The sequence below is a fragment of the Pelophylax lessonae genome (genome assembly GCF_965119305.1).
Source record: "Pelophylax lessonae genome assembly, chromosome: 7".
Taxonomy (NCBI): Eukaryota; Metazoa; Chordata; class Amphibia; order Anura; family Ranidae; genus Pelophylax; species Pelophylax lessonae.
In genome coordinates this window covers 72,592,709-72,736,887 of record NC_138774.1, presented here as the reverse complement: position 1 = coordinate 72,736,887, position 144,179 = coordinate 72,592,709, and the positions used below count along the sequence as shown (strand labels likewise).

Sequence of the window (144,179 nt, the reverse complement as noted above, 5' to 3'; positions counted from 1 at the left end):
AAACGCTATTAGCAGCATTTAGTAGCATTTAGGAGCGTTTCTGCTGAAAAAAAATGCTCCAGGAAACTCTACAAAAACAATTTTTTTCCTGCTCCTACAGTAGATGCTGAAGCTCAAAAAACACTAATAGCCTAAAGTAGTGTGTATGGGCACATAGGATAACACTATTTAGCTGCTAGGAGCATAAAAAAATGCTAATAGCTTCTAGGAGCTTAAAAAAAAACGCTACTGCGCATTTTGTCACCTGTGCAAACACCTGCAAAAATAGTCTGAAAAACACCCAAAAAAACGCCTGAAAACACCCAAAAACAATACGCTCACGTGCGAATGGTGCCTTAGTGTTGCTAAAAGAAGAGGGGATGCTGCACCATGGTAAACATGGCCTAGGGTTGCCACCTCATCCCTTTAAAACAGAACACATATTGATTACACAGGTTCTGTGGCTGATTAAGGTGGTAATTAAACTCACTTGGAGCCTTCTCTGCATTAAATTAGCCTCAAAACCTGTGTAATTAATTTGTGTTCTGTTTTAAAGGGATGAGGTGGCAACTCTACATGGCACTGTCCCACAATTATGCTGAAATTGTTTTTTTGGATGCAGCTTTTCACTGATTGGTGAACCTCCACCCACCTTTACTTACTCTGACTCTCTAGAATGTTCTTTTTATACCCTGTTGCCAATTAACTTAATTAGCAGTGACGGCTGGTGCTCCATGGCCCGGGGGTGGGGGGGGGGGGCACACGGACCACACCAGCTCCAGCCCGCACATCATACCCCCCCAGACCACATCAGCTCCAGCCCACACCATACCCCCCCCCCGGACCATCCCAGCTCCAGCCCGCACACCATACCCCCCCCCCCGGACCACACCAGCTCCAGCCCGCATACCATACCCTCCCCCCGTCGCCGGCTCACTCACCCTGGACTGACAAGTGGAGGGGAGGCAGCGGCGGTGGCTTCCCCTTCAGTCTCCTCCGTTAGTCGGGTTTCCCCTGCGTCTCCTCCCTCCTCCTCCACCTTCACCAATAGGATGGCTTCTCCTTTTGGCCAATCGGGAACGGGTCTCAGAGGACCCGCTTCCTGTTGGCCAGGAGGAGAATCCGTGTGACAATAGCGACTATTCATTCACTATTGCCACACAACTGGGTGGGCTCAGGGTGCAGTGCTCTGCGCCATGAGCCCTCCCTGTTTGAAGCCTATTAGAGCCTCTGGCTCTAATCACCTGCTTAAGAAAAAAAAAAAAAAACAATTGGAATCCATGCGTCGTTTTGCGGCATCCGGCCATCTGATTGGCTGGAGCCGGGGTGACGTCACTCCCGCTTATGCGCGCGGGAACCGATGTTCACGGCACAGGGTTCTGAAGGAACTGCACGAGCGGCTGTTCCTTCAGAGCGTATGCGCCAGTGATGTCACTGGCTGCATGCAAAGTAAATATCTCCTAAACGGTGCAAGTTTAGGAGACATTTACAGTACCTATAGGTAAGCCTCATCATAGGCTTACCTACCGTGTTTCCCCGAAAGTAAGCCCTACCCCGAAAATAAGCCCTATCTCGATTATCGGGGCGGGCTGCAATATAAGCCCTACCCCGTAATTAAGCCCTAGCTTAGTGTATGAAAAATCCTAGGATGCACTTTATTAGCGTTTTAAATAATGTCCAGTGTGTTTTTGTAATACAATACTGTGGAATGCCTTCATGACATGGCCGCTCTGCTCTCAGCTGATTCCCTGCTGTCTTTCTCCTCTCATACCGTAGCTGTCAGAGGGGGATCTCAGCCCCTCCCCTCTGCAGTTTACACAGAAGCGCCGGTTGTTCGATTAGAATTGTGGGAAATACCTTCAGTACATCGGTGCTTCCGTAACCCCCAGCTGTCGGCCAGGGAAAAGAGGACAGCAGAGCGGCAGATCAGCTAAGCCTAATCTAATCTACCACGGAACACCGGCTCTTCTGTGTACACTGCAGAGGGGAGGGGCTGAGATCCCCCTCTGACAGCTACCGTATTAGAGGAGAGAGCAGGAGATTAGCTTAACACAGAGCAGCGATGTACGGTAATGAAGGTATTTCACACAATTGTATTACAAAAACACTCACTGCACAGTATATAAAACACTAATAAAGTGCATCCTAGGATTTTATATTCACTAAACTAGGTTTACACAGGATTTCTGGCAGGCAGCAGGGAGGGCAGAGAGGGACAGAACATTATAAGACCTACCCCGAAAATAAGCCCTACTGTGTCTTTTGGTGCCAAAATTAAAATAAGACCCGGGCTTATTTTCGGGGAAACACGGTATAGGTACAAGTTGCAGAGGAGGGTTTACTTCCTCTTTAAGCACTCCTTGCTGAGGTAGCTACTTGTACTACTGCTGCGCTGCTGAACATTTCAGGGCCCGCACCGGCGCCCCCTTTCACTCACTTATCTTCAGGGCTTAGACTCTGGCACCCCCTTTCTAAGCCTTCTTCTACTGGTTAGCTGGCTCCCAGATCCCTCTGACCTTCCGGAGTGGCCCCCTCTCCTAGGCAGACCCCTGGGCAGTTTCGAGTACTCACAATACTGTTTTTCCTGGAAACTTCTGCCCAGCGGCTCCACTAGGTCCACAGCACATTGGATCCCTCTCTGCAGCCCAGCTCAACCTTCATCCTCTAGGCCAGGGATCTTCAAACTACGGCCCTCCAGCTGTTGTGGAACTACATATCCCATGAGGCATTGTAAAACTCTGACATTCACAGACATGACTAGGCATGATGGGAATTGTAGTTCCTGAACAACTGGAGGGCCACAGTTTGAAGACCCCTGCTCTAGGCTGACTGCCCAGGACCCCTCACTCGCTGATAGGAAGAGAGAAAGCTTCACCCTCCTCCTGGGACTCTGCTTTCCGCCAAAGACGCTCTGTCATGTGCTCCCCTCGGACTTATATCCCATCCCAGGGTGCATTGCGGCAGGTTCTGCCCACTGAGACTAATATAAGCCCTGGTGCGCTATTGGTCAGGTTTCCTCCACTGTCCAACAAGAGCCCTCATTGGATACAGTGGGGAGACTCCCCAAGCTCAACAGACACACCTGAAAACACATGACAGCCTAGCTCAGTGATGGGGAACCTTGGCACCCCAGATGTTTTGGAACTACATTTCCCATGATGCTCTTGCACTCTGCAGTGTAGTGGAGCATCATGGGAAATGTAGTCCCAAAACATCTGGGGTGCCAAGGTTTGCCACCACTGGCCTAGGTGAATGATCAGGCCCCCCTGATAAGCAGACAGGGCCACAATATGCTCTTTCTTAGCACCTACCTAGGAGGGTGCTACATAAATAAAATATGGGTTAGGAGATTTGCAAATCATTGCATTCTGTTTTTATGTAGGTTTTACACAGCGTCCCAACTTTTTTTAAATTGATGTTGTACATATTTAAAATATACTGTATATATTTTTTTAAAACTCTTTTTATTGACGAAGATGCATTACATTAACATGTACAATAAAGTGCTCAACGTGGGCACGATAAAGTACAAAATACAGTTTTACAGGCATGAAACACGTACATAACTTTGCTTTAAACAGAGTTTAGTATCACTTTAGATCTGCCTGGGGTTCAGCTTTAAACTGGTACAGTTACCTATAGAAGGGGCCACCAAGTATAGACGGAGGTAATATTTCCCATATCGGGAGCTAGTGGTGGTACTTCTGCATTGATACATCCCAATGTCCAAGTGTGCACATAAGATGTATTTTACAGAGCATTCATCCAAGCCTGGAAATGACTGTGTAGGCGACTATTTGACTTTGAACAGCAGGAAAGAGCCTAGTAAATAAATGTAAATCCCTTTGAACATTATTTATTCTAAAATGGATGTATTTCCAGGTCCTCTATTAGTCTCAAAGAGGAATCCAGAGAGAAAAGAAAAATGAAGTATTAAATCGGCCACACATGAAGCACTAACTGTAACACAGCTATTTTTAGGCCTTTATTGGGAAATTTCACCTTCCTATTCCAGACAATAAAGTCATAGATTTCTCACACCGTCCATGCATTCCTCATTTTAGAATCACCTCGGCTTCTTATCATTCCTTATATGATTCTGTACCTACTGCTGTCTCTGATTAGAGTAGAGGATGGAGTTATATACTTGACCCTCCCTCTTAGATTGTAAGCTCTAATGAGCAGAGCCCTCTGATTCCTCCTGTATTGAATTGTATTGTAACTGTACTGTCTGCCCTCATGTTTTAAAACTGTTGGCACTAATTTCTCCTCATGCACTGCTTTCTCACATGAGGTTGGTGTAAGGTGACCAGATTTTTAGTGGCCTTTATTGTGGCCAGACTAAAGGCCCGTACACACGTGCAGATTGTCGGCCGAAAAGATTCAGCCGACGACCGATCGGCCGATTTTCGGCTTGTTAGTATGATGCTTCCGACAGCCGACAGCGCACTTTTGGCCGAAAAGAATCTGTCGTGCAAGCATTAAAATTTTTGTATGCCGACACCAGAGCGGCCGATTGTTCGCCAGTCAATACAGAATTCGGCCGAAAGACAGCAGATTTGCAAGACTGGGCATGCTCAGAAAAGAAAAAAGACAAGGAAAGTTAACCATCACATGACATCACTTCTGCAGTCGGCTGTAGTCGGCGGACAAAATTCTTGTGCAGTCTTTTGCACTTTTCAACAGACACCGACAGCCCGGGGACAAAAGACAGCCGATTGTTCGGCCGACGATCTGCACGTGTGTACCCGGCATTAGGCACACCTGTGCAATATTCATGCTGTCTAATCAGCATCTTGATATGCCACACCTGTGAGGTGGATGGATTATCTCGGCAAAGGAGAAGTGCTCACTAACACAGATTTGTGAGCAATATATGAGAGAAATAGGCCTTTTGTGTACATAGAAAAAGTCTTAGATCTTTAAATTCAGCTCATGAAAAATGGGGGCAAAAACAAAAGTGTTGCGTTTATAATTTTAAGTGTATATACATGATCCTGCGCAGCATGACCGCCCTGTAGCAGTAAATCTGTTATGGGCTGGTCGGCACCTGGTTAAGATCATCAGCATTATAACTCACAGGCAGGGGGCACTCTATCATGGCTCTTGCTGGCTCTGTCACAGTGTGATGCATGACATGGACGCTGGCTGCTGATATTGTTAACTTATGACCAATAAGTTATGTGACACACTGTTACAGTGCACTGCTAGCCAGAGACATGATAGAGCGTCCCCTGCCTGTGAGTTATGATACCATCTATTATGCTAGAGAGACAGGCACAGTGAAATGTAGTCAATTCACAGACACCCCCAAAGCCCCTCTGTGTTGAAGCCTTGAAAGCACTGACAGCCCCACGATGGGAACTGCTTCCCTTCTGTTCCTGCTGCTGGACACTGCCTCACAGTTTCTCAAGTCTCACTCCCCAGGTCAACGGCTACTACTGGGGGTGGAGCGGAGGCAGTGGCGTAGCGTGGGTTGTCAGCACCCGGGGCAAGGAAAGTAATTTGCGCCCCCTAACCCGCGGGATTTTAGCACTCGAGTCTCTTCCACTAGATTAGTTAAAGAAACCCTTACCCCCTAAGCACATGTATTGTTTGTTATGAAAATACTGATGTAATTAAAGTAAAATGCATCTAAATACAAGTTTGAATGTCCATCGTGCCCCCTTTCAATGCAGTGAGACCAGCGTGCCCCTTTCCAATGCAGTGAGACCAGCGTGCCCCTTTCCAATGCAGTGAGACCAGCGTGCCCCCTTTCAATGCAGTGAGACCAGCGTGCCCCCTTTCAATGCAGTGAGACCAGCGTGCCCCCTTTCAATGCAGTGAGACCAGCGTGCCCCCTTTCAATGCAGTGAGACCAGCGTGCCCCCTTTCAATGCAGAATGACCAGCGTGCCCCCTTTCAATGCAGAATGACCAGCGTGCCCCCATTCAATGCAGAATGACCAGCGTGCCCCCATTCAATGCAGAGAGACCAGCGTGCCCCCATTCAATGCAGAGAGACCAGCGTGCCCCCATCAATGCAGAATGACCAGCGTGCCCCCTTTCAATGCAGAGAGACCAGCGTGCCCCCTTTCTATGCATTGAAAGGGGCACGCTGGTCACACAATGGCCGGGTCCACCCTTTTTTGAAGCCTATTAGAGCCTCTGGTTCTAATCAGGTGATGCAAAAAAAAAAAACCCAGTGAGCAGTGAGGAGAGTCGGCATAGGCGGGGCTTGGCTTGCAACGCCACCGCACCCTACACCAATGGACAGGTGAGGCACAGTCCAGCCCCGCCCCGACCCACCATTTTCAGCCATAGGGTGGCCGCGCTGGACATCTCCCAGCCTAAAGATGGGAGGCAGCCGCAGACAATGTGTGAACTGTGTATGTCAGAGTCAGACAGACAGAGTGACACTGCGGATGCGCCCCCCCCAGATGTTGCGCCCGGGGCGGCCGCCCCCCCTGCACCCCCCATGCTAGGAAGATCACTCCACCGGGGAAGGCAAAGAGATAGGCACTCACTGTGAATGCAGGAGGCCATTCGCTCGTTCTCTGATTGGACAAGATGGAGAGAGGAGGTGATGTCATGATCTCCACCTTGTCTAATAAGTGAATGCGTTTCATTCATTGAGAAAATGGAAACTGTTTTCTGAATGGCACTCAAGTCGAATGAGCAACCTCCTGTGTTCACAATATAGTAGGGTAGCCGCTCGGCACAGGACCTGGAAGCTAGTGAAGATCACTGAAGTACTGATACCTACTACAGTGATTTGCAGCTTCCACTGGTATGGCACATGCATACTTAAGCCCCGTACACACGTAGCAATTGTCGGCCGTAAATATTCGGCAGCCGAACGATCGGCCGATTGTAGGTTTGTTAGTATGATGCTTCCGACAGCCGACAGCGCATTTTCAGCCGAACAGAATCTGTCGTGCAGGCATTAAAATTTTTGTTGGCCGTCACCAGAATGGCCGATTGTTCGCCAGTCAGTACAGATTTCGGCCGACAGACAGCAGATTAGCAAGACTGGGCATGCTCAGAAAAGAAAAAACACAGGGAAAGTTAACCATCACATGACATCACTTCTGCAGTCGCTGTTGTTGGCCGACAAAATTCGTGTGCAGTCTTTTGCAGTTTTCAACAGACACGACAGCCCTGGACAAAAGACGGCCGATCGTTCGGCCGACGATCGGTACGTGTGTACAGGGCTTTACATTGGTCCAAGGTGGACCAGTGTAACTATGCAATATCTGAAATTCAGTTTTAAAGTGTATGTCAAGGCAAAATTAAAATAATATTTTGTACATCCGCAATATTTGCACATTCTCCCACATTTTATCCCTTTAACCATATGCCGCCAATAGACATATTGGTACATCACTTGACTTCAAGTGGTTGCCCCGGGATGATGCCTAACTAGCTACTCGATTGCTGTTACAAGTAGCAAGAGAGAACGTCCCCCCCCCCGCCACCTTCCGTCCCACCGAGAGACCTGAGCAACCAGCAGTCACTTCCGCCGCCACCCAAACAAAGCCGGGATCAGCTTTGATCGGGTCTCCATAGCGTTAACCCGGAAGTGATGAACTGACATCAGTTCCGGTTTACTCAGATGTCATCGGTGCTATTTTCAAAAAAATAAAAGCATTTAGAAATGCTGCTCTTGCTTTTAAGTGCAGAGGAGGGATTTGGGGTCTTTTTGACCCCAGGTCCCTCCATAAGGAGTATGTACCTGTCATGTGGTGCTTATTGCTGTCACAATAAATAAAAGTAAACAAAAACATTTTTTTAAAGCAACAGTTTAAAACTTAAAAAAAAAAAAAAAGCACACAAAATAAATTGATAATTAACTTTTGTGGGGGGAAAAAATATCAAATAAAGAAAAAACAATATAGCGTATACAATTGTGACACAAATCATACTGCAATTGAATGTTATTAAAAATTACCTTTCCTTTTCAATCCGCAGCTGTTGTAATTTTCTGACAATGCAATGTGGCCGCCTGGAGGTGTTCTGTACACAGAATGTATACTGACCACACCTCCAGAAACATCATTTCCTGCTTGTGTGATTGGCTAACCAATTTTCCCAGAAGTCTGCACTAAGATACAAGTCATGAATATAGGAAAGGATTGGGACTTTAAATGAGGTGGAAAACAGAATGCTGGGAAAGATACAAGTCAGATTTATGGCACCCCCTGCAACAAAAATGTCATTTTTGGTGAGATAATCCCAATAGGAACACGTCTAAAGGGATGCAGGCCCAGCAGATTTCCTCATTAGAGCTCTGCAGCTGCCACTGCGGATAGACAATTATGAAACCACTCCCATTAGACCCACCCAGCACAGAGGAACAAATAATGATTTCTTCACAATAACAAAAGGTAAAAATCTGCAACAAAGTTTGTTAAAATCCCTGCAATGTACAGAGATCACCCAGAGGTGAATGTTTTTACGCTTTAAATAAAAAAGTTAAAGTGCCCCCGCGCAAAGGCGAACGCACATGTTGGTCCCGCACATGCGCTAACAGCAATCGCCCTACACATGTGAGTTATAATCGTGAACGTCAGATCATGGGCAGTAATTTTAGCACCAGACCTCCTCTGTATATTTAAAGAGGTAACCTGTAAAGACTTGATGCTTCAATAATTTTTATTGCAATTTCAGCTGTAAATACTTTAAAACTGTGCACACCTGTGCAACGGCGACAAACAACGTAAATTTTACTATCCATAGGCGACGATTTAAAAGTGTGACATGTCTGGTATCTATTTACCCTGCGTAACATAATGTTTAATATTTTACAAAAAAAATCGGGATATGTATGCAGCTGGAGCTGAACATGCTGCAATAACAGCAAAATAACTGTTGATGTGCCAGAAATATAATGTGCTCTACCTTCCTCTTTGACACGACCACACAGCTTTGAATTCCTAAAGGTCCATACACACGTACCGATCGTCGGCCGAAAAGCGTCGGCCGACGACCGATCGGCCGATTGTAGGCTTGTTAGTATGATGCCTCCGACAGCCGTCAGCGCACATTCGGCCGAAAAGAATCTGTCTTGCAAGCATTAAAATTTTTGTATGCCGACACCAGAGCGGCCGATTGTTCGCCAGTCAGTACAGAATTCGGCCGACAGACAGCAGATTTGCAAGACTGGGCATGCTCAGAAAAGAAAAAACACAGGGAAAGTTAACCATCACATGACATCACTTCTGCAGTCGGCTGTAGTCGGCGGACAAAATTCTTGTGCAGTCTTTGCACTTTTCAACAGACACCGACAGCCCGGGGACAAAAGACGGCCGATCGTTCGCCGACGATCGGTACGTGTGTACGGGGCTTAAGTATGTGGTGTCAGCCCTGCTTATTTTATTTTGAATGGATTACGAAGAACACAAACAAATCTCCATAACCCTTCCTCATCTAAAGCCCCTTACACACGCACAGATTGTTGGGCGTAAATTGTTGGCCAACGTCCGATCTGCCGGTTGTAGGCTTGTTAGTATGATGCTTCCAACAACCAACTGCGAATTTTCGGCTGAAAAAAATCTGGTGTGCATGCTATAAAATTTTTGTTTGCCAACAAAGAACGGCCGATTGTTCCTCAGTCAGTACAGATTTGATTTCGACAGACAAAAATCAGATGAGCAAGACTGGGCATGCTCAGAGAAGAAAAAACACACTGAAAGTAAACCATCACATGACATCACTTCTGAAGTTGGTTTTTGTTGGCCAACAAAAGTCCAGTAGAGATGTATAGAACTGTTCGCCGGCGAACTTAGCATGTTCGCGTTCGCCGATGCCGGCGAACATATGCGATGTTCGGTCCGCCCCCCATAAGACATCATTGAGGCAAACTTTGACCCTGAACTTTACAGTCAGCAGACACATTTCCAGCCAATCAGCATACCTCCCTCCCACACCCTCCCACCTCCTATAAATAAGCAAGGGCAGCATCCATCTTAGATCATTCTGAAGCAGTGTGTGTAGTGAGAGTAGGGAGAGAGCTGCTGCTGCTGCTGCTGCTGCTGTTAAGCTAGGGACAGTTAGTCAGTGTTCCTGGTCCACTACTGCTGTAATATCAGCACCCCAAAAAGCCCTTCTAAGGGCTGGTATTTGTGGTTTTTTTTTATATATATATATATATATATATATATATATATACCTAGCGTCCCCAAAAGCCCTTTTAAGGGCTGGTAATTGAGTTGTTTCTTCTTATATATATATATATATATATATATATATATATCTATATCTATCTAGTGTCCCCAAAAGCCCTTTTAAGGGCTGGTAATTGAGGATTTTTTTTATTTATATATATACATATATATATATATATATATATATATATATATATAGTGTCCCCAAAAGCCCTTTTAAGGGCTGGTAAGGTAATACAGTTTTTTCTTTATATATATATCTATATATATCTATTGTACACTGCAGTTGCCTGCCCGCTGTGTGTGAGAGGCCACAGACCCACCACAGACTGTACTGTGTGCACACCACACTCATTTCGGGTGGCACAGGCACAGTACCTTGCATTTTAAAAAATATTTTTTTTCTCCTCTGTCATAATTGCAGTGAGTGCTGTGTCAGGTCCACAGAGTGCACTGTACCCACTGCAGTGCACTGCCCACCACTGATATATATACGGTGGCACAGCATCTTGTTGCAATAAATTGAAAAAAAAAAATATTTTTTATTATTGCAGTTGCCTGGGCTGCCAGTTACTGTCAGGTCCACAGAGTGTACTGTGCCCACTGCAGTGCCACTGTGTGCCCACCCACCACTGATATATAAGGTGGCACAGCAGCTTGCAAAGTAAAAAAAATATATATTTTTTTTAATTGCAGTTGCCTGGGTGCCAGTGACTGCTGTCAGGTCCACAGAGAGTGTACTGTGCCACTGCCCACCCACCACTGATATATAAGGTGGCACAGCAGCTTGCAAAGTAAAATAAAATATATTTTTTTAAAATTGCAGTTGCCTGGGTGCCAGTGACTGCTGTCAGGTCCACAGAGAGTGTACTGTGCCACTGCCCACCCACCACTGATATATAAGGTGGCACAGCAGCTTGCAAAGTAAAATAAAATATATATTTTTTAAAATTGCAGTTGCCTGGGTGCCAGTGACTGCTGTCAGGTCCACAGAGAGTGTACTGTGCCACTGCCCACCCACCACTGATATATAAGGTGGCACAGCAGCTTGCAAAGTAAAAAAAATATATATTTTTTTAAATTGCAGTTGCCTGGGTGCCAGTGACTGCTGTCAGGTCCACAGAGAGTGTACTGTGCCACTGCCCACCCACCACTGATATATAAAGTGGCACAGCAGCTTGCAAAGTAAAAAAATATATATATTTTTTTTAAATTGCAGTTGCCTGGGTGCCAGTGACTGCTGTCAGGTCCACAGAGAGTGTACTGTGCCACTGCCCACCCACCACTGATATATATGCCTGCAAGAGAAAAAGCCAGCCGCAGAGAAGCCGTATTCCTGAAAATATAAGAAAAATGCTGTTTTTTAGGGGTTCTGGACATGCTACAGAGCTGAAACTTGACAGGTACACTTTTTAGACCCCCCAGACACTAAATACAAAAAATGACATGCCTGCCTAAAAAAATGCCCGCTAAATGCCTGCAAGAGAAAAAGCCAGCCGCAGAGAAGCCGTATTCCTGAAAATATAAGAAAAATGCTGTTTTTTAGGGGTTCTGGACATGCTACAGAGCTGAAACTTGACAGGTACACTTTTTAGACCCCCCAGACACTAAATACAAAAAATTACATGCCTGCCTAAAAAAATGCCCGCTAAATGCCTGCAAGAGAAAAAGCCAGCCGCAGAGAAGCCGTATTCCTGAAAATATAAGAAAAATGCTGTTTTTTAGGGGTTCTGGACATGCTACAGAGCTGAAACTTGACAGGTACACTTTTTAGACCCCCCAGACACTAAATACAAAAAATTACATGCCTGCCTAAAAAAATGCCCGCTAAATGCCTGCAAGAAAAAAAGCCAGCCGCAGAGAAGCCGTATTCCTGAAAATATAAGAAAAATGCGGTTTTTTAGGGGTTCTGGACATGCTACAGAGCTGAAACTTGACAGGTACACTTTTTAGACCCCCCAGACACTAAATACAAAAAATGACATGCCTGCCTAAAAAAATGCCCGCTAAATGCCTGCAAGAAAAAAAGCCAGCCGCAGAGAAGCCGTATTCCTGAAAATATAAGAAAAATGCTGTTTTTTAGGGGTTCTGGACATGCTACAGAGCTGAAACTTGACAGGTACACTTTTTAGACCCCCCAGACACTAAATACAAAAAATGACATGCCTGCCTAAAAAAATGCCCGCTAAATGCCTGCAAGAAAAAAAGCCAGCCGCAGAGAAGCCGTATTCCTGAAAATATAAGAAAAATGCTGTTTTTTAGGGGTTCTGGACATGCTACAGAGCTGAAACTTGACAGGTACACTTTTTAGACCCCCCAGACACTAAATACAAAAAATGACATGCCTGCCTAAAAAAATGCCCGCTAAATGCCTGCAAGAGAAAAAGCCAGCCGCAGAGAAGCCGTATTCCTGAAAATATAAGAAAAATGCTGTTTTTTAGGGGTTCTGGACATGCTACAGAGCTGAAACTTGACAGGTACACTTTTTAGACCCCCCAGACACTAAATACAAAAAATGACATGCCTGCCTAAAAAAATGCCCGCTAAATGCCTGCAAGAGAAAAAGCCAGCCGCAGAGAAGCCGTATTCCTGAAAATATAAGAAAAATGCTGTTTTTTAGGGGTTCTGGACATGCTACAGAGCTGAAACTTGACAGGTACACTTTTTAGACCCCCCAGACACTAAATACAAAAAATGACATGCCTGCCTAAAAAAATGCCCGATAAATGCCTGCAAGAGAAAAAGCCAGCCGCAGAGAAGCCGTATTACTGAAAATATAATAAAAATGCTGTTTTTTAGGGGTTCTGGACATGCTACAGAGCTGAAACTTGACAGGTACACTTTTTAGACCCCCCAGACACTAAATACAAAAAATTACATGCCTGCCTAAAAAAATGCCCGCTAAATGCCTGCAAGAGAAAAAGCCAGCCGCAGAGAAGCCATATTCCTGAAAATATAAGAAAAATGCTGCTTTTTAGGGGTTCTGGACATGCTACAGAGCTGAAACTTGACAGGTACACTTTTTAGACCCCCCAGACACTAAATACAAAAAATGACATGCCTGCCTAAAAAAATGCCCAATAAATGCCTGCAAGAGAAAAAGCCAGCCGCAGAGAAGCCATATTCCTGAAAATATAAGACAAATGCTGTTTTTTAGGGGTTCTGGACATGCTACAGAGCTGAAACTTCACAGGTACACTTTTTAGACCCCCCAGATGCTAAATCCAAAGAAATTTTGGATTTAGCATCTTTTTTATTTTTATTTTTTTTTAATTTTTCCAATAATTGGCTCTCTATCAAAAAATTATAATTTTTAAGAACTTTTTTTTGCGTGATCCCTCTCCGGCATGCCACAGTCCAGGTGTTAGTCCCCTTGAAACAACTTTTCCATCACTATTGTGGCCAGAAAGAGTCCCTGTGTGTTTTAAAATTCGCCTGCCTATTGAAGTCTATGGCGGTTCGCCCGGTTCGCCGGTTCGCGAACATTTGCCGATGTTCGCGTTCGCCGTTCGCGAACGGCGAATTTTAGGTTCGCGACATCACTAAAGTCCAGTGCAAGTCTAGAGCACATTTCAACCAACAAACAACACTGGACAAAAGTTGGCCGATCAGTTGGCCAACAATCTGTGCGTGTGTACGGGGCTAAAAGCCCCTCCTTGTCTTCATAACCCTTCCTTGTGCACTGGCAGAGAGCACAGGAAGTTATCAGCTCACAAGATTTCTGCCAAAATCACCAGGTATTTTTTGCACTTAGAAAACAGATATAACAAAACACTTACAGTGGTATATTTAGCAAACCTAAAGGAAGAAAATAACAGAAGTTCACTGTTGTGGTTTCCATACACTTTAACCGTTTGCTGGACCTTCTCACATACATGTAAAATATTATTATTTATTTATTTATTTTTTTTACTAGATAAATTACTTAGAATCCACAAACATTATATATTTTCTGAAAGCAAAGGCCCTGGAGAATAAAGTGGTAGTTTCTGCATTTGTTCATGTCCCACAATATTTGTGCAGCAGTTTTTTCAGTGCAATTTTTTTTCTTTTTTTTTTTTTTTTTTATAAAAAAACACAATACCCAATTGTTTGGTAAAATATAAAAGATGATGTGGCACTGAACAGATACCTGACATGTCACGCTTGCAAATTGCGCATGCTCATGGAACAGACAAACTGCAGTACCTAAAAATCTCAATAAACCCATAGCCAATGCTTTCAAAGCCTTTAGGTTACCAGTTTAAATTTAAATAGGAGGTCTGGTGCTAGAATTACTGCTCTCACTCTGATGTTCGAGGCAATACCTCACATGTGCAATAACCATTTATCTACACTATATTGTCAAAAGTATTGGGACGCCTGCCTTTACACACACATGAACTTTAATGGCACCCCAGTCTTAGTCCGTAGGGTTCAATATTGAGTTGGCCCACCCTTTGCAGCTATAACTATATTATGGACCTTGCTTTGTGCACTGGTCTAAATCATTTGGTGGAGGGGGGGATTATGGTGTGGGGTTGTTTTTCAGGGGTTGGGCTTGGCCCCTTAGTTCCAGTGAAGGGAACTCTTAAGGTGTCAGCATACCAAGACATTTTGGACAATTTTTTGCTCCCAACTTTGTGGGAACAGTTTGGGGATGGCCTCTTCCTGTTCCAACATGACTGTGCACCAGTGCACAAAGCAAGGTCCATAAAGACATGGATGAGCGAGTTTGGGGTGGGGGAATTTGACTGACCTGCACAGAGTCCTGACCTCAACCCGATAGAACACCTTTGGGATGAATTAGAGTGGAGACTGCAAGCCAGGCCTTCTCATCCAACATCAGTGCCTGACCTCACAAATGCGCTTCTGGAAGAATGGTCAAACATTCCCATAGACACACTCCTAAACCTTGTGGACAACCTTCCCAGAAGAGTTGAAGCTGTTATAGCTGCAAAGGATGGGCTAACTCAATATTAAACCCTACGGACTAAGACTGGGATGCCATTAAAGTTTATGTGCGTGTAAAGGCAGGCGTCTTAATACTTTTGACATTATAGTGTATGTGTGCGGAAACCTATGTATGCATTTGCATATGCGCATGATTATGAGGGAACGGAAATGTTTTACATGTTTTATGTTATTCATTATTTTATTAACAAAATATTTTGACACTGTCTCAATTTTTATTTACTTTTTTGATATTACAAGGGATGAACTGCATCCTTTGTAATAGCATGGGCCTTGACAAGTCCTCTTTATGGAGAGATCTGGGTCTATTAGACCCCATATCCCTTCTCTGCCCTCAAAAACATCTGATAAAAATGAGATTGGTTTGATCAGATGCTTTACAAGCCAGTAACGGCTTGTAAACAACAAACCGAAACAGGAAGCGACAAAATCCTTGCCGCGTCCGGATTCATATACCATAGAGGTATAGAAGTTCCTCTTTCATCTCTATGATGTGCTGCCCCGATTGCCCATTTCAGTCCTGGGCTCCCCAGTTGAAAATGGAGAACCATAGAAGGCAATGGGAGGGCAGATGAACTATGTTCCGCCCATGTAAAAGTGATCTGGTTAGAACATCACCAGCTCTAACCTCTGAAATCCAGGGAAGTACAGTTACATCCATTTGTGGGGAAGTTTTAAAGAGTATATTAAGCAAAAACTTTTTTTTCCATTTTAGATATCGTAGTTAAGCTCAAACCACAGTGTTTACTGTCTGTGACCCATGGTGGGAAATTGCTTTCATTTCCTGTTCTATATACACAACGGTAAGTGAGAGGAAATTTCCTTAGACAGTTGTCCCCAGGACAAGTGTTCCCATTGGAAGACTTCCTCTTTCAGCACCGGTAATTATCAGAACAAATCAGGGAAATATTGTGGGAAGAGTGCCCCATCATTGGTGTCAGTGAAAAAAAATCATGTCCCAACATTGGTGTCAGTGGGAGGAATAGTGTCCCAACATTGGTGTCAGTGGGAGGAATAATGCCTCATCATTGGTGTCAGTAGGAGGAATAGTGCAACATTGTTAGTGTCAGTGGAAGGAATAGTACCCCATCATTGCTGTCAGTGGAAGGAATAGTACCCCATCATTGCTGTCAGTGGAAGGAATAGTACCCCATCATTGCTGTCAGTGGAAGGAATAGTACCCCATCATTGCTGTCAGTGGAAGGAATAGTACCCCATCATTGCTGTCAGTGGAAGGAATATTGCCCCATCATTGCTGTCAGTGGAAGGAATAGTATCCCAATGCTTAGAAGAAATAGTGTTCCAACACTTGTGTCAGTGGGAGGAATAGTGCCCCATCATTGGTGTCAGTGGGAGGAATAGTGCCCCATCGTTAGTGCCAGTCAAAGAAATAGCGTCCCAACATTGGTATCAGTGGGAGAATTAGTGCCCCATCATTGGCGTCAGTGAAAGAAATAGCATCCCAACATTGGTATCAGTTGGAGGAATAGCACCCCATCATTGGTGTCAGTGGAAGGAACAGCACCCCATCATTGGCGTCAGTGAAAGAAATAGCGTCCCAACATTGGTATCAGTGGGAGGAATAGTGCCCCATCATTGGCGTCAGTGGAAGGAACAGGACCCCATCATTGCTGTCAGTGAAAGAAATAGCGTCCCAACATTGGTATCAGTGGGAGAATTAGTGCCCCACCATTGACGTCATTGAAAGAAATAGCATCCCAACATTGGTATCAGTGGGAGAATTAGTGCCCCATCATTGGCGTCAGTGAAAGAAATAGCATCCCAACATTGGAGTCAGTTGGAAGAATAGCGCCCCATCATTGGTGTCAGTGGAAGGAACAGCACCCCATCATTGGCGTCAGTGAAAGAAATAGCGTCCCATCATTGGTATCAGTGGTAGGAATAGTGCCCCATCATTGGCGTCAGTGGAAGGAACAGGACCCCATCATTGGTGTCAGTGGGAGGAATTGTGTCACGCACTGGTGTAAGTGAAAGAAAAAGAGTTCCATTGTTGGGGTCAGTGGGAGGAATAGTGCCCCTTTGCTGGTATCTGTTAAATAAATAGTGTCCCAAGAAGGGTGTCAATGGTAGAAATTAAGCCCCATCATTGGTGTCAGTGGAAGGAATAAAGCTCCATCATTGGTGTCAGTGGGAGGAATAGTGTCCCAATGCTGATGTGAGTAAAAGAAATAGTGCCTCATCGTTGGTGTCATTGGGAGGAATAGGGATCACAGTTGGCCATCATTCAGCTCAGAAGAGAAGCATTGGCTAGTGGTGAAGAGAGGACTTTCAGGGCACAGTGCAGGATTGAAGGTGAGTATTGCAGTGAAAGTTATTTTTATTTTGAAAAATGATGGGCTATATAAATTTACATTTTTTAACTTGGAGCATTTCTTTAGGACTATAAATTTCAATTGTAGAGGTTATCGGTCTGTCTGGAGTGGTTTTCATTATACAGAGGCACCAATCTTACACTGATGAGCTCTGAAGGGACTCTTCGGACTGACATGACTTTACACATTACTGCTCATGTAATGTCAGTAAGCTAAGCTATGCTGGACACATTCAGCAACGTCTACGCCCGAGAGACACCACTAAAGCCTGGGCGCCACATCAAAATGCTTCCACCTGTCATAAATGTCTAAACAGCAACTCAAGTCAAGTGGCAATCCACTGCAGACATTATGACCCTTGTGTATCAAAATATGACACCTCCTAATGGGCACAAGCCAGAATTGTGTATTACAGCTCCATCTAGTGGTTTTTTCAAGACATACACTGTCACAAAAAAAAAGATAAAAGTAGATGTAAATCCGAACGAAATGACACTTATGCCCCATACACACGTGCAGATTATCTGAAGACTTTTGTCTGCAGACTTACCAAAACCATATAATATGAGGTCAAACCTAAACACTTTCAATTTGTATGCAATCCGGCAGGCCCTTGCACTACATAGAAAAGGTAAGTCTGCAGACAAAAGTCTGCAGATAATCTGCACGTGTGTATGGGGCATTAGTTTGCACTTCAATTGCCTTTTTAAAATAAAATTACTTGTTTTCACCTTTTTTCTATCCTTGCCTGCATTCGGATCCTGCTGATCTGCTGCCTCTTTGCAGCCACTTCATGTCTACATACACTCAAAGGAAGGCTGCATTGCATTTCTCATGGTGGGTTTCTATTTATTTTTTTTTCTATAAAGTTTTTATATGATGCTTCATATTAATGGTACAATACAGCAAAACACATAAAAAACCAGACCTCAATAAAGGCTGGAACTAAATGTTAAATTAATTTGGCTAATAATAATAAAATATAAAAATCCTACCAGATTACCAAAAAATAATCAAAACACCGACCCCACAGGGTTAGATTTACTGATATATTAAATAATCTCTTAATGTATTAAATACTGATTTAAATTCGTATATATTTATATACTAATATATAAAGTATATTGCACAAAATATAATAAAGGCATATATATATATATTTATACACAGTATCTCACAAAAGTGAGTACACCCCTCACCTTTTTGTAAATATTTTATTCTATCTTTTCATGTGATGACACTGAGGAAATGACACTTTGCTACAATGTATAGTAATGAGTGTACAGCTTGTATAACAGTGTAAATTTGCTGTCCCCTCAAAATAACTCAACACAGCCATTAATGCCTAAACTGCTGGCAACAAAAGTGAGTACACCCCTAAGTGAAAATGTCTAATATGGGCCCAAAGTGTCAATATTTTGTGTGACCACCATTATTTTCCGGCACTGCCTTAACCCTCTTGGCCATGGAGTTCACCAGAGCTTCACAGGTTGCCACTGGAGTCCTCTTCCACTCCTCCATGATGACATCATGGAGCTGGTGGATGTTAGCGACCTTGCGCTCCTCCACCTTCTGTTTGAGGATTCCCCACAGATGTTCAATAGGGTTTAGGTCTGGAGACATGCTTGGCCAGTCCATCACCTTTACCCTCAGCTTCTTTAGCAGGGCAGTGGTAATCTTGGAGGTGTGTTTGGGGTCGTTATGTTGGAATCCTGCCCTGCGGCTCAGCCTCTGAAGGCAGGGAATCATGCTCTGCTTCAGTATGTCACAGTACATGTTGGCATTCATGGTTCCCTCAATGAACTGTAGCTCCCCAGTGCCGGCAGCACTCATGCAGCCCCAGACAATTACACTCCCACCACCATGCTTGACTGTAGGCAAGACACACTTCTTTGTACCCCTGTGGCACACTTTGGGCCCCTTAGTACCAACTGAACATTAAATGCCCACAGGTACCAGAGTATTGTTGCTTATTATGTCCATCCCTTTATGACTGCAGTGCAACCATCTTCTGGTGGCTCCTTCCAGCAGGATAATGCACCATGTCACAAAGCTTAAATCATCTCACCACTGGTTTCTTGACCATGACAATGAGATCACCATACTCCAATGGCCTCCACAGTCACCACATCCCAATCCAATAGACCACCTTTGGGATGTGGTGGAATGGGAGATTCACATCATGGGTGTGCAGCCGATGAATCTGCAGCAACAACTTGATGTTATCATGTCAACATTGACCACAATCTCTGAGGAATGTTTCCAACAACATCTTGTTGAATCTATGCTACGAAGAAGGCAGTTTTAAAGGCAGAAGGTGATCCAACCCAGTACTACCCAAGGTGTACCTAATAAAGTTGCCGGTGAATGTGTGTGTGTGTGTGTGTGTGTATGTATATATATATATATATATATATATATATATATATATATATATATATATATATATACACAAAATGTGTTATAACATGCATGTAATAAAAATCCGTCAAATTCAGCCCACATGCCAATAGATGTGTCGATTGGGGTTAAGGCTACATTCACACCTGCGTTTCTGCCCGACTGCATGTAGATACGAGAAAATGCGGGCATGTTAGCGAATACATGCAAGTGGCTGCAATTAGCTGCAGGAGCCAGCAGCCTCCAATTGCTTTCAATGGGGATGCTTCCCGCAGCTAATCGCCTGGACCTACCGCTGATTTTCTCACATCTACATGACATGTTCCATACTAGGGCAAGTCTATGCGGAAGTCTATGTTGAGAAAAGTCGGAAGAAAACTTGGGGCACCTTAAAGAGACTCACCCAAAAACTAAGAAAACCCACAAGCCCCAAGCAGATGGTGTCCTTGGTGAAGGTGGAGGAAAAAGTAATCTAACTAGCACCTTAGGCTTAGGGTTTTTCATGTTCATAGCTACCAACTGTCCCCGTTTTGGAACAAAGTCCCTTCTTCCTCCTCATGTGTCCCTCATTTTGGTCTGATTTATATAAAATGCACTTTTTAGCTTTCAAAAAGTGTTTCCCAGTGCTAAACCTTTCATCCAATTTCTAAATTGTGGCATTTATAAATTTCAAAAGCCAGTCTGAGGCCGGGTTCACACTATTGGGAATTGGATGCCGGTTTCCCCGCATCCAAGTCGCATGTCAGGAGATTGTGGCCGGTTCACATATCTCCGGAGTGAATTGCACAGGAGTTCTGTGCGTCTTCTAGTCTGTTTTAGGTCTGAACTCAGCCAAAAATTCAGACTAAAATCAGACCTGAAATGGTGAACAGGGACGCACCGGACCCCCGCTGTGAGCCACTCTGTGTGGCAGTGTGAACCCAGCCTTAAGATAGTGTTAGTAGTAGTAGTGGTAAAAAAGAAAAAAGCACTTGTGGGTTTAACTAATCTTTTTTTTTTTTTTTTGTAGCAGGCATGCCAGGTGTGTGTGTGTGGGGGGGGGGGGGGTGTCCTATGCCTACATACCTTTGCTATTAGGTGCCCCTCATTCCCATCATAAAAAGTTGGGAGGTATGCCTGTTGATAATAAAGAATGTTTTTCTGCAAGCTCCTAAATTCATCTTGTACTACTGTTTTGTCCCATTTTAAGGTTGCCCCAGACAAGAAGATCCATAGCCCTAAAACTGGGTATTAAAGGAGATCTATGGTCAGAGCATTCATTGTGGGCACAATTATTAGGCAAGTGAGAACTTTGACTAAATCATCATTTTTTTTTAATATTGTCCAACTCCAAGCGGTATAATTTATATGCCAATTGTATTTAAGCATATCACATGATGTGTATTTGTGTAATGAGGGAAGCTGTGGCCTAAGGAGATCATTCTATATCAAGGTGTGCATAATTATTAGGCAGCTTCTTTTCCTCAGGCAAAATTAGACAAAAACGAGATTTAACTGACTCTGAAAAGCCAAATTGTAAAAGGTATTTCAGAGGGATGAAGCACTCTTGAAACTGCTAAGATACTGGGGCATCAAACATTGTGTTGCAGTCAACAGGGTCCCAAGAAACGTGTTGAGAAAGAAAGACACAAATGAACTGCTAAAGATTTGAGAAGAATCAAACATAAAGCAACCAGGAACCCATTATCCTCCAGTGATGTCATATTCCAGAACTGCAACCTACCTTGAGTGCCCAGAAGTACAGGGTGTTCAGTGCTCAGAGACATGGCCAAGGTAAGGGAGGCTGAAACCCGACCACTACTGAACAAGACACAGAAGTTGAAACGTCAAGACCGGGCCAAGAAATATCTGAAGACAGATTTTTTTTAAATGTTTCATGGACTGATGAGATCAAAGTGACTCCTGACCGATCAGATGGATGGGCCTGTGGCTGGATCAGTAACAGGCACACAGCTCCACTTCAAATCAGACGCCAGCAAGGTGGAGGTGGGGTACTGGTATAGGCTGTTTTTTTAAAGATGAGCTAATTGGACCTTTTCGGGTTGAAGTTGGTCTCAAAGTCAACTCCAAAACTTACTGCAAGATTTTAGAAGACACTTACTTCAAGCAGGAAAAAGTCTGCGTCTTTCAAGAAGACCATAATATTTATGCAGGACAATGCTCCATCACATGCATCGAAGTACTCCACTGCGTGGCTAGCCCGTAAAGGCGTTAAAGATGAAAGAATAATGGCATGGCCCCCTTCCTAATCCGACCAAAACCCTATTTAGAACTTGTGGGCTCTTCTTAAATGGTAGATTTACGATGAAGGAAAAAATATACACCTCTCTAATCAGAGCCTGGAAGGCTGTGGTTGCTGCTGCACAAAAAAAAATTGCTCCTCAACAGATCAAGAAACTGACAAGACTCCATGAATGGAAGGCTTAGGACTGGTGCTGAAAAGGGTGGCTACATTGATCACTGATTGTTCTTTTTGAAATGTCAGATAAGTTTATTTAAAAATTTTGAGTTGCTTGTTTATTCTCACTTTAACAGATGAAAAGAAACCAGTGAGATGGGAACATTTTAATTTTTCATTTAGCTGCATAATAATTCTGCACACTAATAGTTGCCCAATAATTGTGCACACGTAGATATTCACCTAAGAAAGCCAAAACCTCACTTTTACTTTCCTAAATATTCAGGTTTGAGCTTTAACAACATTTTGGATTGACCGAGAGCACTGTAGTAGTTCAATAATGAAATGAATCCTCAAAAATACAACTTGCCTAATAATTGTGCACACAGTGTACAGTTTAATTTAGAACGACATTGTAATAACACAAACAATTAATTTTTTTGAAAATCTAATATAAATTTACATGAAAAATCTCTTTTTACATTGTCAGCTTTGCCTGTGCTCTCCATCTTTTTCCAGAATTCCCTTCATGCTTTACAGCTTCTCCTCTGCTGTTTACTTTTAATTTCTAAGGGACTACATATCCCATGGTACCTTTCTATATGCAAGCAGTGATTCCTGTACTGAGTCCCCCTCCTGAAACTTCTCCTCTCAGCTCCTCTGTAACTCAGAAGGCAGGCTCTGTGAAATGTGTGACAGCAGTGCCCACTCACTGGGCATAGTGACTACTTGTTACAGAGTGGAGATTTTAAAAAAGTTTGCAAACTTCAAAGTCATTCAAATTATTAGCAGTTGGCCCGAAATAATTAAAGTACAATGTGGAAGTATAATGATTAGTATTTATTAGTGGAATTTTCTGAGTGTGATAATGTGCACATGTAACACTTGGAAGCGGTAAGAATTGCTCCATTCGTCCTGTAAGGGAACCCTTGGTATTACACATGAGCCCTACCCAGTGGTGTATTTAGGTTTTGTGCTGCCCTAGGCCTGACTAAACTTGTGCACCCCCTAATTTAAATATGATGCACCCCTTCCTGTAAAGGCCACACCTCTTCCTGTTTATGACCCACCCTGTCATCTGTAAACCACAACCACATCAGTGCCCATCAGTGTAGCCTCATCAGTTCCCATAAGGTCAGCCTCAGCAGTGCCCATCATCATACCATCATATCATACCATATCATATCATATCATACCAGGAGGTTGCAGTGTGACCGCTTTAGGGGGGTGCCAGACTGATTTGCTTCCTGGACCCTGCCCTCCAGCCCAATTCGCCCTATAAGACTGGCATTATACTAAAAGTGTGTAGCTCAAGCCGTCAGGGACTCTTTAGTGGGGGAGATGGGAGGAGGCTGTTTTTTTTCTCATGCGTGGTGCAGCTTTTTTGCTGCCCCCCTTGCAAAGTGCTGCCCTAGGCCTGGGCCTTGTTGGCCTAGGCCAAGATACAGCACTGGCCCTACCGTACATCACTAGGGCATAAAGGGTCAATCCACCTAAAATATTAGTTATTGTGGAGGCTGACTCAGCCCTTGGTTTATTATGTTTCAGATACTTTACATACAAATCTCCCTGCGATAATTCCTGCTCACATAGGAAATGTTGGTGTTTATGCCCACCCTAATGTGTTGTGGTCTCTATATTATAGAATAGTTGGAATCCCCCTATAATGATCACAGAAGGCATGCAAACCCATTAAGCCTTGGTTCACACTACAAACTGCATATTAATCCCACAGGGCTCAAATTGAACTGTATCAAAGGCGTGCAAGAACCAGTTTTGGAACTGAACCGCAACCAGATAGCGTGGTTGTTTTGTGGTCCAGGCAAACACACTGCGTTTGCAACCTATGTTTGGGCGTTGTTGACATTGCAGTGACACCCAGTGCAGATCGCAAGGTCAGTGCAATTTGAATGCGGTGTGGGAAACGCGCACGGATCGTAGGTTTATCGCACCACATTCTAATGTAAACCTAGGTTAATCGTTCTGCATATATCATATCACCAATAGAGTCCCTGAGAGATACAAGAAACCATCAGTTTAAATATTTCCAGCATTTACTAAAAACTGACATTTTAGCTTTGGGCAGACTGTCCCTTCAGTCAGTCTTACAGAAGAAATGTTATACTGCCAAGTAACAGCCAACTAGATTCAGGTTTATTTCCCAACTGATTTACCCACTGTAGATGTTAATAGTGCTCAGTGAAGTAGACTTTTGAATTTGGTCTTTTAACCAAGAATTTTATTCACTCCACACAGGCCAGTGTGGGTTTTGCTGGTAACTTCACGAACACATAGGAGGAATAATTAAAGCAGATGTAAACCCAATCACTAAAATCTCAAATAAAGTTTACATGTTAATGACATTTCCAAAGCCATTATATACGTGTTGGCAAGTTTTAATAAAGGATAAGTTCACCTTATCCAAAAAGAATAAAAGCACATCTTTATGCAGGTAAAAAAACAAAAATGTGCATTTTTTTTTTTTTTAGGCAACCTTGGAGAAGTGGAGATCTACCTGACCAACAAGGGAGAAGTTAAAGATCACCAGGCACTGTATCGCCCAATGTCGCCTCCTCACCTGCCTAATTTAAACCTAAATTGCCTTATTACCATACCGCAATCGTGTGCAGTACATGGCAATTAAGGTATAAATCCGGTGGTGAGGCGAAATATTGTTTCTTCACTACCTGTCAAACACGCTCGGATTGCTTTTCAGAGAAGCAGCAGTGTCTGCTGCCCTTGTGAATGGGCCCTTAGTTGCATTTGGCAGAACAAACCACAATTTTACCATCCCCAATCCCTACCCCCTTTAGCTGCAGAGGCAGCAGCCAAGGGTGTAAACATGTGGGTTTCAGCGAGTGCTACCTCCCAGCAAGTCACAACCTTTTTCAAAGAATTGGGCCAGTGTGCAAGCATCTTGCAACCGCATGCAATGCACAAAATTGCAGCGTGCTAGTGTTAGGGGTCCAAAAGAGAAAGTAGGTGGTGAGGAGGCGATAAAACGCCTCCTCACTATCTGCTTTAACTCCTTAGTCGCTGTACTGCACAAGGTTGCAGGATGCTTGCTCCATTTGCTTGAATGTATCATGCTTGGTGGGCGATACACCTGCTAAGCATGACAGGGCGAACAATCCCTGCTGGGGCCAAGGCATGTGTACACCCCTGGCCACCGCAGCTAAAGGCAGTGCAAATCAGCTTTTACTTTCCTAAGCCTCCTATGGTAGTTGCTTTTTGTTAAAGCTGGTGTTAGGTCTCTGATATTGGTGCACTGCAGTTCAGATTGTGTGTGCCTGGACAGCGTGCTTCCCTTGCAGCATTGAAATGCACTGACCTGAATTAAACAGAAAATAGACAAGAGGAGTCCATTGTCAGCACACCACAAACTGGAGCTCTTCTCTGTCCCCTACCTCTGGTGCCGCTCCAGTCCGAGTGCGACAGGATACAGAGAGGCAGAGTGCAGTTTATATCACTCCGCCGGGGCCTGCGGCTGGAACTAGCAAAGCCGGTGCTGACTGCTACTATTAAAAAATAGCCCCACTCCAACTGCTTCTCAATGACGTTCGTTGTTCTGCAAACGGCGGGTCAGCAAGCCAAAAATCACGATTTACCAGTCACCTGGCCACAATCAACTGGTAAATCGCAATCAACTAGTGGCCGACCCTCGCTGTAAAGCTTTGCACCCACAATCTGCAATCTCAAGCTCCTGCAGACTGTCTGTTTAGCTGTCTGCCCATACCTTGCTACAACTACAAGCTATCAGCCGCAATGGGTGACAGTAGTTGTAGTTCTCCCATTAACAGAACTATGTAAATTAATGACGCGGCTGGGTCGGCAAAGCCCTACACGGCCATGTTTGTTTAAAATTGTGACAGCGGGTGTGGGGAGAAGATCACTGGTCTGCTGTCACAACAGGGATTTAGGAGGGGGGGCTGCTCAGTTGTAACATGTTACTAAAGGTGAACTTATCCTTTAAATAATACTTGGGGATCATGCAATGAAGGTTCTTGTTCTGACATGTCATGTTATGGGATGACAAAGCTCTCCTCCAGCCTCACAAGTGTGCTCCTCGATTGTCATCCTGTCACACAGGCGTCTGATAGACACTACATGTGGCCATTTCAACATTTATTATATAGGCATGGTCCACTGTTGTCACTATCAGAAACCTTGCCCTAAGAAAAACTATGCAGCCATCACCAGAGTGCATGTAGACAGGAAGTGGCTGCAATAAGGCTGCAGAAGATCAACAGCACTGAAAAGCAACAGAAGATGTAAAAAAAGAAAATGCCACTTGTTTATAAATAGAGGGTTATAAATTTTAATGCCGGTTCACACTATTCCGATGTGGGAACACTGTGAATATACTGCGTGTTCCCGCATCGCATCCGCAGCACAGGCAGTTCACACTGCCATATGCAATACGCTGGGGCTGTCAATCAAATCAAAGTTACCGACACCCCTAGATTAGATCGCATATCGCAGTGCGATCTGACAGTTCGCACAGGAATCAGATCGCACTAGTGTGAACCACCATGCGATCCGATTCTGCTGCAGACCAAAAAAAGGGTCCTGCGCGAGTTCACTACGATTACGGCGCAAATTCAGCCATACAAACTGTATGGCTGAATTTGGACCGCACAGACATCGCATGTGATTTTAGGAGCAGTGTGCTCCGAATCATATGCGAGGTCTGTGATCGCACTGATGTGAACCGGCACTTAATGCCATTCAGCTAAGGATTTACATCAACTTTATATTTTTAAAACAAAACAATTTACTTACCTGGGTGGATATCCATAGAACACATATTGTTGGTGGGACTTCAATTGTTTCAGCTCTCAGTGCATAAAGAAAATACTCATAAAACTAAAGTTTAATCTCTCAAATATTTAAGCAGAAATTTTGTCCCAAAGGGCAGATTAACAAAATAAAAAACAACAAAACATTTCAAAGTTCATCCAGCATATTTTTGTGAACAGCGGAGGGCCAACAACCCTCTCTCCATCTGCTTCTGCAACACTGCAAAAGTTCATGTTTCCATCAGTGACCGTTACAGTCTGCTTCATGTGTAACAGGTCCCAGTTTGCCCATAAATTGCCTAAATATCTTTATGAGGACCTGCTGCCGGTCTACAACTGTCTGAGTGTGGAACACAGGAGAGGTATTAAAGAAAAGACTGGCAATAAAACCAGTGACTCCTATAGATCTCTGCAAAATACAGAAATAAATCAAAGTTTGGAATCTGCTGCCCTCTTGTGGTCATCACAAGGAGAAGGAGACTGTTCTGGATGGCAGTTGGGCGATGTGGTCGGATCCTCACATATATCCACATGCCAGGTTGTCTGCAGCTTATGAAGCTGTATTAGGCAATTGCTCGTCTGTGAAGGATCCCATTTATCCATGGTATACTCCATAGTAGTTAGTCACATTGTTCTGTGATGTTGAGGAGGTTTCATCCAACTAGATTCCTCACTTGTAGTGAATAACAGGAGCATGCCTAAGTATATTCCCGACAATCATTATAGCTGAGAAATCTATTTGGATCAGCAGCAAAACAACTCTTAACATCTCATAAAAAGTCAGGTTTAATGTGACTAACTACTATTAAGAAAAGCAATCACACGCTGCTACCCATACACTGTCCTTCCTCTCTTTGCTCATCCTCTGCATCCATTTCTTCCAGATCATCATCATCATCAAAATATCGTTCTTCTTCATCACGTGTGACAATGTCCAAGTTATCAAAATCTGGATTGTCATCGACTTCACTGTCAAAGAAGCAGACCATAAACAGACTGGGTTATTAAATGGGATTCAGATAGGTTTACAATGTTAGTTTCAAACAGTGCAAATGTGCTACACTACTACTCTGAAATGTATGGTGAGCAGAGCAAGGGGCATATCCTATTACACAACATAAGGTATGTTGTGATCAATTACACAACAGGGAAGCACTGCACTCCAGGGAAACCTCCGGCTGGAGGCTCCATGGCTTTTTTGATAAAAATAAAAAGAAAAGAGAAGGCGCCTGGCCCTTTAAATAAAAGATTGTTGAACCTGCTGCCCTTTTAATTGTAATAAAACAATAAATAGGTATATATCATAGGTAAAAAGGCGCTGGTAATCTTAATATATCACGTGTTATAAAAATTAATAAGTGATTTAAAGTGTAATATATGTGATTAAAAATTGCTACAAATATATATATGATCTACTATTGGTGCAATTAGCAAAGAAAAGTGCATACCAGTGCAATTTCAATTCAGAAGTGTTTGTGCTTCTCAAAGTAAATTAATCCACAAAGGTGTGGATCAGTGAACCAATAAATAGATATATAAAGAATTCCATACAAAAATCACATAAGAATATATAAAAAAAAATAAATATATAAATGTGCTCCAAGTAGTGTTTAAAAGTCCAGGCAATAGCATGCAATCAAAATTGTGCTTGGTGAATTCTTATTAATCCCTTCACAGTGCTCCAGGTGCTGGGATGTGACAACCGTCAATTAGGAAGTGCTTGTGCTTCTCAAAGTAAATGAATCCACAAAGGTGTGGATCAGTGAACCAATAAATAAATATATAAAGAATTCCATACAAAAATCACATAAGGATATATAAAAAAATAAATATATAAATGTGCTCCAAGTAGTGTTTAAAAGTCCAAGCAATAGCATGCAATCAAAATTGGTGAATTCTTATTAATCCATTCACAGTGCTCCAGGTGCTGGGATGTGACAACCGTGGCCTCTTACCAGCTAGCAGCAGGTCACAAGGACCCCCAACGCCTGTGATCCCTTTATTGGGTGGATCAAACCTCTCCTCGATTGCTTGGATCTCTGGCTCCTATATTACTCGAGTTGGACCATGTAGTCCCCCCATACACATAAAGATATAGAAGAACAAATAGCCTCCAATAGTGAAATACTGTTTTATTCTCCAAAAAACATACACTATAAGGTGACAATTAGCCTCTTACTATTTGTTGTGCCCTCCTGGCACTGGGCAATTCGGCAGTACAAAATCGTTTTTTTGGGTCTTAGGAAGATATTCTCCAGGGATCTGCAGCACCCTGTATCTCCTTTCCCCCTTCTTTGTATTACGGCGGTGGATGTGTATCCCAGCCTCTGTTCCGAATGCCTCTGTGTGTTACTTCCGGGTTAGCATTGACCACAATGCATTTCGCTTAACGAGCGTCCTCAGGCAGTCTGAGAGCGTCCTCAGAGACTGCCTGAGGTCCTTGTGACCTGCTGCTAGCTGGTAAGAGGCCACGGTTGTCACATCCCAGCACCTGGAGCACTGTGAATGGATTAATAAGAATTCACCAATTTTGATTGCATGCTATTGCTTGGACTTTTAAACACTACTTGGAGCACATTTATATATTTATTTTTTTATATATCCTTATGTGATTTTTGTATGGAATTCTTTATATATTTATTTATTGGTTCACTGATCCACACCTTTGTGGATTCATTTACTTTGAGAAGCACAAGCACTTCCTAATTGACGGTTGTCACATCCCAGCACCTGGAGCACTGTGAAGGGATTAATAAGAATTCACCAAGCACAATTTTGATTGCATGCTATTGCCTGGACTTTTAAACACTACTTGGAGCACATTTATATATTTATTTTTTTTATATATTCTTATGTGATTTTTGTATGGAATTCTTTATATATCTATTTATTGGTTCACTGATCCACACCTTTGTGGATTAATTTACTTTGAGAAGCACAAACACTTCTGAATTGAAATTGCACTGGTATGCACTTTTCTTTGCTAATTGCACCAATAGTAGATCATATATATATTTGTAGCAATTTTTAATCACATATATTACACTTTAAATCACTTATTAATTTTTATAACACGTGATATATTAAGATTACCAGCGCCTTTTTACCTATGATATATACCATGGCTTTTTTGATGTTGCATTCAGTTCTAATCCACGTGACCTAATAATATTCAGAGAAACAAAATCAATACAAAACATTAGGGGAAAAGTCTCAGCAAGAGACATTTTGCAGACACTAAGGTGCGCAAGAAAAAAAGAATTCGAGAAAAAGAAAAAAAATGAAGCTGGAGGAAGTCCCTTTTAAGCTCAGAAGGATAAGGGATACACGGAGGGAGATTTACTAAAACTGCTGCACACAGAATCTGGTGCAACTGTGCATAGTAACCAATCAGCTTCCAGGTTTTATTATCAAAGTTTAACCCGGTCATACATGGGTCAAATCCTGAATTTATTATGAATTATTATTACCCATTATGAATTTTCAGCCGGAATTCGCACCATTAGTGGGGCCGCAACAACGGCTGATTTTTGTAATGCCCATCCAATTTCAATAATTGGGCATGTTGGAAATATTTTGAAAAACAAACACATTTCGAATCAATGATGGGAGAATTTTGCGTGAAATATAATCTTAATCTTAATAGTCTTTTGACCTCTGCCTTTTTGGGCACAGCATCTACATTTCAGGTTCTCTTTAAGTTCTCCCAGACCTGTTGTGGCCATTATAGGGGACCAACCCAACTCTTCCTGTTTTCTTTTTTTATTTTAATTTTATGTAAAATGCAACAGGAGCTGGAACTCACAAAAGCAGACAGGAACATCTGAAACTCCCTGGTAGACTGAAACACAATCTGGAATTATGGCAGGCAGGTCTCACTCTTGAGGAGTACATAAGACATATAAGAAGTCAGGGCTGGCTTGGGCCACCAGGCTTCGTCTCCAATAAAAATAAATTTTTTTTGCGTGAACAACACATTTTTTTGTTTTTGCACACTACCTGTAGTCAAAATTCTTATCCTTTCCATCCAAAAAGCTCTGGTACATGCGACTGAGGAATTCTTCACGCATCAGAGCCTTCTCCTCACTGTCCACAGTGTGCTCCTCGTCTGACTGCAGCTCAGAGTCTAGGTGGAGAGAAGAGGACACTGCAATGTGAATAACACAAATATAAAAAAAAGAACAAATGAAACTTAGAAAAGCACGCAGGACCTCTGTCAGAGCTGTGGATCTAAACCCTGTGTAAGCTCTGCTACAGTATGTGTTGGAATTTACATAGGGTTAATGACCTTCTCTCATTCTCCTGGCACATTTCAGGCCTAGAATCTGGCCAATCAAAGCACTATGCCCTGGGTAGGAGGGGAGACTGTTACATGTTCTCCCATACAAAGTAGTACTGACATAGAACAGGATAGATCAGTGCAGTGATTGGGGGTTTTCAAGAGAAATCTGAATTGGCAAGGTGACATATTCTCTTTAACCACTTTACCACCGGAGGATTTTGCTGTCTTCCGTCCAGGCCACTTTTTGCGATTCGGCGCTGTGCGACTTCAACTGACAATTGCGCGGTCGTGCGACGCCGTACCCAAACGAAATTTACGTCCTTTTTTCCCCACAAACAGAGCTTTCTTTTGGTGGTATTTGATCACCTGTGCGATTTTTACTTTTTGCGCTATAAACAAAAAAAGAGCGTTTATTTTGAAAAAATAACAATATTTTTAACATTTTTTTATATGAAATTCCCCCCAAAAAAGATGTAAAAACCAATTTTTTTAAAAATTTTTGGCCAATTTGTTTTATGCTACATATGTTTGGTAAAAAAAAAATCGCAATAAGCGTATTTTGATTGGTTTGCGCAAAAGTTATTGCGTTTACTAACAAAGGGAAAGATTTCTGTCATTTTTGGTGTTTTTTTTTTAACGCGTAATGGCGGCGATCTGCGATTTTTTTTGCGGGACTGCGACATTGCGGCGGACAGACCGGACCCCTGACTGACATTTTTGACACTTTTGGGGGTACCAGTGACATTACTGCAGTAATCAGTGCTATAAATATGCACTGTTACTGTAAAAATGACACTGGCAGGGAAGGGGTTAATTTTATTGGAGAGGGAGGGGTTAATGTATGCCTGGTGCTTACTGACGTGTGGGGGGGGAGGTGACTGAGTGATTCATGGACAGATCGGATGTCCAGCTATGCTGAACAGTCCGATCTGTCACTCCCTGTCACTATGGAGATCCGCCCGCTGTGTTTACACACAGCGGGCGGATCTCCAGACTCGATCCCCGACGATCGGGTAAGAGCAGCGGCGATCGCCGCTGCTCCTCCCCTGGCCCGACTCCCGCTGTGAATGAAAACAGCGGGAGCGAGCCTCCGGCGGCGCGCAAGCGCCGCCCAGAAGGGGGAGTGTCCAGTCACGTTAATACTACGTGGCTGGACGATAACGAACCACTCTGCCGCAGTAGTATTACTGTGAGCGGTTGCAGAGTGGTTAAAGTCCCAAGGACCTATACCCAAAAGTTAAAGTGGTTGTAAACCTCAGACATGAAATATGTCTGCTGCTTCATTCCTCTGCTATCAGCATGAATCACTTCTGACAAGTTTTCCTGACACCAAGAGAAAAAAAGTGACAGGGGAGGGCACAGCCTGTGATTGACAGCCTCAGCTCTGTTGCTGTGTGAAGGGGGTGTGTTCTTTCCCTCATATCAGCTGTCAGAGCTCTCCTCCGAGTTTTGCAGAGTGCAGTTTCAGCTCTGTGCCCGCTGTTTTCCGACAGCTTAGACAAGCTTTATAAATTTTGTACTTTGAAAGGATAACGAGAGAACAGCAGATAAACAGGTTCAACTTATGTAGGAGGATTTGTTTCACCTGTGTATCACCTGAGGCCAGTCACTTCACTGGACATATGGAAGGGTTTACAACCACTTTAAAGTTATGTTAAGATTTGTGTTGGGATGGATGAACAAAAACAAAAGAGGTTGCATCACGTTTGGTAAAAATTAGGCTCTAGGCTCCCTTCAGTGCTGGTCACATCTGAAGGCTCAGGCTGTTGATCACAGGATCTTTGTGAAGAGATAAATCAGAATTAAAACTGGATGATCCTCTCCTTCACCATAAATCACATGACCAAATGTCTAAGCTTTCACACATGACCAGACCAGTGAGCCTGGGGCAGCATTTGTTCTAAAAACAAAGAATTTTAGCCCTTCTTTCACTTTACACCCATCTCCGCAAATATGTTTTTTCCGTTTTAAAACACTTCCTTGCTTGCACAGGCTTTTGAAGAATCAAATATGTCATATTTGCTTTCCTGAGTCCTGCCTAGTCATGCTACACATACATTGCTAAATGAGGGGACCAACCTTCCTCCTCTGTACTGTCTTCCTCCTCCTCCTCGCAGTTCTCCTCCAGTTCACGCTGCACCTCCAGCTTCCTCTGTATGATCTGTTCCTGGCAGGATTCGAGAAGGACATCAGTCAGGCTGTTGGCCTGAGACATATCACGACTATTCTGTGACATGATCTCCTCTTCGCTCTGGTATTGGCCCACGTAATGTTCATACATTAGAGGGTCCCGTTGCCGCATCTCCTCGTCACTGAAATACTCGCCAGCTGTAAGGGGAACAAGCACAAGTATCACTGTTGGGAATTCACATTCGTCTCAGAATTAGGTATATGTAAAGTCTATGGACTTAAATCTCATATGAGCTTTACCATGTTACTGTAATTTCCATAGTATTTTTTTTATATTTTATGCATATTAATATTATATGCGGCTTAGATATTACTTGCCGAGTCACCTCCTACACCTTGGACTTTACGCCAGCTCAATACCTGCTTCACCATACGTCCCTGCCCAAACGCCACTACCTCAAATCCTTAGCTATGCACATGGTTAACGCCGCCAGGATGTGTATTCCCATACATTGGAGATCCACGCATGCTCCAGCTCCGGCAGAATGGTTCTCTAGAATTAACAAAACGGAAGAGATGGAAGAAATGATTCTTACATCCCAGGATAGAATACACAAATTTCATGCTACATGGTTGTGCTGGTCTGCTTTTAAATCCTCACTGACGTACGCGGAAGAGATGGGGACTGTCCCACTTGCATAAGTTGGACTTACCTGCAGGGATGGTGGACCCGGGCGTGGGGGGGGCTGGGGCATGCACCTGGCGTGTCTCCCCCCTAGTTTTTTCCTCTCCTCCCCTCCGCTTTCGTCTCCTTTAAATTTCTCTGTTCCTTCTGGACCTTTCCCCTAATCCCTCTCACTGCCCACCACCTCCCTCTCTTTTTTTTTTTTCTCCTTTCTTTTCTTTTTTCCCTCGCCCTGCTGGTTCTGACGTGTTGGAGGGCCCGACTGTGATCGACCCCGTGGGCGGGTCGGGCTGCTACACTCCACTGTATAAGCACTGTTACCTCCACTTTGATTGTTGCTCATATGGCCACTATATATGTGTCCCATGCTTTGGACACTTTTACCTGACTTGTCATTGTACGTGTTAATGATACTGTTCAAAATGTTTGTGTTATATTTTCATGCGCTCATTAGAGCAAAGTTTGTAAACCCCTTTTTCTTAAATTTGAATAAACTATTTTGATGGAAAAAAAAAAAAAAGGACACCTGTCCAGGGATTCAGCACCGTCACCCTTAATCAGGATAGTTGTTCACTAGCCTTTGGGTTGCCAGCGTCAGCATTCTAACTGTAGGCAGCCGGCTGTGCTGCTTTCGGCTTCATAGCCAGATGCCCACTGGTCCCGCTGTCTTTTGGGACCTGTGAGGAGTCCCAGAAGACTGCTGTGGGCGGTGCCCGCTCCCCCCCCCCCCCCTAATAAAATTGACATTCCAAATGTGGCAGGGGAGGAGGTGGAGTTCCGCTTTTAGTAGCACAACAAACAAGGATGCTCAACTTCCAGAGGTCCATAATACTTTTTTTTTTTTTATATATATCATCCAGTAGAAGGAAAATCCACCTGCTCTCTTTACACGTTTCACTCTATAAGGAAGCAAGTCATAGAATCTCTGTATTCTGGACCTGGAAGTAGAGCAGCTCCATCCTGGTTTTTTCTGCTACTATTAATGGTGGACCACAGACCGTTTGGGAGCCTGCAGCCTTTGGTCGATGAAGCTTTGTTGCAGAGTGGGGTAAGATGATTTGCAATATGGATTTCCTGTTATAGGGAAACAGCACTTTGTCTCTGTCCCCAAACTGTACCCCCACAATGTCCCCATGTCATTACACTACCCAGAAAAAACATGCAGCCATTACTGCACTACATGCAGACAGACAGCAAAGGGGCTGCAAAGAAGGGATAGGAGATCGGCAGAACTTACAGCAAAGGATTAAAAATATTAAAAAATAAGTATTTTAATTAGAGAAAATGTTTTTTAACACACAGTGTCACACAAAGTCACTCATTCAGGGTTTAAATTTACTTTAAAGCTGAACTCCAGAAAACTAAAAAGTCCTCCCTTGCAGTGGGGCAGTGTCTGCACTGTAGGGGTTACCTGCTCTTTAAAGGTTAAGCGCACCTTTTGGAAAAATAATAAAAACACATTTTGCAAGGAAAAAAAAAAAGTTAATTTATTATTTTTCTTTTTCCCCCTTAGGAGCCTGCAAAGCAATTGCACTCGCTAGGGATGCACCGAAATTAAAATTTTGGGCCAAAACCGAAAATGCAGGATGTCATTGGCCGAAAACCGAAACCGAAAATGACTTTTTCCTCCAAATAATTTTAAATTAGATAGAACAGGGGCATACGCCAAAAACAGGCAGCAATATATGTATATGTACTGTGACGGGTTGGCAATAGGTTAATTTAATTACCAATGGTATTTGTATTATGCAGCATGAGGGGGTTAATGTATTGTCACTGCTGGTCACTCATCTATTAGTGACCGACCAGTGGCAGTTAATTAACCCCTTTGTGCTGCATTAGTGCAACCAGTATCAGTGTTAATTGATACTGGTTGCACTGATACTGGTTGCACTAATGCAGCACAAAGGGGTTAATTAACTGCCACTGGTCGGTCACTAATGCAGCAGTGACAATACATTAACCCCCTCATGCTGCATAATTAATACAAATACCAATGGTAAGCTGCCTCAGTTATCACCCCCCTCCCCCCTGCATCAGCATCAGCGTCCCTCTCCTACTAACTCAGCTCCTCCGGTCACGGTGTCCATTATTCAAAAGTCCCGCCTCTGGCCGGCCGCCCGCCTCCCGGTGATGTCACTACTACTACGATCTGTACATGAATGAACTGACACACCGGGCAGGAGGGCGGGCGAGCGGCCGCTAATAGCTGTCACTATGTGAGCCCTTCACTTCTCTTAAATTCCCTGACACACCGGGCGGGGCGAGCGGCCGCTATTAGATAGAACTATGTGATCCTTCCCTGTCAGCTCAGCGGGACTGTGTGTGAAATTCTGTGAATGAGAACTGACCTGACACCGGGCAGGGGGAGCGGCCGCTAATAGCTGTAACTATGTGAGCCCTTCACTTCCCTGTCATGCGGGTATCTATTCTGACGGAAGTGAAGCACTCAAATAATTACAGCTTTTAGCGGCCGCTCCCCCCGCCCGGTGTCAGGTCAGTTCTCATTCACAGAATTTCACACACAGTCCCGCTGAGCTGACAGGGAAGGATCGCATAGTTCTATCTATTAGCGGCCGCTCGCCCCGCCCTCCCGCCTGGTATGTCCCTTCCATCATGCACACATCTAGTAGTAGGGACGTCATTGAGAGGCGGGCAGCCGGCCAGAGGCGGGACTTTTAAAACCTGCCCTGCGCCCTCCTCCTTCCTCACGGCGGCCATATTAATTTCGGCACTGTTAACCCATTATCGGCCGAAATGGGATAGGCTCATTTTCAGTGGCCGAAATTTCAGTGCATCCCTAGCACTCGCGATCAGCGATCAGGGATTCAATGTCAGATTCCTGAAGTACGGCCCTGCAGCTTTCAGCCTGTACCTCTGATACAAGCTGACTGTTTACAAACTGCAGGGCTTTTGAATGAACTACAAGAGCGCTCACCAGTGCCCTCCCAGTTCACCGTGAGCTAAAAGCAGTCAACCCCCGATGGTTTGCGGTACTTGCAAGTTCTCTCATTCACAGATCTCTGGGAATGCATGATGTGGCTGTGTGGGCTGAGCCCTGCACAGCCACCCTACTTTCAAAATATGACAGCAGAAAAGATTCCCGCCTGTTCTCATAGGGAGGATGGGGGATTAAGGGTGTGGGGGGACAGGTCTGGAACACGTCATATGACGTCCTGTACTTTTGAGTGTAGAGCTCTGAATGATGCCTGCAGCTAAAGACATCATTTAGATATCATCTTTTGCAGCTGGCGATTCCCTGCACCATAACAACAATCCCAGCACCAGTTCACCCCCCGTGATCGTTCTTGGAGGCGGTGGGAGGGGATTTTTAAATTCATGAAACCGTTTAAATAAAAAAAAAAAAAAACATGTTTGAAAAATTGCTGCGTAAATACAGAGTGACATAAAAAAGGTTTCAAGGACCGCCATTTTATTCTCTAGGGTCTCTGCTAAAAAACATATATAATGTTTGGGGGTTCTGAGTAATTTTCTAGCAAAAAAATGATGATTTTTATATGTAGGATTGGAGTGTCAGAATAGCCCCGGTATGGAAGTGGTTAAAGTTCCATTAATTACTTACTTAATTACTTAGGTTTTTGTGTTATAGCACTTTTGGGGATGTGGCACCCCTAGAAATCAAAATCTGCCTGGCTGACTTAGGTTACTCCTTCATGCTGCTAGATTAGTCCCCACAGCCTCTTCTCCCCTACACTCTGGAGGTCTAAGGTCTTTTGAGGTCACCAAAATTGATTCAGAGTCTATAGCTATGCACTGGATTTGAGGAGGGAGGGATCGTGCACTGCCGGAGCAGAGGAGAGTGCTTTTTCGCCAGGGAGGTGGAGGATCAGATAAGTAAAAGTGCTTTACATCAGGGCTCGACAAAGCCCAGGCGCCAGGTCGCCAAAGTGACCAGAAATAGAGTCCCTGGCGCCCGGACTCCCGCCAGCCCATCCACCAGGCACAAGCAACTCCTCAGGCAGCAGCCCACTGAGCTGCTCACATCACATGCCTACCTTGCGTGGAGGAGCAATGATTGGGAAGCCTGTCATCCTCTCCATTGTCCAGAGCTTCCCGTCCCCTTTTGACCCTCCCCCAATCGAGATGCGAGTTGAGGATGGCGGTTTCTGCGATTGGAGGGCTGGGAAGATGGCAAGGACGGCGCACGAAGGAGCTGACAGTGAGCTGCCCTGCACCTCGGTGAGTGCTCACATTCTTTCTGGAGTTTATAGGGGTTTTGGATTTGTTAGGGTCTTGTGGTTTTGGTCCATCCATATTCCCCTGCTTCCCCGTATTACCCTGGAGTCTAATAATTTTGCATTCTTGTGTCTATATTTCCCTGATACTAATGTGTTTAGCATGTACCCTGCAGCACAGAGAGTGAGTGGCATTAAAATGGACGTCCTGCACTATTACAAGCATCCTTGTATTGTATTTCTACCAATGTTACTGAAGGGCAAGGCATGGGGAGGCTAGGGGGGGAGCTACAGTATATCCTCTATTTAAAGAAAAACACAATTCTCCTGAACCTTCTGATCATACATATTCTAGGAAAGCAACTCTTCCATGGCTAGGGAGTGACAGTAATCTTTACATTTTAAAGGGAGCCTTGGATTTTCTTTAATTTTTTTTTTTTTTTAAGTGCTTTTTGCTATTCAGATATCCACAAACATTGACAGTACATTGTGTGGTAGTAAATGGTCTACAGTGGACAGCCCCCCCCCCCACTGACTACAGCAACCAGGTGAGCATGACATGGTGGCAGAGCCAGACCATGCTGGCTGGGATCCTGTACCTGCACTCCATCACCCTCACTCTGCACCTTGGTGAGTGACAATACCTAATCCCACCATACCTGCTCTACCCCCATGAGAATAGGGACCCCCCATTACCAGACCATGCTGGCCAGGATCCAGTACCAGCACTCCATCAACCTCACCCTGCACCCCTGTGACAACACCCAATACACAGGGGCCTCATCCCACCATACCTGGTTTACCCTTATGGGGATAGAGACCTTCATTACCAGGTCATGGTGGCAAGGATCCAGTACCAGCACTCCTTCAACCTCACCCTGCACTCACCCCATGCCCAACCCATCTGTACACAGTGTCCCTCATTACTAGCCCCCCACCCCCCCAACTGTACACAGGGGCCCCCATCTCCCCCATACCCCCTGTACAACATGGTATCCCACTCTCTGTCCTGCTGCCCCCATCCCGTGACCAAACCCCCCCCCCCCCCCCCCCCCCACCTGGCTCCTAGATTCAAAGCAAATTTGTCAAGCCCTGTTTTAAATGTCCACTAGACTAAATGGGCACTTAACCCTTGCAGTGCAGACACACGTAAAGGGGGGACATTTTAGTTTTCCGAAGTTCAGCTTTAACCTAGGTTGGGAAAAAAAAGAGCAGTCAGGTGATTGCACCAGAATTATTATTAAAATAATAATGAACAACATAATAGAAACAGGGAATTTACACAGTCCGGATTCCTATGTGCCCCTACTCTGTACACCCAAACACTGCTGCCCCCAGTGTCCCTCTCTCTGCCCACATACACTGCTGCCATCCCTGTCTCTATGTCCCCATAATGTGTTGCCCTCCAAATGCAGCCATATAAATCTGCACCCCATGTAACCACATCAACCAACTCTCTGCCACAACTGCCTCCCTGTGCAGCCACATCACACTCACATAGAGCAGTACTAATGGATGTTGGCCCCATAATGAGATGGGTCCAAAGCCGTACATAAGCTTTACCTGAAATAAGCTGTTGCAAAGCAGCGTATCTCTTGTTGCGGACTCTCGTGTGATTGACTTTCTTCTGAGAAGCTTTGCAAATCTCCTTGAAGTAAAAATCAGCAGTATAGTCGCCGGACAGGTAGTCGAAGCACTGCAGATGTTCCTCTTTAAGAACTTTTCGGAATCGCTCCAGAAAAATGAGTGGTTTGGAGTTGTACAAGTCGAGCAGTATGGACATCTTCTGGTCATGGCTGAACTCTGGCTCTCCAATCTGCTGACTTCGGATGGGTACGCGGCTCTCGATGATTGCAATGAACATATCTAGGAGAGCTCCGCTTAATTCTGATGGATCCGGGATTGCTGGGTCTTCGCGACTTCCCAAACGACTTGCCACTTTCAAGGCTTTTTCCAGCACTTTATTACTCTCACCATTGTCCTCCGCTTCCTCCGCACAGCAAGGCTTATGGGTTACACGGTTTTCATCTGAAACCTCCTGCATGCATTCCTGAGTGTTATCTAAACAGAAAAAATGAGGGTGGGGGAAAAAGCCTGTAAACAATGATGCATGTATATTTAAAGTGGTTGTAAACCTCAGAGATGAAATATGAACAAAGCATAGCCCTCTATAGTGTGTATTTGTCTCAGTCCAGAGCACTAAGTGTAATTTCTGTTTACTGCTTTGTTCCTCTGCTATCAGCATGAATCACTTCTGACAAGTTTTCCTGACACCAAGAGAAAAATGGTGACAGGGGAAAGAGCTCCAGCTGATTGACAGTCTCAGCTATATTCATGTGTGAAGGGGTGTGTCCCTTTCCTCCATCAGCTCTCCTCACTGATGTAACTTCCGATACCACCACCCTGCTATTTTTTTTTTTTTTTTTAGAGCTGAGAGATCCTGTGTAAATTCTGCACTCTTAATGGATGTAAAGGAGAGATGCCTGCAGATAAAAAGGTACAACTCATATAGGATGATTTGTTTCATCTCTGTGCATCACCTGTGGCCAGTCACTTCACTGGGTATATGTAAGGGTTTACAAATCACTTTAATAAGATTGTTCATACCGGGTGTTGCTTGCTTCCTTGTGCAGGCAGTCCCATTGTTTTCTATTGGGACGCGTGGCTGCACTGACACAGTCGCTGCTCACAATCTAACATCCATTTAGGTGGGGGTGCATGTCCTTGAATGCACCCTGGGTGAATTTGGGAACATGCACTCGCACAGATGTCATATTGGAAGCAGCAACTGTATTGACTTAGCCGTGGTGTCCCAATAGACAACAAAGAGACAGCCTGCATGGAGATGTACGCAACACCTTACAATCTAAGCAGGCAACTATGACATCTGAGGACACGTTCAGCCACTGATTTTAACCTGTAATTTCCACCATGTATCTAACGTAACATTATTTTGCATTTTTTTTTTTTTTTTTTTTTTTTTTTACTGAGAACAAGATGCTTTGTTTTGCTGTTGATATACACCAAAAGATTGACCTTCCTAAGCCTTTTAAGGATTAGAAATCTGACATCTATAGTGGTCTGTTGTATGTTATGTCGTCTCTACTAGCTGTTGATAATGTTTTGTCCCTGGCAGTGGTGATTGTTCAATTGGTTTATCTTCACTGTACACATGTAAACGTTTGCAGCATAAACTGCAGTCCAAATCACTCCGTCAAAACCAAAATAACGTTTATTAAGATAACTGGTAACATTCACATATCATTGTGTCTACCCGACACTAGGATATTCGGAGAGGCCGCTCCGTGAAGACGTCATTGTGACGAAACTAGTAGGGCGAGGCTTAGGACGCTGAGAGGAAACACCGCAGACAGCACAGGCAAGCTTACATCTGGGTTGGAGACAGCCGGGAGGTTTGCTGCATTGTTTTAAACGCCGGATATCCTAGTGTCGGGTAGACACAATGTAATGTGAATGTAACCAGTTATTTTAAAAAAAAAACTTATTTTTGGTTTGACGGAGTTACGCTATGTTGGTTTTGTCTCTCTAACCCTCTTTAATATAATCTCCCTATCTTTGGGGGCATTATTCCCTGTGGATGGTATAATCGAGTAGAGGAATTAGGAGTGTTGAATATACAATCAAGATTGTGGTCTATTAAAAGTGAGAGTGCTGGTTCTACCAGCTAGAGTTCTGGTGAGTCCATTTAGGGAGAAAGCCCTGTACAGATGGTGGGATTTCCACGTGTGGACACCAAAAGCACTTTATTATTTGTATCGGCACTGTAATTGCACGTTTGCACAACTCATCACTTGGGATTAATTAACAAGCATCACATGGACTGATTGTTAGACTTTATATATTTGTTAATAGTTTATGCAATTTTATCTCAGGTATTGTATATGTGGATTGATGTCTGGCAAAATAATTTATTTTGAATTCAGGAGATATTTTTTATTAAGGTCACATTAGCACTAGCACTTTACACATGGTTATGCACATTAATTATTTTTTATATAATATTTGTCATAGCTTTTGCACCTTAGTAACCATATTATTGGTCTTCCTGATTCCGTTGTCATACTGCCATCTTGAGGACAGTTTTGCAAATTACATTATTCATATTCATTCACTTTTTGCTATTTTGCACATTATTTCAAGTGTGCAGTATATATTTCTCTCATTTTTTTCACTCTTATATCATTATACAGGTCCTTCTCAAAAAATTAGCATATTGTGATAAAGTTCATTATTTTCTGTAATGTACTGATAAACATTAGACTTTCATATATTTTAGATTCATTACACACAACTGAAGTAGTGCAAGCCTTTTATTGTTTTAATATTGATGATTTTGGCATACAGCTCATGAAAAAACAAAATTCCTATCTCAAAAAATTAGCATATCATGAAAAGGTTCTCTAAACGAGCTATTAACCTAATCATCTGAATCAACTAATTAACTCTAAACACCTGCAAAAGATTCCTGAGGCTTTTAAAAACTCCCAGCCTGGTTCATTACTCAAAACCGCAATCATGGGTAAGACTGCCGACCTGACTTCTGTCCAGAAGGCCATCATTGACACCCTCAAGCAAGAGGGTAAGACACAAAGACATTTCTGAACGAATAGGCTGTTCCCAGAGTGCTGTATCAAGGCACCTCAGTGGGAAGTCTGTGGGAAGGAAAAAGTGTGGCAGAAAACGCTGCACAACGAGAAGAGGTGACCGGACCCTGAGGAAGATTGTGGAGAAGGACCGATTCCAGACCTTGGGGGACCCGCGGAAGCAGTGGACTGAGTCTGGAGTAGAAACATCTAGAGCCACCGTGTACAGGTGCCGCATTCCCCAGGTCAAGCCACTTTTGAGCCAGAAACAGCGGCAGAAGCGCTTGACCTGGGCTACAGAGAAGCAGCACTGGACTGTTGCTCAGTGGTCCAAAGTACTTTTTTCGGATGAAAGCAAATTTTGCATGTCATTCGGAAATCAAGGTGCCAGAGTCTGGAGGAAGACTGGGGAGAGGGAAATGCCAAAATGCCTGAAGTTCAGTGTCAAGTACCCACAGTCATTGATGGTCTGGGGTGCCATGTCAGCTGCTGGTGTTGGTCCACTGTGTTTTATCAAGAGCAGGGTCAATGCAGCTAGCTATCAGGAGATTTTGGAGCACTTCATGCTTCCATCTGCTGAAAAGCTATATGGAGATGAAGATTTCATTTTTCAGCACGACCTGGCACCTGCTCACTGTGCCAAAACCACCGACCAAGTATTGAGTGCATAACTGAACATAATTATTTGAAGGTTGACTTTTTTTTGTATTAAAAACACTTTTCTTTTATTGGTCGGATGAAATATGCTAATTTTTTGAGATAAGAATTTTGGGTTTTCATGAGCTGTATGCCAAAATCATCAATATTTAGCCCCGGTTCACACTACTGCGTGTGCGGGGTTCGCATGTCATGTCGGAGCGCACTGCTCCGACATGACATGCGATCAGCTGTGCGGTGCGAGTTTAGCCATACAGTTTGTATGGCTAAATTCGCATCGCACCCGCAGCAAACACGCACAGGAGGCATTTTTGCTGCCGCATCAGGATCGGATCGCACAGCAGTTCACACTTGTGCGATCCGATCCTGTGCGAACTGCACGATCGCACTGCGATATGCGATCAAACTGGGGGTGTCGTTAAGATTACATTGACACCCCCAGCGGATCGCATATGGCAGTGTGAACTGCCGGGGGTGCGTGTGCGATGCGGGAACAGGCTGCGAATTCGCAGCCTTCCCGCATCGCATCAGTGTGAACCGACCCTAAAACAATAAAAGGCTTGCACTACATCAGTTGTGTGTACTGAATCTAAAATATATGAAAGTCTAATGTTTATCAGTACATTACAGAAAATAATGAACTTTATCACAATATGCTAATTTTTTGAGAAGGACCTGTAAATTTAATTTGCAAACTACATGTTAGTAGGAGCCAGCCACATATGATAAAAGCTGATATATATATATTTGCACTTTAGCACACATTTTCCAGCGTGCAGGCTCAATTTCATGTTTGCACTTTACCAAGCTGGGTCAACGAGCAGGTAGAGTTTTATTCAATACATATTATATTCCACATATTAATTATAGAAGAGGTTATCACAATTTTGCACTGGCACTTTAAATTATGACTTTTTCTATTGGTCCATCTAAAAAGTTTAATTAGCCTATCCCAGCTGTATAGGAATTTGCGCTAGTTTTTTTCTTGCTTACATCCTCTCCTGCCTCAGCCAGTCAGTGGAAGCTTAGTATTCATTTATAAAAATACAAAGCTTCCTGTGAATTACTGAGCAGTACTTGGCCCGAATAATTTGTTTTGGGAGTGGGACAGAAAGTTTGTGTCCCACTACTGGAACACAGCGCTGTATACTGTATGGAGCTGAGGCTACATACAGTTCATACAGTGCTGTGAGACGGAGCATGTCTTAAGCCCTGTACACACGGGCCAAATATTGGGCGGCATCGGTCTGTTCAATAGAAACTGGACGAAATTTGGCCTGTGTGTATTGCAGCCGGTCTGACCGAAAAAGGTCTGCCGATCGGCTCCCAATCAGTGCTCTAAGCCAATAGCTGAGAGTGCTGATCTATTGTGTTCTGTCCCAGAACACTCCGAACAGCAGGGGAGATTGCTGTACTAACATCAGTTAGTTAGTACAGTGGCTCCTCCTGTGCTGCCAGGTTTTTATTTTTTTTGCATACAGCCCTCTGGGTTGTGTGTACCAGGCTTTTGTGAAGTCAATAGCTCCTTAGAACCAGCTTGGTCTAAAGAAACTATTGAAACTGCACTAAAGAAGAATATCGGCTTTATAGAAGAACTAAAGTCAAAACTTTTTTTTTAAGTTTTGGATAGAATAATTACTTATAACCTGTCAGTATTTATTTATTTATTTATTTTTTTTTGCTATATACTTCCCATTGGGGAGATTTCCCTTTACTTCCGGTCTCATACCCAAAGGAGGAAGTGAGAGAAATTCTTTCCAAAGCAAATCCCCAAATTGGAAGATTTCTCCTTTATTCTTGTTCTGCTGACAACCCAAAATATGCGATTTTATTTCTTTTTGGGCAATAATCTTCACCAGGACAAATAGAGAAAGTAAATCTCTTTAACCACATAAGCCCCGGAAGATTTTACCCCCTTCCTGACCAGGACCTATTTTGCGATCCGGCACTGCATGACTTTAACGGACAATTGAGCGGTCGTGCGACGCTGTACCTAAACTAATTTGACGTCCTTTTTTTCCCACAAACAGAGCTTTCTTTTGGTGGTATTTGATCACCTGTGCGATGTTTTGATCACACGCTATAAATAAAAAAAGAGCGTCAATTTTGCAAAAATAGCAATATTTTTCACTTTTTTTTTTTATATGAAATTCCCCTAAAATAAAAAGTAAAAATCAAATTTTTTTTAACATTTTCAGCCAATTTGTTTTATGCTACATATGGTTGGGGGGAAAAAAAAAAAAAAAAAAAAAAAAAAAAAAAAAAAAAATCGCAAAAAGCGTATTTTGATTGGTTTGCGCAAAAGTTATTGCGTTTACTAACAAAGGGTAAGAATTTTGTCATTTTTGTTGTTTTTTTTTTTTAACGCGTAATGGCGGCGATCTGCGATTTTTTTTGGCGGTACTGCGACATTGCTGCGGACAGATCAGACCCTTGACTGACATTTTTGACACTTTTGGGGTTACCAGTGACATTACTACAGTAATCAGTGCTATACATATGCACTGTTACTGTAAAATTACACTGGCAGTGAAGGGGTTAACTTTTTTTGAGAGGGAGGGGCTGTGTGTGTCTCTAGGGGCGTGCTTCTAACTGTGATTGGCTGTGGCTTGGGCTGTAGGAACAGTGATCACCGGTCCTACATAGTAGAACCGTATGATCAGTGTTTCTACACAGGGGAGAATGACAGGCAGCTTGTTTACATTAGCCGCCTGCCTTTCTCCCTCTGCAGCGACGATCGCTGAGTGACTGGCGGACATCGGGGAGCGTGCCTCTGGCGGCACGCGCTCGCTCCCCAGAGCCTCACAGGCTAGCGACGTAGATCTACGTCACTCTGCCTGTGAGAGGCTGACCGCCGCAGTAAATATACTGTGCGCAGTTGGCAAGTGGTTAATAGGTGCACAGCAATAAAAACCTGCCAGGGGTTCCAATTCCTCTCTACTGTCCAAAACAGTATTTTTTTTTTTTTTTTTTTACAGTTTTACCTGGAGGTGAGCCTATAATAAAGCTTACCTGTAGGTACAGTGACTATCTCCTAAACTTGCACGGTTTAGGAGATATTCACAAGGCATACAGCCAGTAATGTCACTGGCGCATGCGCTCTGAAGGGATGGCATACCTGTGCTGTCCCTTCAGAGCCCTGTGCTGCGGTCTGTGATGTCATCGCAGTGCAGCCAATCAGATGGCCGGAGGAAGCGAACCCGGAAGGAAGACCAGTGAATATGAAAGTTCCTTCCATCTTCCCCAGCATGCCGCTAGAAGGCTTTGTTCTAAGGTAAGTATTTCATAACCTGTAAGTATACGGTGCATACTCATGCATTATGGAATTGTCTTACTTTCTAAAATAGAAATGCAGTTTACTACTGCTTTTAACTCAACACCAAAAAATGTATACATTGCAGCTTACCAATACTTAGATGTGGGGATTGTATTACTTTTCTTTTCCTTGGCTTTTTCCAGTTTTCACCTGGTGATCTGGCCAGTAACACACCCCCTGTATTAGAGTGCCCCCACTCTGGATGAAGGAGCACAGGGGGCACATTTGGACAGCAGCATTCTCAGTCTGGTGGGGGACGGGATTGTTAGATGTACTAGCTGGCAAATTTAATTACACTAACAAATTAAAGCCAAACCCCAGCTCACACTCTATACTCATTTACAGCAAACTGTTTTTTTTCCCCTTTTAGGATAAAGATTTTATGTAAATACAAGCTGATCATTGCAAGCACCCCTGCTAGTGGTAAATGGTTTGTCTCTCCCCTGTAACTGCAGGAGAGCTTTTTTGCTGTAAAACAGCAAACCTACTGGCCAGATCACCAGGTAAAAATAAAGGAAAGGAATCCTAAAAAGAAAGCCAATGCAGCCGTCACATCTAAGAATAGATAAGCTGCAATATAAAAAATGTTTGTTTTTAGGTTTAATATTGCTTTAAGGCAAGAAAATGTGCCAATGTGTCCCCACACACTTACCTGCTATCCTTGTCACCGCCATCATCTCCTCCACAACCTATGCTGCTCTCCGAAACGCTCTAATTGGAGAAGAGACAGTGAGCGTGGAGAGAGATTGGCTCCTGAAGATGTCTGGGAGGAGGGACCAGGGGCGTGGCTTGCTGGGCGCTGTGCATTTATTGGAGGCATGCATATGATGCCTGGCTAAAGGAGACACCCACAAACAGGAAAGGGGAAGGGGGATTGGCCCAGAGAAAAAGAAAAAAAAGACATTTTAACCACTTGCTGACCAGGCCATAGACAAATGACATCCTGGTCGGCAAGTGGAATAGCGGGGTTCTGGCTGCAGCAATATGCCATAACCTCGTTATTGTTTTATTCAGCCAGTGATTCTCTACAAGTTAAAAGTGGTCTGAGTGGGAATTCGCCACTGGATCACTTTCAGAAGCGATGGGAGGGGTGGCCAAGATAGCCTCCACTCATCTCTATGGCCTTGGCGGACCGAAGCAACGTTATGACATCACTTCCAGTTCCTCCAGCATGTAAACAAGGTATTTATTTTTTTTTTATTAAGAGCAAAAGATCAAAAAAATGTTTTTTTTTTATCTTTTGCTTTTAAAAGGTAGAGGAGAGATTTAAGGCCGGTTCACACTCTTGCGAGTGCGGCGATCGCATGCAATATCGGCGCGCACTGCTCCTTCATTAAATGCGATCGGATGTGCGGTGCGAATTCAGCCATACACTTTGTATGACTGAATTCGCACTGCACCCGCACAAAAGACGCACATGACCCTTTTTTTCAGCCGCATCAGGATCGGATCGCACAGTGGTTCACACTTGTGTGATCCGATCCTGTGCGAACTGTCAGATCGCACTGCGATATGCGATCAAACTGGGGGTGTCGTTAACATTTCATTGACATCCCCTGCGTATCGCATATGGCAGTGTGAACTGCCAGATGTGCGTTTGCGATGCGGGGACAGGCTGCAAATTTGCAGCCTTCCCGCATCGCACAAGTGTGAACCGGGACTTAGGGTCTTATAAACCCCAGGTCTCTCCATAAAGAGGATCTGTCATACTGTATTGCTATCGCAAGGGATGTTTACATTTCTTGTGATAACAATAAAAGTGATAAAAAAATAAAAAGTAACCACTTCAATACTGGGCACTTTCACCACCTTCCTGACCAGGCCAATTTTCATCTTTCAGCGCTGTCGCACATTGAATGACAATTGTGCGGTCATGCAATGCTGTACCCAAATGAAATGTAATTGGTGGTATTTAATCACCACTGGGTTTTTTCATTTTTGGTAAACAAATGAAAAAAAGACCAAAATTTTGAAAAAAAAAAAAAAGAAGGTTTTTTTTAGTTTCTGCTACAAAATGTTGTAAATAAGTAATTTTTCTCTTTCACTGATGTGCGCTAATGAGACTGGCACTGACGGGCACTGATAAGAAGGCACTAATAGGCTGCACTGACAGGCACAGATTGTTGATGGGATTGCACTGATAATCAATACACTGATTATCAGGGCAGACACTTCCTGTCAGGAGAGCCGCTTATTGGCTCTCCTCTACTCATGTGCTGTTAGTGCGAGTAGAGGAATGACAATAACCGGCACTTCCTATTTACACTGTGATCAGCTGTGATTGGACACAGCAGATCACATGGTAAAGAACCTACATCATAGGCTCCTTACCGAGATAGGAGATGTGGTGTGTCGCACAAGCGGCCTGTTCTGAAGGACGTCATATGACATCCAGTGAGAACAATGAAACCCCCTGTCTGGCCATCATTTTGCTATAGGCCGGGCGGGAAGGTGTTAAAGAGACAGTGTAAAAATAAAAAAGGAATATAAAAAAAAAAAAAAATCATTAATAAAAAATGAAAGCGCACAGTGGTGAACGCAGGCGTAGGTCACACCCACATACGTAATCAGTGTTCAAACCACACATGAGGTACAGCTGCGAACGTCAGAGCGAGAGCAAGAATTCTAGAACAAGAAATCCTCTGTAACTCTAAACTGGTAACTTTTAGAAGTTTTTAAAGCGTCGCCTATGGAGATTTATAAGTACTGTAGTTTGGCGCCATTCCAGTGCGTGCAATTTTCAAGCATGACATGTTGGGTATAAATTTACTCAGCATAACATCATCTTTGATATTTCACAAAAAAATAAAAAATTTAATTGGGTTATGTATAGTGTGTTTTTTTTTTTCAATTCATTAAAGTATTTCAAAAATTGCAACGACTATCATTTTTGTCTCCAAGGACACTGCTAAAATATATATACACAGTAGCTCACAAAAGTGAGTACACCCCTCACATTTTTGTAACTATTTTATTATACCTTTTCATGTGACAACACTGAAGAAATTTGCTACAATGTAAAGTAGTGAGTGTACAGCTTGTATAACAATGTAAATTTGCTGTCCCCTCAAAATAACTCAACACAGCCATTAATGTCTAAAATTCTGGCAACAAAAGTGAGTACACCCCTAAGTGAAATGTCTAATATGGGCCCAAAGTGTCAATATTTTGTGTGGCCGCCATTATTTTACAGCATTGCCTTCACCCTCTTGGGCATGAAGTTCACCAGAGCTTCACAGGTTGCCACTGGAATCCTCTTCCACTGCTCAATGATGACATCACAGAGCTGGTGGATGTTAGAGACCTTGAGCTCCTCCACCTTCTGCTTGAGGATTCCTCACAGATGCTCAATAGGGTTTAGGTCTGGAGACATGCTTGGCCAGTCCATCACCTTTACCCTCAGCTTCTTTAGCAAGGTAGTGTTCCTCTTGGAGGTGTGTTTGGGGTAGTTGTGTTGGAATCATGAGGGGATAATGCTCTGCTTCAGTATGTCACAGTTCATGTTGGCATTCATGATTCCCTCAATGAACTGTAGCTCCTCAATGCCGGCAGCACTCATGCAGCCCCAGACCATGACACTCCCACCACCATGCTTGACTGTAGGCAAGACACACTTGTCTTTGTACTCCTCACCTGGTTGCCGCCACACACGCATGACACCATCTGAACCAAATAAGTTTATCTTGGTCTCATCAGACCACAGGACATGGTTCCAGTAATCCATGTCCTTAGTCTGCTTGTCTTGCCTGTTTGCGGGCTTTGTGCATCATCTTTAGAAGAGGCTTCCTTCTGGGATGACAGCCATGCAGACCAGTATGATGCAGTGTGCAGCGTATGGTCTGAGCACTGACAGGCTGACCCCCCACCCCTTCAACCTCTGCAGCAATGCTGGCAGCACTCATACGTCTATTTCCCAAAGACAACCTCTGGATATGACGCTGAGCACGTGCACTCAACTACTTTGGTCAACCATGGAGAGGCCTGTTCTGAGTGGAAACTGTCCTGTTAAACCACTGTATGGTCTTGGCCACTGTGCTGCAGCTCAGTTTCAGGGTCTTGACAATCTTCTTATAGCCTAGGCCAGGGGTGGGGAACCTTTTTTCTGCCAAGGGCCATTTGGGTATTTATAAAATCATTCGGGGGCCGTACAAAATTATCAACTTAAAAATGTGCCTGTTATATTTGGTCAAATATTTAATTAACTCACCCCTAATGTGATGGCTGCAGCTGCTTCTCTTTGGTGAGGTGTGTGATGTTAGCTGGTATTGATGATGTCGCTACTCGCAACTGGTTTTCCAGGTTTGCTTTGGTCAGTCTGGAGGGCAGTGTGGTGGTAAGTTTTGAAAAGAACGTCTGGCGGGTAATGCTGGCTTGTACTGTGCTGTGGGTACTGCTGGCTCTGGCTGTGGTACTGCTTTGTGTTCTGCTGGCGGGAAATGCTGGCTAGCAGCGGCGCTGCGCTGGAGGAAGAGGCGATGTTTCCTGTATTGGTCAAAGGCGGAGTGCATTTGATATCACTCCGCCTGTGACTCACTCAGACTGTCAGAACGGAGCTGGAACTATACAGGAAGCATTGACTTTGTTCTGACAGATCAGCTGAGAGACACAGACTCAGCTGCCCGGGGGGCCGGACCAAATTACTTTGAGGGCCGCATACGGCCCCCGGGCCATAGGTTCCCCACCCCTGGCCTAGGCCATCTTTATGTAGAGCAACAATTCTTTTTTTTTTTTTTCAGATCCTCAGAGAGTTCTTTGCCATGAGGTGCCATGTTGAACTTTCAGTGACCAGTATGAGAGAGTGAGAGTGATAACACCAAATTTACCACACCTGCTCCTCATTCACACCTGAGACCTTGTAACACTAACGAGTCACATGACACCGGGGAGGAAAAATGGCTAATTGGGCCCAATTTGGACATTATAACTTAGGGGTGTACTCACTTTGTTGCCAGCGGTTTAGACATTAATGGCTGTGTGTTGAGTTATTTTGAGGGGACAGCAAATTTACACTGTTATACAAGCTGTACACTCACTACTTTACATTGTAGCAAAGTATAATTTCTTCAGTGTTGTCACATTAAAAGATATAATAAAATATTTACAATAAAGGCAGGGGTGTACTGACTTTTGTGAGATACTGTAGATATGTTTGGGGGTTCTAATTAAATTTTCTAGCAAAAAAACCCCCCCACAGATGTTTACACATGTGAGAGAAGAGTAGGAATTGGCACGGTAAACAAGTGGTTAAAGGAAGCGGACTTTACATATTTTGTACATCTGAACTTCTGAAATGTAAAAAATAATCACTTTCACCTAATACAACCTTCTGATGACAAGCTGACAACGTTAATAATCAGTAATAATAGGTGTTTTCAGCAGTCAGTGTCTATCGGTATGACATATGTAGTGTAGAGCCCTCAGTACAGGACAGCCAGCCATGTAAACATTGCAACAAATTATAAATAAAGCTGCGCCTATCAAAGGGCACATGAGCCTCCATCTTCTCTATTACCACATAGGTGGTGACAGCTCACCTTTGTTGCCCTCCTCCTCCTCCGCATCTCCCTCCGAGCTCTCAGTCATTACCTGGGAATCGCCACAGGCCGCCGCCATCTTACTCCTCCACCACTACTTCCTCCCTGACACCGGAAGTCTGCAGGCCGCCATCTTGCTACACCTCCTGGACACCACTGTAGTGTGCGGCGGGCGGCCGCCATATTGGTACACCCAGAAGTAACAGACGCTGTGGTGGTGTATGAGCTGCTCTTAGCCTGTGTCCGTGGGGATGATATTATGATATTAGTAAAGCTCACAGCTTAGTTGAGTCAGAATGAAATCATACTGTCGGTGTCCTATCAGATTAGCAAACCAATAAAATCAGCAAACAGAAGTGACGTCCTGTCAGCTGCGCGTGTGTTCCACAGGTTCACTATTCTGACAGCCGACATCTTACTACACCCAGCTACAGTTTAAATTTCTGAGTAAATCTAGCAATAAAGTGAGCATAAATTAATAAATATAGTATTTTAACATCTGTGATGCTATTTGGATGTTTAATTTTGAAAGCCTAAAGGTTTAGTGCTGAGCAGTGCCGGGTGTACCAACATGGCCTCCGCCACCTTCCGACTGCTGGCATCCAGCTGTTTAAAAAATGTAACATCAAAACAGCATCATGGGTGTGAATATACTATATTTATTTATATACGCTCACTTTATTGCTAAAATTACTCTGAAATTGGAGCCGTAGCTGGGTGTAGTAAGATGTTCGCTGCCGCTGTTCTGTCAGATTAGCGAACCTGTGGACCGCATGCGCAGCTGACGGAACGTCACTTCCGTTTGCTGATCAGATGGGTTCGCTAATCTGATAGAACACTAAAATAGCGAACCCATCAGATTAGGTAACCAAAGTGATGTTTCATCAGCTGCGCATGCGTTCTACCGCTACCAGGTTTGCTAATCTGACAGAACACCTGCAGTCAGAAGGCGGCAGCGGACATCTTACTACATGCAGCTACATCCTGAATTTCAGAGTCATTTTAGCAATAAAGTGAGCGTATATAAATAAATAAATAAATATAGTATATTGACATCTGTGATGTTTTTTTGATGTTACATTTCGAAAGAAGCTGGACGCCAGCAGTCGGAAGGTGGCGGAGGCCATGTTGGTACACCCGGCACTGCTCAGTGCTAAACCTTTAGGCTACGTTCACATGTGGGCGTAGCGAATCACGGGCAGAATCACCGTGATTCTGCCCGCGATCCGGAATCATTGCAAATCACGGGACGCCTGTGCGATGCCTGTGATTTGCAATGGCACCCCAAACGCTGTGCGATGTTGCCGCGATTTCCGCCTGCCGAATCGCGGTAACATCGCGTAAACAGAATCGTGGGACGAATGACGCCCAAAAAGGTACAGGAGCTTCTTTTGTGCGTCATGCGTCCCGCGATTCTGTTTGCGCGATGTTACCGCGATTCGGCAGGCGGAAATCGCAGCAACATCGCACAGCGTTTGGGGTGCCATTGCAAATCACAGGCGTCCCGTGATTTGCAATGATTCCGGATCGAGGGCAGAATCGCGGTGATTCTGCCCGTGATCCGCTATGCCCACATGTGCACGTAGCCTTAGGCTTTCAAAAATAAACATCCAAACAACATCACAGATGTCAATATACTACATTTATTTATATGCGCTTACTTTATTGCTAAAATTACTCTAAAGCCTCGTACACACGCACCGATTGTTGGTCGTGAATTTTCGGCCGCCGGCCGATCGGCCGATTATCAGCTTGTTAGTATGATGCTTCCGACAGCCGACTGCGACTTTTCGGCCGAACAAAATCTGGTGTGCAGGCTATAAATTTTTTGTTGGTCGTCAACACAGCGGCCGATTGTTCCTCAGTCAGTACAGATTTCGGCAGACAAAAATCAGTTGAGCAAGACTGGGCATGCTCAGAGAAGAAAAAACACACGGAAAGTAAACCAGCACATGACATCACTTCTGAAGTTGGTTTTTGTTGGTCGACAAAATTTGTGTGCAGTCTAGAGCACATTTCAACCAACACAACACCACTGGACAAAAGACGGCCGATCAGTCGGCCAACAATCGGTGCGTGTGTACGAGGCTTTAAATTCAAGATGTAGCTGGGTGTAGCAAGATGTCCGCTGCCGCCTTCTGACTGCAGGTGTTCTGTCAGATTAGCAAACCCGGTAGCGGTAGAACGCATGCGCAGCTAATGGAACGTCACTCCCCTTACCAAATTTGACGGGTTCACTATTCTGACAGAACACCGGTTCTATGTGGAAGTTTGGTTTGTGTTTCCAATGTTGTGATCTTACACCAGTGTGCTTATTAACCACTTCAGCTCCGGAAGGTTTTACCCCCCTTCATGACCAGGCCATGTTTTGCCATTTAGCACTGCTCTACTTTAAAAATTTGCTGACCAAGCCTTTTCTGAAACTTTTTGTTTAAATGTTAAAATTTGTATTTTTTGCTAGAAAATTATTTAGAACCTCCAAACATTATATACACTGCTCAAAAAAAAATTAAAGGAACGCTTTGAAAACACATCAGATTTCAATGGGGAAAAATATCATGCTGGATATTTATACTGGGTAATGTGGACTGGTGGATATGGACTGGGTAATGTGTTAGGAATGAAAGGAGGCCACATTGTTTGATGGAAATGAAATTATCAACCTACAGAGGGCTGAATTCAAAGACACCCCGAAAATCAAAGTAAAAAAATGATGCAGCAGGCTAGTCCATTTTGCTGAAATTTCATTACAGTAACTCAGAATGGTACTCAGTAGTTGGTATGACCCCCATATGCTTGTATGTATGCCTGACAACATTGGGGCATGATCCTAATGAGATGACGGATATTTCCTCCCAGATCTGGACCAGGGCATCACTGAGCTCCTAAACAGACTGAGGTGCAACCTGGCGGCGTCGGATGGACTGAAACATAATGTCCCAGAGGTGTTCTATTGGATTTAGGTCAGGCGAGCGTTAGGGCCATTCAATGGTACCAATTCCTTCATCCTCCAGGAACTGGCCACATATTCTCGCCAGATGAGGCCAGGCATTGTCGTGCACCAGGAGGAACTCAGGACCCAATGCACCATCGTAGGATCTGACAATGGGTCCAAGGATTTCATCCCGATACCAAATGGCAGTCAGGGTGTCATTGTCTAGCCTGTAGATGTCTGTGCTTACCTCCATGGATATGCCTCCCCAGACAATCACTGACCCACCATCAAACCGGTCATGCTGAATGATGTTACAGGCAGCATATCAATCTCCTTGGCTTCTACAGACCCTTTCATTTCTGTCACATGTGCTCAGGGTGAACCTGCTCTCATCTGTGAAAAGCACAGGGCGCTAGTGGCAGATCTACCAATTCTAGCGTTCAATGGTAAATGCCAAATGAGCTCAATGGTGCTGGGCAGTGAGCACAGGGCCCATTAGAGAACATCAGCCCTCAGGCCATCCTCATGAAGTCTGTTTCTGATTTATCAGAGACATTCACACCAGTGGCCTGTTGGAGGTCATTTTGTAGGGCTCTGGCAGTGCTCATCTTGTTCCTCCTTGTACAAAGGAGCAGATACCAGTCCTGCTGACGGGTTAAGGACCTTCTACAGCCCTATCCAGCTTTCCTAGGGTAACTGCCTGTCTCCTGGAATCTACTCTATGCTCTTGAGACTGTGCTGGGGGACACAGCAAACCTTCGGGCAATGGAACGTATTGATGTGCCATCCTGGAGTAGTTGGACTGCCTGTGCAACCTCTATAGGGTTCAGGTATGCTTCCAGTAGTGACACTGACACTAGCCAGATGCAAAATTAGTAAAAAACAGTCAGAGAAGATAAGCAGGGAAAAAAATTTAATTTGCCTCCAACTGTATAGCAATTTGTTTTGGAGGTGTCTCATTGTTGCCCATCTAGTGCAGATGTTTTTAATTTAATTAACACCAAAGCAGCTGAAACTGATTAACAACCCCCTCTGCTACTTAACCACTTAAGCCCCGGAAGATTTTACCCCCTTCCTGACCAGGGTTTTTTTTGCGATTTTTTACTGCGTGAATTTAACGGACAATTGCGTGGTCGTGCGACGCTGTACCTAAACGAATTTCACGTCCTTTTTTTCGCACAAACAGAGCTTTCTTTTGGTGGTATTTGATCACCTGTTCGATTTTTTGAGCATGCGCTATAAACAAAAAAAGAGCGTAAATTTTGCAAAAATAACAATATTTTTCACTTTTTTTTATATGAAATTCCCCCCCAAAAAAATGTAAAAATCAAAAATTTTTTAAATTTTCGGCCAATTTGTTTTATGCTACATATGTTTGGTAAAAAAAAAATCGCAAAAAGCGTATTTTGATTGGTTTGCGCAAAAGTTATCGCGTTTACTAACAAAGGGAAAGATTTTTGTCATTTTTGGTGTTTTTTTTTTTAATGAGTAATGGCGGCGATCTGCGATTTTTTTTTGCGGTACTGCGACATTGCGGCGGACAGATCGGACCCTTGACTGACATTTTTGACACTTTTGGGGGTACCAGTGACATTACTGCAGTAATCAGTGCTATACATATGCACTGTTACTGTAAAAATGACACTGGCAGGGAAGGGGTTAACTGTATTGGAGAGGGAGGGGTTAAGTGTGTCCTAGGGGCGTGCTTCTAACTGTGATGGGACATGTCTCCTATTGTAAAAACAGAGATCAAGGGTTCTACATAGTAGAACCGTCTGATCTCCATTTTTACACAGGGGAGAATGACAGGCGGCTTGTTTGCATAAGCCGCCCGCCTTTCTCCCGCTCTACCGACGATCGTAGTGTGACCGGCGGACATCGGGTCCGCCAGTCACACTCCCGGACTCCTCTGTGAACGAGCCGAGGTGGGCGGGCGTGCGCCTCAGCGGGCGCGCGCTTGCCCGCTATTGGCTAAAAGCCCGGTGACAGGCTAGCGACGTAGATCTACGTCACTCTGCCTGGCCGGGGCTGACTGCCGCAGTAAATATACTGTGCGCAGTCGGCAACCGGTTAACTGACCAGATCAATATCCCTGGAGTTTAATTGACTTGATGCTATACTCTGATGAAAAAGTGTTCCTAGTCCAGTGTTTATATTTTTTATCAGACACCCTAGAGAATAAAATGGCAATCGATAATATTTTATGTCACACGGTATTTGCCCAGCGGTCTTTCACATGCAGTTTTTTTTTTTTAAAATACACTTAATTACAAAAAAATTTTTTATTGTATAATGTGAAAGATGATGTTTCATTCAGTAAATAGATACCTAACATGTCATGTTTTAATATCGCGCACGCTCATGAAATGGTGACAAATTACGATGCTTAAAAATCTCCATAGCCGACGTTTCAAAAAATGTTTACAGGTTACCTGTTTAGAGTTACATAGGAGGTCTAGAACTATAATTATTGCTCTTGCTCTAAAGTTTGAGGGAATACCGCAAACGTGTGGTTTAAACACAGTGTATATATAAAAAAAAACGTAACTAACTTTAAAAAACAAAATATTTACTATGACCTGTGAACGGGAAGTGAAATCAGACGTCGCTCCGGTCTTCCAAGGGCATAGAGATGAGTGGCGAGCATCTTGGCCTCACTTTTCTCCATGCCAAGATAACAGCTACATTGGATTGCTCCCAGGCTCACCTAATGGATCTGGGAAGGCTGTCCACAAAGTCTAGGAGTGTGTTTATAGTAGGGTGACCAGACATCCCCGGTTGCCAGGGACAGTCCCTGGACTGAGGACACTGTCCCCTGGACCAAGTTTGTCCCCCGATTCAGGGCCAGATTAATGTAGACAGGGCATCCCATGCTGGCTGAGAAACAGTCTGGTGGCTCGGATGCCGATGCCCCCTGCTGGACGATCTCACTGCCGCACCTGCTGCTGTTCAGTGGAGGAGAGGCAGAGCCAAAAATTGACCGACTGGAGGGCTGAGACCGGAAAGGTAAGCAGATGGGAGGGGGGGGGGCTGTTTGTACACAGGTGAGGACAGTGGGTAAGCAGGGGTCAGATCTGATGCAACTGCATGGAGAGATGAAGAGTTTAGCTGTTGTGGGAAAAGGGCTAAGAGGTGTCTGCAGACAAAATCTGTGAGAGAAGGGTACAGAGGTGAGCTATGGATGGGGCAGAAGTGTCCTCTGTGCATAGCAAACCTCTGAACCCTGCACTCTATGCCTAACACTCTCCTGAGCATTATGCCGTCCTGTGCCCAGCACTCTAGTGTATTATGCAGTCCTGTGCCCAGCGCTTTGTGTATTATGCAGTGCTGTGCCCAGTGCTCTGTGTATTATGCAGTGCTGTGCCCAGCGCTCTATGTATTATGCAGTCCTGTGCCCAGCGCTCTGTGTATTATGCAGTCCTGTGCCCAGCGCTCTGTGTATTATGCAGTCCTGTTCCCAGCGCTCTGTGCATTATGCAGTCCTGTGCCTGGCTCGCAGTCTTTTCTAATTCATCCCAAAGGTGTTCTATTGGGTTGAGGTGCAGGCCAATCAAGTTCCTCCACCCCAAACTCACTTATACATTTTGTTTAGCCCGGTGAGTGTGTGTACCCAGCTTTACACAATTTGGCCCCTTTTACACTGGGGGGACACCAGCAGTGGATCTGCCCGCTCAGCAGAGGGATCTCTCTGCTGATTCCCAGTGAGCAGGTGGGTGACAGGTCTATGTCTGGTCCGCTGATGGACACGGACACGGACACGGACACAGCCAGCTCTCCTCTATGGGGCGGGTGGATGGAAAGGTCCTTTTCCCATCTGACTGTCATCTGATCCATGGTACTGATGGGGAATGGATCCCCCATCCATCTATTTTTAGCAGACTGGTTCGGATCGAAAGCTGGCAGGTGTCAGCGATATTCACGGCTCTATAGAGAAGAATGGATATTTCAATCAAAAACTGACAGGCGGACTTGATCAGAATGTCTGTGTGCAAGGGGCCTTAGACATGCAAACACATGTTCGCATCTTTCAAAATTCACAAGTTGAACATCGATATGTAGGGGACCTACTTTATATATCGTATACTTAAAAATTAATCAGTCCTGATGTACTGACAGCTGATCTCATTTAACCACTTGCCGACCGCCGCACGACTATCTACGTCGTCGGTCAGCCCCTCACAGGCAAACTAACGTAGGGCTACGTTGCTTGCTTGTGAGGGTCTAGGGAGCGAGCAAGCGCGCTCCCCCGGAGGCGCGCTCCCGCTCCTTCGTGGTCACGGACCCCCCGGCGCGTGTGACCAGCGGACCCGATGTCCGCCGGCCACTCGGCGATCGGCGGGGGAGAGAGAGAATGTCAGGCAGCTTGTGTAAACAAGCTGCCTGTCATTCTCCTCGCTGCAAAGACACTGATCACATGGATCTACTATGTAGATCCGTTGATCAGTGTCCTTACAGCTGAAGCCACAGCCAATCACAGTAGAAAGCACGCCCCTAGGGACACACACAGCCCCTCCCTCCCAAATAAAGTTAACCCCTTCACTACCAGTGTATTTTTACAGTAACAGTGCATATATATAGCACTGATTACTGTAGAAATGTCACTGGTAACCCCAAAAGTGTCAAAAATGTCAGTCAAGGGTCCGATCTGTCCGCCGCAATGTCGCAGTACCGCAAAAAAAAATCGCAGATCGCCGCCATTACGCGTTAAAAAAAAAACAACAAAAATGACAAAAATCTTTCCCTTTGTTAGTAAACGCGATAACTTTTGCGCAAACCAATCAAAATACGCTTTTTGCGATTTTTTTTACCAAACATAGGTAGCATAAAACAAATTGGCCGAAAATGTTAAAAAATTTTGATTTTTACATTTTTTGGGGGGGGAATTTCATATAAAAAAATGTGAAAAATATTGTTATTTTTGCAAAATTGACGCTCTTTTTTTGTTTATAGCGCGTGATCAAAAAATCGCACAGGTGATCAAATACCACCAAAAGAAAGCTCTGTTTGTGGGAAAAAAAGGACGCCAAATTCGTTTAGGTACAGCGTCGCACGACCGCGCAATTGTCCGTTAAAGTCACGCAGTGCCGAATCGCAAAATACCCCCTGGTCGGAATGGGGGTAAAATCTTCCGGGGCTTAAGTGGTTAATGATGCCCTTAAAATGTCAGGATAGTACAAAATACCCCCAAATAACCCCTTTTTGGAAAGTAGACAGTCCAGGGTATTTAATAAGAGGCAGGTGAGTTTTTTTTTTTTTTTAAGTTATTTTTTTGACACAATTTTTTGGATAATGAAGAAATTTAATAAAACATGTTTTTTGTTTATGTACATACTGTCACCAGTGCAGAGCAGCCTCATCATATGACTGGTGTGGCAGTGATCAGAGACACCAACTGGTGACAGTATGTTAACCAATTTAAGACCGGAGGATTTGGCTGCTCAATGACCAGGCCCTATTTTGCGATTCGGCACTGCGTGATTTTAACGGACAATTGCGCGGTCGTGCGATGCTGTACCCAAACAAAATTGATGTCCTTTTTTCCCCACAAACAGAGCTTTCTTTTGGTGGTATTTAATCACCTGTGCAATTTTTTTTTGCGCTATAAACAAAAAAAGAGCGACAATTTTGAACGAATAATATTTTTAACATTCTTTTATATATATTCTCAACAAAAATGTAAAAATCTAAATTTTTTAACATTTTAGGCCAATTTGTTTTCTGCTACATATTTTTGGTAAAAAAAAAAAAAATTCAATAAGCATATTTTGATTGGTTTGCGCAAAAGTAATTGCGTTTACTAACTACAGGAAAGATTTATGTCATTTTTATTTTCACTAGTAATGGCGACGATCTGTGATTTTTTTCGGGACTGCGACATTGTTGAGGACAGATCAAACCCCGAACTGACATTTTTGACACTTTTTGGGGTACCAGTGACATTACTACAGTAATCAGTGCTAAAAAATATGCATTGTTACTGTAAAAATGACACTGGCAGGGAAGGGGTTAACAGTAGGGGTTAAATGTCACCCTAGGGGCGTGATTCCAACTGTGGGGGGCGTGGCTTGTGAAGTCATCACAGAGATAAGTGATCCTATATAGCAGGATCACATGACATCTGTGATCACTTCAGGGAGCAGTAAGGACGGCTGAGTTTACATCAGCTGTCCGTCCTTCTCTCTCAGCTGCGGAAATCGCAAGTGGCCGGCTGCCATCGGAGACGCCTGCCACACGCACTAGCTTCCCAGCTGACGAGCGGGGGCACGCACCTCAAGCGGCGCACGATCGCCCCCTAGCTCCTCCCAGGCGAGGGCCGTACTTGTACTAGACTTTGCCTGGGAGAGCCAGACTGCCACCGTACAACTGCGGCGTGCGGTCGGCAAGTGGTTAAAAAATAATAATAAATCATTTTTTAATACATTTTAAAAAAAAAAATGTTTTTTACTATTTTTTTTTTTACATACTTCATCAGTGTAGCTCAGTGTCACAATAGTAACATTGTACTATTCTAGGAGGGTGATCAGGGAATTTTTTTTTTTTTACACTTTGATTGCTGTTACAGTGATGATCATTGTAACAGCAGTGCTTTGAACTGTCATGAATGGGTTACATTCATAACAGCTAAGATTACTAGTGATCTGTGATTAGCTACAGTTAATCACATGGTACAGGGTGCTGTGATTGCCCCATGTGATAGCTGTGGGGCAATCACAGCAACACTGTATAGCAGGGATCCTCAAACTACGGCCCTCCAGCTGTTGCGGAACTACACGTCCCATGAGGCATTGTAAAACTCTGAAATTCACAGACATGATTAGGCATGATGGGAATTGTAGTTCCTGAACTGGAGGGCCATAGTTTGAAGATCGCTGCTGTATAGGAAGCACAGCTGTTATGAATGACATTTATTCATAATAGCTTTGTTGACATTGTGATCATGTGATCGCATAGGGAGCACATGATCCCCAGGCCTCTCAAAGTGGCTGGGTAACGGGAGCTGCAACCCGCTGTGTCCGGTGGACATAGTGGTCCACGGGAGCAGCACACTGTGTCCCCAAGGCTGGATGTCGTACACGAATAAAAAGAGGAAGAAAAAACACTGCTATATTTAACAAATAAATAAACAAATAGTGCAAACAGCAACTTTTAAAGTTGCACTAAATAACTGAGCATAAAAAGTCCACAAGTGTGACATACAAAAACGCATCTTTCACGACAGGTGCTGACGTCACCATTACCCTTGAGTCCCGGAAGGACAGGCTTTTGTATGTGTGCCGGCCTAAGCATGCAGATATAGGCGCTATACTTGCATCTTTATTGTAAGTGCAATTTTATTTATATGTTCAATAAAACTTTGCGATTTTACACTATGCGGAGCCTTTTATCTTTTGGGGAACTCCTATGACAATCATGTTAGGAAGAGTGGTGTGTCAAATTGGAAGACCCTCTGAAGCTTTAAATGCCCTGGCTGGGCATGGAGCCACAACGCTTGTGATCTTTTGTAATGAGAGGTCCATGTAAATCGGTAGGTGAGTTTTTCAGCCTTTAGTGGTAGTGTTGACACGCAGGATCACACTTCATGGTGGTGGATGGTGGAAATACTCACTAGGAATATTATAACATATCGAGCCTGCCCCTGCAGTAAATGTACTGTTGGCAAGTGGTTAATGACTGAGCCAGGCTATTTACTAACAAATACCAATCAATATTTAAAAGTTCTATGCAGAAAAGGGCTGGCTGTAAATAAAATCAAGCTGTGAAACTTTGACCAAAGTTGAATAATGCCTTTGATATAGGTGTAAGGCATTTACCTACCTCATGAAGCCTGACTGCAAAACGGCCTGAAGTGGCATCCTTTCTTGTTGCTAGGTCGGCCCGTTGGCTTGTACAGCGCCTTACGAAAGTATTCGGCCCCCTTGAACTTTTGCAACCTTTTGCCACATTTCAGGCTTCAAACATAAAGATATAAAACTGTAATTGTTTGTGAAGAATCAACAACAAGTGGGACACAATCATGAAGTGGAACGAAATTTATTGGATATTTCAAACTTTTTAAACAAATAAAAAACTGAAAAATTGGGCGTGCAAAATTATTCAGCCCCCTTAAGTTAATACTTTGTAGCTCCACCTTTTGCTGCGATTACAGCTGTAAGTCGCTTGGGATATGTCTCTATCAGTTTTGCACATCGAGAGACTGAAATTTCTGCCCATTCCTCCTTGCAAAACAGCTCGAGCTCAGTGAGGTTGGATGGAGAGCGTTTGTGAACAGCAGTTTTTAGTTCTTTCCACAGATTCACGATTGGATTCAGGTCTGGACTTTGACTATGCCATTCTAACACCTGGATATGTTTATTTGTGAACCATTCCATTGTAGATTTTGCTTTAAGTTTTGGATCATTGTCTTGTTGGAAGACAAATCTCCGTCCCAGTCTCAGGTCTTTTGCAGACTCCATCAGGTTCTCTTCCAGAATGGTCCTGTATTTGGCTCCATCCATCTTCCCATCAATTTAACCATCTTCCCTGTCTCTGCTGAAGAAAACCAGGCCCAAACCATGATGCTGCCACCACCACGTTTGACAGTGGGGATGGTGTGTTCAGGGTGATGAGCGGTGTTGCTTTTACGCCAAACATAACGTTTTGCATTGTTGCCAAAAAGTTTGATTTTGGTTTCATCTGACCCGAGCACCTTCTTCCACATGTTTGGTGTGTCTCCCAGGTGGCTTGTGGCAAACTTTAAACAACACTTTTTATGGATATCTTTAAGAAATGGCTTTCTTCTTGCCACTCTTCCATAAAGGCCAGATTTGTGCAGTATACGACTGGTTGTTGTCCTATGGACAGAGTCTCCCACCTCAGCTGTAGATCTCTGCAGTTCATCCAGAGTGATCATGGGCCTCTTGGCTGCATCTCTGATCAGTCTTCTCCTTGTATGAGCTGAAAGTTTAGAGGGATGGCCAGGTCTTCGTAGATTTGCAGTGGTCTGATACTCTTTCCATTTTAATATTATCGCTTGCACAGTGCTCCTTGGGATGTTTAAAGCTTGGGAAATCTTTTTGTATCCAAATCCAGCTTTAAATTTCTCCACAACAATATCTCGGACCTGCCTGGTGTGTTCCTTGTTCTTCATGATGCTCTCTGAGCTTTAAACGGACCTCTGAGACTATCACAGTGCAGGTGAATTTATACGGAGACTTGATCACACAGGTGGATTCTATTTATCATCATTAGTCATTTAGGTCAACATTGGATCATTCAGAGATCCTCACTGAACTTCTGGAGAGAGTTTGCTGCACTGAAAGTAAAAGGGGCTGAATAATTTTGCACGCCCAATTTCAGTTTTTTATTTGTTAACAAAGTTTGAAATATCCAATAAATTTTGTTCCACTTCATGATTGTGTCCCACTTGTTGTTTGATTCTTCACAAAAAAATACAGTTTTATATCTTTATGTTTGAAGCCTGAAATGTGGCAAAAGGTCGCAAAGTTCAAGGGGGCTGAATACTTTCGCAAGGCCCTGTATCTTTCCTTTTCAATCAGCAGCTCTGTAATATGCAATTTAATATGGCAATCTGGAGGTGTTCTGTACAAGGATGGTGTACAACTTGGGTGCTCAACCTTTTGCAAGGGTCACTGCAATTATTTGGTAAATGGTCGCTGACCATAATAAACGATGTGGTTTTTCCTACTCCCCAAACCACAAAATGTAAACCTGCCCTTACTGTCCTAAGCCCCTGTAAGGCAGCTTTCATTTGGGTTTGCTCCACTGCCCTATAGACTTCTACTACATCTTACGGGTATGGAGCATTTTCTGAAAGCCGCAGGATCTAATAGAAGTATTAACACTCAGCGCAACAAACACGCAGAAAAACCATAGGTACACTGCGCTGCATGCACAGATCGGTGTGAAAGCAGCTTATTTCCCTTAGTTCAGTGCTAATACACTCATTGCAAAATTGTAGTATACATGATATTAAATACACTGACCTGTTCCTCTTCCAGCTTCTGCTAGCATCGCTCTCCAAGCAGCTAGAAGAAAGGTCCCAGCCCAAGTGCCACTCAGTATCACTTCCTCTGAGACAGAAGCCGGTACTACAGAGGAAGCATCAGCTTATGCGGCACCCGTTCGCTACCTGGCCGCTTGCGTCCTCTTCTGCCAGCTCCATGCATTCAGATGCTCCGGGATGGTGGGTTGGGAACCTATTAATCACGATCTGGGCATGCCATGCCACAGCATTGGCTCCCTTTGTTTGAAGTCGCTGGCCACAGGTTGAGCACCCCTGGTCTACGGAATGCCTTCCGGAAACGTAATTTCCTGCTTGTATGATTGGCTTAGGGATTTTTACAGAAATCCGCACAAAGATACAAGTCATATTTTGGCCATCCCCTGCATTACACTGCAGTATCGCAGATGTGTCCAGTGAGGTAGCCACCTCACGGCTGCATCTCTGCTGCGAGCAGGGATGGGTCATTCATAATGCCAGGACGAACCACGGCTGAACGCTCGATGGCGGGCTGGAGGTCACTCTGACCCTCTGCCCTGTAGAACCAGGGTGGTCAGTCCGATTTCCAGCTCCACATTCGAAGAACCGACTAAAAAAACTAAAGCTGACAAAATAAATAGCTAGTAAACCAAAGAAAAAACTGTCATTTTCAAAGAAAAAAGAAAGGCTGAGACTGTTGCCCCAGCACAGGGAAAGCCTAACTGCTCCTGACGCTAGGCAGAAACAAACTGAGTTGGGAGTGTTGACCAGTGGGACAGCCCCCATGGGTGTGTCTATGCAAATGCTTTTGTTCTTTTGACTAAGTCTTATGCCTAGCTACTCCTGCGGAGCGGAAGTCAGGAGGAGGCGACTGTCTGAGGACGTAAGAGAAAATGTAATTGTGTCTAAAAGCACACAGACCCTGCAACTTTCCTCAAGACTTCTGCAGGCACAGCAGCTGATCAATAAATATAAAATCACTGCCATTTACATTCATTTTGCACATAGACAAACCATTTCTTCAGAATAAAAAAGGTAGCAATTTACAACAACGTTTGTAAAAAATCCCTGCAATGTACATTAATCTCGCAGAAAAAGATTGGATTTTTGCCTTACCCTAAAAACCCTTTTCTCTGATGTTCGTGGATGATGATACAGCTCCAGAGTCTTCTTGACCATTGGGTTATGCTGCCCCCTACAGGAGTAGGACACTAGGCAGGGAAAAGCTGGTATACTCCCTCTTCTTGCTATAGGCATTCATTTTAGTTGCAAGCAGTGTCAAAAGAAAAATAACCCAACTGCATAGAGGGGAGTGCTATAGCCATCAAACATCAAAGAAAAGGACAAAAAATTGGATTTTTGTAAGAACTTACCGTACAAATCGTTTTCTCTGAAATTCATCAACAGACGCAGGTCCATTTTCATTACTAGTAGGGGGTTATGCTCCTCCCATCAGGAATAGGCACTAGGCAGGAAAAAAGCTTAAAGCGGAGGTCCGGGCACAAAAACAAACTTTTTTTTTTTGTGCCCATCCGCTTGGTCTCCTTCACCTGAAAAGGAATTGGATAGTTCGGCATTTTTTATATTTTCACTCACCTTGTAATTGGAGAATGAAAATACTCACCTATTCTCTACTTCCTCCCTCGGTGCCACGGCTCCGACGTCACTTCCTGTCTTGCGATGATTCCTGGGAGCTGAACGTCATCGCTCCCAGGAATCAATGCGACGGCACCAGCCCCGCTCGTCACTTCTGGGGCGACGCCGCATTCCCTGCTAAACAGCTTCTGGGCATGCCCAGAAGCTGTGGAGGAATGCGGCGCTGCACCGGAAGTGACGAGAGGGGCCGGTGCGGGCGCATTCTGGGACAAGAAGACGCGGAAGAGGACGCAGAAGAGGATCGTGCTGGCTTCAGCTGCCCACAACAGAGATGGCAACGCTGGAGAAGAAATTTTAAAAGTGAGTATTTCTTCTTGTAGGTAAGTGCGAACCGGGACAGATCAGAGGCTATCCATTGTGGAATGTACTAGCCCTGACTGTCCCGGGGTATGTTCACTGAAAAAAAGTTTTCGTGCCTGGAACTCCGCTTTAACCACAACGATGGGGGCTGTCCCTGCAGGCATAACCCCTTTGCTATCATGTATCAGTTTAATCGCAAGCAGTGTTTAGAAGACAAAAAAACGCATACACTCAGAAGTAGAGGAGCAGGGTCGATGAACCTCAGAGAAAAGGATTTTATGGTAGTTTCTTACAAAAATCCAGTTTTCTCTATCGTTCATTGACAGACGCAGCTCCATCTTCAGTACTAGTAGGGATGTCCCAAAGCAGTATCATTTATGAGGGGTGGGAAGACAAAAAAAAAAAAACACAAGAAAAACAAGAACGCAAGTCCCCCAAAGGCTAAACATAACCAATCAAGTAATATGGAGCTCAAACAGGAAAAACGGAGCTCTACCAGAACAAAATTACACCCTCAAAAAGGGAAACTAAAAAAAAAAAAAGTTCTTTCAAACTGCAGCCTGCAAAACCTTGTGGACAAAAGAAGCATCCGTAGATACCCACACGTCTACTTTGCATAATTGTGTAAACGTATGCACACGTCTACTTTGCATAATTGTGTAAACGTATGCACAGACAACCAAATTGCCACCTTGCACACGTGCAGCACTGATTCCTGATGGCGAAAAGCCCAAAAGAAGGCACTTGGCACTCGTAGAATATGCCTTCACCTGAAAAGGAGAAACCTGACCCTTCCGTGAATAAGCCTGTACCACCGTCTGCCTGATACAGCTGGAAATGGTCGCAGCAGACGCAGCCAAAACCTTACGAAGTCCATCAGAAAAGGACAAAACGAGCGTCTTGACTTCCGAAAAGATTCGGTTGTCTCCCAATAAACCTTGATTGCCCAAACCACATCCAAAGAATGCAAAGCAAAATACGTAGGATGCATGGGCTTAGGACAGAGCGACGACAACACCATGTCTTCATTCAAATAAAAATCAGAAACCAGCTGAGGGAGAAACGACTGATTAGAACGAAGTACCACTTTAGGTCTGTGTACCACCAGATAAGAGGAGCGTCAGGACAACACCGCCAAGCAGATCCTCTGCAAGCAGAAGTGATAGCCACCAAGAAGGCAACCTTCTGAGACAACAAAGGCAGGGAAATCTCTCAAATTCTTTCTAAAAGGAGGCTTTTGAAGAACGAATAATACCAGATTGAGATCTCACGGAGCCAAAAGAGATAGTCTCGGAGGAGCTATATGGCGCACTCCCTGGATGAAAGCACGAAAATGGGCGTTAAAAATATATAGCCAAAGCTGAAACTTGACCTTTGATTGTGCCCAAAGCCAACCGCTGTTCAACTCCTTGTCGGCAGAAAGGCCAAAATCCTAGCTATAGAAAACACGCGAGAATGCACCTTCAGTGAGTCACACCATGAGAAGTAAGACTTCCATGTACGATGATAAATCTTCCTGGAAGTCGACTTCCTAGCCTTTAAGAGCTTAAGAATCACAGTCAGAAAGAGCCCTATCCCCCAACACCTGGCTTTCAACAGCCATGCCTTTAAAGCCAACCATTGTAAAGCAGGATGACAGATCAGGCCTTGAGACAGCAGAACTTCCCTGAGAGGAATTCTCCAAGGAGTATAGGCGACCAGCCTTATTAGGTCCGCGTACCAAGATCGGCGAGACCAGTCAACAGCCACCGGAATGCCTTTCACCTCTATCCTGCGCAAACGCCGCAGCAGAAGTTGTAATTGGGGAAATACATCAATCAGCCGATACCAACTCCAGGAAGCCACCAGTGCGTCTGTGGTGTCGGCCAGAGGATCTCGAGACCTGGCTACGAACCTCTGAACCTTCTTGTTGAGGCAAGAAGCAAAACAGATCAACCTCGGGAGTCACCCACTGAACACACAGGAGACCTTTGGGTGTGGGGACCACTCCACTTGATCCAACCCCGATGACTCAGGTAACCCACCTGCCAGTTTTCCACACCTGGAATGTGTACAGCAGAGAGGGCTGGAACAAAGCTTACCACCTAGACCAGAATCTCAGCCACCTCTTTGGCTTCCAAGACACTCTTGGTGCCCCCCTGGTGATTGATGTAAGCCACAGTTGTGGCATGGCATTGTCTGATTAAATCCAAACCGGACAATCATGCAGACGAGCAGTCCAATGACGCAGACATAGATTTATTGCTCTGAGCGCCAAAACATTTAAATCGGAAGTCTTGACTCTTCCATTGTCCAGATACCCTGGGCACAGAACTTCCCCAGCACCCCGCCCTAGCCTGGCTTCCGTGGCTACTACTGTCCAAAACAACGGAAGGAAGGACTTGCTCCTGCACAGAGCTGGAGACTGAATCCACCACAACAGAGCAGACTTTATGTTGTGGCTCAACGGAATCATAGAATCCAAGGACTTTGGATCCTTGTTCCATTTGACCAAAATCTCCCTTTGCAACGGTCTTGGGTGGAACTGAGCAAAGGGGACCGCCTTGAAGGTCGATACCATCAGACCCAAGGCCCTCATGCAAACTCACAGAGAGGATAGATTGTTGGCCAGCAACAACCGAATTGTCCCCTGCAACTTTTGTAGCTTGTCCGGGGGGGGATTAAAACCTTTTCCATGGCTGAATCCAGGGTCAAGCCCAGATACTCCAGTCTCAGGACAAGAGTCAGCGCGGATTCCTTGAAATTGATGTTCCAACCCAACCGAACTCTTGTAAGGTCCTGACAATGATCTCCAAATCCCCCAACAAAGCTGAATGAGAGTCCACTCTCAAACAGGAAATCGCCCAGGTACCCTAGTACCACAATCCCCCGCTGGCGTAACAATGCCAATACCAGAGCTAGAACCCTGGTAAAGACTCTGGGAGCAGAGGCAAGACCAAAGGGTAACGCCACAAATTGATAATGTCCCTCTGCTACTGCAAAGCAAAGAAACCGCAGGTGTCCAGCGTAAAGAGCGATGTGTAGATAGTCCCCATAGATATTAAGGACGCATAAGAACTCTCCCTGATGAAGAGACGCCACTACTGTGCAGATGGATTCCATCTGAAACCTCTGTACTTGCACAAAGCAGTTCCGAGTCTTGATATCCAAAATGGGACGCACCTTGCCCTCCTTTCTGGGCAGTGTCCTGAATCAAGGAAGGTCAGGGTTCCTGAAAGAAACAAAGATGTCCCCCCACCCCAGAATCGGGTGAGGGTGCCCCTTCATGCAGCTGAGGACTTGTTGGTACGCCTAGATTTTCCGGACTCAGTCTTTTCCGATCATGGCTTCCTGGGACCCCCAGAAGACCTGAATGAGTTTTTTTTTCTCTTGCGACTCAGAGGCACAAAAAAGACGTTTATGAGCATTAAAGGAAAGGCCCGCCCTGGGACGTGGCGCCTTACCTTTAGAAGATTGGGCCAGCCTTTTTAGGCCTGGTCAGCCGACCAGCATTTCAGCCATACCAAGCGCCTAATCGCAACTGCTGCCATCCTGGCCATAAAAGCACTGAATCCAGGAACATATCACACATGAATACCAGCGCTTGAGCCAACTGGTACAGTAATTCCAGCACCGCAGGGGGGGAGACATGCAGTTTCCAAGTTACTTTTGAGTAACTTCACCCATTCAGTAGCAGTCTGCGCCACCAGAACATTCACAAAGGTAGTCTTTAACATGTGATCTGCCACCACGTGTAAATGGCGGGACGACGATTCCACCCATCTATCCTTGGGACCTGGAAAAGTTGGCCATTCTTCCACCGGTACCAGAGTTGCCTTATTCAACCTGGTCACCGGAGAATCTACTTTTGGTGAACAGCCCATCTATAGGACACCGCCTCTGCAAGGGGGTAACACTTAGGCACCACCAACATGTGCTTAACCTCCCTGGCGGTAGGATTCTTTCGGATTTTAGGTGCTGAAAGCGGTACCATTATTTTGCATGTAATTCTTAAGAATGAGCAGCCCAAACCAACTATTTACATATGATTTTTTTTACTGCGCATTCTTCTTTATAACATCTCGGGTATGATAGTTTGAAACACAATCATAAATTCTAATATAATAAAAAAAACTATAAATAAGTTAAAGTATGTATACATATATATTGCAGTTTTACTGTACTATAAAGTACAGTAAAACTGCAGGAAAGGGCACTGGAGGGCAAACGAATGTGAATGTATTTTATTTTGCATTGTATCAGTGTGTTTGGTATGTTTTACATTTGAATTTGCCACCGGTTCCACCACCCTGCGAACGTCACGTCGCAGGAGACGGAAGCCGGGGCACACAGAGGATCGGGAGGAAGATCCACCGCCACACACCACCGGGATACATCGCTGGATCCTAGTGACAAGGTAAGTAACCCCTCTACCAGGATCCAGCGATCTTCCGAGCGGTACAACGAGTGTGGCTCGGGGTTTCCGCTTTTGGCACTGAAATTTAACCCTGAGCCACACTCGGGAATACCCCTAGGAAGGTTAATTATTGTTCATCCACAATGGAGTGAAAAAATTCTGGGCAAGGAAACACTTTCCCAACGTAGAGAATTTGTGGGAGCCGAGACACCTGCGCAGCTGACGCTGTAGGTTCAGCCATTTTTGAAAGTCTCCAACACAGAAACTATCAGAGCTTCCACCAATGCGCGTTTCTGCGCTGCAGTTGATGAGGACAGGTCCTCTTTACCGTCAGAATGTGAAGACACCGACCCCTCAAGTTGGTCTGCGGCAACCATATCTATCTCAGAGTCCAAAGACCCTGCTGATGGAGGTGAGAGCGGAGGGTGTTTGCAGCTGGCAGCACCAGAAATTACCAAATCTACTTTGGACATCAAATTTTGCAAAAAAAAAAAAAAAAAGAACTGCAATCTCTGGCTGAGACTGGGAACTGATAAGTGCCACAATCGCTCCAGGGGGTCTACAGGTGACATTTTTATCCTGGGACTCCAAGTTATGGACTGCGAAAAACACGGTCCCACCGCTAACATCGCGGGCTCTCAATCCCTGATAATTATATAATAGAGCAGATGAGGAAAAACATTACCAATCCACAAGCAGCTACCAGCACGATCAGAGTAGGAAACTGACAGAAGAGGAAGAGAAAACTCTGCCTCAATTTGAAAAAAGCCATGCCACAAACCTGTCCAGCCCATGGACCTCAAAAACATGGCTGCTCATACATTCTCAATAGGGAATTATATAAAATGGCTGCCCATGCAATCTTAATGGCAACATAGAAATCATGAACCACAGCAAAATGGCAGCCCCCGCGGCACGTCATGCGTTCTCCAGGACCCTCAAAAGGGATCACAGAAAAATAGGCATCTAAAAAGGTCCCTGCCCAGGAACCCACACAGAACCATCCACCCCCTCAAATAGGTGCAATAACGGCCACGTTATCAACGCCGCCCCCCCCCCTTCAACCAAGCTAGGGATGGGGGGAATAGCAGACTAGTCCTCCGAGGTGCCAAGGAACCGAGGGAGCCCCTAAGGTCCAACCATTCCAGGGAGGGGCCCATGACCATCCCGAGACCGCCAGAGGTTTTGGGGGGCAACATTTACTTACCATACCATGGTACCAGTTGGGTGCCACTCTGAGACAGATCACCTCCCACCTGAGATGGGGGTGCTGTCAGCCAAGGGGAAGCTGCGATTCAGGTCGTGTGCGTCCCAGCAAGACTGTCCACTCGCGGGCTCGTCCCCATCCATCGGGGCACTGTTGTGAAGAGGCCTAGTTCTGAACTATAACCTACTCCCGTTCGATGGCTAGGCTGGGAGACCTTAAGGATCTAGGTTATCCAGTGCATAACCACAGCCGGCGGTTGCTTGTAGTTCCTCTGGATCTTTAGGAAATAACTAGTGAAAAAATTTAAATCAAAAACTTCCCAATTCCTTATGGGAGGAGCATAACCCCCTACTAGTAATGAAGATGGAGCTGCATCTGTCGAATGATACAGAAATCCAATTTTCTCTTTCGTTCATTGACAGACAGCTCCAGAATCTTCTTGACCATTGGGACATCCCAAAGCAATGTTAACATGAGGGGTTAGAAAAAAACAGCAGAAAAAATTCCCAAAAGGGTAACCCTAGCCAACCAGGAACAACTGGAGCTCACCTGGAAAAAAAACAAAACATACACCCTCAAAGAGGACTAATCCCCCCAAACAGCAGCCTGTAAAACCTTTCAGCCAAAAGCAGCAACTGCAGATGCCAGCACATCTTTTTTATAAAATCTTGTGAAATTGTGCACAGACGACTAAGTGGCTGCTTAGAAAACCTGCCCCACTGACCCCTGATAGCGGAAGGCCCAAGAGGCACTAAGCGCCCATGTAGAATGAGCCTTAGCAGGGAACAGAGGAACCTGACCCTTGATGGAATAGTCCTGCATCACCGATTGTCTTGTCCATCTAGAAACGACTCGGTTGCCGCAAGATGCACCGATTGCTTGACCCACATTCAGAAAATGCAAGGCAATCTCCTTAGGATGTTTAGGTTTAGGACACAGGGAAGGCAACACAATGTCATCATTCAGATGGAAACCGGAAGAAACGACTGACAAGGGGGAAGCATCACTTTAGCTCTGTGAACCCCCAGGTAAGGTGAACGACCAGACAAAGCTGCCAGCTCCGACACCCTGCGTGCAGAAGTAATAGCCACCAAGGCAGCTACCTTCTGGGACAAAGTAAGCAGAGGAAGCTCACAAATATTTATGAAAGGCGGGTACTGGAGAACCGACAGCACCAAATTGAGATCCCACGGAGGCAATGGAGACCATACTGGGGGAGCCAAGTAGCGATCCCCCTGAATAAAAAGGTGCAAACCAAAGAATGCATAGCCAAAGGATGGTAAAAGAAGACTGCCAAGGCCGAAAACCTGGCCCTTGACGGTACCCAACACCAGGTGCTGCTCAACACTTCATTGGGGGAATGCCAAAATCCGAGCCACCGAAAGACTCACACCACGCAATGTACACCTTCCAAGCGTGATGGTAAATCTTCCTAGGAGGAAGACTTTTTACAACTTAGGAATCACCAATTCAGACAACCCCTATCCAACACCTGGCTTTCAACAGCCAAACTGGTAAAGCCAGCGACTGTAAAGCAGGATAGAAGATTGGCCCCTTGGCCAACAAATCTTCTCTGAGAAGAAGTCTCCAAGGGGCATCGGCGACCAGCCGTACCAGATCGGCGTACCAAGACCAGCGAGGCCATTCTGGAACCACTAGGATGACTGGATCCCTTCTGCCTTGATCCTTTGCAGGAGACCCAGGAGAGGTTTAAGCGGGGGAAAGGCATATATCAAAAGATACTGGCCCAAAGAAGCCACCAGTGCATTTGTGACGTCGGCCACAGGACCCAGAGACCTAGCCACAATTCTCTGTACCTTCCTGTTGAGCTGAAAGGCCAACAGGCCCACCTCGGGAGCTCCAAACCGGAGACACAGCTGAATCTTAGAATGCCGGCTACCTCCCGAGCAGCCAAGGCACTTCTTGTGTCCCAATGGTGATTGACATATGCCACGGCCGTTGCATTGTCCGAGTGAATCCTTACCTGGAACCCCTGAAGGCGATGTGTCCAATGAGCCAGACAAATCTTATCGCCAGAAGTTCCAGTATATCGATTGGTAGTCTTGACTCCCCAAGAGTCCAAACCCCTTAAGCACATCTCTGCCCAAAACGCCTCCATATCTGGACAAGCTGGCAACCGGGGGACCACCGTCCAGTAGAGGGGAAGGAAGGATTTGCCCTGACGAAGCACCAGAGAGCAAAGCCACCATATCAGGGACCCTCTCGAATCCCGGGTCAACATGATCAGATTACCTAGAGACTGTGGATCCTTGCCCAACTTGGCAAGAATCTCCCTTTGCTGAGGCTCGAGCGGAACTGTGCAAACTGAAACGCTTCAAAAAAGGTAGACACCATCAGGCACAGCACTCGCATGCAAGTCCAGAAAGACCGACTGCTGAACAAAAGGAGCCAAGTCGCATCCTGCAGCTTTGGGGTTTTTTTTTCCCCTTGGAGTCCAGTCAGTCCCAGATAGTCCAACTTGGTGGACGGAACCAGAGCAGTTGTTTGGAAGTTCAATTTCCAAACCGAACTTCTACAGAGTCTGCATAGTAAATTTCCAGGTTGTCCTTTAGAGCAGTCGGAGACTGCTCGCAGAAGATAGTCCAGGTGCTCATTACTGCAATCCCCCCGCTGCTGCTACAATGCCAACCCTGGGGCAAAAGCTGTCGTGAATATCCGAAGAGCTGAGGCGAAACAAAAGGGTAATGCCATGAATTGATCATGCTCCTCACCCACGGCAAGCAGAAGAAACTATGAGCGACCAACATATTTTGGGATATTGTGATATAAAAGCGATTTGCTGTTCCAAAATCATATTTTGGAATATGAAGGTAAGCATCCATTGATGTGTGGATGCCACTACTGTATGAATGGACTCCATTCAGAACTACTGTACCCGCACAAGGGGTTCAAAGCCTTGAGATCCAGAGTTGGACGTACCTTGCCTTCCTTCCTGGGAACTGTAAACAGATTTGACTAGAAACCATAAAAAACGTTCAGATTTTGGAACCGGAACAATCATCCCTTGTAGTAGAAAGTCTTGCACCGTCCTGAAGAGACTCCGCAGGCAGTCTGAGGTCCAACACAGATTGGAAGGAAAGAACCTCACTGGAGGTGAAGACCGAAACTCGATCTTGTAGCAAGACGGGATCAGCTTGTGGACACATCTGTCTTGATTCAGGGAGGTCCATGCGTCCGGAAAGAAGCAAAAGACATCCCCCCACCTCAGACACGGGTAAGGGCGTCCCCTCAAGCAGAAGAGGGCTTGTCTGCAGGTCTGGAAGAACACGCTCTCAGCTTACCAGACCAGGTCCTCTTCGAACCTCTGGGAGAGATCCTGACAGACTAAGATCCTCTGAGGGACGAAAAAGCCATGAATGAGCCGAGAAAAAAGGGCCCACGCCTGACAAGACTCCTTGCCCCTGGCAGCCTGTGTTAGAAGAGTACCCCCCCCCCCCCATAAGACCCTTAATGATATCCAGAAAGATCCTACAGGCAATCCCCCAAAAAGGGGATAACAGATAAGGCCTTCTTGCAAGACTGGCCTGCAGACCAGCATTTCAGCCATATCATGCGCCGAAGGACCACTGCTGTCACAGACAGCCGAGAAACCAAGGGAGTCGCATCCAGAGAGGCACTACAGACAAAACTGCAACCCCTGGACCAACTGGTCCACCAGCCTGCAAGGGCAGAGGAAGCTGTTTCCCCTCCAGATCCTGGCGCAAAAGCTTTGCCCACTCCGCTAAAGTCTGGGACACCAATGCTATGGTAACACTGGTCTAAGGACCGAACCGGCCACAGTAAATGTGTGGCGGACCAAAGTCTCAGCTCTCCTGTCAAAGGGGTCTTTAAAAGCCAGAGAGACTCATCCACTATAATTAGAATGCAGTTATTCAGCCTGGAAACCTGAGAATCCACCACAGGTGGGACTGTCCACTTTAACAGGGACTATTCAAAAATTCCGCCTGGCGAAAACGCTTGGGCACCGACCTATTGCATTTAGGTCACTGACTTGTGACAATTTCGCAATGTAGGCTGAAAAAGGGGATACCTTTTGCCGCTTCTGGGGAGCTTGCCTGCACCGATACAATGCATTCACCAGTGCCGTTTAATGCGCGGCTGCTGTAGAAGAGGAATCATCCTCACTATCAAAGCACTCAAAGTGCGTGGACGCAGATCCAGTAGGGTTGCAACACACTAAGCTCACCCCGAAACATAATCAGGATTGTCACAGATACAAAACAGGCAGGTGAGGATCGCTGACTGCCATCCCGCAAGGGGACGCCAACCCAGGGCCCACAAATGGACCTACTGGACCCTGTAAAAAAAAAAAAAAAAAAAAAAAAAAAAAAAAAGGGGGCGCCCTCCGAGCCCCTCATGAAATTAAAATAGGCCCCTTAAAGGGGGCTGTCTGCCATAAGGCCTACGCGCAAGCAAGGTACCCAGAGGGTCAGCAGCACTAAAGGGGGGAGGGGGGGGGGAAAGCCCTACGCAAAATGGCGGCATGCTGTCAAACAAAGTTAACCACCCCCACAGCACCCACCCCCGCAGGGAAGGCGCCAAGCTGGTCGCATGGCCTATCACGCTGCGTCCTAAATTTAGGTGGAGGCCCAGCCGCACAGATCCCATCCGTGGGGGGCGGACTACAGGACATTCACTGCACTCAATACAATAGAAATTGTACGGCTTCTATGAATAGGGATGCTGGGCGGAAAGGGGGCACAGTCAAGCACTCAAGTGCCTATCACAGCTCACTAAGTTCTATAAACTCCTGGCACATGGGAATATTTTAGCAGTAGGGGACATAGAAGAAAATTTTCACCTAAACCTTGAGACAGCAGCACAAGGGACGCATCACACTATTGATAATAAATGTCCCATTTTTTTTTTATATACTTAACATATGCTTTAAAAGTGGTGATGGAAAATAGTAGGCTGGGCTTGACAGAGTCTGGAGGTGCTTTATCCTATACAGTCATAAAGCACAGCAAAAGTTGGTGAACTATATTCAATGCTTTACCTGTTCTGGCACATAAAACAGCAGATACATTCAACTAGATCACATTTTTAGACATAAGATTTGGGTGTCAGAGGGGTTGTAACACCCATCAGACCAGCACAAGTGAATGTGAAGAAAAGAAACTGAACAGAATACAGATGATGGCCTTGATCTTGATTAACATACTTTTACAGTTTATGGAGTTTGGCTATTGTCATCTGCATATGGTAACAGATCTGCACTGCTCATGGCCCCCATCATCCTGCTGCAAACAGTTCAAAGAAGCAGAATAGAAATTTGATAGATCAATGAAAATGCATATGCCAACAACAGGTGAAAAATCTGAAAGCCCACAACCAGGATTACTGATCAGCCTTATCTAAACACAGGACTAGTGGTATACACAGATTTAGAGAATAGAAGGGAAGGAGAGGCACCAAGCCTCCAATGGTGTAGCAGAGTCAATACACAATAAAAATGTACACTATATCGTCAAAAGTATTGGGACGCCTGCCTTAACACACATGAACTTTAATTGCATCCCAGTCTTATGGGCCATACGCACTAAGATTTTCTGAAGACTTTTTCCTTTAGATTTACCAAAACCATATGAGGTCAAACCTAAACACTTTCAATTTGTATGCAATCTGGCAGGCCTTGCACTACATAGAAAAAGGTAAATCTGAAGGAAATCTAACCACAAAAGTTGGATAGTGTGTATCCAGCTTTAGTCTGGAGAGTTCAATATTGAGTTGGTCCACCCTTTGCAGCTATAACAGTTTCAACTCTTCTGGGAAGGCTGTCCACAAGGTTTAGGAGTGTGTCTATGGGAATGTTTGACCATTTTTCCAGAAGCACATTTGTGAGGTCAGGCACTGATGTTGGATGAGAAGGCCTGGCTCCCAGTCTCCGCTCTAATTCATTCCAAAAGGTGTTCTATCGGGTTGAGGTCAGGACTCTGCAGGCCAGTCAAGTTCCTCCATCCCAAAATTGCTCATATGGTGGAGGGGTGATTGTGTTTAGGGTTGTTTGCAGGAACAGAATGGGGATGGCCCCTTCATGCTTCAACGTGACTGCGCACCAGTGCACAACAAACAAGGTCCATCAACCTGATAGAACACCTTTGGGATGAATTAGGGTGGAGACTGTGAGCCAGGCCTTCTCGTCTAACATCAGTGGCTGACCTCACAAATATGCTTCTGGAAAAATGGTTAAACATTCCCTTAGACACACTCCTAAACCTTGTGGAGAGAAGAGTTGAAGCTGTTATAGCTGCAAAGGATGGGCCAACTCAATGTTGAACCCTGCAGACTAAGACTGGGATGCCATTAAAGCTCATGTGCATGTAAAGGCAGGCGTCCCAATACTTTTGACAATATAGTATATGAATGTTTTTTAATTAACTGTGCTACTCCATCAGCAGCTTGGCGCCTCTCCTTTCCTCTACTTCTGTTACAGTGCTCGGGTTCCCAACCCTCCTGAGAAGGCAGCCTCGGCTCCAGCCCCTGTTAGCCAGTGACTGATTTACCCTATTAGTTTTAATCTCCAGATTTATACTCTCATGTACACTGGTATATTAGTTTTTAGACATTTCCAGTTATCGCTGTTTTTTCCCCAATAGATACATGCAAATGGTTTAGGTCTAACCAGTTTCCCCCCATACATGATCCAATCTGTTTGCATACAATTATTCGCCAGTTATAGGAAGGGTAACAACTTTTGTGTTTGTGGTTTGTTCTTCAGGATTAGATAATCCTAGTTTGTCTGCCAGATTGCTGGTCTGTGAACAAATGGGCTTTGGGCTTATCTCGGCATTAACATCGGTTTATAAACAACAAGTTTTTACTTCTTGGCTGCCATTACTGAGCTCTTCTGAAAATGCTGGTTACCCTGCTGATCTTCTTACTTCAATAGCTAGAGACCCATGGGGGCCCAACCTGCAGCCTTTTCCAAAAGGAGCTCTTTGGTACTTGTGCACCCCTGCAGTCTATTAGTGGGAGCGCCAATTTGTAAAGGGGCAATAGAACCATGATCTCTACCAGCCTCCTGTAACATCTCCCCCAGTCTCTCACTGTTTTCTGCAACACGTCCATCATTTCCTTCAGTAAGTCTATAGTTCTCTCTAGCATTATATACAGTATATACAGTTAATGCCCTTAAGACCTTGTAAGTTGATAACCACCACTTCACCACTACAGACCAGAAAAAAAAAAAAAAAAAAAGGAGCTCAAAACAAGAGACTTTGACTCCACATACCTGCTCTGAGTCAGTGATTTAGAGATTAAATCTAGGGGACAGCATAAAAACCAGCCAATTAGCATTTTTCCATTTTTGAGTAAAGTAGGGAAAAGCTAAAACCCCATACAAGCCAAGATGACAAAGTCTGTGAAAAGGGTGTTCCAACCCCCCTCCCCCCATATCCTCACCTTACCTGCATTCATTCATAGCTCCTTGATTCTCTACAGCTAGAGAAAATACCCAGGTATGAAGGAGAAGGTGGCCTGCTCCCTTATGATGATACCACGGCTTAGGAGCTCCCTTATGATGATACCACGGCTTAGGAGCCAATCAGTAGACTCAAGCACTGTTGTATAACCAAGCCAAAATGGGTGCCTTATTGGGTGTATTAAATACAATCAGGAGACCTCCAATCCTAATGAATTAATAGATAAAAAGATAGAGGTCACTGATCTGGAAACCGTGAAGGTGGCAAGATACTGGCTCCTCTTAAAAAGAGATGGATTTGTTGAGGGCTCCTGACAGGTGAGCATGAGTTAGTTAATCAACCACATATTCAAAAGGTACAAATAACTTTTATTGAATAGTTAAAACAGATAAAAGAGAAAAAATCTCGTGATATAATAATATTATACAACATATCCATGGTAGTCTCAATCAAACTCAGGGACGGGTCTAAAAGATCCGTCCCTGAGTTTGATTGAGACTACCATGGATATGTTGTATAATATTATTATATCACGAGATTTTTTCTCTTTTATCTGCTTTAACTATTCATTAAAAGTTTTTTTGTACCTTTGGAATATGTGGTTAGTATGTGGTTGATTAACTAACTCATGCTCACCTGTCAGGAGCCCTCCTCAACAAATCCATCTCTTTTTAAGAGGAGCCAGTATCTTGCCACCTTCACGGTGTCCAGATCGGTGCCCTCTTTCTTTTTATCTATTAACTCAAGCACTGTTGATTGGACAGCACATGGTTGATAAAATGACATCCCCACCAACGAGGAAGAAGTGCAGGTAAAGCAAGTATATAGGGGGGAGGGTCAGAGGATTCCCTCTGTCCAGAAACACGGTCACCTTGCCCCATTTGATAAAGCTGACAGCGGGGGAGATTTAGTAAAAATGGTGCACACAGAATCTGAGGCAGCTGCACATAGTAACAAACAGCTTCTAACGGCAGTTTGTTCAATTAAGCTTTGACTGTAAAATCTGGAAGCCGATTGATTACTATGCACAGCTGCACCAAAGTTAGTAAATCTCCCCCAGTGTTATGCCTCGTACACACGATAAGCGGACGACTTATCGTTCGCATTTTGTTGCATGATACCAGTATCGAATTCAACAATGCGTACTAAAACGTATGATTTTTTTCGTATAATTCTGGAAAAGCTTCCTGGTTGCATAGCTACGTCTCAGATAGTGCAAAACAAAAAATGTCAGCCAGGCTTTTTCCGGGTTATTTTGGTGTTTCTGTTCACGCGTGGTCTTTGTCTATCGATTTTTTAGCGAAAGCATACGGTAATGAATAAACGATTGTGGTTCGCTAGGCTATCATACAAACAAAAGTTTTCGTGTTTGTCCCTTCGGATTTTGTTGAACAAAATGTCGTGATCGGCTGTCGAAAGCAGTGTACGAACGATTAGATTATTGTGCAATCAATTAGAAAAAGATTTTCTTTGTACGATTATCTGATCGTGTGTACGAGGCATTATTTTAAGGTTTATTTGAACTCCTTCAATTGGACAATGCAAAGAAAACTGCAGGAGCGCATAACATATTTGACAAGTAATAGTTTGCCAAGGGTGAAGAAATACACAGGAGGACCATTTTTTTTTTTTTTTTTTAAACTTCATTATTCACTCCTTTTCAAATAAAAAAAATACAAATGCCTTTAACACAATAATGTGCAATGAAACTCAGATGGAGAACATTGTGGCGTATTTAGCCTCTGGGTTATGCAAATAAATCTTAAATGTCAATTTTTTTTTAAACAGCTGAAAATCCAGTAAAACATTAATATTCTACAATAAAATAAAGTCACTTGTCTTCAATGGAGGGAATTAAAGAAAAGAAAGTTAGAGCCTATGATACAGATATCCATGCAGACCAGAACAGATCATACACTTAAATCATAAAGAACAGACCTAAAAGGGTAAAATGAAAGTAAAATAAAATAAAAAACTGAAGTATGTGCAGTCAGTTATGTAGCTGGCTGCCTCGTTAACATGGCATGGAATGCAAGCATCAGAAAGGGATTTTTTTTTTTCCAGAGAAACAACTTTCAAATGGACAGTTACTAGCTAAAAGGGGTTCTATTCACTGTATAGATTCCTGTTCAGACACAGTAAAATTATTAACATAGTACTTTGTCTTGGTGCTAACAAACCATTATTCCATATCAGACTCAGCACAAGTGTCTGTATTTGTTTGGATAACAAAGATTGTGAGCTAATCCAACATGGTTTAAGATCTTTCAGTCCTGGCGCAAGACAAAAAGAGTGTCATATTCCTGGGGATTGGACGCTAGAGAATCTCATTGGGTTCCTCCATATCGACCAGACTGGTCATAGCCACCACCGCTGCCACTTCCGTAATTCCACTGGCCTTGGCCTGGTGTTTGACCTTGACTAGGATTTTGGGCCTGTCCTTGGCTCGAATACTGGTTCCACTGCTGGCCTCCTCCATACTAGAAGACAAATAAAAATAAAAAGCAAAATGATCTTTTTTTTTTTTTTGTTTGTTTTTTTTAATGACAATAAATTAGTTGTTTTATTCAATGAACATGTAGCTTTTAGGGCTACATTTATAATGGAGAACAGATATCACTATCTGCTCTCAGGTATTAATTGCAATGTTTGTCGTCATCACAGACTGCATTTTATGGCCTGCTATATAACATGAAGGTCCAGGGTGTACTACCTATGGGTCCTAGGTAGTTCTCTCAGCTTAAGACTGAAGAATCGTAGGCAACATGACTGGCAGGTCACATGATTGGGCTCAATTGCCAACTTTTATATATTTTGTTTCCTTCCACACTTATAAAGCTCCTTGCTGTGCTTAAATGTGCAGTGCTTATGCAAGAGTAATGCGTACCCCCTTCCTTGGTAACATTATACAGCTGCTTTACAAAGTACCTCCTTAGTGTACTTTATCCTATTCCTCTTCAAATGGTTTTTACCTAAAACTTGTCTGAAAGGAAGACCCCCTCCCCTCTACCCCCCAAATGCCTCCTTGACTTGCTGCATAATTCAATAAACTTATGTCATTTTTATTTTTGGAGGGGGTGGTGGTTTTATCAGTTATTCTCCAAGGACATTGGCTCCCACTCTCATATGATAAAGCATTGTAGCACAGTAAATTGGCAAACCACAACAAACAAACACTACCAGCATGAAACCACTACAAATATACATTACAAGCAATTATTTATGTTTTTTCTTATAGACTATTTTGATAAAAATTGTATACCGATGAATACCTGAACATTGCAGGACAAAGAGAGTGAAATCTTTACAGATACTTTTTATTACTACTCTGCTTGTATGAGGTCTCTACTGTACAGACTGCCCTGTTCAACACAACTTCTACATGAGACTTGCGCATGTGCCACGTAGCCTTTATGCGCAGCCTCTGCATGTTTGGGGTACTGTGCTTCATATTTCAGGCATAAAATAGGACTTACGTATATGGTTAAAAACAGGGTCAGGAAAAAAAAAAAAAAGGCGAGCATTTAAAGTTACATGATATTGATACTTACGGACTGTTGATACGGCTGACTGTAGCTTCCCTGATTATATGAGGATTGAGAGGATGAGCTTTGTGGAGGAGTCTGGCTGTAACTTTGTGAACCACCGTAGCTTTGGCTGCTGCTGTTATAACTCTGACTGCCGTAGCCACTCCCACTGCTTTGGTTGTAGCCAGCTCCGCTACCCTGGCTGTAGCCACCGCTGCTACCCTGGCCGTAGCCACCTCCACTTCCAGAGCCTTGACCGTAGCTTGCTCCACTTCCCTGGCTGTAGCTACCACTGCCCTGATTGTAGCTGCTGCTGCTTCCACTTCCCTGGCCATAGCCACCTCCGCTGCTTTGATCATAACTTCCACCACCATGACCATATCCTCCACTGCTTCCACCTCCTTGCGCGTAGCTGCCGGTGCCACTGCCCTGGCTAGATCCACCAATGCTTGGTCCGCCCTGGCTGTATCCACCACCACTTCCTCCACCCTGGCCATAACTGCCACCTTGATTGTATCCACTTCCACCACTGTGGCTATAGCCGCCTTGTCCGAAGCTTGACTGCTGAAATACAAGAGGAAGCAATGAATGATAACTGGTACACTATAAAGTTGAGGCAAATGTACACATCAGTCAAGCAAGCACATACTTGACCATAGCTGCTTGGTGCATTCTGGGACAGACTTGAGGAGTGCCCGCCACCACCATAACTGCTACCCTGGTTGCCTCCTGGACTGTAGTTGTGTTGCTGACTGTTATGGCCAAAACCGCCTCTATGTTCAGAACCATTATCCTGAGAGCCTCCTGACCATCGACTTTGATAGTTTTCCCCTCGACCAAAGCCTGCAAATTCAAAAGGGTAAAATTAAACAAAAAGTCATGAAGGCATGTTAATCAATTGCCATTCTTCCCCCCCCCCCCCCTTTCTGGAGCAAGCTGTACTATGCTTAAATGATTTTTTGCTTTCCTCTGGATCATCTGTGGTTACAGGATTGTGTATTGAAGGTTTTTTCATTTATTTATTCTCTATTGGCTAAACTAGATGGACTTGTGTCTTTTTTAAACCTGACTATGTACAAAGTGAAATCGGTCTATAGCCTGTTGTAGTAAATTAATCTAGAACGCATGCAAATACACTCCGCTCATCACGCAATGCAATGTAAACACCCTGGGTAACCTATAAAAAAAACCATGCACTGCTGGCTAGGGGATACAGGAAACACACAGGCCAAGGACTTGCAGCAAGATTGCTTGCTTCATATACCAAACATGAAGTGTTAGGATCTGCAATGTTATGAGTCACAGCAGTTACTCATCCTTGGCTGCTTTTTCAGGTGGCTCCATTGACAGTTCTAATCACAGACAGTCTGAAAACCTAAAAGCATAATGCTCTGTGAATACGGTCATAAATGTACGTAAAGGAATGAAAAAAATCCACAGTATATCACATGGAGAGGAAAAAAAAAAAAAAAGAATCTGTTTTCTTTTGCATGAAAATTCATTAAGTTACAACTGTCTCGTCACATTTCCACCTTCTCAGGTCATACCAACAAAGTCATGCCTAGCCCCCACGAACGAACATAGTCCTATGCAAAAGCATGTCACATTGGAGTGGCAGGTACAGTCTGCAGCGGAGGGGAGACATATGGGCGGTTCTATTACTAAACCATTATTTTTTTTTTAACAATGTTTCAGGTCATACTATTCACACGATATAAAATACAGGAAGTTAGAAGGGGGAACGGTACTCACCACGACCTCGTTCTCCTCCACCACCTCTATACCCAGGTCCACCACTTCCTCCACCTCTACCAGAAAATCCTCCCCTGTTCCCTCCAGGAGGGCCGCGGTTGTCAAAGCGCTGAAATTCTTCTCGGCTGCTTTCTCCTCTGCCCCCATCTCCTCTGCCGCCTCCAGGTGGTCCTCCACCACGGCCCCTGAACTTCTTTTCTGGAGGTGGGCCAGCCTTCTTTCCCTCTGCATTGTACTCGCGAACTAATTGTGCAGCCTCCTCCTTCTGCATTTCAATGTAGATCACCTCGTCCAGAAAATCTCCAGCTTCTGGCAAGCTAAAATTAGCTGGAAAATTAGGAAAACAAATACAGGCCACAATCAGTGAACTTCAAAACCTGATGAAAGATCAAAAGTTAAAAGTTCACCTGAAATATCCCCTGGTAACTAAAAGTACCCTGAAAAACCCGTCAGCAAGATACTGGCCAATGATAGAGTAGCTCTTTGAGCTCTAAGTACAAGAGTTTGGAGGACTAGAAAAATTGGATTTTTGACTTGCCATAAAATCCATTTCTCTGATGTTCATTGACGGATGGTGCTTCAGATATTCATAACCATTGGGTTATACTGCCCCTTACAGGAGTAGGACACTAGGCAGAAAAAAAGTCTAGCTACGCCTAAAGGAAGTCCCAGGGGGTATACTACCTCTCCCTGCTACAGGCACAGTTTAGTTACAAGCAGTGTCAGAAGAATTACAACTCCACAGAGGGGTGGGAGCTGTGTCTGTCAAACACCGTAAAATCCATTTCTCTGATAAGTAAAAAAACGGAATTTTTGTAAAATCTTACCTGTAAAATTCCTTTCTCTGAGTCCTCCGACAGTCGCCGCCTCTTCATATTCGTCACATATGGGGTATTAGACTTTGCTCCGAAGGAGTAGCTAGGCAACAGAATATGTTAACAATAAAGCTTTAACATATCCCACCCTCAAGGGGTGGTCCCCTCAGTCAATACCCTCCTACTTCCTGCAACCATATCTCAGTTTTAGTGGAATAGCAGTAGAGTATACAATCAAACCCCAAAAGAGGGGCGGGGGCGGCGACTGTCGGAGGACTCAGAGAAAGGAATTTTACAGGTAAGATTTTACAAAAATTCCGTTTTCTCTTACGTCCTCCGACAGTCGCCGCCTCTTCATATTCGTCACATATGGGGACGTCCCAAAGCAGTGCAAACATGAGGGGTGGGAAACGCATCCGCGCCGAAAGGCAACGCAGTCTCCACATCAAAGAAAGGAACCTTACCAAAGGAAGGAAACCAGCTGGGCAACAGCAAAAATAAGTGCTCAACAGGAGCAACAACCCAGGAAAAGACAAAAAACCCAGGGGATACAAAACTTATCCCAACAGCCAGGAGTCCCCAACAAGGGACCCTAGGGAACAGCCGCACTAAGAACCTTGCGGCCAAAGGAAGCATCCGCCGATGCCTGAACATCTACTTTGTAGAATTTTGTGAAAGTGTGCACGGTCGACCAAGTCGCCGCCTTACACACCTGGGCTACAGAAGCCCCATGACGACAGGCCCAAGACGTACTCAGAGATCTAGTAGAGTGCGCCTTCACAGGCACAGGGGGAACCTTCCCCTGCAAAGCATAGGCCTGTTCAATGGTCTGCCTGATCCATTTGGCGATGGTAGAGGCCGAAGCCGCCATGCCCTTCCGAGGACCCTCTGGAAGAACAAACAAGGAGTCCGTCTTTCGAAAAGACTCAGTCGATTTAAGGTAAACCCTTATCGCCCGAACAACATCCAGAGAGTGCAATCTCACCTCCTTTGGATGTTTAGGCTTCGTGCACAACGAAGGCAAGACAATATCCTCATTAAGATGGAATTCCGAAACTCGTTTCGGCAGAAAAGAAGGATTAGGTCGCAAGACCACCTTATCCAAATGAATAACCAGGTACGGAGACTTGCAGGACAAAGCCGCCAGTTCCGACACTCTGCGAGCCGAAGTGATCGCCACCAAAAAGGCGACCTTTTTGGACAACAGACAACGAGATCTCCCTGATCCGTTCAAAAGGAGCACGTTGTAACACAGATAGAACGAGATTCAAGTCCCAAGGGGGCAGAGGATCCCGCCTCGGGGGAACCAGATGCCGCACACCCTGAACAAAGGTGCCAACCAAAGGGTTGGAAGCCACGGGACGTTGAAACAGAACGGCCAGAGCAGACACCTGACCCTTTATGGTAGCCAGCGCCAAACGCTGATCAACACCCGTTTGAAGGAAAGACAGCACACGGGACACAGAGTACGTGCGGGGTGAAAACCCCCTGGACTCACACCAGGCAAAATAGGCCTTCCAAGTACGGTAATAAACCTTCCCCGAGGAAGACTTCCGTGCGTTGATTAAAGTATGAACGACCTCCGGAGAGAGACCCCTCTCCTTCAGGACCTCGGTCTCAACAGCTAGGCCGTCAAAGCCAGCGACTGTAAAGCAGGGTGGTATATCGGCCCTTGAGACAGTAGATCGTCTCGAAGAGGCAGACGCCACGGGGCGTCGACCGCCAGATTCACGAGGTCTGCGTACCAGGACCGGCGAGGCCAGTCCGGTGCCACAAGAATCACCGTGTTGCGTTCCGAGTGTAACCTGCGAAGGAACCTGGACAGCAACTGAATCGGTGGAAACGCGTACATCAGCCTGTACTGATGCCACGGGGCCACTAACGCGTCCGACGCGTCTGCCCGAGGGTCGCGCGTCCTTGCCACGAACCTCTTCACCTTGTTGTTGAGGCGAGACGCGAACAGGTCCACATCTGGAAGACCCCACTTCGCGCACAACGTCTGGAAGACAGCCGGATGGAGAGACCATTCCCCCTGATCCAGGGTCTGGCGACTCAGATAGTCCGCCTGCCAGTTCTCCACTCCCGGAATGTGAACCGCCGTTATCGCCGGGACATGAGTCTCGGCCCAAGACAGAATGTCGGCCACTTCTCGAGCCGCTCGGGCACTCCTGGTGCCCCCTTGGTGGTTGATGTAGGCCACCGCCGTGGCATTGTCTGTCTGCACCCGAACCGGGCAACCCTGCAGCCGGTCCGTCCAGCGATGAAGACAGAGCCTTATCGCACGCAATTCCAGAATGTTGATCGGAAGGGAAGACTCCCCCTCCGACCAAGTCCCCTGAGCGGACAGAACGCCCAGAACTCCACCCCAGCCCGACAGGCTGGCATCCGTGGTGATTACCGTCCACGAGATCGGACGAAACGACTTGCCCCCGGACACCAACGGGGACTGGAGCCACCACAGAAGGTTTTCCCTGGTGCGAAGACTCAACGAGATTTGAAGATCCAGAGATTGAGGTCGCCCGTCCCACCCGGACAGGATCTCCGCTTGGAGACCCCGCGTGTGAAACTGTGCGAAAGGAATCGCCTCGAAGGCCGAGACCATCAATCCCAGACATCTCATACACGTCCGCAGAGACGAGTTCGGAACGTCCCTGAGGGACCTGACTTCCTCCCGAAGAGTCCTGAGTTTGTCTTCCGGCAGGAAGACCTTCGCCTGCACCGAGTCCAGTATCATTCCCAGATAGGGGAGACGAACCGACGGACTCAGTGTCGACTTTGGAAAATTTATCGTCCAACCAAACTCCTGCAGAGTTTGCATTGTGACAGACAGGTCCTCCTCCAGACCCTGTCTGGTCGCAGACCGAACCAGAATGTCGTCCAGATACCCCAGGACAGAAACGCCCTGGGCCCTCAATAATGCCAGAACCGGTGCAAGCACCTTGGTGAAGACCCGCGGAGCCGAGGCGAGACCAAAGGGCAACGCCACGAACTGGTAGTGATCCTCCGCAATGGCAAATCGAAGGTACCTCTGATGACCCTCGAATATGGGGATGTGAAGGTACGCATCCTTCAAATCGATGGAGGCCATGAATTCCCCCGGAACCAGGGCAGCCACCACCGACCGCAGGGATTCCATGCGGAACTTGCGAACCCGCACAGAGCGGTTCAGAGCCTTCAAGTCCAGAATCGGACGAACCTTGCCCTCCTTTCTGGGCACGGTGAACAGATTGGAATAAAACCCCCGAAACCTGTCCCGATGAGGCACCGGAACCACCACTCCCTGAGCCCTCAGGTCCCGCAGGCGCTCTGGAGACAGTTGAAGATTTGAGGGAAAAAATCTGCTCTCCGGCCGAGAGAGAAACTCGATCTTGTAACCAGATCGAACGATTTCCAGAACCCATCTGTCCCGCACACGGGCCAACCAGGGCTGAAGAAAACCGAGCAAGCGTCCCCCCACCCCAAAACTGGGTGAGGGCGCCCCTTCAGGCCGAACTGTTATGGGCTGCAGGTCCGGATTGGCCGGACTTCTGTTTCCCAGACCAGGGCTTCTTCTGAGAGCCTTGACCTTTGAACGGTTTGCCCTTGTAGTGCGGCCGAAAGGCACGAAAGGACCCCTGAGGGGGCCGAAAATTTGCATGCTTCTTCCCAGAAGCCCCCTTAGCCTTGGGGAAATGGGGCAAGAGAGTGCTCTTACCCCCGGTGATCCCCTTAATCAACACATCCAGGGACTCCCCAAAAAGGCGAGACCCATCATAAGGCAGATTGGCTAAGGTCTTACGTGAAGATTGGTCCACCGACCAACATTTTAACCAAACCAGGCGGCGAGACAACACCGCCACGCTGTGCACACGTGCAGCCAACGGAATCAGGTCCAGGTCCGCATCACACAGATACATGACACCCTGGTGGATCTGATCCACCATATCCAGGGTCGCCGGCGAGGCCGAATCGGCCACTAGGACGCGCCTAAGCATCTGCGTCCAACTTGCGATCGCCTGGGCCGCCATGAGAGAAGCAAACAGAGCCTTAAGCATAGAACCCGTAACAGAATAAGTGTGACGGGCAAGAGACTCCAGTCTCCTATCCGTGGCATCACGGAAAACAGGGGAACCCTCTGCAGGAATCGCAGTGGCTTTGTTCAAAACCGCAATTGCATGATCCACTGGTGGAGGCACACACCACCGTTCATCAGTGGCAGGCGAAAAAGGATAACGCAGCTTGAATTTACTCGGTACCGCAAAAGGTTTGCGCAGATCGCGCCATTGATCCTTAACAGCGCGCTGAAAATCAGCATTGCAGGGAAAAACCTGCGGCGTCCTGCGTTTTCTCTGCGTCCCATAAGCCGCCAAGGCAGCGGGGGGACACACTTCGTCCTGCAAACGCAGCGTTTGCTTAATGGAAGCAATCAACTCATCCATGATTGCAAGCTCTTCAGGCGAGCCAGGGGGAGAATTATCGACCCCCTCAACTTCAGCCTCCACCTCAGACCCCACCAAATCAAGAGAGGAGCGGGACCCCGATAAGGAGGCCCCTGCCAGAACAGCCCCATCACCTTCACCCTCAGAATCAGAGGACAGAGCAACTCTGGGCCTTTTAGTAGATTGAGCAGCCACCAGCAATTGCACCTGAGCAGCAAGGCCAGCCACAATAGTGGCTAAATCCCCCCCTGGGGGGGAAACAGCGGTCCCCTGGCTTTCCACCAATACTGTAGGAAATTTGCCCTCCTGAGAATCCATTGCCCCTGTAATGCCAGACAACCAAGGGTTAACTGCCCCTTTTTAGCAAGCGCGGCAAGCGCAGCCCACCGCACCACACTCAAGCACAATGAGACCCCCACAGGGAATATGCAAACTGAACACAGGCAATGGAAAGCAAGAACAGAAGGATAAAACCTGAGGAGACCCTCGCCGCTGCTGCTGCCTCGATCGGTGTTCCTAGAAAGAGGAAGTGATGCTGCCAGGGCGCTCTATGTAAGCCTATGGAGGCTACAAGAAAATGGCCGCCATGCATGTAAACCATGCGGCCGGAGCGGGTGTAGGCAAAATGGCGTCGTTTGGCGCCGAAAACGCCGCTCCACAGTGCATTAAAACACACATTACATTCCAATATAAGGATACATGTTAGATCGCCGCAGCGATCGCTGTATATACCCAAACATGCCAAAAAACACATGCCCCACAGCACACAGCTTCTCACACTGCCCAGCCTGACACAGTGTCATACAGCTCCCCCCCCCCCCCCCCCTTGCAGCCCACAGCATGCAGCCGAGAGATAGGGAGACAAGCAGTGTGAATAGAGGCAGGTTACACAGTCCCAGACTGACACCCCCCCAGACTGACACCCCCCCAGACAGACAGGTCCCCACATAAATACACTTACCTCACATGGCGTGGGGGACCCGCACAGGCGAACAAGCCGCTGCACATGAGGCAGGGAGAGTCGCAATTCAAGACGCACAAAATGGGGGTTAAGAAACCGCACAGCGTCCAGTGAGGTAGCCACCTCACCAATCATCCCTGCACCGAACAGGGATGGGTCGTTCACTATGCCAGGAGCGTTACCTGACTGAACGCTCGATGGCAGACTGGGAAGCCACTGACCCACGACCTGCGACCAGGGGGATCAGCCCGAGACCCAGTCCGCATGATCCTCTTCGTCCGAAGAACTAACTAACGCTGACAAAATAACAGCTAATTAAAGGCAGAGAGAAAAACTCAAACAAAATATTAAAAAGAAGAAAGAGTCTGGGACAGAAAGTCCCAGCACAGAGAGAGCCAGCCACTCCTGACAAGCTAGACATTAAAACTGAGATATGGTTGCAGGAAGTAGGAGGGTATTGACTGAGGGGACCACCCCTTGAGGGTGGGATATGTTAAAGCTTTATTGTTAACATATTCTGTTGCCTAGCTACTCCTTCGGAGCAAAGTCTAATACCCCATATGTGACGAATATGAAGAGGCGGCGACTGTCGGAGGACGTAAGAGAAATCCCATTTTCTCTTTCGTTCATTGATGGACACAAGCTTCAGATATTCATAATCGTTGGGACGTCCCAAAGCAGTGTTAAACATGAGGAGTGGGAACAAAAAAATTCCCAAGGCTAAACAGTAGCCAACCAGGCAACAGGAGCTCACCTGAAATATACCCTCAGAGGATAAAGGTCCACAGCAGCCTGCAAAACCTTACGGTCAAAAGAAGCATCCGCAGATGCCAACACATCCACTTTATAAAACGCTGTGAAAGTGTGCATCAGCGACCAAGTGGCCGCCTTGCAAACCTGCGTCACTGACGCCTGAAGACGGAAAGCCCAGGAGGCACTGAGTGACCGAGTAGAGTGAGCCTTGATAGGGAAAGGAGGAACCTGACCCTTGATGGAATAGGCCTGAATCACTGTCTGATCCATCTGAAAATGGTCGCAGAGGAAGCAGACAACCCTTTACGAGGCCCATCCATGAGCACAAAGAAAGAGTCTGACTTCCTAGCTGCCAGTTTCCTAATTGCCCGGACCATATCCAAGGCATGCAGGGCAATTTCCTTCAGATGTTTAGGCCTGGGACACAGGGAAGGCAACACATCTTCATTCAAATGGAAATCCGAGACAACCTTTGGAAGGAACAATGGACAGGCGCAAAGAACCTACTTATCTTGGTGAATCACCAGGTAAGGTGGATGACAGGCTAATGCCGCCAGTTCCGACAACCTGTGCGCAAAGGTGATCGCCACTAAAAAGGCCACCTTCTGGGACAGCGTAAGCAGGGGAATCTCCCGAAAATTCTCAAAGGGAAGCTTCTGGAGGACCAAAAGCACCAAAAGGTCCCAAGGCGGCAAAGGGGCCCGCACTAGAGGAACCAAATGTCGGACACCCTGAAAAAAGGTATGGACCAGGAAATAAGTGGCTGAAGGTTGTTGGAAGAAGACCGCCAAAGCTGAACATTTGGCCCTTGATGGTACGCAAGGCCATTTTCTGTTCAACCCCCCGTTGAAGGAAAGTCCAGATCCGAACCACCGAGAAGGATTGAGGAAGAACCCCAAGAGACTCACACTCAATATAATGGTAGATCCTCTTAGAAGTCGATTTCCTAAATTTTACAGCCAAGCCTTCAAAGCCAGCGACTGTATAAAGCAGGATGGAAGATCAGTCCTTGGGACAGCAGATCCTCAGAGAGGAAATTTCCAAAGAATGCCAGTGACCAGCCGCACCAGATCGGTGTACTAAGCTCGGAAAAGTCAGTCTGGAGGCACTAAGATGACCGGAAGCCCTTCTGCCTCGATCCTGCATAGAAGTCCTGGCAGAAGCTTGAGAGCAGGGAAGGTGTAAATCAGATGATACTGACCCCACAGGGCCACCAGCGTGTCTGTGGCATCTGCCAGAGGAGCCTGTGACCGAGCCACAAACCTCTGCACCTTTCTGTTGAGCCGAGACACCAACAGATCCACCTGGGGGGGGTGCCCCACCGGAGACAGGACTGATGAAACACTTCCGGGTGAAGGGACCATTCCCCTTGGGCCAACGCCTGCTGACTGAGGTAATCCGCCTGCCAGTTTTCCACCCCGGGAATGTGTACGGCGGAGCGGGCTGGAACGAACTTTTCTGCCCACCTTAGAATGCTGGCTACCTCCAGAGCTGCCAGGACACTTCTTGTGCCCCTTTGGTGATTGACATAAGCCACGGCTGTGGCATTGTTTGATTGAATACGCACTGGACAACCCTGAAGACAATCCGTCTAATAGTCCAGTCAAAGTCTGATCGCTCGGAGTTCCAAGACATTGATCGGTAGTCTGCACTCTTCCAACGTCCAGATCCCCTGAGCAGAATGCTTGCTGAGGACGTCTCCCCAGCCAGACAGGCTGGCATCCATGGTGACCACTGTCCAATACAAGGGGAGGAAGGATTTGCCCAGCCGAAGGCGCCGGAGAACGAAGCCACCATATTAGGGACTCCTCCGTTCCCCGATTCAGCCAAATCTAATTATCTGATTGTCCAGATACTGCAGCGTTTTGTCCCATTTGGTCAGAATATCTCTTTGCAGGGACCTCATTTGGAACTGTGCAAATGGACCTCATTTGGAAATGGAACCGCCTCAAAGGTAAACATCATCAGTCCCAGCACCCACGTGCAAGTCTGTAGGGATGACCACCTGTTGGACAGCAGGAGACGAATTGCAGCCTGCAATTTCTGGAGTTTGTCCAGAGGAAAGAGCACTCTGGCTAAGGCCGAGTCCAGAGTCAGGCCCAGATAGTCCAGCTTCGTGGAAGGAACCAGGGCAGATTTCTGAATATTCTGAATCCAGCCGAAACTCCCACAGAGTTCGTATTGGGATCTCCAGGTTTTCCACCAATGCAGGAGATCATCCAAGTAGCCCAGCACCGCGATCCCCCGATCGCGTAGCAAAGCTAGCACCGGGGCTAACACTTTTGTGAGGAGCAGAGGCGAGACCAAAAGGGTAAAGCCACAAGCTGATAATGCTCCTCTGCCACGGCAAAGCGGAGGAAGCGCTGGTGATGGGCAAATATTGGAATGTGAAGGTAAGCATCCTTAATGTCAATGGAGGCAAGCGCAGGGATGCCACCACTATGGGAATGGAATCCATTCTAAACTTCGGCACCCGCATAAATCAGTTCAGCGCCTTGAGGTCCAGGATTGAACGCACTTTGCCTCCCTTCCTGGGAACTGTAAACAGGTTTGAGTGAAAACCCTGAAAACGTTCCGAGGTCGGAACCTAGGACAATCACCCCTTGATGTAACAGGTCTTGTACCGCCCCAAACAGACCCTGTAAGCGGTCCGAGGCCAGGCTCAAGTTGGAAGAAAAGTAACTTGCCGGGGGACAAGAGCGAAACTTGATCTTGTAGCCGGACCGAATGACTTTGCGGACCCATTTGTCTTGCACCAGGGAAGTCCATGGGTCCGGAAACCAGCAAAGACATCCCCCCACCCCCGATACAGGTGAGGTGCACCTTCATCCTGACGAAACCTTGTTCCCGGGTCTCGGCTTGCCAGATCAGGTACGTTTGATCTGGAGCACCGGTGAAACAGTCCACTTCTTAAGGGACTCTTCATAGGGGTAATGCCTAGTACAGCGCTTAGGGACCCCATGGGGGCGCTTTGGCCATCCCCACTCTTTAGCAGAAATTCTGTCAAAATAGACGGAGAAAGGAAACACCTTTGACACTCTGGATGGCCTGTGGGTGCCAAAGGGGAACCTGCATCTTCCATCTTCAAGGTCTCATGCACAGATACAATCAGTGCATCCCCACCAGTGCCTTTTTGTGCATGCTTGCAGACAAGGAGGAATCATCCCCACTATCAAAGGATTCCGGGTGCGTGGTTGCAGACCCATAGAGTGACCCACATCTGCTGCAGCTGAACTAGGTTCAGGATCTGATGAGACAGGGGAAGGCGAGGGGCACTTTTTTGCTAGGCTGTCGCCTGAAGACCACCTCCACCCGGAACACAAAGGACTCCAGGACCACCATCATGGATGGTTGGGACCCTGGAGGGCCCCGCAGCCTTAGAGAGGGGATCATCAGGTGGGGAGATGTCCAGGGGGACCCCACAAAAAGTGTAAAATGCTGCAAGGGACAACCCCCACTGCGCTAGCAGCACCAGCCGGTCGCCAGGTACAAGCACCAATCGATCCTCAGCAGAGAACCCCACCAGACTTGCCACCCAGCAGAAACAGGCTCTTGCAGCCAGCAGGATACTCTGCACGCCACTCGTGGCGATGAGGAAGTTAAAGGATCCAGGAGACAACACCAGGGGATGAGGAGGGGCCCCCACAGTTGAAATCGCCATCCACAGAGCTCCACTGTCATCGCCGCTATTTTCAAAGGCAAACCACCGGAAAATGGCTGCCGGACTACAGAAACATGGCAGGCTACAACAAAATGGTGGCCCCCACGAGGCTTACAGGGCCCTAGGAAGGAACCCAGGTAGGATTGGAGGCCCTGGCAGGAGCCCCTACCAAGTACAACACCCCCCCCTCCCTCCAGCCCCTTTCCCCAGTATAGTGCTCTGCCCCCATCCCCATAAGTGGAGGGGGTGCCTGACGGGAAAAAGGGGAACCCTGGGGTCCGACTGTCCAGGGGAAGGGGGCACAGCTACTCACCATACCAGGAACCAGGCGGGGACCACTTCAGACAGAACCCCTCTCCATCTAAATGAGGGGGCCGTCAGCTAAGAGAAACGCTGTGACTTGGGCCGAGACCCCAGTCATAGGCGGCCTCACGAGGCATTTAACTCGCAGGCCAGTCCCCGTCCAGTGGAGCTATGTCACGGCCGACCTAGCGCAGAGCTGAGGTCTGCGCATGCACTGGCCAGACTGGGGTGACCACTGGATCTAGATTATCCAGCCCGTTGCCCAGTCCGGCAGTTGATTGACTTTTCCTTTGAGATCTACAAGGAGAAAAAAAAAAATTCTATTCAAAAAGAACAAATTGTCAGGACCAAAGATCCCAGCAAGGAACTAGGCCCTTACTCGCAGAAAAAAAAAAAAAAAAAAAAACTGAGTGCCTATAGCAGAGAGTATTCCCCCTGGAACTGCCCATAGGCATAGCCAGACTTTTTTTCTGCCTAGTTTCCTACTCCTGTAGGGGGCAGTATAACCCAATGGTTATGAAAATCTGAAGCTGTGTCCGTCAATGAACGAAGGAGATATCCATTTTTTTTTTTCACTTTTTAATTGCAGAATGCCCATAAAATGAACCTGTGATTTGCTCAACAAAAGGAATCGGCACATCAGGTTTACTTTCATGGCTCCCCTTCCCAGCAGCACAAACTCTCCTTCCCTGCACCCCCCCCCCCCCCCCCCCACTGCTTCATTCAATCACCAAGAAAGACTGTGTACATTTTAAGTTACTCTGGTCAGGGAATACATTGAGGACTCTTACCATTTGACTCACTCCCATGCGACAGCACTGGGTCAATCGCCAGACACCAGCAATGTCACATGGAACCAGTCGCAGACTTCTCCAGAATAAGAAGTAGTATTTTCTTTACTTTCAGCCACAGAATGGAGCCACAGGGAAGCCAAAGTGAGGAGAGTATGTGCTGCTGGAGGATGGACAGCAAGCCTGAGGTTTTAAGAGGATCTAAAAGCTTAAAATAAATTCCTAAAATATACTGCAGCATTTGGAGAAATGTAAGTTATATTAACCTTCACTGCATTCTTTACTAGACATACTGTAAAAAAATACAAGCTTCCAACGCTGTTAACACTTATGCTTCCTATTGCTGCACTCTGCCTTTTGTAGTTGTGAGTTTGCAAAGAGTGTCTATGGGGCCAACTACTTTAAAAGATGCAGAGTGCAGGGATAAGAATTTTTCAGGTAGAGATGCTGCAGTATATCCAACAAAGGATACATTCACTGCTCCCATTATTTATTTATATATATATATATATATATATATATATATATATTTTTTTACTGTACATGTGAAAATTAAAAGCTTATCAATGCATGTGGATTTAAAAAAAAACTTCTATGCATTTATAGGGAGCAGCCATTCATGCTCATTACATGTGTAGGCTTTGCCCCTTCTTAATAGCGCTTCATATTATGCCCTACTTATACTTGGATCACTGTAAGCCAACCAAAAGGATTTGTTTTGAGTGTTGCTGCTACCCAGTGGAATTCTTGAGAGCTGCAGATGTGTACTGTAGGGTTTGGACTATCATGCATTTATGGAACTGTGTTTACCAGCTTTTGGAGGGATGTGAAGATCAGCGCACCCACTAGTGTTGTATGTTGATGAAAACATGGTGCCCTTTTATTCAGACCTGAATGAGCAACCTTAGAAATTACCTTTCATTTCTAGCACGGCTGAGTCAGGCACATCTTTCCCTTCCTCATCAGTTCGTTTAACAATACGATCTAGTAGGTCAGCATCTGTGGGGCAGATTATGACGGCCTTACGCTGAAAACCTTCAAACGGTCGCATCTTCCTACGCTGGGCTGTACCATAGACATTAGTCTAACGAGAGAATGACAAAAAAAAAAAAAACAGGATGAATGGCTGGTCAAGGCATTAGTGAAATTTAGCACTGCCCTTCCCACTCTCTATCTTACCTGATCTAGAATGTAGTTCCGTTTCCTGCGGGAAGCTATTTGAATAAGTTGATTTAAACACTTCGTGGCTTGCTGAATAAGGACATCCCAGCGACCGGCATAGTTACGCTGTCTTCTGAGACCCATTACCTGGGGAGAAGTTCAGTCAAAATTATGAAAAAGTACGAGTTGTGTGAAAGCCTCTTTTCAGCTCTGGCAGAAACCAATCAATTTTATTAGCTTTTCTCTACACCAAACTATTCTACTTCAGTTTGCTGAAGTTCTATAGAGATACAGAGATAAAGACAAGCAGAATGCATAAAACATCATCTTGTACAAATACACTGCTGCCCTTTAAAAGGCATGCTAATGAGCCTGAATAATGCTGGCAAAATTCACAGCTTTCCAATTTGGGGGGGGGGGGGATCAAGTGGAATTGCACGCTCAACAGCAATCTGCTATCACAAGTTGAACTTTTATTTTCCCCAGTTCAGGCTACACTGGCCTGTGTCGCACAGTAAGAAAACGACAAGAAGGGCGCACCGACCTTGTGCATTACCAATAAAAAAGTTTATTAAAATCAAAGAAGGTAGCGTACAATATACTCACAAACCTAGGATATGTACAAGCATGTAGGAAATAGGGACTGCTCGCTTCCAGGACACTTCGCTACTGCTGGATAGCGTGATGGCGTCCTCACAACCTTGTATGGCATGTATGAGCCACACAAGGTTGTGAGGACGGCTCAGGACGCTATCCAGCAGTAGAGAAATGTCCTGGAAGCAAGAAGTTCCTATTTCCTACATGCTTGTACATATCCTATTTGTGAGTATATTGTAAGCTACCTTTGATTTTAATAAACTTTTTAAGTGGTAATGCATAAGGTCGGTGTGCCCTTTTCTTGTAGTGCTTTTTGGATACCCTAGATCCTGAGGAGGGCAGCAAGACCGCTCCATTTGTGCCTAAAAAAAAACACCTAGATCATTTACCTTTCCACACACCACTCGAGCGCAGGAGAGATACTGTTCTATGTCGCGCAGTATGCAAAACCACAAATGTGGCCATGTAGCAGATGTACCTGGTTTTTATTACAGGACTTCCCAAAGATCAAAAGGCACCTCTGGAGGTAAACTGGGTATAAGACTACAATGTTTTGCATATTTCAGAATCAAATTATCAGAGAACAGATGCAGCTGATCTTGGGGGGAAAAAGTATTTCTACCCAAATTGGTATTTAGTTTCGATAGATGCCTCCAGCTTCAAAAAAATGCTGCATCTTTACTTCCAGACCCAGGATAAAAGCCAATAAACTACACCATTAAACCTTTGAAGACAAACAAATACTAAACAAAAAAAACAGCATTTTCTTCTAGTAAAATATAAACGTAAACCATAGCCACAGTTTTTTGCTAGGGGGGGGGGGGGGGGGGGAAACACAACAGCACAGTTATTAAGCCATTACATAACTTAAAATTACACTCTCCTACCCTCATCTTTTCCATAATAGCATTGGTGCCAAGAATATTGTACTTCTTTTCAGGGTTTGCTGCCGAGTGCTTCATTGCCCAGGTTGTCTTTCCAGCTCCAGGCAGTCCCACCATCATCAGAATCTAGAACGATAAATCAAACATAATGTAGACACCGTAATAACAAACGAGAGCTATTGTATGAAACTCATCTGCGCTCACCTCACACTCTCCTTTGTTCTTGGGGGGTGGTGTCCCTCGTATGAGTTCAAAGGGGGGCACATTCTGGATGAAGGTAAAGCCTGGTGGAATAGTGCAGAAAGGATCGACTCTTTGCCCAAAGTTAAACTCCACACAGCAGTTCTTCACTAGTATGTGGGGGTATAAAGCTTGACTGCCTACAGTATTTCTGGTCACACGGAAAGCCGTGCCAAAATACCGTCCATTTTTAGAGAAGGATATCTCTATGTCTCCACGTGTTTCAAAATCCTGCAGTAATAGATAAAAAAAGAAAATCAGGATTTTGAAAATAATGGGTTTTAATAATGTATTAACCGTACTGCATTGTAATTAGTGCATCACAGGCAATAAGATTTATGAACATTTAACTTCCTTTTCTATAAGAGCATTTTCCATAAGGTAAATTTGCACTCTCCTACACTAAAAGCAGACACAAACATGTGTCAATTATTTTGTAGAACTTTCCAGTACCCCATAGTTGCCATAATATGACATTTTTAACTTCGCCATTTAAACCTGTGCCAGTCTGAGGGGAACCTCAATTAATACCAGACAGCCACATAATGCATGGTAAGGTGCCATTCTTCTAATGGAAATCGCAAGTTGAATATTGGGTTCTTGGAGAACTCTACATGCTTACAGAGCATATATGCAAGAACATGCAATTTAAACACCCTGGATACACAGCTTTCATTTACCTTATGCAGTGTGGATCAGCATGGCAACACACATCACTGTACAAATTCCTATGCATCTGTGTTGCAGTGTTGACCTTTGCTACATGGGCACTACAGCCATCACCAGAGGATATCTGCAGCACATCTACAATGTCAGTCTGCACAGGAAATTGAGATGTCAATAATAATAAAAAAGCGAAAGGGGAACAAAGCAAAATGGCAAGTCCATGGCCTACACGGCACTTACCCTAGTGGGCAGCCCAGTACAGACATAGCTTCAAAAAGGTAGCTTTTCCACCATGACTTGGCTGGATTTGGGGAAACCAGCATTCAATTTGCATGTCAGGAGATTATGCCCAGCTCTCCATGGAGCCAGTTCACATATCTTCGGAGCGGCTCCCTTACAAATTTGGACAGGAGTCCTGTGTGCCTTCTGGTCCATTTCAGCCAAAAATTCGGACCTGAAATGGTGAATAGGGACCCACCTGACCCCTGCAGTGTGAACCCAGCCACACTGGATCTGAAAGTGTCAAATTGCAGCTTGTAGTATCTGTTAATATGCAAGTTTGTGCTCTAGGGCCAGGTAGACATACCCTGTCAGGTCTTCAGCTAGAAAGTATAGAATTCAACAATCTATATTGATCGAGAAAAAAAATGCCAAGATATTTTCCTTCATAAGACTAGGAGCTAAACTTAAACTCTTCTCGAACTTTATGTCTAGAAGCCAACAAGCACACATGTAATTCCCATCTGCTCGCTGCATAGTGTCCATCCTCCTAATGGCGGAGTGTATAAGCCACACGTGTCTGCTCTCTCCCAATAAAGCACTTTTGCATGAAGGTAAATCTAACAGACTTCTGCAGGCTGTTTCCTCCACTTCCAGGTCCATATTGAGGTACAGACATTTGGTTATAGAGCTGGAGGAAGTAAACAGACTACAAAGTGCAATGACAACACCCTGTGAATGGATGATGCAGCAGTTTCGGGTGCAGCCACACAAAGCAGCTGAAAATTTGAAAGAACAACGAATGCTGTGCTTTATTACATTTTTTCCACCACAAAGACAAAAGCCATATAATAAAAGTGAACATATAAGACCTATAGGAATGTAAACACGTACAATAAAACATCCAATGACATCATTCTCTCCAAAGGTTTCCCCATAGTTTTCAAACTTGCTGTTCGTAGATTTCTTTGCTGTTCCCCCGTAACCATAGGAAAATGGTTCCTCTCCTGTTATAAAAAAAAAAGTTATGAAACAAAATAGAAAATTAATATTTTTAAAGACACCGATGTAAACTGTTATAGAACAACCAATACCACAATCTGACGTTTTTCAAAATCATAGCAGTGGGTGATAGGGACCAAGACAATTTCTAGAGCGGTCAGTGGCTGAAATAACTAGATTTTTGTCTTACCGTAAAATACTTTTCATTGAGGTTCACTGACAGACACCGCTCCATGTCTTCTAGACCATTGGGCTTATGCTGCTCTATCTTCAGGAGTAGGACTAGGTGGAAACCTTTTTGGTTATTCCCCTGAGGCAGTCCCAGAGGGTATACCATCACTTCCTGCTATAGGACTTTTTGTAACAAGCAGTGTCAGTAGAACACAAACTCAACCCAACAGAGGAGCAGGTGCTGTGTCCATCAGTGAACAGAGAAAGGGCTCTTTCACACAGGCGGACCGTTCCGTTTTTTTGGCGGACCTAAACGGTCCCCCCATGCATCCCTATGGGGCATCGGATGTCAGCGGAGACATGTCCACTGGCATCCGATCCATCAAATCTGGACAGATGGAAACCCTATTTTCCATCCGTCCAGTGGATCAGATGGGAACAGACATCAGATTCCCCCATAGAGATGCATGGGGAACGGACAGCGCGGAGAACCGCTGTCATCCTCCTGCTCAGCGGGGATCGGCGGATCGATCCCACGCTGAGATAAACGGAGTCCGCCCGGCGGACAGACAGTGCAAAGGCACAAAAGGATTTATCGGTAAGACAAAAATCCAGTTCTCTCTTTTGTTCATTGACGGACACAGCTGCATGTCTCCTAGACCATTGGGATGTCCCAAAGCAGTGTCAGCATGATGGTTGGGGAAAAACACAGCAATACGTAAAATTCCCAAGAAGGCTAAACATAGCCAATCAGGTCAGGAAAAAATTACACCCTCAAGAAGCGGAAGCCTCTGCAACCGCAGTCTAGAAAACCTTGCAGCCAAACGCTGCGTCCGAAGATGCAAGTACATCCACCTTATAAAATTTTGTGAATGTGTGTACAGACGACCACGTAGCTGCCTTGCACACCTGAACCACTGACGCCCGATGACGGAAGGCCCAAGAGGCACTGAGTGCCCTTGTAGAATGCGCTTTAACAGGGAAAGGAGGAACCTGACCCTTAATGGAATAGGCCTGCACCACCATCTGGCTGATCCACTTGGAAATGGTCGCAGCAGATGCAGCCTGCCCCTTACGAGGTCCATCCTTAAGAACAAAGAATCGGATTTCCGAATCACCCTGACCACATCCAAGGAATGTAAATATATTTCCTTAGGATGTTTTGGTTTAGGACATAAGGACAGTAAAAGCCTGAGACAACCTTAGGAAGGAAAGCCTGACAGGGTCGCTACACCACTTTGTCCATATGAATCACCAGGTAAGGCGACCGACAGGACAACGCAGCCAACTCTGACACCCTACGTGCGGAAGTAATAGCGACTAAAAAGACCACCTTCTGCGATAGAGTGAGCAGAGGAAGTTCTCAAATATTTTCAAAGGGAGACTTTTGAAGCACCGACAGTACCAAATTGAGATCCACGGAGGCACCAGGTATCGCACCAGAGGAGCCTGATGGCAAACTCCCTGCACAAAAGTGTGAACCGAGGACTTCGCCGGCCTTTGGAAAAAAAAAAAAATAGCCAAAGCGGATATCTGGCCCTTGATGGTGCCCAGAACCAAACGTTAATCTAAACCCAGTTGTAGAAACCCCAATAGGCGAGACACAGAAAAGGATCTCCAGTGCGTCGCCCAGTCCGGCTGTTGACTGTAGTTCACACAGGAACAGGTTGATTGTGGTTCACACAGGAACAAAAATAATAAAGAAAAAAGTAAAAAAATGCCATAAATTTCATAAAAAGTAAAGAATGCCAGGACCGCAGATCCAAGCAGATAGCCAGGTCCTTACTCCTGACTAGGCAAAAAAAAAAAAAAATGAAGTCCTATAGCAGGAAGTGATGGTATACCCTCTGTGACTGCCTCAGGGGCGTAACCAAAAAAGTTTCTGCCTAGTCCTACACCTGAAGAGAGCAGCATAAGCCCAATGGTCTAGAAGACATGGAGCTGTGTCTGTCAGTGAACCAAAGAGAAATTTATATCTAAGCCGGTTATTGTATTTACCCCCACTTGTCTGTGAGTAGTGGGGTAGAGTATCAAAATTTAGGCCAAGACCTCTTTAGTGCCTGCCCAGATCAGAATGCCTGGGTGAATAGAGAAACATTCAAAACTAAATGAAGGAACTAGCAGGCATAATTTTGTGAGATGGACGGATCATGTCCTAGGCATTCTACAGTGGGTGATGACAGTTAGAATTTACACAGTCTGTACAGTCTTTCCAACTTGGATCATGTTAACTCTTGTTCTGCTGGACGGTCAACTAATTTGATAAATAATACAGCCAGAGGTTGCAGGGCCTGCTGATGTCTTCGCACTAGGGCTGCGCATCTTCACTGGTCTCACGATTCGATTACTGCCCACAGCCTCCATTGACATAAACACAGCCTCCCCCACCCCCCCCCCCGCACTTCACAGGAAAGCCCTGCCGGCTGCCAGTGCACAAAAGTTAAAACAAATTAGTGTCAGTGACTCAGTTTCAGGGACACTTCCAGTGTGTAAGGGTTAATGTAAACTGATGCCTGATTATACCTTATTTCCGGTATTTTCATCTCAGTCTTGTGCACTCTAAGGCAGGGAGGAGGGGGAGGTGACTGTGATGGAGATGAAAAGACCGGAGATGAGGTAAAATAAGGCATCAGTTTACATTAACCCTTACACACTGGAAGTGTCCCTGAAAGTGAGTCACTGACACTAATTTGTTTTAACTTTAGAGTGCACTACTGGCAGCCGGCAGGGCTCTCCTTGGAGAGGCGGGGGAAGCCGGGATGACGTCATCCACGCATCGATGCGGCCGGTCCTCAGCATCAGATTCGAATCGTTCAAGGTCGCATCGCGATGCATCGATTATTTTCAACACCCCTAATTGTAATAAGACATCTCTCTGATGTAAGAAAGTATGAGCAACCTTTTTTTTTGTTAGCCAAAGGGATTGCCAACCACCTTCTAAAATGCTAGTTACCTTGTTGCTGATAAACACGCCAATTTATACATGTCACATACACAAAAAATATCAACTGGCACTCAAAAGTGTCTGCTGCGAAGTACAGAGAATACCATCACTGCCAAGTCATACCTAACTGAGTAGTGCAGGAATCCAGTGACCACCCAACACGTACTACATGGGGATCTGGCTCAGTGGATGGAAGGTCCCCGACTGCAATTTCTTCCTTAACCTGTGTGGGACAGAAAAATGCAGACCCACCAAGTTTTTATGTATTCATTAAGGAAAATAACCCCATAGCACCCAGTCAGAGCTCACAAAGTCTTACCTTCATCTCAAAGCACACCCGACCCCTGTTGACCCCATGTGTCGCCCGAGCTCCAGACCATAGGTAAGCAAACCCTTGCATGGTAAGTGGGAAACCTGTTGTGCGGTCTTTGCTGAGTTTGAAGTGCAGATCACTGTTATCTGAAATAGGAATATGCTTTTTATTACTACCAACATGGAATTAAAATGTAACCCCTTCCTTGAAGGATAATTTGTACATTCATGACAAATGTGATTGTAGCAAGGCGGCTAAAAATATCTTCTTTGAATGTTCATTATGGGGAAATAGCAGACCATCCAATAAAGGGCCAAGTCAAGATAACAGATTCCAACACAAAACACAAGGGCCCTACTCTGCCCCCTGCATAGAGGCAAATGTTCAGTTTAAGTCCTGAGAGGTAGAAAAGTTAAAATATTTTCCTTCTAGCTCATGATGGTCAATGGATCCAGAACATTTCTGGATCCACTCCTAGCAGTCTGACATTGGGCCCACAAGCCACAAGATCAACTGCTAGAGCTACTCCCTTTGACCAGCTACAAAGTATTCACAGTGTAGTAGTTCTGAATCGCTGCGTCTCAACAGTATTTAAGGTTGGTCTGGTGATCCCTATTAACTGACAACCATCATCAACTGTGAGTCAAAGTATTCATCTCCCGCCACTTCCATGCCTTTGAGTAGCAGTCTGGCCACATCAAGTGTACAGCACATATTACGGAGAACACTCCCGTAATATCACGGCTCAGGTGTTGTTAAAGACAGATATCCACTAGGTTAGATCAATGTATTGCTCACTAAATCACATCTCACAAGGACATTTCTACTAGTGGGCTGTAAGAGATGAACAAATATTAACTCACAATTATCCAAGACAACAACGCTCTCATCAAAGGGATCATCTTCATCGGGATCTCCACGACCTTGTGGGGACCGAGCTCTGCAAAAAATAAAAAAAAACAAGAATAATGATAAAGATTTACCAAATACCAAGGAAATAGGGCCAACGCTGCTGGAATTTACGCCACCAATATCATTATCCTGAGAAAAGCGAGAGGTCACACACATACTATAATTTTATATATATATATATATATATATATATATATATATATATATATATATATATATATATATATATATATATATATATATATACACACATATATACACACACACATACACACACAGTGCATGCGCCGCTCGCGTCAGCGGCTGCACGCAGCGCAAATATCTCCTAAACCGTGCAGGTTTAGGAGATATTAATTGTACCTACAGGTAAGCCTTATTATAGGCTTACCTGTAGTTTAAAAAAAAAAAAATATTACAAAAAAGCGGTATACTACCACTTTAAGCATGTGAATTTATTGAGTAATAATGCCGACCCAATGGTTGTTAAAAACCTACAAGTAAAACACCAACTTGTTTGGTCTTGAGGAGGTGGTTTAGAGTTGCGAAACATGTAGACCCACGTGTTGCTATGTTCTATACATCTAAGTTAATAAAGGAAATTTTAGATTGCTATAGTATGGTCAGTCTCATACAAATCAATATTACACAATGAATAATGTTTTTTAAACTATATAGATGAATAATACTGAGTGTTTTTATTTATATTTATTAAACTTATGGTTTTGTATATTTATGAATTGTGTTTTATATGAATTAATGCTGCTGTTGCTCTACCAAAATGAATTGGGGGTGCAAGCACAGCAACAGTATTTGGTCCGGGTCCTATCCTCAAGGCGGACATATACATGCATACACATACACTAAAATATGAAAATAAAAAGTGCTTTCCTTAAAATCTTCACACATTTCTGAACAAAGTTTTTACAAGCTTTGGAGTCAGAAGTTCTACCAAACCAATCTGTAACTGCCAATCCAAAATGAGCAAATCACCAGATGTACACACCTTCTGTCATCACGATGTTCATAGTATCCCCTCCCTCTTTCCTCAAATGGTCTTTTGCGGTTCTGCAAGGACTGTGGAAGACCAGATGCATTTGGGCCCCGGAAACCAGGGTCAGGTTCCTCCTGTTTAAACTCTGTCTTTATGCCTGAAAAATGGGGAAAAAAATAGAATTTTTGTAAGAACTTACCGTAAAATTATTTTCTCTGAGTCCTCTGACAGTCGCCGCCCACTCATACAGTCTTCACTTATGGGTATTGGTCTTATCCACAGGAGCAAGCTAGGCATAAGATTTTGTTAAACATTCACAAAACACTTTGCATAGACACACCTATAGGAGGCTGTCCCTCTGGTCCAATACCCCCGGCTAGCAGCATTCCCAGATCAGTTTGGTAGCAAGCAGAAGATAGTCCAAGAACCCCAAAAAAAGAGGGGTGGGGGGCGGCACGACTGTCAGAGGACTCAGAGAAAAGAATTTTAAGGTAAGTTCTTACAAAAATTCTATTTTCTCTTACGTCCTCTGACAGTCGCCGCCCACTCATACAGTCTTCACTTATGGGATGTCCCAAAGCAGTGTAGACATGAGGGGTGGGAAGCGCAACCATCACAAAGGCAACGCAGCACCCAGGTCAGAGAAAAGAACCTTATCTGAACCAGAAAGGTAACACGCTGGGTAACAGAAAGGCTCAACAGGAGCGAACAATCCCAGGAAAGCAAATTAACAAAGGGGAAACAACCCCAACAGGCAGGGACAGGCTAAACGCCATGTGACCCTCAAGGCACTGCCGCACACAGAACTTTGCCTCCAAAGGAGGCATCTGCCGATGCCAAAACATCAAGTTTGTAAAATTTGGAAAAGGTGTGCACGGATGACCAAGTTGCCGCTTAGCACACCTGGGCCACCGACGCCTGATGGCGAAAGGCCCAGGACACACTCACCGCTCTGGTAGCGCGCCGTGACAGGGGAGGGCGGCATCCATTCCCTAATTGAATAGGCCTGTACTATCGTCTGTCTGATCCATTTAGAAATGGTTGCAGCAGACGCAGCCATACCCTTCCGAGGTCCCTCAGGAAGGACAAAAAGAGAATCCGACTTTCTGAAGGATTCAGTAGACGACAGGTACACCCTGATCGCCCGGACTACATCCAAGGAAAAGGTGCTCTCCTAGGGGGAGCCAGATGACACACCCCTTGAATAAAGGTGCGGATAAAGGAATTTGATGCCAAAGGGCGCTGGAAAAGGATTGCCAGCGCAGACAACTGACCCTTAATAGTGGTCAGCGCAAGACGCTGGTCCACATCAGATTGCAGGAAGGCTAACACCCTCGCCACCGAAAAGGAGCGAGCATAGAAACCCTGCGATTCACACCATGCGAAATAAGCCTTCCAGGTACGGTAATAGATCTTAGCGGACGAGGCCTTCCCAGCCTTGAGTAGGGTAGGAATGACCGCTGACGAGAGACCCCGATCTCTCAGGACCTGGCTTTTAACAGCCACGCCGTTAAAGCCAGCGACTGTAAAGCAGGATGGAAGATCGGCCCGAGACAGCAGATCGTCTCGTAACGGGAGCCGCCAGGGAGGCTTGACGACCAGTTGCATGATGTCCGCGTACCAAGACCGGCGCGGCCAGTCGGGGGCCACCAGAATCACCAACTTCGGTTCAGAGACCAACCTTCGAAGGAACCTGGACAACTGAATCAGGGGAGGCATAAATCAGGCGATACCGATTCCAAGGCACCACCAGCGCATCCGAGGCGTATGCCAGAGGATTGCGTGTTCTTGCCACGAACCTTCCCACCTTGTTGTTTAGGAGAGATGCAAACAGATCCACGTCCGGGATTCCCAACGCGCACACAGCATCTGAAACACCCTCGGGTGTAAGGACCATTCCCCCTGGGGCCTGCCAATTCTCCACACCTGGAATGTGAACTGCCGAAATCGCCGGGACCTGCGTCTCGGCCCAAGACAGAATTTTGGTCACTTCCTGGGCTGCCCGGGCACTCCTGGTGCCCCCTTGGTGATTGATGTAAGCCACCGCAGTTGCGTTGTCCGTCTGCACACGCACAGGGCGGCCCCGAAGATGATCCAACCAACGGAGCAAACATAGTCTGATCGCTCGCAGTTCCAAGACATCGGTAGGGAGGATTCCTCCTCCGACTAGGCTTGTGACGGTATCAGATTTTCATGCTGCGATTAATTGATTAAGGTTTTGCCACGGTATACGGTATTATCACGGTATTCTATTAAATTTAAATTATTAAATTTCTACCTCACTTCAATTTCATTGCTGAATTTAGGGGCTTTGGTTCACTTATGCACATTATTATATAGTCAGTCAGTACAGACTCTGTGAACCAGGCCTAAAATAGGTCATCAAGCAGTGTCTGGCCTAACTGGTGATAACTGGTCCTGGCGCTCAGCTCCGATCCGATGGCCTGGTCATTAAGAGGGCAAATCCTTGTGGTCAAGAAGTGGTTAAACCTGAAGGAGGTGTTGTTTATACATTACTTTACTATTGCTTTAGGCCTGGTTCACATGTATGCGGTTCACATGTATGCGGGTTGGCGGTTCACATTTGCACAGGCATAGCAGCCCATTGATTTGAACGGGCTGCTATGCCCTCATTTTCCGCAGAAAAAAGGTACATGCAGCATTTTTTTAAAATTCAGTGGCCTTGAAATCCATCCTGCTTTTGCACCATGCGACTAACCTGCAGTTCCTGCTCTGGCAAGCTTTCTGCATTTTTTGTATACGTGGGCACGGCATTTAAAAACAGTTTGCGTGTGCAGCAACGGCAGGTAAGTCGCATGGTGCAAAAGAAGGATGGATTTCATGGCCACTGCATTTTTTTTAAATTCTGCATGCACCTTTTTTCAGCTGAAAACGCAGGCATAGCAGCTCAAGCCCATTCACATCAATGGGCTGCTATGCCTGTGCAAATGTGGGCCCCCAACCCGCATACATGTGAACCACCAACCCGCATACATGTGAACCAGGCCTAAAGCAATAGTAAAGTCATTAATAGATAAAAACACTGGTCCTCCTGCAGGTTTAACCACTTCTGGATCGCAAGGATTTGCCCCTTTAAAGACCAGGCCATCGGATCAGAGCGCCAGGACCAGTCATCACCAGGTAGGCCAGACACTGCTTGATGGCTATATAATAATGTAATGTGGGCTGCTATGCGCGCGTGCGTGCGTGTGTGTGTGTATGTATGTATGTGTATGTGTATGTGTGTATGTATGTATGTGTGTGTGTGTATATATATATATATATATATATATATATATATATATATATATATATATATGAGCTGCACGATTCTGGCCAAAATGAGAATCGCGATTTTTTAGCTTGGAATAAAGATCACGGTTCTCTCACGATTCTCTGTGTAACAAAAAAAAAAATTGGGATAACTTACTGTTACGTTTTTTTTTTTTTTTTTATTCATTAAAGTCTATTAATTGCGTTTTAAAGACTGCTGCGCAAATACAGTGTGACATAAAATATTACAACAATCGCCATTTTTTTCTGTAGGGTCTCTGCTAAAAAAAAATATATAAAATGTTTGGGGGTTCTAAGTACTTTTCTAGCAAAAAAAAAAACTGATTTTAACTTGCAAGCAACAAGTGTCAGAAAAAGATCCAGTCTTTAAGAGGTTAAACTTCCTTTCTCCCTGGCAGAGGGAAGGAAAAGATACAAATGTAATCATTTTTGTTTATAGTTAGGTGTTAGCTGTGTGAGTGAATGAGTCATCCAGCTCACTGAAATGTATCAATTCACAAGTCAGACCCAGGAGCAGAGAAACTCAGTATTTTAAAAATGCCACAACAACAATACCGTGGCTATGCAATACCGCGATATATCGAATTACCGAAAACCGGCATATGTCTACCTCCGACCAAGTGCCCTGGGCAGACAGATTGCCCAGAACGCCACCCCAGCCTGACAGGCTGGCGTCCGTGGTGACCACTGTCCACAACAATGGCCGGAAGGATTTCCCCTCCGTCAGAGCCGAGACTGGAGCTACTACAGAAGATCCTCTCTGACTCGGTGGCTCAAAGTTATCCTCCTTTCCAAGGAATGAGGATGCCTGTCCCACCTGGCCAGGATAAATCGTCGTTGTCCCTGAGGGACCCGACCTCGTTCTGCAGAGTCCGGAGTTTGTCCTCCGGCAGGAAAACTTTTGCATGGGCGGAGTCCAGAACCATCCCCAAGTAAGGGAGACGAACAGAAGGGGACAATGTCGACATCTGAAAGATGGTCCACCCGATCTCCTGGAGCGTCTGAACTGTGGTTGACAAGTCGCGCAACAGAGTTGGACTGGAACTCGATTTTAACAGGAGATCGTCCAGATATCCCAGGATTGCAATCCTCTGCACCCGCAACAGGGCCAGGACAGGAGCCAACACTTTGGTAAACACCCTTGGAGCCGAAGCGAGACTGAAAGGTAACGCCACAAACTGATAGTGCTCCTCGGCGATTGGGAATCGGAGGTACCTCTGATGACCCTCGAATATGGGGATGTGTAGGTACGCATCCTTGAGGTCGATGGAAGCCAGGAAATCTCCCGGGCTCAGGGAGGCCACCACCGAACTAAGGGATTCCATACGGAATTTTTGAACCCGCACGAAGCGGTTCAGAAATGTCAAGTCCAGAATCGGACGCACCTTGCCCTCCTTCCGGGGCACTGTAAACAGATTCGAGTAAAACCCCCGAAATCTGTCCCGATGTGGCACTGGGGCAATCACCCCCGGGGGCGATGGGATTCTGAACCGCCCGTTGAAGATCTTGAAAACGATCTGGGGTCAAATGAAGATTTGAGGGAAAGAATCTGTCTGCTGAGCACGATCGGAATTAGATCTTGTACCCTGACCAAATGAGTTCCTGAACCCACCTGTCCTGAATCCGGGACAGCCAAGGTTCGGAAAAACAACGCAGACGTCCCCCCACCCCTGAAACAGGTGAGGGTGCCCCTTCAGGTCGAGGTGGACTGGGCCGCCGTGCCAGCGTGAGCAGCTTTTGATTTGCCCGCCCAAGGCTTCTTCTGGCCACCAGAGGCCTTGAAGGATTTGCCCTCGTCTTGTGCCTTAAAAGCACAAAAGGACCCCTGATTAGGTTTAAAGGAAGGGCCCCGCTTACCCCGGGAAAAAAACGTGCGCTTGGGGCTCGCCCCGGGAGTCCCCAAAAAGGCGATTCCCTGCATAAGGGATGTCCGATACCGTCTTCCTGGAAGTCTGGTCGGCCGACCAGCTATTCAGCCACACCATACGACGGATTATCACTGCGACAGCAGATAGTTGAGAGACTAAAGGGGCCTCATCCAAGGCCGCGTCACACAGGTATAAAACAGCCTGAATAATTTGGTCCACCATCTCCAAAGTAGGAGGGGCGGAATCAGCCACAAGGGTGCGTCTGAGCACCTTGGTCCACTCCACCACGGCCTGAGAGACCATTACAGAGGCGAACACAGGTTTCATCAAAGAACCCGCCACCATATAGGAGTGGCAAGTAAGAGATTCCACCCGTCTATCCGTCGGGTCCCTAAACACTGGAGAATCTTCCGCGGGCATCAGAGTGCCTTAGGGGCCACGGTCCAGCGCGAATCCATTGCAGACGCAAAGGGATAACGGTACTGAAACTGCTTTGGTACCACAAAATTGCGCTTCAACTTGCGCCATTGATTGTTTACCGTTTCGTGAAACTCAGCGGGACAGGGAAACACCTGTGCCACTTTCTGGGTCCTGCGGGGTCCCAAAAAGGAAGACCGCTTACCCAGCGGGTGGGGCTCATACTCTAAAATTAGCGTATCCTTAACAGAACTAATAAGCGCAGACATAGCAGTGCATTCTCTGGCCTCAGGGGGGGGGGGGGGGGGGGGCTAGGCCAGAGAATGCGCTGCTATGTCTGCGCTTATTAGTTCTGTTAAGGATACGCTACATTTAGAGGATGAGCCCCACCCTCCTCCTCCCCTTCCGACAGAGGACTGAGACCCCTCAGGGGGTACACTGTCCATGGCAACCATATCTAGCTCTGAATCAGAAGAATGAGAAAGTCTGGGCCTTTTCTTAGAAGCCCGCTCAGACATCAACAGATCCACTTTAGAAGCTAAAGTCGCAAGTGCAGCAGTAAGGGAGCCCATCGCAGAGGATTCAGGCGTACCTGAACCCTCCAACAGAGCTGGGGGGGAATTTGCTGTCCTGGGACTCCATAAAAATTTTATGGCGCTGGCCCTTTAAATCAGCGATAGCGGCAGATCCCACCGCAATAAGGACTAGCCCGAGCTACTAAATATTGAAGAATATAACTGCCAGCAAAGGAATTATCCCATGAAAAATTGCAGAAAAAGCCCCCCAGAAATGTAGCTGTACAATACCACGCTTGCATATCGATCAGACTGCCTGGAGAAAGGAAATGTCACGCCGCTAGAGGCCAAAATAGGACTTGAGCCAAGGAAAAAATGGTTGCCAATGTAATGCTATAGGGGAGGCTCCGGGAAAATGGCCGCTGAGCACATGTTAAAATACATTGCCCACACTAAAGATGGCGCCCGAAAGGGCGCCAGAACACTACAGAGAAAATGGCTGCTGATGCCCTCACATGAAGCCGAACAGCCCGCGCACACCCAAAATGGCGGACCCGCGATTTTTACACCACAGCGGCCCCCACAACCATGTCTGTACCCCAAAACGTAGCTCAAGCACTACCTAGTGACTCAGGGACCCCCGCAAACCCCCCAGAGCACGACCGCAATAGCGCCCCTGCAGGGACCGGGAGGGACACACAGGGACCACACAGACAGACATGAGGGGGATATCACAGACTCCAAACAGACTGCCATCCCCATGACAGAGGCCCCACCCCCCCCCCGACATACAATGCCATAGACAGAGGGGGTAGCATGGTACTCACCGATCCAGCGAAAGCGTGGGTGCCACTCTGCGAAGGGAAGCCTCCCACCCGGGTGGGGGTGCCGTCAGCCGAACAGGATGCTAGCAACACGCGGCATACCGCAGTTGAGACATCCTAGCGAAGTAGCCACTTCGCTGGCTTTGTCCCTGAGGGCAGGAACAGGTCGTTTGCGAAGCCAGGGCGTACGCATAGCCTGCTAAATGCTCGATGGCGGGCTGGGATCCCGTAAGGCTCTAGTACAACCAGTCCGATTCCCAGCTCCGCAAACGCTGTAGTCTTCCGAAGTCTGACTAACTAAGCGCAGGAACAAATAAAAAGCTATCAGTGTAAAGAAAAAAAACTTTGCAGAAATAAAAAATTAAGAAAACAGAAGAAAAGGCTGAGACTGTAGCCCCAGCTAAGGGAAGCCTGCTTACTCCTGACTAGGCAAACACAAACTGATTTGGGAATGCTGCTAGCAGGGGGGTATTGGACCAGAGGGACAGCCCCCTATAGGTGTGTCTATGCAAAGTGTTTTGTGAATGTTTAACAAAATCTTATGCCTAGCTTGCTCCTGTGGATAAGACCAATACCCATAAGTGAAGACTTTATAAGTGGGCGGCGACTGTCAGAGGACGTAAGATATTTAACAGTATTTATTTAACCCATTATTCAATTTTAGAGAGAACTTTAGTGTAATGCAACCAGAAAAACTCATGTAAAAAGACTGGTCACAGTAGTTATAAGAAATTTCTGAAAAACCCGAGACTCATCAATTCCTAACCAAATCCAGTTACAGACTTGGGCAATCAAACTGAGCTTATGATACAATAGCATAATCAAAGTGACATAGCTAACTAAAGTTATATTGAAATTAAAAAAATGCGCACTCACATGTTGATAAATCAAAATCGGCTTTATGAGTGTTCTCTGGCTCCGAATGGCGTTCCTACGGCTTGTAAGCTAACTGTCCCAACCATCCAATGAGGACTGCAGGCATGATGACATCAGTCATATGCCCTACCCTACGCATTGTCAGATGTGGAGGCTATGAGGTGACATTGTGCACGCAGACCTCATTGGATGGTCAGGACTGTTCGCTTACAAGGCCATAGGAACACCAGAGCCACAAATGCCGATAAAGCCAGTTTTTATTTATCAAGATGTGAGTGCCTATGTTAATTCTTTATTAAAACATATAAATTTTTACGCTATGCAGACATGGGAGCAAGTCTCAAGTCTTAACCTTCAAGTCTCAAGTAAGTCCCAAGTTACTGTGGGGAAAAGCAAGCAAGTCAAGTCACAAATCAAGTCAAAATACTGATCTACCAAATTTTTCACCTTTTAAATCAGTTAAAAGTTAGTGGTCAGGAAAGGTTTTGTTTTATTTTCAACATTAACAAAACTGTTTAGTGCTTTTTTCTTGGTATATTAAAGAAACACTTTGAATGCCCAAACAACTCAAAATCCTTCGTCCGGTCATGTTTCAACACCACAGTCACTAAAAACATGTTAAGTATTTCCATTGTTAAACAGCCATTGTCCTAAAAATCAAAACACACTGAGGTGTTTTAAGTGACTGTGGTGTCAGAAACATAACAGGCACATTAATTTTGCTTTAACACATCTTAAGAAAATGCAAATATTTAATAACTTAAAAAAGTAAAGTCATTTCGAGTCATATGTATCAAGTCAAAGTCAAGTCTCAAGTCATGAATACCAAGTCAAAGTCAAGTCGAGACTTTTATTCATTTTAGTCAAGCAAGTCTCAAGTCCTCGAAATGGAGACTTAAGTCAAGTCATGTGACTCAAGTCCCCCACCTCTGACGCTACGACAGCATCTATTATGTCTGATCTTTGAGCGACGGTGACACATTCCCTATTAGCTCCAAAGAAAAATGCAGTTTGGTTTGAGGAAGACCTAAATCCCCTAAAGCGCTTTTTGACCGTCTAACAGAGGTCAAGATCTGGTAAAGAGCTCTATTGCACTTATGGTTGGGGTACACTGCGAATGTTGCAGAGAAGAGAGCTGCTGACTGCTCTGGGAACTCTGAGAATCGAGTGATCGGCGGTGTTAGATCTCTCAGTTCTCAGTCTTAGAGGCGCTGGGGGACAGATGCTGCAACCACCTAGGGAAGTAAGATTATAAAAACACAACACGCTTCTCTTTTAAAACTGCCCAAGATCGTAAAGGGCTTGGTTGGAGGAGCTTCCTGGGCTCAGCTAAAGCTAAATGAGAGGTGGAAATCATTGGAAGTCTCCTGTTTTGTGACCGAATCCCTTACAAGCTGAAGCATTTTCCAGTATAAAGAATGCACGCTTTAGTGCCGGGTCACACTTGTGCGATGCGGGAAGGCTGCGAATTCGCAGCCTGTTCCTGCATCGCAAACGCACATCTGGCAATGAAATGTTAACGACACCCCCAGTTTGATCGCATATCGCAGTGCGATCTGACAGTTCGCACAGGATCGGATCGTACAAGTGTGAACCACTGTGCGATCCGATCCTGATGCGGCTGAAAAAATGCCTCATGTGCGACTTTTGTGCGGGTGCAGTGCGAATTTAGCCATACAAAGTGTATGGCTGAATTCGCACTGCACATCCGATCGCGTGTAATGAAGGAGAAGTGCTCCGATATTACATGCGATCGCCGCACACGCGGAAGTGTGAACCGGCACTTATGCAAGCATACATTTCTAGTAGATGCCGAGTGAGAAATGGCCAACCTCCTTCCATTTTGCACAAGGCTACATGAAGAACACTGAGACCAGCAAAAAAACAAACACACCATAAGGAGAAGCCTGGAGTTTACGTTTTGTAAAATTTTAGGAAATCAGTAGCTAAAACATGCAGCCTTATAGCTGGACAATGCATGCAGCCACAACGCTGCACATCTGTCAGAAGATGCAATGTCCTTGACTAACCCATCTGTCTGTCTCTCTGCCTCCAGGGTGTTCTGCCTGTGGAGAGTGTCAAATCTTCCTCTCAGTATACCAGGAGAAATCTTCCAACTGAACCATGGCACAACGGCCTGGAGGAACAAGTGTTCTATAGAAGGTTATCTGAGACTAAAACAGTCCAATCACACCAATAAATTTAATTAATCTACAGTTACTTTCTAAAAGATGAAGGTTTTAGTGAATTTTCAAAACAATGCTACAACTCCAGTTACATGGATCATAGTAATGCAGGAAGGAAAGCTTGTGAAGTGGTACGTTTAAACAAATGAAACGTTTTTTCCGCACCAAAATATAATCGGACAACACATACCTCAACAAATTAACATTTAATACGTAGTGGCAGAGATTAGCTAGGGTAAGTGGATGAGGCTGACTACAGTACTGGGAACTGAATTTAAAAAGTAGACGTTTAGGAACCATAACTCCTACCCTGAAAAATGACACAGCAGGCCAGGCCTTTGCGATCACATGACCTCACTGATGTGTTTTTGGTACAGCCTGTGTAGGCCAGGCCTTTGCGATCACATGACCTCACTGATAGATGTGTTTTTGGTACAGCCTGTGTAGGCCCATCTTTACATTCTCTGCTAATCGCTGCCTCTGGACCAAGGACTCTTGGGGCTAGTTTACACCAATTCAGTCACATATGTTTTTAAACACCGTATGAATCCATATGCAAGAAAAATAAATGAATTTCATTAAGTCTAGTTTGCATTATTTTTGTGCTAAAAAAAAGAAAAAACACAATACAGAATGCTGCATTTTATTGTGCACATAAATGTACCAGAACACACGTTAGGGAGATTTGCCTTCTTTATTTGCCCCGGTGACTGAGATAACAAAAAGTGAAAGAAAATTTCAAATTTTGGGTGGTCACCAGGACAGGGAAAAAAAAAAAAGGGGGGGGGGGGAATCTTCCAATGGATGCACTGATTCTGGTGGCTCCCAGATTTGTTGACGAATGCCCCAATAAAGCAAAGAACCCCAGGGAGCTCTGTTAAGCAAATAGTATCTGCCTTTCAAGTTACTGACTGGCCCGCCCATCCCCCTCCTCAATTCTGACCTATTACTGTGAGTGCTGACTAATCAATTGTGGTTGCAGGTCAGAGGCAGTTGCCATTGAATCTGTTTGTTCTTTGCTTACCAGAGCACTCTAGTATTCGAGGTTCCCTACAAAAAAAAAAAAAAATGTAATGACCCCAAGCTTACATTATTACCAATGACTTTTGTGGGTTACTGCTTCTCAAATTAAAGGATAAGTTCACCTTTTGGAACATGTTATGTGTTCCACCTGCACTCATGCCTCCTCTCCCCCACTGTGGCAATTCAACAACAGCACAGCCATGCGTGGCTCTGCCTACAGGGCCTCATTCATTCAAAAAGTTTTCAGTGAAGGAATTACAAGTACCATCAGGCACCGCGCCAGACGGTTTGTAGCTCTGAATGAACTGTGAGGGTATTGACAAGCGTCTTTGTATTGCTTTCACAAGCCCTGCAGGTTTGTAAAATTTTTTGCCACAATTAAATGATGGCTAGGGTTTCACTTTATTTCAAAATACAGATAGGTCCTTGGTATCCGCCTCCAAAAGATACTTAAAGCGGAACGAAACTCAAAGACCTGTTAACTTTGTCCCATCCCCCTCCAATTACGCGAATGCTAACAAAAATGGTTATACATTTTTACCATTTAGTTGCGATTTGTGCAGCAAGGCAGCACTTCCTTCCTGGTGTCTGGCTTAGGCTGGGACCTGCTGCCTTTTGGGACTCCTACATCACAGCTATCCTCAGGAGGCAGTAGGTTACGAAGCCGTAACTTTGCAGCACATGTCCGGCAGATTACCATGCATGTGCACAAATATGAGGATATCCACTACATGTGCGCAGATGCGTCGCCAGTCTCTTTCAGCTCCCAATGCCTGGAGAAGACCGGTGGCACATCTGTGCACAGGCAGGTTTTTTTTTTTTTAAATTGCCGAGTGGAAGGGGGGGGGGGGGGGTTTGGAATTAAGAAGTGGTTTAGTTCCGCTGTAACGAAGACATTAGAGGAACATCTTAGTAAAGGGATACAGCCCATATGGGTAGAACAAGGCTTAGGTGAGCTACCTCCACGAGGCAAAGCATATATACGCAGAAACGCACACCTTCAGAACCCCCCCTTCATGACCAGGCCATTTCTTGTTTTTTGGCACAGGGTTACTTTAACTAACAATTGTGCAGTCAAGGAGTTCTGTGCACAAACAAAATTTATATAATTTTTTCCCCCCAACAAACAAAGCTTTTGGTAGTATTTGATCACCACTGTTTTTTTTTAATTTTTTTTGCACTATGAAAAAAAAAAAACAAAAAAAAAAAAAACCACGGAACATTTTTAAAAAAACTAATTTTTTACTATTAAAAAACATATCCATTAAAAAAAAAATATATATCTAATTTCTTCTTAAATTCAGATCAATATGCACTATGCTACATATTTTTGGTAAAATAAAACACAATAAGCGTATATTGATTGGTTTACATGAACGTTATAGTGCCTACAAACTATGGGATATATACTAGAATTATTATTTATTTTTTTAATACTAGTAATGGCAGCAATCAGCGACTTATAGCAGGACTGAAATAGTATGGCGGACAGTCGGACATTGTGCACAGTCACTGTACTAATGGCACTGGCTGGGAAGGGGGTTAACATCTAGTGTGATCAAAGGGTTAACGTGTGTGTGCTGCTTTTACTAATGGATGTGATGGTTTTTATTTTCTGCTTTGCAGGGAAAACAAAAATTTAGCACATCCCGCCGACAGGACAATGCTCTGTAATGTTTACATATGTCTTCCTTGCCGATCAGCGGGTGCTGGCAGTTAGCCATTGATCGACACTCGCTGATTGATTCGTGCTGTGTTTAATCACAGCAAGCGTGCTCTCTACCTGGAAGTGCCAGGTCAAGTACTAGGTATGTAATCTGGCACAGGAAAGCAACTTTGCCGCCATAAAAGGGCGTTATGCGGTCAGGAAGTGGATAAACACTGTTTTGCCCAGTGAACACTAGAAAAATTGGCATATTTTTACAGCCTAAACTTTACTTTATAATGAACAAGGCACCCACCAAAGGTAATTTCTACATTGAACATATTGTATAAAAGGTGAAATTGCCAACAATTACCCATACTATGCACAGGTGGTACTGGATCCAAAGGCCTCCTGTCATATAACTGGTCTCGCTCCTGCTTAATAGGATCTGGTCTGCTGTGAGGTGGAAACCCTCCTCCTGGGGGGCCATAATGGTCTGGTGGTCCATGTCCGAAATCTGAAAAAGGAAATCATAAATCATTTTTAATTCTGTTAACATTACACAAATGCTTCTCTTATACCACAAAGCTCCCTCTCATAGACCGCTTCCCTCCATTATATATGTGGCTTCGTTCTTCTCACCATCACTTCCAGAATAAATTAAGTTCCAGTTGTACATAGATTTCACAGAGTACTATACAAAATGTGCAAGGAAAACAAAGTACTGTCATCCACTGGCAGAAAAGGTCCATGTTGGCATGTATGAGACACGCTCAAAGGAAAAGGGTGGTTTCCCCTTGCAGTAAAATATATGGTAGGGTGGTACTCATTAAGGCCCCTTTCACACGGCTCTGTTCCGTCGACAGAGCCGTGCTGCTCAGCGGGGGGATCGATCCGCTGATCTCCTGCTGAGTAGGCGGATGACAGCTCAGTCTCCGCTCTGTGTGCGGAGACGGAGGTGTCAGATCCCCATTATCCTCTATGGGAGAATCGGATGAAAAACGGACCGCCTGTCCTTTCTCATCCAATCCGCTGAACGGATGGAAAATAGGGTTTCCATCCGTCCGGATTTGGCGGACATCCGCTGCCCCATAGAGATGCATGGGGTATCCGTTCAGATCCGCCTGAAAAACTGACAGGCGAATCTGAACAGTCCACATGTGTGAAAGGGACCTAAAGCAGAACTAAAGGCAAATATAATCCCTGAAATTTTTTTTTTTTGCCAACTGTGTCCTTTTTTGGGAGATTTTCGTTAAATTTCCGCACCCCCCCCCCCCCAAAAAAAGGAGAAAATCTCCCGTAAGCACTTTTCTTGCAGTACTAGGTGGAAACCCACACACCTTACAAAGATGCCATTAATCACGAATGGCACCGCTGCGCACCTGTAAAACAGGAGCATGTTCTTGTGCTTTAAGTGTGAAGGAATCCTAACGGGGGCACAGACAGCAATAAAAACCTGACAGGTGTTCTAATCCCTCTCCACTCAAATCATAAAAAAGCTGTGCTTTTAGTTCTACTTTACAAGCAGCACCCCAATGCACATATTCAGTGCCTGTTAATGCACCGACTTCCCGGTACATACATAGGTTGTAGTGAGCTTTGTTGCTGAAAATGCTGCAGATGGCGGTTTTCATGCATTGAGGTGTAACACTAGCCCCTATCAAAATAAATGGGCTGCATTTATGAAAATCATGCAAAAAAATAGTTTACGAATCACAGTGTGAATGAGTCCTTAAAGCTGAACTCCAGAACAAGCACAACACTCCTGTGCATTCTTGCTCTGTGTACTTCTTCCAGATCTGTGAAGTAATCCTGTGTAAAACTTTCCCTCTGTGCAGGAGCTTCATGTAGTAAGGACCAGTCACTGCTGTTCTCCCTCCTTATGCTGGGTGACTGGTCTTGTCTCCACCCCCTCCTGCAGTTTTCTTCAGAGAGCCTGTAGAGGGTGGGGCTGCTGGGTCCCTCCCACAGGCTGAAATTATTGGTACTTTTAATTGACTAATTGGAAAAAGGCATTTGATGCACACAAGGTAGGTTTATATAATGTGTGGCTTTCAAAGGAATATGTACTAAAGGCTTTAATATCCCGAGTTCACCTTGAATGCTCTTCCTGATCCAGTTTTTGGGGAAGCCAATGAATCAGCGAGGAAACTTTAGCCCAGATGATCGATTATTCTACTAGGCAAGAAATACACAGAATTAGGGCTTGTTCAAACATGCAGACAGGGGCAGTAAAAATAGGCAATTGAGTCGTGGGTTTACGGCTTCCCCTAATCTATCAAAGCATCCAGAGCCAGAAGTTGTAAAAGCATGTCCCCTGTTGCATTCAGCAGGCAGTAACTCCACGGAATGTGAAAAGGGCTGAGCCACAATTGCATGGCTTTTCAAGATTACAACAGACAGTGAGCAAGCGACATAGCTCCTTCTCAGCTGCTGCAGAACGGTGTCAAGAGGGGCAGCATGGCTGCAGCCAGTGCAAACAAGCCCATAGGAAAATGCCTACAGAGTCATACGACTGCTTACTTACTCACTATAATTAGGCCTCATGTAATATTTAAAGCAGATCTTCACCCTGAAAATAAATGTTCCTCTTCTCCTAACCTCCCCCACACCGCTACATAAACGTCCCTCTTTTTTTAGTGTACATGTTTCGGCCTTCAATCTCGCCTAGGTGAGAATGACGTGCGATGCCCGTCACATATCCCAGTAGGAATAGTCTTCTAATTATAGGAGAAGGAGAGGAGGGCCTAGCAGTGTGTCATCAGGAGGCGGCTGCCTGAACTCAGAAGACATGGCCACCTCCTGATGACATCATAGAAGAAAATAGAAGCACAGGACTGAAGAAGTGGATTTTAGCAGCACAACACTGGATCTGCTGGATAAGGCTTGCCATACATTATACAATTTTCCTTTTCACTTTCCTTTATATTTACCTTTAACTATGTAGTAAAAGACCCTTCCTGATTGCATATGAATTTGAAGTGTTTAGGTTTGACCTCATATTATATGGTTTTGGTCAATCTAAGGGAAAACTACAGAAGAAAACTGTATAATGTATGGCCAGCCTTAGTGAGTATCTGAATTGAAGGACAACCCAGCATCAGGTAAAAGGATAAATAAAATGGGGAGGAGGGTAAGTCCCCATTCACACTGGCGCGACTTGTCAGGTGACTTGGTCGCCTGACAAGTCGCAGTGGAACGCCTGCCATAGATTAGCACAGGACCCATTCTAATAGGAGCAACACAAGTCGCTCCGACTAAAGCCCCGTACACACGTACCGATCGGCAGTCTTTTGTCCAGGGCTGTCGTGTCTGTTGAAAACTGCAAAAGACTGCACATGAATTTTGTTGGCCAACAACAGCCGACTGCAGAAGTGATGTCATGTGATGTAACTTTCCGTGTGTTTTTTCTTTTCTGAGCCTGCCCAGTCTTGCAAATCTGCTATTTGTCGGCCGAATTCTTTACTGACTGGCGAACAGTTGGCCGTTCTGGTGTTGGCCAACAAAAATTTTAATGCACAACAGATTCTTTTCGACCGAAAGTGCGCTGTCGGAAGCATCATACTAACAAGCCGAAAATCGGCCGATCGTTCGGCGGCCGAACATTTTCGGCCGACAATCTGCACGTGTGTACGGGCCTTTAGAAAAAAGGTCCTGTACTACTTTGGGGCGACCTGGAGGCGACTTGCATTGACTTCAATTATATGAAGTATGTGCATGCTGCGCCGAGGTTGCGGTGCACAGGTCGCCCCAGCAAGTCAGGTTGCCCCTGTGTGAACGGGGTCTAAAGCTCCACTTTAGGCACACAATACAAATTAGAAACCAGTGAAAAATTTATTAAATTAGATTAGCTGATTTCAGGTGGATTCAGTGAAAAAAAAAAAAAAAAAGAAAATTCCTGGCTGTTGCTACAGATATTCCAAAGCTAACCATACACATTACAATCTGACTGTACCATCTTCTTTAAAATGTAACAATAACTATGTAGTATAACTGCTTGCTTGATTGGATAGACATGATCGGTTCCTTAGGGAGATCATTAAACTACATTAGTTTTGGTAAATTTAAAGTAAAAAAGGTACAAAAAAGGTTCAATTAGATTGCAATGCGTATGGCCAGGTTTACATAAGGGCAGTCACAGTACAGGAAATCTCATAACTCCCTCTGTGTCACTACAAATGTACACCAGTTATATTTTCAGTAAATCAGTCCGTAACCAAATCAAACCAAACCTGCAGTATCATATCATGTCTATGACCAGCTTTAGAGCCAAGCCAACCCCCCCACACACCTGACTCACATTAAAGCAGACAATGCAGTCCAAAACCAAGGACTCATTCACACTGGCAGTAACATACATACATTTATAAGACTTTTCTAAAAGCATATATGTGCAATGGAATGATTCTAAAATTGTATATTTCACACTAAGGCTTTAGATTTGATGAATGGCAGACATCATAAATCCTGACCATATTAAATTCTAGAGTGGACCTTCAGCCTTCCGAGGACGATCTGCCCCTCTCCACTCCTCCTCTGCAGGAATAAGGCATTGCTTTTTCACCCTGCCTTCCCATGCACATCACTGGTCTTAGGCAAATGACGTGCATCACATATCCCAGGAGGCATAGCCTTTCATTCAAGAAGAGGAGGAGGGGGCGGGCCTATCAACGCGTTATCGAGAGGCCCACCAATTGAACCCGGAAGACTTGGCGGGCCTCACAATGACGTCAGAGAGAACATGGCGGCACAGGATGGAACTGTGGTCGGGATGAGAGGATTTCAGTGGGACAATGGTGTGAACTGTGGTTTAAAAAACGCAATGGAACACATGCAGTGTGAACCAGTCCTAAAGTGGAACTTCAAGAGGAGGTTCACTGTGTAAAAAAAAAAAAAAAAAAAAAATACCTCATGCACACTAGATGTTGAAGAAACAGCAGTAGCTTTAGCTGTAGATCGTTGCGTTAAAAACGCAAGTCTTGGCGTGTTTTCCAGTGGTTTTTTTTGCAAAAAAATACACCCACAAAAGCTTATGACTTAAAAACACTCACAAACGCAGAATAGCTGCAGTTTTTCAGAGTTAGAGCATTTTTTACAGCTGAAAAACTGCTCTTCAAGCCTCTATGTGCATAGACACATAGGAGAACATGCTGGGGAGTTTATTGGCTGCAGAGAAAAAACACCTGATGTAAAAACATCCGGTGTGCATGAGGCCTAAAGTCAGCAGCTACAAATTCTTTAGCTGCTGACTTTTAATAATAGGACACTTACCTGCCCAGTGATCGAGCTCCATCCTCACCCGGGCTCTGCTTCTTCACTAAATGTGGGCAGCGGGCTATGCAGATGCAGCTTTTGGCTTCATAGCTGGCTGTACTGCACTTTGTGAATGGACAGACCTGCAATCTTCTTGGGACCCGTGACACAGAAGACTGCAGGGAGGGAAAATAATACTTCCGCTCAGAACGCCTAGGTGATCCGAGCGAAAGTGGAAACGAGTACCTGTCAAAACTAACTACCTGCCCCACCCCCCAAAAAAATAATGACCTGCCAAATGCAGCAGGTGAGGGGAACTTAAAAGAATTACTCCATCTTTCTGCACACTTTACATTTGTTGTAAAACTAAGGCTGGCCATACACTATACAATTTTCTTATTCAATTTCCTTTAGATTTACCTTAAACTATGTAGTGCAAGGGCCTGCATACAAATTGAAAGTGTTTAGGTTTGACCCCATATTACATGGTTTTTTTTTCCAGGTATTCTTGAGGAGGGATCTGGGAGTCTTAAAGACCCCAAACCCCTCCTCGGCACGGAAAAGCATTCAAAATGCCAAGTTTGGCTGTTTTGAATGCTGTCAGTTTTTTGAATGTGGCGCTGAGTACCCAGAAGTGATGTCATGACATCACTTCCGGGTTTTTGCATGGAGACACGATCAGAGCCGAATGCGGCTTTGATCGGCGGCCATGCAGGTAGGATGCCCGGGTCTCCCGGTGGGACGGAAGACCCGGGCGAGCTGTGGAAGGGGGGGGGAGGGGACGTTCCCTCCAGCTCCTTGTAATGACAGCCGAGCGGCTTCTCAGCCACATCGGTTGTCATTACAAGACAGCCGACCGTCGGCTATGGACACCGGTACCGGGGTGATGCCTCTAGCTGCAGGCATCACTCCAATACAGCACTTTCCCAAAATATCGGCAACCTCAGGGGCCGATTCCGATTTATCGGGGAAAGTGCACATCGGCCCCCGATATATTGATCCCTAGTATAAAAACTGTATGTAACCGAGGCTACATACAGCATACTCTACTGTGTTCCGGTGTTCCGTGAAAATTCCCTACCCTCGTCACTTCCTGTGCACCTACGTCATTGAACAGCTTCCCACTGCGCATGCTTACAGCTCCGGAGGGTAGGGAATTTTCACTGGGTAGTGTTTTTTAACATTACACCGCATCAGCTGTTGCCGCGGGTACATTAAATCATCTCCGCTCCAAACCCTCTGACTTCCCTGATCTCGGCTCCAAAATATAAAACCGGCGGCGGGTCTATGAAAATATAACTCACGGAGCCGACATTTCCGAGAGCTATATTTTCATAGACCACTGCTATTCTTGCACATGTCCAGATGTACCCATGGGCTCTGCCTGGCCTAAAAGGTTCTTGCAGAGCCAGTCAGAACATCCGAGCACACACTAATGGGCCATACACACTATAAGATTTTCTGAAGACTTTTTCCTTTAGACTTACCAAAACCATATAATATGAGGTCAAACCTAAACACTTTCAATTTGTATGCAATCTGGCAGGCCCTTGCACTACATAGAAAAGGTAAATCTGAAGGAAAAAGTCTTCAGAAAATCATATAGTGTGTATGGCCCTTTAGACAGGGAAGGTTTTTGGACTTCCCTAGTTGTAGACTTAAGCTGGATACACACTATACAACTTTTGTTCAAATTCCTTTAGATTTACCTTCAACTATGTAGTGCACGGTCCTGCCTGATTGCATACAAAGTGAAAGTGTTTAGATTTGACCTCATATTATATGATTTTGGTAAATAAAGAAAAAAATATAAAGGCAATTGTATAGTGTGTATCCAGCTTTAAGCTGGATACACACTATACAATTTTCTTTAGATTTTTTTTCCCCCTTTAGATTTACCAAAACCATGTATGAGGTCAAACCTAAACACTTTCAATTTGTATGCAATCAGGCAGGACCGTGCACTACATAGTTGAAGGTAAATCTAACAACAAAAGTTGTATAGTGTGTGTCCAGCTTTATGCATGCAAACCCCACATGTGTTCAGGAGGCCGGGGAACCCACTAATGTGCTGCAGGGCTCTCTCATGACTAGAGATGGGCTTGGGCATGTTCCGGATCCTAGTCCCAACCCGCCTGCCCGATCCCACCAGGAAGGCGACATTGCACACCGCCAATCACAGACAGCGAGGCATTTCCTGCTCCGCAGCTGCACAGATGGGAAACATCTCTATGCCTGTGATTAGCGGTGTGCAGGGTCTCCTTCCTGGGGGGGGATCGGGCTGGTGGGCTGAGACTAGGATCCCGAACATGCCTGAGACCATCTCTAATCCGCACACACATGGGGGGGGGGGGGGGGGAGGGGAGAAATCCTTGCCTAGGCCACATTTGCGGCTTTGCAGCACAAATAAAGCACTTACAAAAAATAAAAATCAATTAGTAAGGAGGGGGGAGGAGGGAGGCCCGGCCAACATGCCCTGTAAGGTGAAGGTCCCCTTTAAGCATGGTAACCCGTAGCAACCATCAGCCATACTAGTTGAATGCAGACATGGCCTGGTTGCTATGGGTAACACATATAAGCACTCTATGCGGAATATTCAGGAAATATGCAGCTTGCTGTATCTTATGTGTGAGAGAAATCCCTCCAGACCCCCCACAATAGACATTCATTTACTCCTGGGCCCCTCAGACTACTTACTGGAAGATAGGGAGCCCTGCTAATCCACAGCAAGGCCTAGTCACAGCACCTGGCCCCTCAGGTGCCCCCCTCCCCCCCAGTCTATGGGGGCCCAGCCATTGTTCCCCTGCTCTCTGCCCTCTCAGTCATGGCTTTGTGTTCCCCTCCTCACTTACATCGGTCATCCCTGCGGAAATCCCTGGGAGGCCCCGGTGGGTACCCGCCTCGATGGTAATGATCTCCCATCCTCTCTTCACAGCTCACGGCTCGCAGCGCGGGTATCACAATCGGGCGGACAAAATGGCGGCGCCGGACTAGCCCCCTCACCGACGACCTGTGCAAAGGAAGCCCTCTAGTGACAGCATACGGCACGACCAAGCTTCCCACCAATAGGGTCCCGCTCTCTTAGTCAGCGCCTTTCCGCATTGGCTACCAGTCTATGGGCGGAGACCAAGACTCGCCAATGAAACAAGCGGACACCCGTCTCCCTTGGCAACAGAGGGCGGGAATGGGTTAAAACGACTGCCATGTTTGTGCACCCGAGGGTCTGCGTGTCTCATTGGAGGCGCACACTGGAGAGGCTCAAGGCGCCATCTTGCTCCTCACATTGTATTACGCCTCATGAGTCTCCTGAGACGTTGCTGTTATATGTAAATAAAATAATTCGAAGTTGGAGTTTACAAAAAGCTTGTAATATTAACATGTCATGATTTTATGTGAGGATGTTCACCTTCTTGGAGGAGTTTATTGCATTCTCTTTCATAGTTCTTAGCATGGAAACCATGACAGGGAGGCACTTAGGGTTCATGCACACCAAACACATGGTCAAGGCATCATACCTTATGACCTATTGCTTCAAATTGCACCAACATGCTGAAAAAACGAAGGACGTGTTGCGTTTTTGCGCAGTACGCTCCAACGCACATTGCAGCATGTGCCGCATGTAGAAGTAAATAAAGTTCAACGCTAAATACATTTTTTTTTTTTACTACTTGTCACCCAAGCCAATTCTTACACTTCTCTCCTACATGTAAAAATGTTTTTTTAGCAAAGACCTTATGGAATAAAATGGTGGCTGTTGCAATTTTTTATGCCTCATGGTATTTGAGCAGCAATTAAAAAACAAACAAAAACACTTTCCTGAATAAAAGAAAAAAGGAAACAATATTTACCCAATTTTTTTTGTCTAATGTGAAAGGTGATGTTACACCGAGTAAATAGATACCTAACATATCACGCTTTCAAATTCAGTGAAAGGAGCCAAACTTCGGTACTTAAAAATCTCATAGGGGGGAAGATTTAAACATTTTTACAGGTTATCAGTTTAGAGTTACAGAGGAGGTCTAGCGCTCAAATTATTGCTCATACTCTAACCATTGCGGTGATACCTCACATGTGTGGTTTGAATGGCGTTTACATATGCGTACGCTTCTGTGTGCGAGCACAAAGGGAAGGGGGTGCTTAAAAATATATATATATATATATACCGTATATATTATTTTTACACTTTCTCTTATATATAATATTTTTCACGTTTATTCTTATTACAAGGAATATAAACATCCCTTGTAATAGGAATAGTGCATGACAGGTCCTCTTTAACCACTTAAGCCCCGGAGGATTTGGCTGCTAAAAGACCAGGGGGTATTTTGCGATTCGGCACTGCTTGACTTTAACGGACAATTGCGCGGTCGTGCGACGCTGTACCTAAACGAATTTGACGTCCTTTTTTTCCCACAAACAGAGCTTTCTTTTGGTGGTATTTGATCACCTGTGCGATTTTTTGATCATGCGCTATAAACGTCAATTTTGCAAAATTAACAATATTTTTCACATTTTTTTATATGAAATTCCCCCCAAAAAAAAAGTAAAAATCAAAATTTTTTAACATTTTCGGCCATTTTGTTTTATGCTACATATGTTTGGTAAAAAAAAAATCGCAAAAAGCGTATTTTGATTGGTTTGCGCAAAAGTTATATCGCGTTTACTAACAAAGGGAAAGATTTTTGTCATTTTTGTTGTTTTTTTTTAATGCGTAATGGCGGCGATCTGCGATTTTTTTTGCGGTACTGCGACATTGCGGCGGACAGATCAGACCCTTGACTGACATTTTGACACTTTTGGGGTTACCAGTGACATTTCTACAGTAATCAGTGCTATATATATGCACTGTTACTGTAAAATTACACTGGCAGTGAAGAGGTTAACTTTATTTGAGAGGGAGGGGCTGTGTGTGTCCCTAGGGGCGTGATTCTAACTGTGATTGGCTGTGGCTTGAGCTGTAGGAACAGTGATCAACGGTCCTACATAGTAGAACCGTATGATCAGTGTTTCTACACAGGGGAGAATGACAGGCAGCTCCTTTCTCCCTCTCCCCCCGACGATCGCAGAGTGAGCGGCGGACATCTGGTCCGCCGGTCACATGCGCGAGGGGGTCCGTGACCACGCGGGAACGCGCCTCCGGCGGCGCGCGCTTGCTCCCCAGAGCCTCACAGGCTTGCGACGTATATATACGTCACTTTGCCTGTGAGGGGCTGACCGCTGCAGTATATCTACTTGCGGCGGTTGGCAAGTGGTTAAGGCCATTTTTTTGTGATTCGGCACTACGTTATTCTAACGGACAATTGCGCGGTCGTGCGACACTGTACCTAAATAAAATTGATGTCCTTATTTTTCCCCACAAATAGAGCTTTCTTTTGGGGGTATTTGATCACCTCTGCCATTTTTATTTTTTGCGCTATAAACAAAAAAAAAAGCGACAATTCTGAAAAAAAAAAAAAAAAAAAACAATATTTTTCACATTCTGCTATATGACAGTCCCCAATTTTTTTTTTTTTTTTAAACATTTTAGACCAATTTGTTTTCTTTGGTAAAAGAAAATCGCAATAAGCGTAATTTGATTGGTTTGCGCAAAAGTTATCGCGTCTACTAACTACGGGAAAGATTTATGTCATTTTTATTGTTTTTTTTTACTAGTAATGGCGGCGATCTGTGATTTTTAGCGGGACTGCGACATTGCGGCAGACAGATCGAACCCCTAACTGACATTTTTGACACTTTTGGGGGGAACCAGTGACATTACTACAGTAATCAGTGTTAAAAATATGCACTGTTACTGTAATAATGACACTGGCAGAGAAGCGGTTAACACAGTGGGTGATCAAGGGGTTAAATGTAAGCCTAGGGGATTGATTCTAACTGTATGGGGGAGGGGCTTTTAAAATTATCACAGAGCCCCACATGTGATCCTATATAGAAGGATCACAGGCGCTCTGTGATCATTCCAGAGAGAAGAACGGTCAGCTGTTTTTACAACAGCTGACCGTCCTTCTCTCACAGTGGGAACCGATCGCGGGTGGCATGCTCGCCCCCTAGCTGCAGGTGCGCGACTGATGTATACCTGCGTCGGTTCGCGCAGGAGGGGCTACCTGCCGCAGTAAAACTGCGGTGGGCGGTCATTAACAGGTTAAAGAGAGATCTGGGGTCTATAAGTCCCCCCATCTCTCCTCTATGCTGAAAAGCCTAAACTAACAAAAAAAAATTAATAAATAATGATCTCAGGCTTCCCAGCAAAAAAAAAAAACAAAAAAAAGCAGCAGTGTTTACTTTTGCCGGCACCGGAAGTGATATCATGACATCTCTTCTGGACTCCAAGGGTCATAGAGATAGACCACGGACCATCTGGTCCATGGAATTTTAATATAAGGACACTTACCTGTCCAGGGAGCCTGCGATGTTGGCACCTGAAGCCGAGCTGTCCATCGTCTCCGGTTTTATCAGAATACCGCTACCCATCAGAAGATGCAACGGAAGTGACGTTGCAAACAAAATTGCTTACTGCACATGCGTCATGCATTCCAACATGGCCGCTATGCATTTCAATAGGTTTCTTAATCTGACAGAATACGAAGGCGACAGCGGACATCTTCTTACACCCAAGCAAGTCTTAAAAGTCACACTTATTTTAGCAGTAAACTCACCTTATATAGTAAAATAGTCTGTTTCACTACATAATTGGTTTTGCACTGAGCAGTGCGGGGTGTACCAAGATGGCCGTCGCCACCTTCTGCCTGCAGGCTTGTCGCTCTATATACTATAATAGTAATAATAGTATAATAATAACATTTGAATCTTGTATTTGAGGATTTAAGGTGAGTTTAGTGCTAAAATTTGTGTGAAATTGAAGACTTGGCTGGGTGTAAGAAGATTTCCGCTGCTGCCTTCCTGTTCTGTCGCTTTAGAAAACCTATCAGAGTGCATAGCGGCCATGTTGAAATGCATGGCGCATGCGCAGTAACCATTTTTGGCTCAGAATGTCACTTCCATTAAATTTTCTGATGAGTAGCGGTATTCTGACAGGACTCCGGCATCCTTACTAAGGTAAACAGGATGTTTCGTACTGCATATGCATATGCCGCGCTGCGCTTTCTGAATGGTCCCGCTGTCTTCTGGGACCCGTGTGTGTCTCCCAGAAGGCAGCAAGGGGAAGGAGGAGGAGCCGCAAATGACATAGAGCGCCGGACGAACTTACATGGGAGTGGAAGCAGGTCTTAAACCACCGCCGGTGGCGGATTCATTCTCCAGCTCCCCGATTGCACTGGCGAGTCAGGAGAAAGACCGGAGGGTGGCGGCAGGGGGGGGGGGAACTTCCCCTCCCGCCTCCTGTAAAAGCAATCAAGCGGCTTAGCAGCCAATATGATTGCTTTTACATTGCAGGGAATAGCCTGCTAAAAAAAAGATATCTGGGTGATGCCTGCAGCTGCACGCATCATTTAGATATCACCACTTCAAGTCCCCAACGTTATATGAGGTCAGCCCAGGGGAGATGGTTAAATAAAGAAAGAAAGCAAGCAGAGAGATATGATTTACTATGCATTCCAGTGCACGCAAACCTTAAAAAAAGCATAGTTCGCCTTTGCCAAAAACCTACCTATGTAGGTAAGTGGTACCTGTAGATAAAAACAAACTACAGCTTTGACTAAGGCCCCTTTCACACGGGCAGTTGTTGTGCCGCTGGAAAAAGCATGTTTTGTTATTTTGAAATTCCAACACTCCTCACATTTTTACATTTGTGCGATTACTTGCGTTTAAATGCGACTGTGTTTAGCTGCGGTAGTAAATTCTTAACTTTGTACAGCAACTGTTTTTTTTTTTTTTCTTATTTTTTCTTTGTTCTGCGATTGCCTGCGTTTATATACAGATAGCTGTGGTACATCGCTTCTGGACACTGTCAACTTTATTTTTCTTAAATGCACAAAACCGTATATTATGAAAACATTGCTAAACGCAGTGTGTGAATGGGGCCATAGGGATGCATTGTCTGCATTTAACTGCGGCAAATAAGTTCCTCTTTTTCCAGCTAAAAGCTGATATCTAACCGTTCGTGTGAATAACAAACTTGCTTTAGGTGTAGACCATTTACCTACCTCCTGAAGCCTGACTGAAAAATAACCCATTCTGCCTTGTTGCTAGGATGTTGCTAAGACACTAACAGCTTTTACTACTCAACCCCATCACCACCTGAGTAAACTCTTTCTCTGATTCCAAACCCCCCTCAGGTGCTTTCTCTCCGATTGTCGGGGAATCGAGTCTGGAGATCCGCCCGCTTGTGTAAACAAAGCGGGCGGATCTCCTAAGTGACAAACAGTGACAGATTGCAGGATTCAGCATAGCTGAATCTGCGATCTGTCCCTGTGTCACTCAGTCACCTCCCCCCACACATGTCAGTAAGCACCAGGCATAGATTAACCCCTCCCTCGCCAATAAAATCAACCCCTTCCCTGCCAGTGTCATTTTTACAGTAACAGTGCATATGTATGTATAGCACTGATTACTGTAGTAATGTCACTGGTACCCCCAAAAGTGTCAAAAATGTCAGTCAAGGGTCCGATCTGTCCGCCGCAATGTCGCAGTCCCGCAAAAAAAAATCGCAGATCGCCGCCATTACTCGTTAAAAAAAAAAACACCAAAAATGACAGAAATCTTTCCCTTAGTTAGTAAACGCAATAACTTTTGCGCAAACCAATCAAAATATGCTTATTGTGATTTTTTTTTTACCAAACATAGGTAGCAGAAAACAAATTGGCCCAAAATTTAAAAAAATTGTGATTTTTACATTTTTTTGGGGGGGAATTTCATATAAAAAAATGTGAAAAATATTGTTATTTTTTCAAAATTTACGCTCTTTTTTTATTTATAGCGCAAAAAGTAAAAATTGCACAGGTGATCAAATACCACCAGAAGAAAGCTCTGTTTTTGGGGAAAAAAAGGACGTAAATTTCGTTTGGGTACGGCGTCGCACAACCGCGCAATTGTCAGTTAAAGTCGCACAGTGCCGAATCACGAAAAGATGGGAAGAGAAGAGTATGGAGAAGGAAAGGAACTGCTCATGAGCCAAAGCATACCACCTCATCAGTGAAGCATGGTGGTGGTAGTGTCATGGCGTGGGCATGTATGGCTGCCAGTGGAACTGGTTCTCTTGTATTTATTGATGATGTGACTGCTGACAAAAGCAGCAGGATGAATTCTGAAGTGTTTCGGGCAATATTATCTGCTCATATTCAGCCAAATGCTTCAGAACTCATTGGACAGCACTTCACAGTGCAGATGGACAATGACCCGAAGCATACTGCGAAAGCGTTTTTTAAGGGATAGAAGTGGAATGTTATGCAATGGCCAAGTCAATCACCTGACCTGAATCCGATTGAGCATGCATTTCACTTGCTGAAGACAAAACTGAAGGGAAAATGCCCCAAGAACAAGCAGGAACTGAAGACAGTTGCAGTAGAGGCCTGGCAGAGCATCACCAGGGATGAAACCCAGCGTCTGGTGATGTCTATGCGTTCCAGACTTCAGGCAGTAATTGACTGCAAAGGATTTACAACCAAGTATTAAAAAGTGAAAGTTTGATTTATGATTGTTAATCTGTCCCATTACTTTTGGTCCCTTAAAAAGTGGGAGGCACATATACAAACTGTTGTAATTCCTACACCGGTCACCTGATTTGGATGTAAATACCCTCAAATTAAAGCTGAAAGTCTGCAGTTAAAGCACCTTTTGTTTGTTTCATTTCAAATCCATTGTGGTGGTGTATAGAGCCAAAAAGATTAGAATTGTGTCAATGTCCCAATATTCATGGACCTGACTGTATCTACAGAAGCCACTTACCTGCATAGGCAGTTTTTATTTTTAAAGGTGGAGTACGCCTTTAACCTCTTGCTGCCCCATCTAACACATATACACTATATTACTAAAAGTATTGGGACGTCTACCTTTACACGCACATGAACTTTAATGGCATCCCAGTCTCAGTTCGTAGGGTTCAATATTGAGTTGGCCAACCCTTTGCAGCTATAGCAGCTTCAACTCTTCTGGGAGACTGTCCACAAGGTTTAAGAGTGTAACATCATGCTTTCTCAAGAAATGTACTGGAGTGCCAGAAGAAGGAGTGATGTCTGCTCCTTCTTCTGGCACTCCAGAAGAAGGGATTAGGGAGTGTGGGATGATAAGTCAAGTTTACAATGATAGTTGCTAATGGCGACGGATGGACTTTTGTCAGAGAAACAGGATAAGGAAAGTAGTGACCCGGGACACAGGGATTGGTGTGTCGGGGGCGATGTCTGTACATGCACTATGGAGAAAAGTGTTGGCTGTGCAATTTATGACAGTGGGACAATTTTCCTAAATAGTGTGGCGAGTGATATCTGTGCATATACTGCGAAGAGAAGTGTTCAACGTGCAAATTACGACAGTGGGACAGTTTTCCGAAACAGTATGGGAGGTCATGTCTGTACATGTGCTGTGGAGAAAAATGTCGGCCGTGCAAAGCCTGACAGCCGAACAATTTTCACAAACAGCGTGGGAGGTCGGTTGGCTTGGCGAGATGGAAGTGCAACTAGGGCCCAAGTGCAGACAGAGATGGTGGATGTATGTCGATTGAGGAACACAGTCTGCCAGGCAGTGATCTTTGTGCTGGCTGAGCAGAGGAGCAACGGTGAGGTTGCTGCACCGCGCGGGAAAGCAGGCGCTGAAGAGATCTGTCTAAAAGGAGGAGCCACCACCAGAGAGTCAGCTAGTCTGGAGTTGTGGGTGGGTTACCTTGATAAAGTCACGTTAGTCTGTGACGCAACGTGTCGGGAGAAGCCGTTTGACATCACTTCCGGTCCACGGCCGAGACGGGACGTAATCGGAAATCACCGCTGTGTGCGGTTGCTACTGTATTATGCTGTTTACTGTCTACTGAAATGTGAGTTTTATTATGTTTTTTTTTTAAAAAACACGGTAAATACTACACTATAAAGTCCTTTCTTCTATCTATGGTTTCAGTTCAAACCCCACCAGGACCCCCCCTTATATCCATTGGAGGACCAGTATTGTTCAAAGAGCAAAAGAGATAAGGAGAAAACAAATAGTGACCCCCCTCTATCCAGACCCCGGAATGTGGAGGAAGTACCTGCAGCAGAGATCACTGTGATATTTATTACAAACGCTCTTTATGAGTGTTCTGGAGGTGAGCGGCTATTACACTTATTTATGGATAAATGCTCACACCCTGGTGATATATCTCCCTCCACTGCTGGCAACCCGTGAAGACACCATCACCTATTTCCCACTTTATCTCTTTTTGAGAGCATATGAACTTTTATGCATTTATTTTATGCACAAGGACACTTTGTCATATATTTATATACTTATTCATCCTACCCTTTCCTTTATGGGTGGATAAGCACCGTTTTACCACATATGTTTTATTAACATACATTTCCGGTATATTTATTGTATTTTAGCACAGTGCACCTTTAGATTCACTGTCACCCTCTAACTGCTACATGCACGTCGCAGCATTGCTTAAGATGGTATTTTTTGTAAATATATATTTCTTTCTCTGATCAATATATTTATTTGATAATCTTAGCACAGTGCACTTTTAGATTCACTGTTACCCTCTAACTGCTACATCCACGTTTCAGCATCTTTTGAGAGGTTTTGTGATGATGTATTTCGTTGTTTTGATGTATATATTTATTTGATCATCTTAGCACAGTGCACTTTTAGTTTCACATTCACCTTTTAACTGTTATCCACACTTTTTCATCAATAGTTTATGATGTTATTTATGGGTGAATATTTTTCTATATCCATTATGTGATTTTTATCATTTTATACATTATTCACATTTATTCATATTTATTTACTAGTGCTTTATATTATTGGCATTATTGCTATCACAGGAAATTCACATTTGTGATACATTAGCGCCGATTTATTTATTATACTAATTTTGTATTGGAAAAGATGCCATAAATTTTTATTTTTTTTCAGCCAAAAAATGTATTTATTTTTTTTTCTAAATCAGCCAGAACTGACAGCAGCCGGTAAATACATGTCAAATACATATAGGGTCCATTCACACGTTTGTAAAATGGGTCCGCATCTGTTCCACAATTTAGCGGAACATTTACAGACCCATTGATTTTCAATGCCAATACAGGCCCCAAAAATTAGCCCACAGGCGTTCACCTGACAGCAAAGAACTTTGTATTCTGTGGCTGGAGGTACATTAGGCATACACATGATGCAGAAGTAAGTGTCGGCCAGTACAGGCCCCAAAAATTAGCCCACAGGCGTTCACCTGACAGCAAAGAACTTGGTTTTCTGTGGCTGGAGGTACATTAGGCATACACAGGATACATCTTGTGAATGCCTAATGTACCTCCAGCCACAGAATACCAAGTTCTTTGCTGTCAGGTGAACACCTGTTGGCTAATTTATGGGGCCTGTACTGGCCGACACTTACTTCTGTATCCTGTGTATGCCTAATGTACCTCCAGCCACAGAATACAAAGTTCTTTGCTGTCAGGTGAATGCCTGTTGGCTAATTTTTGGGGCCTGTACTGGCCGACACTTACTTCTGTATCCTGTGTATGCCTAATGTACCTCCAGCCACAGAATACAAAGTTCTTTGCTGTCAGGTGAATGCCTGTTGGCTAATTTTTGGGGCCTGTACTTATGGTTAAAGTAGAACTATAGGCAAAACTTTTTTTTTTTTTTTCATTTTAGATAGAGTAAGGGAAGGCTATAACTCATATTGGTTCATTTTTTGCCATCTGTGCCCGATTGGGATATTATTATTGTAGCACCCTCCTAGGTAGGTGCTAGGAAAAAGCATATAGGTGACCCTGTCTACATATCAGGGGGGCCTGATCATTTAGTTAAGCTGTCACATGTTTCCAGGTGTGACCTGTTGAGCCTGGGGAGTCTCCCCATTGTTTTCAATGAAGGCTCTTATTGGACAGTAGGGGAAACCTAGACAATAGCACACCAGGGCTTATGGCTATCTCAGTGGGTGGAGCTTGCCACAATGCACCCTGGGAAGAGTTATAAGTCTGAGGGGAGCATGTGACAGGGCGTCTTTGGCGGGAAGCAGCGCCCCAGGAGGAGGGTGACACTGTCTCTCCTCCTGTCAGCGCTAGTGAGGGTGTCCTGGGCAGTCAGCCTAGAGGACGAAGGTTGAGCTGTGCTGCAGAGAGGGATCCAGTGTGCTGTGGACTGAGTGGAGCTGCTGGGCAGAAGTTTCCAGGAAAAACAGTATTGTGAGGACTTGAAACTGCCCAGGGGTCTGCCTAGGAGAGGGGACCACTCCAGAAGGTCAGAGGGATCCGGGAGCCAGCTAACCAGTAGAAGAAGGCTTAGAAAAGGGGGTGCAAGAGTCTAAGCTTTGTAGATAAGTGAGTGAAAGGGGGCGCCGGTGTGGGCCCTGAAGTGTTCAGCAGCGCAGTAGTAGTACAAGTAGCTACCTCAGCAAGGAGTGCTTAAGGGAGCTCAAAGAGGACTTCTTTATGCAAGAAAGCAGTCCGAAGTCAGTTTGGAGTTAACAGGCGGCAAGCCAGCGTTAACCAGCGTCAACTGTTGTTGACCGGCATCTAGCCAACGTCAAGTCAGCACCACTAGCCATTTTTCAATTGTCCCCTAGCAATTTGTGCATAGTTGAGCCAAAGGAGTTTCCCACTCATTCCCTTCTCCCATCCAAGTTCTCAATAAATACAAAAACCCAAAGATATTGGACTGGTCATTGTCTCAGTGCTCACACTTGGAGAATATGCTTAAATGTGCTGTTGTTGCTAGTGGTAACCCAGGCGGACCCATATCCAGCAAAATGGCTTGGAATGCTACTACATTTGGGGGCTCGTCCGGGATTTAGCCTTGGGTTACTGGGTCAGTGCCCTTGGCAATGGCCAAAAGAAAATCTTCATTTTTATGTCCGGGACTTTATTCCAAAACTCAAGCCAAGTGTGAGGTCAGCTCTGCAGGAGGTAGGGAGAGTGGGATGAAAATGTTCCAGTCAGTACTGCAAAATGGTGGTAACCTTCCTCTTCAGTTATGAGATGTACTCTGCTATCAAGTATTGGAGAGCAGGGAAGAGATCTATGAGAGTGAATAAAAGCTGCAGCTGCTTAACAGAGAAAGGTCCAGGTGGGGACGAAGAAAATTGTGCCCAGGGTCACATGGAGCAGAGTGCCAGGGGCCAGGTGTGTGTGCAGGCTATATTGACTAGGGATAAGCTTCGAGTTCGAGTCAAGGCTACGTTCAACTCAAACATCGTCAATTCGATCGTTCGTCGAATGACAAACAAATGTGCTTCTTTGCGGGAAATTAGAGTTTCCAATAATGCAGCGCATTATGTGATTGGCCAAAGCATGCACCCTGACCTCATGCTTTGGCCAATCAAATGATCTCTGCCATGATTGGACTAAAGGCAGGCTGCCTTTATCCAATCATGGCTCAGGGGCCAAGTACACGCCCCACACTTCATAAAGGGCTGTTTGCGCAGCCGCAGCATGTAGTGTCATTGTGCGGCGATCAGGCAGGGAGAGAGTAGTTGGTTTTTTGGAGTCAGACAGTGCAGAGAGATTTTTAGCAGTGTAGGGAGGGCCAAGGTTCCTGTGTGAGGTAGGGACAGATTGATTTCTTTACATCATATCAGACAGTGTAGGGAGGGCCAAGGTTCCTGTGTGAGGTAAGGATAGATTGATTTCTTTACATCAGATACCAGTACCAGTATTGTTTATCGGTCATTTTCTGCAACATTCTAAAATCTTTATAGACATCACTGCAGATATCAGCCACAGTAACCTTTTCTCAGTTGTGTTTTTTTCTATGGGGGTCACATAGCTGTGGGAATAGAGATCACTGCAGATATCAGCCACAGTAACCTTTGCTCAGTTGTGGATTTATCTATAGGGGTCACATAGCTGTGGGAATAGACATCACTGCAGATATCAGCCACAGTAACCTTTGCGCTCAGTTGTGTTTTTTTCTATAGGGGTCACATAGCTGTGGGAATAGACATCACTGCAGATATCAGCCCCAGTAACCTTTGCACTCAGTTGTGTTTTTCCTATAGGGGTCACATAGCTGTGGGAATAGACATCACTGCAGATATCAGCCACAGTAACCTTTGCTCAGTTGTGGATTTATCTATAGGAGTCACATAGCTGTGGGAATAGAGATCACTGTAGATATCAGCCACAGTAACCTTTTCGTTTAGCTGTGTTTTTTTCTATAGGGGTTACATAGCTGTGGGAATAGACATCACTGCAGATATCTGCCACAGTAACCTTTGCTCAGTTGTGGATTTATCTACAGGGGTTACATAGCTGTGGGGATAGACATCACTGCAGATATCAGCCACAGTAACCTTTGCGCTCAGTTGTGTTTTTTTTCTATAGGGGTCACATAGCTGTGGGAATAAGGATCACTGCAGATATCAGCCACAGTAACCTTTGCGCTCAGTTGTGTTTTTTTTCTATAGGGGTCACATAGCTGTGGGAATAAGGATCACTGCAGATATCAGCCACAGTAACCTTTGCGCTCAGTTGTGGTTTTTCTATAGGGGTCACATAGCTGTGGGAATAGACATCACTGCAGATATCAGCCACAGTAACCTTTGCTCAGTTGTGGATTTATCTATAGGGGTCACATAGCTGTTGGAATGAGATCACAGCAGATATCAGCCACAGTAACCTTTGCAGTCAGTTGTGTTTTTTTTCTATAGGGGTCACATAGCTGTGGGAATAGAGATCACTGCAGATATCAGCCACAGTAACCTTTGCTCAGTTGTGGATTTATCTATAGGGGTCACATAGCTGTGGTAATAGACATCACTGCAGATATCAGCCACAGTAACCTTTGCTCAGTTGTGGATTTATCTATAGGGGTCACATAGCTGTGGGAATAGAGATCACTACAGATATCAGCCACAGTAACCTTTGCTCAGTTGTGGATTTATCTATAGGGTTCACATAGCTGGCGGAATAGACATCACTGCAGATATCAGCCCCAGTAACCTTTGCACTCAGTTGTGTTTTTTTTCTATAGGGGTCACATAGCTGTGGGAATAGACATCACTGCAGATATCAGCCACAGTAGCCTTTGCGCTCAGTTGTGTTTTTTTCTATAGGGGTCACATAGCTGTGGGAATAGACATCACTGCAGATATCAGCCACAGTAACCTTTGCTCAGTTGTGGATTTATCTATAGGGGTCACATAGCTGTGGGAATAGACATCATTGCAGATATCAGCCACAGTAACCTTTGCTCAGTTGTGGATTTATCTATAGGGGTCACAAACCTGTGGGAATAGAGATCACTACAGATATCAGCCACAGTGACCTTTGCTCAGTAGTGGATTTATCTATAGGGGTCACATAGCTGTGGGAATAGACATCATTGCAGATATCAGCCACAGTAACCTTTGCTCAGTTGTGGATTTATCTATAGGGGTCACAAACCTGTGGGAATAGAGATCACTACAGATATCAGCCACAGTGACCTTTGCTCAGTTGTGGATTTATCTATAGGGGTCACATAGCTGTGGGAATAGACATCACTGCAGATATCAGCCACAGTAACCTTTGCTCAGTTGTGGATTTATCTATAGGGGTCACATAGCTGGCGGAATAGACATCACTGCAGATATCAGCCCCAGTAACCTTTGCACTCAGTTGTGTTTTTTTCTATAGGGGTCACATAGCTGTGGGAATAGACATCACTGCAGATATCAGCCACAGTAACCTTTGCTCAGTTGTGGATTTATCTATAGAGGTCACATAGCTGTGGGAATAGACATCATTGCAGATATCAGCCACAGTAACCTTTGCTCAGTTGTGGATTTATCTATAGGGGTCACAAACCTGTGGGAATAGAGATCACTACAGATATCAGCCACAGTAACCTTTGCTCAGTTGTGGATTTATCTATAGGGGTCACATAGCTGTGGGAATAAGGATCACTGCAGATATCAGCCACAGTAACCTTTGCGTTTAGCTGTGTTTTTTTCTATAGGGGTCACATAGCTGTGGGAATAGACATCACTGCGGATATCAGCCACAGTAACCTTTGCTCAGTTGTGGATTTATCTACAAGGGTTACATAGCTGTGGGGATAGACATCACTGCAGATATCAGCCACAGTAACCTTTGCGCTCAGTTGTGTTTTTTTTCTATAGGGGTCACATAGCTGTGGGAATAAGGATCACTTCAGATATCAGCCACAGTAACCTTTGCGCTCAGTTGTGGTTTTTCTATAGGGGTCACATAGCTGTGGGAATAGACATCACTGCAGATATCAGCCACAGTAACCTTTGCTCAGTTGTGTTTTTTTTCTATAGGGGTCACATATCTGTGGGAATAAGGATCACTGAAAATATCAGCCACAGTAACCTTTGTGCTCAGTTTTGTTTTTTTCTATAGAGGTCACATAGCTGTGGGAATAGACATCACTGCAGATATCAGCCACAGTAACCTTTGCTCAGTTGTGGATTTATCTATAGGGGTCACATAGCTGTGGGAATGAGATCACTGCAGATATCAGCCACAGTAACCTTTGCAGTCAGTTGTGTTTTTTTTCTATAGGGGTCACATAGCTGTGGGAATAGAGATCACTGCAGATATCAGCCACAGTAACCTTTGCTCAGTTGTGGATTTATCTATAGGGGTCACATAGCTGTGGGAATAGACATCACTGCAGATATCAGCCACAGTAACCTTTGCTCAGTTGTGGATTTATCTATAGGGGTCACATAGCTGTGGGAATAGAGATCACTACAGATATCAGCCACAGTAACCTTTGCTCAGTTGTGGATTTATCTATAGGGTTCACATAGCTGGCGGAATAGACATCACTGCAGATATCAGCCCCAGTAACCTTTGCACTCAGTTGTGTTTTTTTTCTATAGGGGTCACATAGCTGTGGGAATAGACATCACTGCAGATATCAGCCACAGTAGCCTTTGCGCTCAGTTGTGTTTTTTTCTATAGGGGTCACATAGCTGTGGGAATAGACATCACTGCAGATATCAGCCACAGTAACCTTTGCTCAGTTGTGGATTTATCTATAGGGGTCACATAGCTGTGGGAATAGACATCATTGCAGATATCAGCCACAGTAACCTTTGCTCAGTTGTGGATTTATCTATAGGGGTCACAAACCTGTGAGAATAGAGATCACTACAGATATCAGCCACAGTGACCTTTGCTCAGTTGTGGATTTATCTATAGGGGTCACATAGCTGTGGGAATAGACATCACTGCAGATATCAGCCACAGTAACCTTTGCTCAGTTGTGAATTTATCTATAGGGGTCACATAGCTGGCGGAATAGACATCACTGCAGATATCAGCCCCAGTAACCTTTGCACTCAGTTGTGTTTTTTTCTATAGGGGTCACATAGCTGTGGGAATAGACATCATTGCAGATATCAGCCACAGTAACCTTTGCTCAGTTTTGGATTTATCTATAGGGGTCACAAACCTGTGGGAATAGAGATCACTACAGATATCAGCCACAGTAACCTTTGCTCAGTTGTGGATTTATCTATAGGGGTCACATACCTGTATGAATAAAGATCACTACAGATATCAGCCACAGTAACCTTTGCGCTCAGTTGTGTTTTTTTTTTCTATAGAGGTCACATAGCTGTGGGAATAGAGATCACTACAGATATCAGCCACAGTAACCTTTGCTCAGTTGTGGATTTATCTATAGGGGTCACATAGCTGTGGGAATAAGGATCACTGCAGATATCAGCCACAGTAACCTTTGCGTTTAGCTGTGTTTTTTTCTATAGAGGTCACATAGCTGTGGGAATAGACATCACTGCGGATATCAGCCACAGTAACCTTTGCTCAGTTGTG

At 45.0% G+C, this 144,179-nt stretch overlaps 2 protein-coding genes across 2 annotated transcripts; both read right to left on the bottom strand.

The window, feature by feature from the left end:
- Window positions 1–27,760: 27,760 nt before the first annotated feature.
- Window positions 27,761–52,486, bottom strand: CCDC97 (coiled-coil domain containing 97). The gene is made up of 5 exons (XM_082263549.1): window positions 52,463–52,486; window positions 39,863–40,360; window positions 33,368–33,616; window positions 31,006–31,132; window positions 27,761–27,975 (listed from the first exon to the last, which is right to left on the bottom strand). The coding sequence occupies exons 2-5, from the start codon at window positions 40,341–40,343 to the stop codon at window positions 27,825–27,827; spliced, it is 1,008 nt and encodes a 335-aa protein (XP_082119675.1). The 5' UTR covers window positions 40,344–40,360; window positions 52,463–52,486; the 3' UTR covers window positions 27,761–27,824.
- A 29,472-nt stretch (window positions 52,487–81,958) lies between these two features.
- HNRNPUL1 (heterogeneous nuclear ribonucleoprotein U like 1) lies at window positions 81,959–128,346 on the bottom strand. The gene is made up of 15 exons (XM_082263714.1): window positions 128,163–128,346; window positions 120,431–120,574; window positions 107,422–107,566; window positions 106,370–106,446; window positions 105,513–105,652; window positions 105,317–105,416; window positions 101,971–102,083; window positions 100,156–100,422; window positions 99,955–100,077; window positions 98,489–98,617; window positions 98,225–98,393; window positions 85,608–85,934; window positions 84,505–84,698; window positions 83,880–84,419; window positions 81,959–82,808 (listed from the first exon to the last, which is right to left on the bottom strand). The coding sequence occupies exons 1-15, from the start codon at window positions 128,230–128,232 to the stop codon at window positions 82,656–82,658; spliced, it is 2,691 nt and encodes an 896-aa protein (XP_082119840.1). The 5' UTR covers window positions 128,233–128,346; the 3' UTR covers window positions 81,959–82,655.
- Window positions 128,347–144,179: the final 15,833 nt, after the last annotated feature.

Excerpts from the sequence above, each read along its gene's own strand:
- CCDC97 (XM_082263549.1), bottom strand. The coding sequence starts at position 40,343 with ATGCAGGAGGTTTCAGATGAAAACCGTGTAACCCATAAGCCTTGCTGT. Across the intron at positions 31,133-33,367 it reads AGACAGTACAGAGGAGGAAG|ACTCTGAGCTGCAGTCAGAC; the intron begins GTTGGTCCCCTC and ends CTCTCCACCTAG. Across the intron at positions 27,976-31,005 it reads GATAAGAATTTTGACTACAG|TGAAGTCGATGACAATCCAG; the intron begins GTAGTGTGCAAA and ends CTTCTTTGACAG.
- HNRNPUL1 (XM_082263714.1), bottom strand. The coding sequence starts at position 128,232 with ATGGGAGATCATTACCATCGAGGCGGGTACCCACCGGGGCCTCCCAGG. Across the intron at positions 106,447-107,421 it reads GAACATCGTGATGACAGAAG|AGCTCGGTCCCCACAAGGTC; the intron begins GTGTGTACATCT and ends TATTTTTTGCAG. Across the intron at positions 102,084-105,316 it reads TTCCTGCACTACTCAGTTAG|GAGAGGAACCATTTTCCTAT; the intron begins GTATGACTTGGC and ends TTTTTATAACAG.